The sequence below is a fragment of the Eleutherodactylus coqui genome, chromosome 4 (genome assembly GCF_035609145.1).
Source record: "Eleutherodactylus coqui strain aEleCoq1 chromosome 4, aEleCoq1.hap1, whole genome shotgun sequence".
Taxonomy (NCBI): Eukaryota; Metazoa; Chordata; class Amphibia; order Anura; family Eleutherodactylidae; genus Eleutherodactylus; species Eleutherodactylus coqui.
In genome coordinates this window covers 248,796,351-248,918,262 of record NC_089840.1, presented here as the reverse complement: position 1 = coordinate 248,918,262, position 121,912 = coordinate 248,796,351, and the positions used below count along the sequence as shown (strand labels likewise).

The window sequence follows — 121,912 nt, the reverse complement described above, 5'->3', positions numbered from 1 at the left end:
AATGGTGCCATCTGCTGGCTAGAGCCAGTACTGCAGTATTGGACATGATGGAGAAGCCCCCAACAACAGAGCATCCAGTAATATACAGTAAGAATACCCTGCCGGACGTCTTCCGACATCGGAGCTGTACAGCCTTCAATCAGAATGCCTTTAGACGTTAGACAGTTGATTGGAAAGGGTTAATGTCCACGTGTTGATGGCTTTGCTTTGTCATTGCAGGAAATATCTCTACTGACATCCCAGAACTGAAAATGTATTGTATTCAATCGGCAGTCACAGCACTTCTATCAGTTCTATGCAGGTAAAGTTGTACTTACAGATATAAATCATGTCAATGTGTTTTACAGGATGTTACTTTACTGCTTTGTTTATACTGTGTTGACTTAAAAAGACTTTATCAGCTCCTTTGAGCCCCAAAAACTAAAGTTATGGGCTCATAGAAGGGGCGCTGGGTCCGGAGATGTCATTCTCATACACACTCCTTCCTGTCTCCCTGCTGTCCGCCCACAAAGCCATCGCTCCTTATTAATGTTGAGCAAACCGAAACAGTTAAACCGTGTTTCAGGTTGAACGTTACTAAATGTTTGGTACGAATGGTTTATCTCAGCTGATACCACCAAAATTCCCCCCTCTTGTGTTTCTCCTTCTTCTCAATAAATATATGCACTATATAAGGTGATTATTATTATGAAGAAGAAATCCATACAAACCCCATGTAGATGTTGTCCTTTTATCAGATTTAAACCTAGGACTCATGTGATCAGAGGCGGAGCATGTAAGTCACTCACTCACGCACGCACGGACAGGTCGTCGTTAGAAGTTTGATAGTTGGCTGCTTATCATTGCTCCCAGAAGGATAATAAAGGCTATGAGTGTACTGCGTGGTATGGTGTCCACACAGCCAACACTGTGATTACATACAAGGAAAGAGGCAACCCTCTAAGTGTCTTCATGAATTGGTAAATTATTAACAATAAAAAGAGTTAAAATAGTTAAATGCAGGCATTAAAAGAATAATTCGCTCATTCACATACTGTTGCATGTAAACAGCGATCGTTTAGGTTCACATGCAATATTACAGTGCATGAGAATGACTAAACAAGCGAGCGAATGATATCTAAAAGATATATTTGCCTTCATAAGCTGTATGATCGAGCAACCATGCCGTCATTTATTGCTCCGTGTAAAAGGAGCCTAACTGTAGCAGTGTAGATGCATTACAAAACCTTGACTAATGTTGCCCCGAGCGGAAACACATAAGATAATGAAGCTAATATATAGAAATGCCAGAACTGAGGCCTGCAGGGCTGTAAGGAAAGGCAGACATGACGGGGTTAATGGGGAGGGAAAGGGTTAACAGGTAGAAGGCATGCTGGGAAAAGGAGAGGGGGTAGGGGGGATTCAAGGCGAAAAGTGTGTGAAAACCGGGGGGAGGAGCCAGTCCAGCAGCAGAGGAGGAAGAAGACAGACGTGGAGTGGAACAGGGAAGAGTTCCACCCACCCGCCCTACGGAAAGACAGTGGGGGGAGGGTAAATTGTCACAGCAGAGGTCAGGGGGAGGGGTCCTTGAAGTCAGCATAAAAGTGTGGTGGGGGGAAGGCAGGGGCTGGATAGCTACCTTCCCCCATTTGTGATTAATTAGTAGGTGGGTCTGTCACCTCTTGACCTTGACAGGGGGTACCCTGTACAGATGGTTGCTGTGGCTAGCCTGGGTATGGCTAGCTAGCCTCAGTGTCGGGAGGTAGGCGACTAGAGGCTAGTTGGTGAGTTTCCCGGCTCAGGTGATTTGCGGCCGAAGGCATGGCTTGGGAAATAGGGTCTCCAGAGTCGGTTGGTAGGTGAGAGGAGGCAGTCACACCTATTTTCCTAGTTAGTGAGGCGACAGACAGTTTTTTCTAGGCTCCAATGATCTTTCCCAAAATAATTTTCCTATTAGGGTTGAAAGTTTAGATGTTTTCTTATGTTTGTAATAAAATTAGCTGCTGTGGCCAAAATTAATCCAAAAAGAAGTTGTTGGTGGTTATTTTAGATAAGATGGTTGGTGGGAAGGTTACAGCAGACGACTCTGTTATACCCGGGTCATGTCAAAATTTACAAGGATGGCTGCAACATTGGCTGTTTATTGGTTAACTATCAAAGAATCTCTCTGACTTGGTCAATCACCAATGGATGGCTATTAGAATACAGAAGATTGGACAAATGGCCTGAAAAGAGCTCTTTGAACCATGGAAAATACTGTTTGCGCATCAAACTGGTGTCTTACTTGTTACACACTATTAGTCTAGATCAGTGTTTCCCAAATTCCAGTCCTCATGGACACCAAACATTTTTGGCCACTAAGTATTTTCCTTTGTTTAACCCTTCAATTGAAAAGTTATGACTGTAGTTTTAATATTTTTGGATCACTGCTAGAGGATTGTTGGGCGGCCTTTTCCCCTCTCGAAATTTACCATCAATGACGCAGATGAGTAAATCCATCAGATTGTGTTTACTTCTTCTATGGAAAATACCTATTTGTTAGAAGGGTCCCTTAGCAATGAGCTGATCACAAAGTATCTCCAGATGAGTTTCTCAACAATCAACTGTAACCTGCTGAGAAACCTGGCAGCAAGTTTTCAATTCCTTTGCAGGGAAATTAGACAACTGGGGAAATTAGACATTACACAATGCCCATTCAAATCAACGCCTTGTCCATGTAACACAAAGCAGGACAGGTTCTCCAAAGGGAGAAATACTCTTCCTGACCACTCTACACGCTGGTCACAAAGAGTATTTCTCCCTCGCCATTCCTCTATTAATTCAGAATTTTCTAGTATGTAATATAAAATGGGTTTTCAAAACTGTGTAGCCCTTTAAATGCCAAATTGCTGCATCGGTCATTGATGTTTCCACATATTAACATATATATATTATTTCCCATTATTTTCATCAGCATCGATTACATTCCTAATGTTAATGCAGACGGAATAGAGGGAGAGATCCTTCCCCCGACAATCCAGAAGCTTATGAAAGGATATAACAAATATCTGCGCCCCTTCTTCGATAGTGAGTACTCATATTATTTATAAGTTTGATACCCTGTTAGCTTTCAATAAGAGGAGCAAGCTTTTGAGATTACTTAGGTCTCTTCATTAGACAGGAGCCATAATACCTTGCCTGATTAGGAGATCTTCGTAGTTTCTAAAGCTTGCTGGTTAACATTGTTTCTTTTATTTCATTAGCCATTAAAGAACAAAAGTATCATAACTGCAAAACTATTATTTTGTTTCTCTTATTCAGATCAACAAGTTTTTACCAAAATTCTAAGTAAATGTAGATACATTGTACTAGATGTATGCTGCTTTTTGGATGGTTTATGTTGACTGTTATGTGATATGGTTTACTAACAGCACTTTTTAGGAAGCACTGTGAGAAAAAAAGACATACTGTACATGCTGTAATTTTCATTATATGGTGATAATGAGGTTATAGGGTTTCACCACTAATCACATTCATCACCACAGAATAGGGGCTAAATGTTTGATGACTGAGAATCCAAACTCTAGGACCCACAGTGATCCCAAAATATGAACACCCCAAATGCCCCATATAAGTTAAACTAGTAATTATTAAGAAATTATAGTACCAGTGTTTATGGTGGCTCAATACGCCACACAGCTCTGCTACATGCACGTCACAAACACAGCTCTGCTACATACATTGTTCATCAGAAACAACAGGGATCGGACGCAGCACAGCACTGGAGATGAAGGACCTGTGATGATGCCACCGTCATTCACTGCCCCATATCACATACCGGTGAAGCTCATACCGAGTGGATGACTCACATGTTCCGCCCCTGATCACATGACGGTAACGTTATCAAAGGTTCTGCATCGTAGTGCAGATTATGGGTGGACTACAAACCCCCTGTGCCCTCAGTTGCTATGGAATACAAACACCTAGCCGGACAGCAGCCGTGTGCATATAGGACCTGTGATGATATCACCATCATGTAATCAGGGGCTAAGTATATAACTCCCTCACGCGGAATGAAGGAGCTTTGATGACGGCACTGTCATGTGATCAGGGGTGGGGCAGTAAGTCACTCACTAACCCATTCACTCACTCACGCACAGACGGACAGATCATCGATAGTAGTTTAACTAGTACCAGCATTTCTAGTGGCACAATGCACCACTTACTAATATAATATAGTGAAAGGCATTGCAGTCGGTCACAGGCCCTAAATCAGCAGAGCCAGACAGCAGGTATGTGCTTACAGGATCTGTGATGATGTCACCATCATGTGATCAGTCAATATGCCCCTGAACTCCACCTCTGATCACATGATGGTGATGTCATCATAAATCCTGTAAGCATATAGCAGCTGTAAGGCTCTGCATGCTTTAGGACCTGTGATGAAGTGATCAGGGCGGAGCTCAGAGCCCCAGTGACTGATCACATGATGGTGACATCATCACATGTAACTCACAGAGTCACACAGTCACTCGCAGACAGGTGGTCGTTAGTATTTTGATGACAGTGCGCATGCATGACCGCTGCTCCATTCATTTCTATGTCGAATGCATTAATCTCCCTCCATCTCATAGAAGTGAATGAACCGGTGGCTCCATTCACATAGGGCATTCATGGTGCACAGATATTGAGAATGCTGGAGGTCCCAGCATTCAGACCCCAGCAATCAAACATTTTTTCCCTAGCATTTCATTAGTGATAAATATCATTAGTGAGAAAACCCTATTAAAGGGGTATTTCCACCCCAGAAATCCAATTTCAGTGATTTTCAATTGTCAAAATGATCCTCTCACCAATAAGATTATTGCTTCTAAATTGCCCTGTTCTCCAGATATTCTTGTGTGTCCACTATTCTTGTCTGCAGCTCATTGCTAGGGGAACTGGCTGCCTCCGCTATCGAGCAAAAGCGGCCAGCACTTATGCACTTGCTGCTCCCTGTTTCCTCTTCACCTGGTGGCCAGAAGAGCATGCACACTAGCTCCCAGCCACCAATACAGTTGTATTCTGCTATTTATTTCCATAGAAGGGCTCTAGGCAGTGGGAACAAGTGAGATAGCGCTAGCCCTGGTGGGAGCAAAAGTGCATGCACTCCTGAGATCACAGCCACCAAATTCCGAGGACAGAGGGAGTAGCAAGTGCACAAGTGCCGGCTACCTCTGCTCGGTAGTGGAGGTGGCCAATTCACCTGGCAATGGGCCATAAACAAGATGATTGGACACACAAGAATATCTGGAGATATTAATAATAGTCTCATGGGTGAGTGGATTATTTTGACATTTGAAAAACATTGAAATGGGGTCTTTGAGATGGAAACACCCATTGAACTCCTGCAAAGTACATTATATTTGTGAGAATATGAAACGGCTGGCCCATAACAATAAACGCAGAATCTTTTTGCCATTTATTTCATCTTCCCATTCCTTGTGTGCCTCTTTGGGAAGGTCTGTAACAGTTGCGTGCAGATTGACACCTTGAAATAGAAGTCACAGGAGAGAATATGATTAATATGACTTTTCTTCTGTGTTCTTCAGCATAGTTCTGCAGCATTCAAAGGGATTTTTTGGGGGGGAGCATGAAGATACACAGCTGAGTATAATGTACCTAGATTTATTGAAGCTGTAGGCTATGATTTTTTTCCGTAGCCATAAAAGCAAACCTGTCATCCTCTTGCAAAATCATGAAGCCAGTAACTTAAGAGTTGTCTGGTTATGTGAGCATTACGGTAGAATTGAAGTTTTAGTTTTTGACTTTCTAACATAACTTTATAGGTAATGACTTTCTTATGGTTAGAAGAGAAAAGATGGGTTTTAGTTGTTTTTTAAGCAGGGTTGTACTGACCTCCCGGTGGCTCAAAAGCTTTGAACTTTGCAGCTTGTGGAAATGGACAAAGCAAGCATTCAAGAATATAACACGCTGTACTCAGTTTTGGTGATATTGTCAAGTATTACAGGTTACTGCCATATTTTTGCTACCAAATAAATGGTTTTCCAGTCAAAAAATTTAAAAAAGGGCAAATCGAGTTAAAAAAAAAATTCCTGCAGTCCTGCCTGTTCCATAATAATGGGCTCCAAAGGTCCAGTGGCAGACCTTCGCATTTCGAGCTGATTGTGGAGCCAATCACTTGTCACTAGAGTCTATTTCCTATGGGTTCATTTACAAATGAGTTATTAGATCATACAGATATGTTGTTGTTAGCCGTTTAGTCGTTCACAGCCCTCAGTGACCCTAAAGCCAAATGCAAACGGCCGGGTTGGACTCCGCATGCGGGATCCAACCCTGTGTCCGTCCGGTGACCCTCGCATACCTGCCCGGATTCTTCATAGTCTGCGTTGCAAATGTACCGGTTGGTATAGATGGAAGGTGGAACCTCAGAAAAATTTTCCTGTGATGGACCCAACGAGATCCATTTCAACACTGTTCATGGGCTCAGGGGAAAGACACGAATCCTAAAAATTGTGCTATGGCTCTAGTATAAAATCTATATGACCAATCCATTCATGATGTTTAGCTTCAGTAGGTCTTCCGATAGTTGACACTGATGTCACCATGTTTTTTGTAGGATGTAGACAATGTCTACACAGATATCATTACTTATGACTCTCCTCTGAAAAGGATCTGGATTCCAGAGAATCTGTCATAGGAAATATATTTGAAGAGTTTTCCTGGGACTTTAAAATTGATGGCCTGTCATTAGTTTAGGTAATTAAAGGGGTTGTCTGAGACTTTTGCCAGAGAGCACAAAACTGTATAAATGAAAGTGAAAACCATTACTCACTTCTTAAATGTCCCATCGCTCCGGTCAAGAAGCTCCTGTTTCGTTCACCATTCAGGTGACCACTGCAGGCAATCCCAGGCCTCAGAGGTCATGTGTGCATGAACAGCATGTGACTGCTTAGGCCTGTGATTGGCTGCAGTGGTCATGTGAACAATGACGGTATATGACCACTGCGAGAGCTGTTGGGGTTGGAGTGGTGGAGCTGCAGTGTGGAGACATTTAAAAGGTGAGTAATGCTTCTTTTGTACAGTTATCTGCTCCTTGAAAATCTGTAAAAATCTTTGACATCCCTATAATGCTTAATAGGACTGCTTCAATCAGCTGATCAGCAAAATTAGTGGAAGTCAATCCCCACTGATCTAATATTGATTGGCCATCAGTACTAAATACCTGGAAATCCCTTTAAATTTGTAAGGAATTCTGGTCTCTGCTGATCAGGGGGGACTTGCTCCCACCTCCATTACCAGGTGAAAATTGCCCATTGGTTTCCCTGATGATAGCAGCTGATCACTAGCGTAGCTTGTTGTCAAAAGGATTATTGAGTCACAACACTTTACTAATTTACTGGGGCCTATTTTTGTAGACCTGAATGTCACAATTTTGGTGCACGTGTCAAAACTGCATTTTTTTTGTGCATTTATGCAATGCACCGCCAATTTTTCAAAAAGTGCTTTAGGAAGGGATCCGTCACATTTACTATGATCTGCATATGAAACCAGTGTAGATTATAACAAAAACCATTTTCAACTCAGATCTGGAAGTGCCACCAGATTAGACAAATGTATTAAAGGGGTTGTCCCGCGCCGAAACGGGTTTTTTTTTTTTTCAACCCCCCCCCCCGTTCGGCGCGAGACAACCCCGATGCAGGGACCTAAAGGAAGCTTACCGGAGCGCTTACCTTAATCCCCGCGCTCCGGTGACTTCAATACTTACCGGTGAAGATGGCCGCCGGAATCCTCTTGCTCCGTGGACCGCAGCTCTTCTGTGCGGTCCATTGCCGATTCCAGCCTCCTGATTGGCTGGAATCGGCACGTGATGGGGCGGAGCTACACGGAGCTACACGGAGCCCCATAGAAGACTGCAGAAGACCCGGACTGCGCAAGCGCGGCTAATTTGGCCATCGGAGGGCGAAAATTAGTCGGCTCCATGGAAACGAGGACGCTAACAACGGAGCAGGTAAGTAAAAAACTTTTTATAACTTCTGTATGGCTCATAATTAATGCACAATGTATATTACAAAGTGCATTATTATGGCCATACAGAAGTCTATAGACCCACTTGCTGCCGCGGGACAACCCCTTTAAGACGCTTACTAAGCCTCTTAATACATTTGTCACTCATAGTGCAGCATCTGAGGAGCAGGCCCACAGCCGAGGAGATGGCGGGGTAGATAAAGACCTTGTCACAGGTGGCTCTACCATCTCCTCCACTGAGGATAGCTCGGGACCCGACCAAGTTACTGCTGGGGGAGGTCACAGGGAAAGGGCAACTAGCAGTTACCTTGCAGTTTGTTGTCACACGTGACACCACTATTCCATCCTCTGTGATGAATCCTGAAGATGTAATAAATAGTGCAAGAAGACCCAGAAGCAGACTCTTTGGCATCCACCTTTCAACCACATATCTAAAACATGATCACGTGACATACAACATGATACATTTCTCAGACATAACCCAGACATTAACCCATTCAGTGCTGCAAAGGTGCAAGGCACATCAAATGCATACAACATAGAAGACACTGACAATACAATTACATAAGACAAACACATTCATACTTAGGGAGGGGCCCCGCTAACTCTGGGCCACTACAATAGCCGGACACAATGTTTGCTTAGACTGGTGGATGAAATACCAGTCTAAGTAAATATAGCCTTCATTGTAAATATCGCCTGCATGCCTCCTGGTGTCCAAAAGTCACAATTTTGGTGCACGCCCCAGAACTATAGATTTCTGGCCTTTTGTGCTGTTCCCTGCCACTTTTAAAAAAAAAAAAAAAGATGGGGTCTAGCTTTAGGAGGTGTGTCCATGTGTGGCCTGTCATAGTATAGAGCCTCATGTGGCACAGAGTGCTAGGGCAGCAGAAATACCATCCTACACTTTCACTCATGACCTGAAGGTTGCGAGTTCAATCCCTGCATGGTTCAGGTAGCCAGCTCAAGGTAGACTCATCCTTTTAAGGTATGTAAAATGAGAACCCAGCTTGTTGGGATGATATAAATAAAGTAATTGAAAGCATTGTGGAATAGGTTGGTGCTATACAGCTCAGAGTTGATAAGTAGGTTTTCATCTGGCCATCAGGTGAAACAAACATTTTTACAGGCTTGAACCACTTCATACATTTGCTCCTTGCAGCCAAGTGGTACTTTTACTTTGACCAGTATGTGAAACACTGGTCTAAGTAAATAGACACCAATCAGTTTACTTGCAGTCCTATGTAAAAACACAGTGGGGAACATTTGCTATTTAAAATTTTTGGTGCAAAACACTTAAGGTGCCTTTACCTAGGCCGATAGTTGCCTAAATAATGGCTTAAATGAGCAATTTCGGGTGAGTGTCGACTCGTGTACATACGGCCAACGAGAGGGTATTAAGCTCACTTGCCGCTAGTCATTTAGTTTCAGTGAGCTGAAACATTACGACTACTGAGTGTCTTCTCGTTCAGTGTATACGGGAATCGTTCAATATATAAGTAACTGCCTATGTACAGTGAATGGAGACGGGCGGTCCGGAACAATCCTTTGTCCGATCCGCCTCCATTCACTTGAATGACTATCACTCCTGTGTAAAACACAGGGGCAATAGTCACCAGTATACCAGTTATGCCATTTAAAGGTACCTTTAGACACTTCCAAAGGGGAGTGGCTTTGCAGCAAAGAGCATAGTTTAAGTGCAACGATGCATGCAAAAATGAGCAAAAAACAGCATAAAACTAAGCCAACCAATAAGGGTTATTAAGGTAGACTATAAAATCTAAAACTACATCAGATTAATCATCCAGCAGAGACGCTGTAATAAATCTGGCGTATCTTCAGACTTTCTATTGTAATGGCTCTTTTACATGGAAGGATTATTTCAATTTCTTGCAGGATTGTGCGAATGATATCGTTCAGTGTAAACGCTGCCAGAGACTGATGACTGATTAGATATACCTCGAAACGCATTTACAAGCTGGTTCTTATCAATAAACTAATATTTCTTTTGGCAAGAACATATAGGACAGCGATCCTTGTCTGAAAGTTGCGCCATAATCACCCCCCCAAAAAGTTTTTTTTTCTTTGCCTGTGTTTACTGTGAAAGGAGGCAGTTGATCAGAAGCAATCTCCAGCCCACTTCGCCTCCATTCACTGATTATTTAGTGTGATAGCACAGGAGCGATGATTTTAGGCCTTATGTCCACGGGTGGGTTGGATTCCGCGTGTGGGAGCCCGCATTGGAATTCCACACTACCCGTGGCCGAGGACCCTGCATACCTGTGCAGGGGGGCGGCAGTGTCCACGCAGACCTCTCTTCTTGCCAAGACATCTGTACTACGGATAGTCCGCACACCTCTCTGTCAGACATGCGCAGAACAGATTTTTTTTCTTAAATCACCTGCTTTCCCGCGGAATCCGCGGCCTGTCCACAATTCATTGCAGATTGGTCCACAATTCATTGCGGATTGGCCGCGGATCGGATGGCTTCCATTGACTTCAATGGAAGCTGTCTGTGCAGTATCCACACTGAAATAGAGCTCGCTGCGATTTGTTTTCCAGAGCTAAAGGTCCACGAAACAAATCTGCATGCTTTAATTCCAGTGCAGATGCCCATGTTTCTCTATGGGCGGCTTGAACTGCAGATCATCTGCGCAGGTGGACATGAGGCCTTAGTGTCCAACAAGTGTCCCTAGGCCTTGGCGCGGTGGCACTTCCGCCTCCCACCCGGAGGGTAACCAGGGACACGTCCAAGGGGCCGAGGGCAGGCTATTAAAGGGGGAGGTGACGCCACCGTTCCGTCCTCTGCGGTGAATCCGAATGTTGAAAGAACTGGTCCACACACACAAAGTAGTTGAATTAGCAAAGCCGGGAATGGTCGGCAGTGCCACTTTACTTGAATAAACTTCTTGTCCAACAAGAAATAATCCACGCCAGCAGGATATTTAGTACAAACTTCACAAAATGGTGCGACTGGGAAGAAATCACAGGCACACCAAGTAGTCAACAGTCTCAGTTATCTGTATGGCTCTAGGCCTGGCACAACTTCTATTCTCTTCTCCAGCTCTCTACCGGTCAACACTCATGTCCAATTCACACTCCACTCTGCAATGGTGGGCCACTTTCTTCCTCTCCTCCAGAACCTTAGCGGGAGCAAAACTCCTGTGTGTAACAGGCCCAGGGAAAGCTGAGGTTACCTTTCTCTCTCTCCCATCACGGTCCCCATGGACTGAAGGTGCCCATGTGGGTCTCTGGCAGCTCCACTCACTCCAACTCCAACAACAACTACCACTACTACCTCTCACATACCCCTTGCAAACATATATATATATAAAACAAGGTCACATGACATACAAAAGATACATTTCCAGACATAACCCAGACATTAATCCATTCAGTGGTGCGGCTATGCAATACACATCATATTCATGCAACACAACAACACTGACAATACAGCAAGCAGAAGACAAATACATTGATGCTTATAGAGGCGCCCAGCTAACTCTGGACCACTACATAACTATGGGAAAGTATTAGTAAATCTGCCCCAATACATGCATTGTGATACCGCCATGAATTGTGCTAAACTCTACTATGCTAATATAGGAAACACTGAGCTCTGCGGTTATAAGTTTATGCTATTCCATCTAGACATAAATTGGGAGTGATAAAACGCTGAAGGATGTTCACCTGGATAGGAAATGCTCGCTGTTGTTTATGCTTTCATGTTCTATTACCATTCGCGCTGTTTGGGGTAAGTTTATCACTGAGTCACGGCGAAGCAGTCAGGATTAAGCAGATATAACCTCAAAGAAATTTGATTATTTGAATAATCAGCTCCAGCTGTAATAAAACATTCCAAGATATTGTCCCCTAGAGAGGTTTCTGGGGATCGCGCTAAACTACATGAGACAGTTTGGTATTTATTTTCTATATTTGCTTATTTACATTGCCCTCTGGTTATGTGTTCAGATTTCATCAGTCAAAGCAATATATATTCTAATGAATTATTAACACGTATTTAAATAAGAACACATAAACAGAACGAGGCAGGATATACTCTTAGGGGGGGTGGGGGGGGCGGTTATAGGGTTGGTATGGGGGAATCTTCCTGTAGTCTACCCATAAATGTCCAATAGGTGGGGATCACACCTTTAGAATACCCACCTACTGGTAGAATGGGGCTGTTAACCACTTCATGACTGTAATATGTAAATTTACATTGTGTGGTCATGAAGGACATATGGAGCAGGCTTGGGAGCCTGGCAGTTATCAGCAATTTTTCGCAGTGGACAGCCACCAGCAACAGCCAAGTTAGCTCTGATCGTGTTAGTTAATGGTTTAGATGTCACAGTCAAAGTTGATGGCACATTTAAACATTCAGATGGAGGGGCGACTCCTTCAGTGCCCCTTTGGCACCTCCTACAACATGATCACAGAGTGCTGATGGGCAAGTATGGTAGCCTAGTAAAGGCTTTCAGGGCTGCCATGCATTGATGCCTATGATGACCTACCTGTGGCAATATAGAGGAAATTTTAAAAAATCAGTATATTCTGCAATACTGAAGTAATGCAGTATATAGTACAAGCCATCAGATGATCCCAAATTCAAGTCCATTGTGGTGACTAAATAAAAAATGTACAAAAGGTCTAATAACGTTTTTTTAAACTGTAAAAAATGAAAATATTAAAAGTTGAAAAAAAAAACCCTTATCCCATTTTGCTCTAAAAAACAAAACAAAACAAAAGAAAAACACATATTTGGTATCAACATGTTCATAAAAATCTAAACTATTAAAAAAAAATTCACAATGTTTATCCCGCACAGTGGACGCTATAAAAAAAAGTATAAAGTGCAAATATTGCAGTTTTTTTTTGTTATGCTGGCTCCCCCAAAAGAGGAATAAAACATGATCAAAAAGATGCGTGTACGCCAAAATGGTACTCACAAAAACTACAGCTAATCACACAAAAAATGAGACCACAGACAACCCAATCAATAAAATAATCAAGTCCTGTGTCTCAGAATATGGCAACGGAAAGTAACTATTGCTTTTACAAAGTTTCTTAAAATTTTTTTAAAAGTAGTAAGACATAAACAAAGCTATAAACGTTGTCCTCATTGTAATTGTACAGACCCACAGAACAAAGCTCATGTCCTTTTTACTGCGTCATGAATACCCTAAAAACTAAACCCCCCAAAAATGGGAGCAATTGTATTTTTTTCATTTCATCCCACTTACTATAAACTTGGTTTTAAAGGTTTTTCAGTTAATATACGGTATATTAAATAGTACCATTAAAAAATAAAACTTGCCCAACAAAAAAAAGCCCTCATACAGCTACGTTGATGGAAAAATAAAAAGTTATGGCTCCTAGAAAGCAAGGACAAAAAAAAAAAGAAAAATCTTTGGTCCTGAATGTTCTAAATATCCCATTTCAACAATTCAGAGCACTGCTCCAAAAGGCGATTGTGGACCTGATGGTTCCATGATCCATAAACTTAGTTAGTGCTCATGTGGTTCTCTGCCCAATCATAGAGTCAACTAAGTGACTGTGTAATGCCCCTACAATGGTCTCTATGGTCTTTGTGATCAGTGCAAAAATTTCTGTAAAGCAAAGTAAGCACTGGCGTAACTATGGAGGATGCGGTTGGACCTCGGGCACAGGAGCCTCAGGGGGCCTCTCTTCTCCATATAGGGAGCCCAGTACTCTGAATAAAGCATTATAGTTGGGGGCCCTGTTACAAGTTTTGCGTTGGGGCCCAGGAGCTTCAAGTTACGCCTCTCCGTTAAGGGGTAAGATAAGTTGGGGGGCCCTAAGATAAACTTTTGCACCTGGCCCATGAGCCTTTAGCTACACACCTGGCAGGAACCATAAAAGTGGGGCAGGTACACTCTGAATCATGGAGAGTTGGACACCCGTGAGACAGTGAGGCAACGTTCTTTACTAATGAAATGCAGAAGAAGAACATAAATTGGATAACACTCAGAAGAAGTTCAAGGCCTGTATCAGCCACTTGGGGATAATTTTTTATTAATGCGAATAATACTCGCCCATTTGGGAGCAGTTGCTTAGTGCAAGTAAAGTTCAACATAATCAAATTACATAGTATTGGAGAGACACAATCCTTATATTGGGTAACACCACTGTGGTACATCGCCAACCAGTATTAGGGGGTGTTCTCAACTTAATTTTCCTTACTTCTACTCTCTGCAAACATATGGTCATATTCCCTGGAGCGCAGGTATTGTCTACTAATTTTTATCCTAAACATCCCGTAAATATGGCCGGGTCTTCTACATTGGAAGCCCACATGACGTGTTAATGGGTGATCACTAGGCCAGAAGATCCAGTGACATGCCTGTCAGATGCTGAGGTGCTGGAGCACTGAAAGGTTGCTCTGGTGCCAAAGTAAGCATATCGGTCAGGTACATTGGCAAGGACGGTATAAGAATTAGGCCGGGCTCACATGGGAGGATTTAAATTGCGGAATCTGTGACCCGTGTCAGTGCGGAGGATCCATGGCGAAATGCGGGCATTAAAAAGCATGTAAATTTACTTCTTCACTCACACTCATGGATTCCAATTGCGTATTCCACGAGTGGAGGAAAAATCACAGCATACTTTATTTTGCCGCCTATTCCACATGAACAGCCTCCATTAAAGTCAATGAAGGCCGTCTGACCCATAGCCCTTACACAATTAAAATAGCACATGGGCTATGGGTACCGGCTTCATCGCTAAGCGATGGCACAGGAAATACAAACAAAAAACTGTACTGTGCATGACCAATGGCGACCCACCATGGTCATACGCATTACAGTAAATTCACGTACCTGCCGGGCTCACAGCCGGAATCTGCTATAGGCCTCCCGCATGCAGAATCCGGTCCGGCCTTAAAAAAAGAATAACTGGGACAACCCCTTTAATGTTACTCAGCAATATGTATACTAACAATAAATAACATAATAACTCAAGACCAGGATTAACCCCTGCAGTACTGTAGGCCATCATGGATGCTGGCTTTGGCTTTTAGACTAGCAGGGTTATTACCATTAAAAGGGTTGTACCAAGAACAACTATTATCACCCATCCACAGAATAGGTGATAAAAAGTTTGATCGGTGGGCGTCTCACTGCTACGACCCCCAGGGATCTTGAGAGTGGGGGTCCTGTGTCTCCCCTCCTCCTCAATACTGGCTTGTTGTAGTCCCCCCACCCTGTGAGGAGGAGATCGAATAGAGATGCAGTTATGCATGGTTGCTGGCACTCCATTCATTTCCAACGGGACTGATGGAGACAGTTGAGTGCTGGCACTTGGCTGTTTCCATGAACCCAATTGAAATGAATGGAGTGCTGCTATGCATATGTGACTGCCGCTCTATTCAATCTGATGTTATTGCAGTTGAGTGCAGCAACCCCATAGTAATGCGAAGAGGTGAACATGGGACTTCCATTCTCGGGATCAATGGGGGGGAGTCTCAGCGGTAAGACCCCGACAAATGAGGCTTTTATCACCTATCCTAAAAGTCATTTTTGGTACAACCCCATTAACTTTCCCCTTTCATTGATTGTTTCAGAGGACTGCAGATAAACCTACTGAGTTATCTTAAATAGGTTCCTTCATCAGAAGGCCTTTAACTCACAATTGAAACTCCATAGCTAGAGAACAAAGCTATGCTACATCTTTAATTGATTGTCTTGCTGTTGAGGCAGCATTCCACATTTTCCACCCTTAGTCAGACCTTTTGAACTCTATATGACTGATCTGAGAGATTCTGTCACCAAGTCCATGAGGCTTGACTCTGAGTTGAGCTCCGAGTCACGGAGGCGGACCATGCTGGCTTTTCCCAGCCTGGCTCATGCAGATTGACAGCTCTCTCCCCTTTTGTGTTTAAGGAGAGAGGGGAGGGAGAGACCTGATGAAGCCCGTCTCCTTGACTCAGAGCTCAGTTTAGAATCAGACCTCATGAATATGGTGACAGAATCTCTTAAGCTTATTAATTGGAAAGTCATCAGTGGACTTAATTGGATGGAACCGGTGGCCATGCTATTTGCTCCATCTCTCCATGGCAGTAATTTACATACAACTTTTTTTTCTGAGTCAGAAAGAATTTGTCATTTGACGTTATTTTATTGCTTTACATTTTACCATCTTCTATATAGTTCTATACAGCCTGTGTTCAACTTCCAAGGTTTTATAACCTGATATATTATGAACTCAGGAGAATGACCGTATAGAGTGAGTTTAGGTACGATATTAAAAATCCTGATGCAAATCCGCTGAAAATCTGGCACAAATCCACGGCAAAATCCATCTGTAACACATTTGCAGCGGGTTTCATTCTTTGCATTGCAAAGGGTGAAATGCATGAAAATCCATGGCAGGTATATATGAAAAATGCAAAACAACCAACCTACAACTTTCTTTTTCACATAGGGAAACTTTGATACTAGGTGACCCCATGCACTTCTAAACTAGGATAGAACTAACTAATGCGAGCATTGGTCAGTCATGATTTCCAGAGCAATTTGTGGGGTACGTATGCAGTATGTGTCCAATGTGCATTCACATGGGTAGTATGTTTGTTGTATAGGCTTTTTAATTATATGCATTATTTTATATGAAGCTGCACCTTTATTAACATTGAAGGCACATACTGCTTGTTATATATTGGCCACCTTGGTATAGAATAAAAAAAGTGTAAAAAATAAGTAGGGGGATAATGCTTTTCCTTGTGGAGACTGCCAAGTTGGTGTAAGGAGTTTTAAAGACCAGGTAATTCTCCCTGGAAAAAAGGGTATGTAATAAACTCTCAACCAGGTGGAAGAGGGAGCATTGTCAGATCTAGGGGCGTAACTTGAAGGTGCTGGGCCCCAATGCAAAATCTGTAACAGGGCCCCCAACTGCTATATTCATAGTTCTGGGCTCCCAATGGAGAAGAGAGGCCTTATGGGCCCCCTAAGGCTCCTGGGCCTGGGTGCAACCGCATCCCCTGCATCCCCTATAGTTACGCCCCTGGTCTGACCTATAAGACTCCCTACACCAAGTTGGGCAAAAACCCAAAACAGCTGTCTGTTGATGGTGACTCTTCCTTATGGAAAACATTCTGGTTTGGTTCACATTCCCAATTATGTTGTAAGGCCAGCTAAGGCTTTGGACATTGGACATTCATCAAATATAAGTGACTATAGATAATAGCAATATTTTATTTTTCCTCCCACAAAAGATCTTCTTGTGGCGCACTTCTACCATGGCACCTGCTCCTGAAGCCATGGGCGGTTGCTGCCACACTCACTTTCCAGTACTTCGAATCCTGCTCCCTGCCCCTTCCTTCTCCTCTGCTCTTTCCACAGCCTCTGGTTGCAGAACCCACATGCTCTCCTGCCCACTCTCTTAATGGGCCAGTGTATACTCCCTAGTCATGTCCCCCGCCGGTCCTGCCACAGTTTCTGCTATTCTAAACATCAACACCCTAGGGTGAATGCCTAAGCAATTCAGTATGCTACTGCCTTTTGTGATAAATCCCCTCGTTTGTGTTGGTTCCGGTTTTGACTCTTACCTGACTTTGAGTATTCTGACTTCTGTGCTCCCTGACCTTGGGTCTGTACTCTGAACTTCTTTATTGCCTGCTAACTGCCCTGGCCTTCAGCCTGGAACGTGTTACTGTACCTGTGCCGCCAGCCCTGACCATAGCCAGTTTCTCTACTACACCCCTGTTGAGACCTTCATGTACCACATCTCGGCCCAGCACAGCATCAGTAGTCACCTGATTGGGACTATCTGTGGGTGTAATGGCCTGGAGACCCCAAAGCAAAGAATGTATCCTGTTTGGAGGGGTTAAGGGTGAAAACTGGGGTACCCTGGGTGACACCTCCACAAATAGCCCAAAATGAAACCAGTGTGTGGCAAGATGGATCCACATCCACCTGCCATACAGCTTTGAGTAAATTAGGAATCTACAATGTTAATAAATAGAATCTCTTTCTGTAGTGGATATTGCTTGGCCAGCTGTTATATGACTCCTGGTGATATTAGCTATGTGCTAGGAATTTCTGCTGCAATGTGAAGTAGCTAGCAAATAAGATTCAAGTTCTAGGTCTTCTCTACTGCTAATGGACAAAGTACCTTATGTATGGTTGAAAGAACAGAAGACCAAAAGGAAGGAAATTAAACTTTAAAAGGGACCTACCAGCAGATGCATACTTCATATTTTCTTCAAAAGGGGCAAGTAGCTTGTTGGTACCCTCCATCCAGGATCCAAGACACATGATAGCCCACCAATAACTAAACATCGGCACATGCTGGTGAAGCATTACTGCTAATTGGTAATGTGGTACCATTCAACATTGGACCAGGGTATCTGTGAACCGGATATCTGTGGTGGGAAAGCTGCCAACACAAGCTAGGTCTTGGCTGTTTGGTACTTCAAGGTGCCTCCTCAATGACAGTGCTTCTCAATTTTCTGTGCTGGTCTAACGGTACATAGCATGTTCTGAGAACTCGGTGCTGTTGCTGTCTGGCCTGGCTCAGCTGGTAGAAGTCAGCAAAAGGCTCCACACCAGAGAGTGGTGAACTCTTTCACTCATATAACTCCATCTGCTCCATTCTTAAGTGCACCAAAGCATACTGGGCCCAGAACAACCGATCACAAGGCTGCTGTGGAATGTCCATCCGTTTGATGAAGCAGAAAATGTGACTCCTCACAGAAGGCAACTCTTTGCTAATCGGCGTTGGTCCAATTCTGATACTGCCATGTAAATTGAAGTATTTTCTTCTGATGCACCTTTGTTAGCATACAGTAGGTGCAGTAAACCACCCATCTGCCTTGGAGCCCCATACACAGTAGGGTTTGCTGAACTTTTGTTTTGTAGAATATTTGTAGTATAGAATACCAGTCACGTACGCTATTGTATGCTCCAAATATTACAGAAAAAAGAGGACCCCTGTCAAACAGACACCAAAGTGGTGTCTGTTTTACTAATGACAGTGTGTCACTATCTGGTTCTGGTGTGGAGTCTCAGTGTTGTGACCAGAGCAGACAGATAGCGTAGTAAGGGGAAGCCAGAGGTCAGTGCGCAGTAGTAGCAGTTTGTCTCAGAGGAGCAGGCAGGTGGAGCTTGGCTATGGGCTGGGAGGCACAACAATGACACAATGATACAGCGGAAGGGCTGGGCTTTTATAGTATGTCCAATTAAAAGCAGGTTGGAGGCAAGACAGAGGACCAGATCAGGAGTTCAGAAACAAGGTTAAGGCCCACAGGGGAGCTGTCCAGATAGCTAGATAGCTGAGCAAGGAGAGCTGTTGCCTGGAGCACAGGAGATCCTGGGTTCAAGCTCTGACACTGTGAATGGTTTCATTTATTTTTGTTCAGGGATTCCATCACAGTGCTTTTTTCCGCACTTGTGATGTAACCCCCAGATAGAATCACACAGCATAGTAAAAAACTCTGTAGGGACTCTCCCCTACAGAGAATTTTTCCCATGTGAGGCAGCAGGGTACAGTCTATAGGGCTAGGCCTTTCAGCAATCATACCATTTTTGCTTTCTCTCCTGGCTTGCTTGTTCCCCCCTTTTTTTAATTCCTCACGAATCTCTCTTTTTGTTTTGGTCTTCGATCCTCTTTCACCTGTGACCATATCTTTTTTGTAGCTGACTTCAAACTAATACTATATGTACCTTCATTGGCATACAATAACACACTGATCACCAACAGTTTCATCTTTTTCACCCTATTTTGGTGGCGGGAGCTCCTGACATCTCTCCACCTTGCAATCGGCCTCTCATCTCACTCCTTTCAGTAGTAGACCTCTCTCACTCTGAAATGCACAGGAGTGTCCTTCACTTGTTCCACCTGTGACTTCTAGCAGCACTCACACTGCTTCTCTATAACTCCTTTCACCATCCCCCATTCAAGAGCTTTACTAAAATTCTGTGGTCCTCTGACATATGCACATATCATTCCCCCTGCTGTGCGCCATTACATTATGATGAGGCACTGTTACATTCATGCAGGGCACAAGTTTGGCATCCTCCACAGATGTGGACAACATGGCAGACTGAGATGTAATCAATGTCCGCCAAGGACAAATATATACTTCTATAAATAAGGCAAGTAATGATAACAGAAATATGGGAATGCTATCCCTAACCAACTTTGGTATGGCAGACCTCTCCTAGAAGCAGAGTGATCCTCCCTACAGAGGTAGCCCCACATCAGGAATCTAGGGGACCTAACCTGTCTCTAGATGGAGTATAGGAAGAAGTATAATACAGATGGAAAGAGCAATGTATATAATACAGTAGAAGATAGAAGTTAATAAACCCCACACAGAATGAATAGCGATGGGTACACAGGTCCCGGAGTTTTGTGCCACCTACCAGGAGCTCACTGCCTCACCAAACACAGGACAATAACTAGCGCCCATGTAGAGGTGGGCCTAGAATAAATACACTCCTATTATGGCTGATTGGTCGGCTAGAGGAAACACCTCCCTGTTGGCCAATCACTCCATACACTATAGGTCATAATGTAGCAGAGTTGTGAAGAAGGATACATAATACACTGAGCCCACTGAGGGATTTCCAACAGATGACACTTCAAGGATCTTCTGCAGTGACAGGAAGAAATGCCTGTCCTTTGTAAGTTAATGTGAGGCTTCCACATAGGGGAGTGCAGTCTATAGACAGCCATTATTGTAATATGTAAGCCATTATTTATTACAATCACTCCAAGTCATAAATTGTAAAAGATGATAAGAAAAACCCTGCAGTATGTCTGGAGCAAAAGGCACTCATTGGTGTCCAGCGCCAAATCACAAGGTGCATGCACCGCAAGCACGGTCAAGTGAACTGGGGCTGACATCATGACATCACCTGACTCCAATTCCTAATTGCGGCCAGTACGCTACAACAGACACATTCCACTATTCTTAAAGAAACAGAGTGAAAGAAACAGCTCCTTACACTTGCTGCCCTAAGGCATGCAGTGAACACATGGGCATTTACATTTGCCTTTAGAGTTCTTCATTAGTTCTATCCCCACATCACTCCCATATTTCTTATTTTCACCTGGGAAGTGAAGGTTACTTTTGATTACTCTTTAGAGAATTGTCATCATAGTTACATTTATTAAAGTTTATAATATCTAGAATTTGGAGGAAACTTATTGCCATTATTTAGTACTAATATCAACTCACAAATGTAGTGGTTTGTATCTGCTGGGGATACGAGGTTTCCTGGCTTTCATCGACAGCAGTCATTTGTGCCCTGTCCATGGTGCTGAAGCTATGAAATTCTGGGAACCATTGGAATGATTGTATCATAAAGAATTTTTGAGAACATATGGAAGCATAACACTGCATTTATTCAGGTCCCTGGACCCCATACAGCTTTTATATGATTATGTTCAATCATTAGATTACAGTTTGGCAGGAATTTCAGCGTAACCCAAGATTCTAGAGATTTGTATGAACGTTGTGTGTGATGCAGTGATTATAGGGATGAATTTACAAGTGCGCATGACTATATGAGTAGATGAAGCAGACAGTGAGAGATACATACTGTACGTATTTCCTATTGACTATCTGGATTTATTGAGAATCTCTACAGTGAAGTATGATCTTCGCTATGGCTGCTTCTTTCCTCACCTGCCTCTTCTGCAGGTCGCTGTCAGCATTTTCTCTGTGCATTAGATGGCACTCTGCTCCTCCAGCTGTCAGTTCTGCTCATAGGACACATGTGCTTGGTCCACCCCTTAAAGAGCCAGCACACACAGTTTTACCATCCCCATCCAGTCCTATTGCATCCCAGGTTATATAAGGCATCCTCCCCAGCTAGAGGATGTTTGAGCAATAGGTTTAATTAGATTTTGAACTCTTTTGACTCTTGCCCGAGTGCTCAGCTTTCCTGGTTCCTACCTGTCCTGACCTTGGCCTATTCTTCGAGTAAAATTTGCCTGATTGTTGCCTGTTCTAACCCTCTGCCTGTCTCATAATACTGGTTTCTGAAGTTATTTCTAGTTTTGAACAAAGGAAAACATCAGGATGATAAAGTTTTAGTCTTTCTTATTGATGAAAAGCAGAGTTGTATTCTTTTCAAGCACAGCCTAAAACTTCACCTCGTAGAAAGCCCCAGGTAAATTTTTGGACAGCACACACTGGTAACAGGAAAATGTCTATGCAAGTTGTCAGTCCACCAGGAGAATATTAGGCACATATAGCTATATACAGTACACCACTTTGGATATTGTACTGTGACTCTTCTTATGTGGGAAATTCTGTGTAAAAACAAATTCACTGAGTCTTGCTTGTAACAATGGAAGCCTATCAGCCACCTCCACCACTTACCTTCTTGTTGGCTCCTTTCGAATGATCTCTTTAACATTTAACATCAGTCTTTTCAAGAGCATCCCAACAAAGCAGTGGTTGTTGCCCCATTGGTCTAGACGTCCCCATGTGGTTGAGATGGGTTAAACGAGTTAAATGCTGTAAAACAAAATGTACAATATAGAAATATTCACTCTTCACTATTAGATATTAGAGATTATCGGTATAGGTTGGTGGAGGACCACACCTGACTCTATCAGAGTGACATATAGAAGTGACTGTGCATGTGAAGCCCTCTCTACTTAAATCTGCAAGAGTTATGGAGACAGATGAGTGAGTGGCTATGTATATGAGGGGGTACCCAAAAGAAGTAGGACTCTTCTTCTGGTGGGAAAGATGTTACTACCAGAGGTGTAACATGAAGCTTCTGGGCCCCGGTACAAAATATGTAACAGGGCCCACAAGTATAATGCTTTATTCATAAAACTGGGCTCCCTATATGGAGAAGAGAGGCCTGATGGGCTCCCTAAGGCTTCTGGGCCCGGGTGCAACCGCATCCCCTGCATCCCCTATAGTTACGCCCCTGGTTACTACTACAGGCTTCTGTTGATAGGTGAATGTCTGCAGAATCCTTCTGAGGAGGTAAGCCAGACGATGTTATTGGGGAAGGTTATGTTCGGCTCCAGCTATTTATTTATTTTTTTCAACAAGTTTTTCAGTTTTTTGCCTATTTTGTGATGGCCGTTTCCTACAAACAACAACATGCAGCTGGGAAATTTTGTTTCTTTTTGGGTAAAAAAAAAACTACAGATATGGATGTCATGCTTCAAAAAGCCTATAAGGAAGCTGCCATGAGTAAAACACAAGTTTACAAATGATTCCCTCATTTCAAACAAAGTGAAATGTCAATTAATGATCAACCTCGTTCTGGACAAACAGGTGACTTGATCTTCCATCATGAAAACGCACTGGCATACACCCTGCTAAGCAATGTTTGGTGGAAAACGGCATGACACCCTTGCCTCATCCTCCATATTCACCCAATCTAACTACATCCGTTTTTTTTTTCTTTTTTCTTTTACTCCTCGGGTTAAAGAGACCTCAAAAAGGAAAACATTTTTCTCATGTTGAAGAAGTGAAACAAAAAAAAACGGCACGAGTACCAAAAGACGGTGGAAACAATGTGTGGACAAATAAATTGCTGCAAATGGAGACGAGTGAAGATTAAAAATGTACAAATAAATAGATGTTTAATAAATAAAATCCTGTTTCTTTTGGGTTCCCCTCATATACTATATATCCTGACACGCACTCTCAGAAATGTTTGACCATCAGCTGATGGTAATACACAAGAAGGCTGGTTTCTGTCACTCTATATTTACTAGTCATAATATCTATACAAGCGTTTCCCAATTTTTTTAGCCTTAGGATACCCCTGGGATTTTTTTTTTTGCCTCCCAGAACCCCTAACGTAATGTTTTATTAAAAACAAAAAATTCCCCAAACACCCCCCCCCCCCCATCGCAGCATAATCATATCTAGGGCTTCACCATCTCTCGCTGTTGCAGTTTAATCACATCCAGCACTTCAACAACCCTCCCAGCAGTCATGTGGTCAAACCTTAATCTTCCGCCTTCCCATATGTATGCCTGAACTACTCTCTTCCCTATCACAATATAAGTGTATGTGTGGGGAAGTATATGTGTGGCCAAGACTCTCTCGCCTCCTCAAAATACACTTACTCTTGTGTAAGTCTGTGGACGGTCGACATGCATCTTCCTGAGTGGCAGTCTTCGTCTCTGTTGAGGCAGCGTGACTGTGTAGCTTTCTCTTGTCCCATTTCCATAGTGCTAATGGGTATCAGCTAATTAATCCCTAATGTAGCTAATTCTGACTCTCTAGCCGCTAGTGTTGTGGCACATCTGGTGGGTTCTGGCAGTGCCCAGGGTGCCCGTAGCACCTCAGTTGGGAAGCACTGGTCTACATAATACTAGTCAGAGAACTCACCTGAAACCAGTCATAGTACCTGCCATGGTGCCATAGTTATAAAGCCATAATAATTACATTGTAATGTTTCGTGCCACTTGATTTCTTAAAGGGGTTGCCCAGTTATGGTTTAACTGTAAAAACTCCTAAAATAAAGGCACTACAATAACCAGTGATATTCTCACCTCTTCCCGCTCTCGCTGTGTCCCAAGCCGGTGTCCGATCCTCTGTGCCTGTGTGTGTTTACAGACTCAAAGCCTACCCAGTTTACAGGACGTTACAGGCACTGCAGCCAATCACAGAGCTCAGTGATTGATCGCTGAGCTCAGTTATTGGCTACAGCACCTGTGATGTCCTGGAAATCCATGAATGTGATGTCAGAGAAAAGACCCGGAGCATTGCCTTGGGACAAAGTGGGAGCCGGGAGAGGTGATTATATCACCGTTTATTATTTTAGTGCCTGGGAAAGGTGTTCTACAGTTAAACCATAACTTGGACAACTCCTTAAAATTGAAGTCTTGTCTTAAGGGATTTTATGGGCAAATATTAATTAATGACCTATCCCCAATATCTGCTGCTAGGGATCCCTGGCGATCAAGTAATCATCCAGCCCTCTGTCAGTGCAGAGGTGCTAGATATTGTAATTGGGGCCAGAGCAGGAAGCCACCTATTACGCTTCCGGCTTCACATTGAGGTCGGAGAAGGAAGAATCAGTGGTGGCTTTGCTCCCACTGATTTCAATGGGAGTGAAGTTGCCTGTGAGACTTCCTGCTCTGATCCCGATGGCCACATCCGGCCCCTTTCATTGACAACAGGGTGGATGATCTACTGATCCCTGGGGATTCTGTGAAGCGGATCTGCAACGATCAACTATTGATGATAGTTCATCAATAGTGTTTACCCAGAAAACCCCTTTAACCCTTTGCAATCCAATTTTGGATTCAGGGTTTCCTAGAGGGCTTTCTCTTTTTGCCATTATACAATGGTGCCATATGCTGGCTAGAGCCAGTACTGCGGTAGGGGACATGCTGGAGAGGCCCTCGACAACAGAGCGGCCAGTAATATACAGTAAGAATACCCTGCCGGACGTCTTCCGTCATCAAAGCTGTACACCCTCCAATCAGAATGTCTTCAGTCATTAGACAGTGGATTGGAAAGGGTTAATGGCAGCTGTGGCAGCATTAAACACCCCCCCCCCCCCCCGCCACCACCTAGCCCAATTCATCCTCACCATCCCTTATTTTCTACAGCAAGGAATGGTCTTTTTTTTTTCTTTATTTCCCAGGAAACTGCCAGTCTTAGGGCAAAGTAATAGCTGTTGTTAAGCCCGTTATGTACAGACTGTAAAATAATAACTTTTACAGCCAGCAATAGTTCTCTACCGAGAGCCTCACTGGGGAAGCATAAAATGAAGAAATTACAAGAATGCACTGTAGAAATCCTGCCCTTGTTTGAATGATTACTTTGGACAGGTATTATTTTAATGTTGTAAAGTGCACATCACCATGTGCCTCATCTCATCACATATAGTACTCGTCACAGATAATAGATGTGGCAGCATTGACATAACATATTCTGATGGCCTGTGCTTTGCTGTAGACCAAGCAAAGCATTGCATATTCTGTAAATAAGTGCAAACCATCCAGACGTCCATAGAATACAATGTAGTGCCGTACAGCCCTGTGCCTGGGTAGTATTAATCAGGAATATCTCTAATTAGGCTGGGGAGCAACTTTATGTCATGTAAATTAGCTGGTGGTATCAGTGTATTCGGGGATACTGCAGGCACCTGTAGACTCTTTGCTTAGCTTCTTCCTGCACAACTCAATTAATGGACAAAACCTAGAAACAATTAATAAAAGTAAGCAGGAGAAAACTTGTCCCCCGTTGTTTGTCAGTCTGCAGCATGTTCTGCATGCGCCTGAAGCAGTGCAATTGAAATCCTGCAGCTGAAACAGGGGTTGGTCTACTGTTAATCAGCACCATTTTTGGGCTGGAGACTGAGCAAGCTTAACCAAGGGGCAGGGCTTAACATTCTTTTTTAACTACTGTAGATAGGGCAGAGGGAGAGGCTCCTGCTGCAGGCAGTTGTCTTACAGCCAGACAGAGGACAGTGAGGAGGAATATGACTGACCTCCTGGGATACACAGAGATTTCGTTACATGTTTCTCAAGTTTATAGTTCTAGAAGACGGAGATGAAAGGAGGAAGTGCTGGGATTTTTTATTGAGCCATATGAAGCAGCATTAATAACACCTTTGCTGTATTAATTTTGTTCTTGAGTTGCACATACATGGTGTGACATCTGGGGAATTAAGTCACTTGCTTAGGATCCCCATCTTTTCTCATAAGACCATTGGCACACAGAGTAAATTCACTTCCACAACAAAGTTTCTTTTAAGTCTGGCTACTGACAGCTTTTTTACTTCTTCCATGCAAGTGTTTCACATATATACACACACAAAAAAATCCTGGCCAGCTGACCTCTTACTAGACATTAGCAATGCCACTATATACAGTTACCCTAGCACCTAAATTGTCAATCACTAAAAACCATATGCCAGCACAAGGTGTATCTCCTACCCTGTCATAGGTTGTAGAGTCGCTCTCTATAGGTTAGGAATAGGAACCATCACTAAGAGATTCACACCTCTTTAACAAGCCATAGCAGTTGATGCATAATGAGCCAGCTCCACAGCAGAGAATACCCCTTCTCTACTGACCATTTTCTTGAATTAAGGCTTCCTATTGGTTCAAAAACACTCGGGATTTTTTGCCTTCCTCTGGATCAACAAAACAGGAGCATAACAGGCTGGACTAGATGGACATTGTCTTCATTCGGGCTTACAAACTATGTTACTATGTTAGTACAGCGGCTCCTCAGGAACAATAGGTAATGGTAGCAACTGCTGCCTTAAGCATCATAACTGTAGAAGTAAATGCACTGTGAAATCCCCACATGACTATATTGTGGATGCCATCACAATGATTGAAATCCATAGCTAGAGTTAGCTGTGGATTGGAAAATCTACAACATGCAAAGAATAAGGTTCCTTTTTTTTTACGGACCGACAGTCACCTGAGTAATCGTTCAGTATAGCGATTATAGGCAACTGTCATAACATGTAAGTAAACACAAGACCCAACAGGGTAAGGGAACAAGAATAGGTTCCTTGTTGGAATCACTTGGTTTCTAGCTCACCTGAAAACAAGCAACTGTCAGCCCATTTAAGCAGGCAGTCATTCAGAGTAAACAGGCGTCCCGAAGAGATCTCCAGGGCACTCTGCCTCCATTCAGTGAGCGATCTTCGCTCCGGTGTGAAAACACAGGAGTAATAATCATAGGATGGCTTTCGGGCATCTAAAGAGGTTGTCCCACTTCTAGCTGCTTTGCTCCAGGAAGCAGACAACTCCGTTTATTGCTCAGTGGCCCTGGGTGGTACTGCAGTCTGAGCCACATTTATTTCAATAGGATTCAGTCTGCAGTACTAACCCCAGCTACTCTGCAAATTATGGCGCTGTCTGCTTCCTGCAGCCAAACAACTAGAAGTCGGATAACCCTGATAGCCATCTTGTATAAAAGTACCCTAAAACAAGACCATATTCCTTTCAGATAGGCAAAAATGGAGGGCAGGGCTGTGACTGATTCCACATGTGATATATAAAGTGGTTGAACTTGTTTCACCTTTATATGGTAAACATCTGGTCCGTATTAAAAATATTTGAGCAGCTATACCAATGATTGCCCTTAGTTGGATATTGTGATAGGATAATGTCTTATAATCATTAATGCTAGCAGAAGATCCATTGCTCAGTGCAGCAAAGGCCGGCAGATGATCTCCACAGAATTGCCATACAGCATCCATTGTCAGTGGTCTCTTTAGCTAAACCATAGCTCAAACCAGAACCAGAGCTTTACTTTCTTTCATGTGGGGCAAAAGTTGAGTTTTCTACCTTAAAGGTTCCTTTATACAAGATGAGTATTGGCCAAATAATCGCTTCCAAGAGTAAATTCAAATGAAAGTTGTTCGGTGTAACCATGGCCACCGACATGGTGACGACCAATAAGTTGCCAATAGTTTCCTTTTCAGCTTACCAAAAAAGAAAGCCTCTGGTTGGCCAAAAATCATCAAGTGTAAAGTCATAGCTGTTTGTATTTGAACGACTTGTGAACAAATTTGCATGGACATTCCCTCTATGAATGATATCTCAACAAACTACTAATAATAGAGATGAGCGAACGTACTCGTTTAGGGCGATTTGCGAAATCGCCCTAAATGAGTACATTCACTCATCTCTAGCGAGCATGCTTGGTTAAGGCAGTTACTCGAGCGAGCATCGCTCTTCTTGAGTAACTGCATACGGGTCCGAACAGATTCGGGGGGGGGGGGGGGGGAGTGAGAGAGATCTCTCTCTCCCCCCCCCCCCCCCGCCACCCTCCCGAATCTGCTCAGACTAGTATGCAGTTTCTCGAGAAGAGCGATGCTCGCTCGAGTAACTGCCTTAACCAAGCGTGCTCGCTCATCTCTACTAATGAACAATCCTTGCTCTGTATAAAAGCAAACAAATAACTGTCATTTGTACACAGTTTTCTGACTGAAATGATGAATGATGGTTGCTTCATGTAAACATACCTCTAGTCCTAAATAACCTACTCAAAGTGAAGAGCCTTGTTGGCATCTCACCTGGCGCTCAACACAAAACTCGGTAACCCAACCTAGTTGTACCTCTGGTCCAAACTAATTTGCTGCCCTGCAAGAATTGTTTAAGAAAAAAAGACTTACGAATTCCTAATGAGTTATTACAATTGGTAACTTTAAACTTAACTTTTTAACCCTTTAAATATTTTGGTTACGTTAACGGTTTAGGCCAATATAAGAATCTATTGAAATAAAACAATGGAAAACTTCTACAATTAAGTTTGGTTTATTGGGTGGTGCAATGAAATGGAGCTAGATGGAGCAATATGTCCCTTATGAAGTATAAATTCTCTTCCCTGTTAAATAAATTTACAATAAACTAAGACAATAAAGCGCTCAATGCTTTTTATGTTCGCTAAAACCAAGGCATTAATTTTATTTCATCTAAGTAGTTGCTGTTTAACAATGCAGTCATTTTCTTACAGATTGATGTTTTTGTTTTGCTGGAGCGGCTGTAAAATTCTAATGTAAAATTAGGCAGAGATAGATACTTTGTTATCTCCTTGCGGAATATGCAGAGATTAGTTTATAGAAACTAAAGTCGATTTTTTTTTTTTCCTCTTTGAGGATCAGTTTAAAGGGAACGTTCACTTTTTTTAAAAAAAGGAGATAGATATATCTATACATCTATGCGTCGAGAATGTGTAAAGCTGTCATCAAAGTATAAAACATAAAAAAAAAATCTGGCTTGTATAACACTTTTTTGCTGCTTCATTTGATGTTTCTTCATAGTTAAAGTTTTCAATGTGAATCTATAATGTAGAAAAGAAAAAAGAAAAAAAGCGTTGAATGTAAAAAAAAAAAGTATCCAAACATGACTGGCATTATAAATAATACATGGATAATGTGAGAGTATTTTTATATAGTTGTACCAAAGTTACAGTCTAAGACTTTATTGGCTACTAGTAGGAATAAAACTCATATTGTATAGGAATTATGCCCTATCGTTAATTCGGTTCCCATGAGTCTATCATGGCAGGTTGCCCTCTGACCTCTGTAGGGACAGGAAGACTGAGAGTCTAAAAGCACCTCCACTGGCTTGCAACAACTAGAACGGATATAGACTTCATGTATTAACGAAAATAATCTATACCACATCATCTCTAACTTTTGGGCTTTCATTTGCATATTTTCAAAGTCCTGTTCCCACTGCGCAGCTAGTGCTTCCAGACATAGTCTGCAATCAGCTTAATCTTTGGCTACATTTCTGAGGTCTTGTATTTCTTCGTGGGGTTTTGAAAGATGTTCTTCATATTTCCTTATCTCACTTCTGACACTTTCAAGTCTTGCTCACACTGAGCGGTTTTCTTTTCCAGCAAAAACCTGTGTTTAGCTAATCTTCTGAAGCTCTTATTCTCCTTTAAGACAATCACAGTTTCTGTTTTCAACTAAGTGGCTTGAGAGCATCCTCTCTTTCTCTCTTGAGTCTCCTTGTTTCCTCTTCTACCAATAGCCTTTGCCTCTCGGCCTTTTCCCCAAGTAGACACAAGCTGGCAATTTCCCTTTTCATACTGTGCATCATATCTTCTATTTGCAGCTTGAAAAAGTGCACAATCTCACATCTATAAAGTTCCTTTTGAACTCTGAGCAGCTGTTCACTTTCTTATTTTGGACCTCAGGGTCCACACTGACTACATCTACTTTTTCTTTGCACTTTTACTATCTGTAGCCCCAAAGGACAGTAGGTTGCTACTAGCAACTATCTCAGTTTCACAGGAAACTATACTGACAACACCTCTCTTTAGTTTGCCTTCAGTCTTTCCATTATTTCTCCTCTCTACCACTAGAGGCACATTTGCTATAATTCTCACATGAGCAGTGGCTGAACTCCCTGTAACAGACTGTTCAGACTGAGCCTCCCCCTGTGTAGATTGTGTGGCATACTGATGTTACCCTGAAGTACCTCACAAATGGTAATTAACCTAATTAGGATTACATTAGAAGCTGATCAACACATCAGTCTTCAAGGTGCCAGGAGGTAATTAACTTTTACTATATATTCTATTGTGTAATGCTTTGGTTTTAATATACTTGAAAAAGGCCCGCCATTATCATGGCCAAAACGCGTTGTACCTTAATAAATTGTGGAACCTTTGCCGCTGCTGCCGGTTTCCTTTGATATACCTGCTGAGATTTGGAGGTGCCTGAGCACAGGCACCTCCGTGAAGTAAGTTACCTATAACCGCTTACAATACAGCCTTCTATCTCATTCTATGGATACTGCCAGAGCGTTGAGATAATTTTCTTTGTTTGTATCTATATCTTTCCTCCACCATATCTTATGATCGGAGCTCTCTCAGGCTGCTCTCCTGACCTGCATAGGATTTCTACGTGTTTGGCGGATCCACTGTTGGAAACTTTGTTTTTACCAATCAAGACGATCCATCTTTTGAAAATATCCTTTACTACATATGTCCTAATTTGATTATTTAACCAGTGTGTTTCCTACCCACTCGGAGCGCCACCTGTCATTTATCTTCTGTGTAGATTGTGTTAAATTTTCACAAACTCTAAACACTTCATACGCAGAACAAAACATTTCATAACTCTTCTCACATGAGGATTCTGTCAATACCGTTAGAAAAGTTTTTCTGCAACACATTTTTATCAATACAGTTTTCAACTATGTTTTCACACCTTGCACAATATGACAACATAATACCCGCCAAAATAAAAAATAGATATCCACACCCCTGTTCCACAAATACACTGAATAGAGGCAAAAGAAAAAGAAAGCACTTAAAATTAGAAAATGTACTAATGCCAGGAAATAAAATAAAATAAACAATCCTCCTGGCAAAAAGCACATTAATAAAGTTACATTACCCACTGTGACAACACGGGGGTTAAAGAGCACGCCAGGGGTTAAATAGCACGCCAAACGGTCACTTTCCTTCTTGTTTGGTTTATTCATACAATCTTTCACAGAAACATAGATGACTGGGTCTCCAGAGCAATAATAAATGATTGCAACAACAAAGTCTCTTTTCAAGTTTAACCCTCCGCAGTCCGTAGGCGAAGCAAGTAAATCCTCAACTGAGAAAACAATACAAGTCCGTTGGTTTGCACAGACCTGTGGATGTCCAGAGCGCAGCTGGTCCTTAAGTCCTTAGTGCCTTCAGACCCTTAGTCCAAGGGCAGGCGTACCCCAAGGGTCCTGCTGGAACCACATAGTTCCTGGTCCATAATGTCTCTCTGCTCACCAGAGGGGTTTTCTTTAACCAGCAGTCTAGTCGCAATACAGCCTTAGCTGAAGTCTGGTTCTCCCAGACACACACCTCTCCTAGGTGTTGAGGTTAGGGGCGTCTCCCTGTCAACCTCTGGCCTTCTCAGCCACACACTCTGGGCTAGCAGTCCTCCAGCTCCACTGAGCAGTCTTCCTGGCTCTCTCAGCCAAACACTCTCTCACTTCAGCAGGAACAAGCCTTTTTATCTCACTGGCCACACCTGTGGGTGTTTTCCCTCTTGCCTCAGGCACCAGACTGATTGTCTGTTGCCCCCTACAGGCCATCCTCTGTAGTGCACCCCTACACCACTGAAAAACACAGCCAAATTAGCGATTGTCGTATTTAAGAACTGGGAAATTATGACCACTATCAAAGTCAGCTCTTTGAATTCTAATTCATAAATGCAAAATGTTCAGTGTTTTTGAAAGGTTTAGTACATGCTTCCTCTGTCACCTCCCATGTGAGTTCTGATATTAGATCTCAAATGTGCATAAATAGTGGAGGGTACTCAATTGGTCCCCATGAAAGCTCCAATGTACATTGTCCACAGGAAAGTGATGCTCGCTCCTGTGCTGTTCAACAGGAGCTTCGTGGGCATCACTTGAAGAGCTGCTGGTATGGAGGCGAAGAGGGCTGGGGAGCATTCTCCTACCACCCACCTCCATTCAAAGTAAACAGTCTTTTAGAAGTGAACGACTGCTGTTTACACTGAATGACTTTTAGGAACAGAACAATTCTTGTTCAGTTGCTGCTCACATTATTATGGGACAATGTTTCCCATGGGAGTGCAGGAATTTGAGCAATTCTGAGCTATAATTGTCCTATGTAAAAGGGCCATAAGTCGGGTAGGCATTGGAAATAAACCTAGGCATGGGGGATATCTAAATCTAGTTATGTTGATGAAACAGAGGTAGATAAAGTCAAAACAAACAATCACCACCAGCCCTGATGGTGGATTGGTGCATATATAGTGATAGTCGGTATGCCAACACCAGCATCCAGTTAAATAGCCCACTAAACCCTACCCCTATACAGGGCATGGCCACCCTGTTCAATGACAGGAGACTCCTCATTTACCAGACTGCCCCGCTGCAAAGCCACGCACCGACATGTCGATGCACAATGGGAAAGCCCAAGTGCGCCAGCGTGAATGAGGCTGCCATATACCTCAAGGAGAACTGCGCCAAAAAAATAATTCCTCACGCATGGAGCCACACAACTTCCGTAGACAGCCGGGAATGACAGAGGTGCACCAAAAGTTTAACCCTGAGTGATGTTTAGTTAAATCTAGTTCTCCAATAGGGAATTTAAAAAAGGTGGCACAACACATGTATATTTGGTAAGGGGGGAAAAAATAAACACATACTTTTCCTCTCCCCTTTTGTCTGTTTTTTTTTAAGATAATCCACTACAGGTACAGAGTCCAAGGGACAGAATAAAGGATGTCACACTGTCATCGGTCAAAACAATGGCAAGCGAAAAGGAAGCAATAACCAAACTCCAAAAAAGGAATAACATTAAAAGATGGAATTAGCATTAAAAAAGATAGGAACTCAACCGTTAGATGAAGGGGCAAAAAATAACATTTAGTTTAGTCCCCTTCGGTGACAGCAGTCTAGTCTAAAAATCCAATTGGATTATTTTTGTAAAACAGTTTCCTATTGAGATGACCACATCTCCCATTATGCCGTATTTGTTCAATTCCTTGAAATCTCAACAGGTTTACATCACCATTGTGGTGTGCCAGCATGTGAGACACCAAAAGATGTTTCTTGTCCTCGATGATAATTAGCCACCTAGGCAAGGATGCTTCTCCTAAACTGTTGCACTGTGTTACCCATGTAATTGAGGGGACAGTGGCACGTTACTAGATAAACAATATTTTTTAGATTTGCAATTAATAAATTCCCTAATAAGGTATTTTTGTCTGTTGATACACCCACAAACTCATTACTTTTCCATATGAACTGACAGGCCTTGCAGGCATCATATTTGAAAGTTCCTTAGAATTTTTTTTTTTTTGAAACTCAAAGTTTTTAATTAAATTTTTCAGGGTAACATACACAATAACCGCATTACTCACATATTACAGATAAGAATTATTGACATTGTCCATGTAGCACAAGTATTTTTGTTAGATTAGTTCCTTCCCTCCTTAGGCCACTCCTGGTGTCGGCAGCGATTCGGAGGGGATCGACAGAAAACACTATGAAGTATCCCCTACGGGGGTGGGATGCTAGAAGAAATAGTCCTAGGACTGGATACGCAACGCATAATTATAGAAGCCGTTAGTATTGTTAAGACAGTGGTAGAGGGTAGGGAGGGGAGGGGGTAGGTCAGTTAGGTGGGAAGGGTTAAGGGTTCAGGATTAGGGGGCTGGGGTGGTGTCTTGTGCCAACTCTCTCTGGGACATTCTCTCCCTTACCTTCCAATTGTCGGAGTTCCATGCTCCAAGGCTGAAGTGTGCCGCCGCTCAACGCCCGATGATTAAGCCAATTCTACTGATTGCTGATCCAAGATGGCTATGGATAAGCCTGTGCCATAAGGCCTATTTATATGGGAAGAATGTCGGGCAAATGATGCCTGACACTCGTCCCTGTGTGTATTCGCTCCCGTTCTGCTGCACAGGAGCGAGTATTGATGGCTCACTCACAGAGTCGCCAGCAGGGGGCCAGGGTGGCTAGAGGAGAGTTTTCACTCCTCGCTATCCCCCGCCCCTCTTCATTAATTTAACACAGCGGCCGTTCAGTACTGAACGGCTGCTGTTTACACTGAACGATCAGCGATCAGGATTTTATGTAGCTTAAAATCCTGAACTATGATTGTTCAGTGAAAACAGCAGGCGTTCAGTACTGAACGCCCGCTGTGTTAAGTTAATAGAGAGGGGTGGGGGAGAACAAGAAGTAAAATTTCCTCAAGCCATCCAGGCCCCCTGCTGAGCGAGCCATCAATACTCGCTCCTGTGCAGCAGCATGGGAGCGAATACACACAGGGACAAGTGTCGAGCATAGTTTGCCCAACATTTGTCCCATGTAATTGGGCCTTTAGCATCCCATCCCTCTTGTAAGATACCGATTACCTTTGTGTCAGAACATCCATAAGGTCACTATCACTCCGAAGTATGTTCCAATACAGTCCAAAGCTTCTGTAAACATTTTTTGATCTTGCCGATGTTGTACAAACATGAAATTTGGCACAACTATTCTTTAGTTCCTAAATAGAAAAAGTAAAGGGGTCACAATTTGATTATTCAATGCTAAGTGCAAAAGTATTGGCACCCCTGTGTAATTTACCACATCTAATTCTCTAACTTCCCAGTGTCGTACAAACATGAAATTTAGCACAAGCATTCTTTAGGTCCCTAATAGGAAAAGTAAAGGGGTCACAACTCAAAAATTCAATGCTAATTGCAAAAGTATTGGCACCCCTAAGTAATGTACCTATTCTATTTCATTAACTTTCCAGTGTCGTACAAACATGAAATTTGGCACAACCATTCTTTAGGTCCTAAATAGGAAAAGTAAAGTGGTCACAGCTTGATTATTCAATGCAAAGTGCAAAAGCATTGGCACCCCTATGTAATGTAATTTCCTGATGTTGTACAAACATGAAATTTGGCACAACCATTCTTTAGGTCCTAAATAGGAAAAGTAAAGGGTTCACAACGTGATTATTTAATGCTAATTGCAAAAGTATTGGCACCCCTGTGTAAAGTAACTTTCCAGTGTCGTACAAACATGAAATTTGGCATGACTATTTTTTAGGTCCTAAATGGGAAAAGTAAAGGGGTCACAACTTGATTATTCAATGCTAATTGCAAACGTATTGACACCCCTATGTAATGTAACTTCCCGGTATCGTACAAACATGAAATTTGGCATGAGCATTCTTTAGGTCCTAAATGAGGAGAGTAGGAGGGGTGGCACATTCTGCAGAGGGACATTGGTACATGCAGCCTGAGGAGAATCTAACACCCTCTATGGGTATGCGTATTTTATTCCTTGATTCCTCTAAAGGAACTACGACTTCATAAAATTTTCCATGAGAACAACACGTCACAACAGGCAAAGCCAAGCCGGGTATATCAGCTTATATATATATATATATATATATATATAGTGTGTGTGACCGAGTTTGTTGCAATATTTGATTCTAGGATGTGGTCTCCCAAGATTTTCCTAGTAGTGCATCTGTCTTCCTCTCCATGGGATCTCCTAATTGTGAGAAATTCTTAAAAGGCAGGGAACTTTTCTTTACTGGTTTTGCTACTTGCACATCAATCTTATGGATCTCTTCCCATATACTGACATACACAGGTGAGATAACCTTTTCTCTGCCTCACTCCACTCATCTACAATTAATTGTTTGAGCATTTCATTCACTAGAAAACCATCCTAAGGCGGAATCTTAGGCCTCCGAACATTTTGTCCAGTATGGACCTGGGTTGTTGTACCTCCACAACCCTAATCATATATCTCACTGCTTTGAGGAGTTCCTCTATGTCATTTTTAGCAAAATAGTTTTTTGAACCTTATCTATTATTAGAGATTTCTCTTTCTCTGCTAGGTCCCCATCCAACAGTTTGTGAACAAAGTCATCTGAATCAAAACTAGGCAACTCCAAATCCTGAGGTCTTTTAGCTGATCCAGAAGGACTGGTTGAGGAGCATGGGAAAGATAAGCTATAGAGACTTGTACTTGCTCTTTAACCATGCACCTGATGGCATTTAAGACGTTAGCCTGTTTTTGGCTGTACATTCCGCACATACGGTGTTTCCCCGAAAATAAGACCTACCCCGAAAATAAGTCCTGGACGGATTTTTGGCAATGCTTGAAATATAAGCCTGACCCTGAAAATGCGCCCTAGTTACACTACATTAAAAAAAAAGGAATACATTACCTAGCAGGCTCGGTCCAGGTCCCTCCGGCTCCTCTTCATAGCTCTGGTGCACACTTCCCACAGTCCTTGGCGCTCATAAAATCCTGGTTACAGGATTCAAAAAAACCAGTCATCGAGTTGTGGAGGCAGGATTTATGATTTGGCTGGGAGCTGTGACCAGCCAATTCATAAATTTCGCCTCCACAATGCGATCGCTGTTGATTGGTTATTTGAGTGCTGCTCAGCCAATCAATGCAGCACTTGATGAAATAATCACTGCCATTGCATTGGTTCATCCAGCGCTGTACTGATGGCTGAGCAGTGGTCAATATCAATAAGTTAATCACAGCCATCACTTCCAGTAACAGCTGGTTTACTGGTACACACATGAATATAGACACAAACATAGGTAAATGGAATGCATGCAATGCATTTCAAAGTTTAAACCCTCTTTTGGATGCTTGAGAAAGAAACCAACTGTTACCGAAACTCTCCAGGACCTGGCTTGGCTTACTGAGGACAAACCTGGATATAGAGGAGTCCTACATAGGACTCCTCTATTAAGTAAGTTCCATTACCCATAAGGGATCTTTACTTGACTTTATTGATCACCCAAATTGCGAAAGTAGCACGGGGACTTTTATTTTTCTTTTATTGAGCTTATGACCGAGGTCAGCTTTACTTGCAGACATCTCGCTCACCCATTGTATCACGAGAACAAAGGTCCATGGACAACTAAGGTGGTGGCCAGCATAAATACTACTTGGCAGTTTCCGCAACTTCAATAGACTTTAATAGAGAGCTTTGCACTTGTTCACCTCTCCATTGTATCTCTGCCTTGATATGGCCACTGCTGGCTGCCTCACCCTGCAAAATGTTCTCCCTATCGATTGGCTTCCAGATATGATGCACACTTATCAGATATTAACTGCATATGCTATCTACGGCCACAATTTGTATGGTGTGAAAACCCCTTTAAGTCGTGTAAATCCCCTTTAACCATTTTCTGCCTGTTCACATTTTTCTAGAAATTAGTTGAGGTGGAAATCTCATTAAAAAGGCTACTAACTGCCCAGAGTTACTACTGGGTTAGGCTGCATTCCCACGAACGTATATCGGCTCTGTTTTCACACCGAGCCGATATACGTCGTCCTCATCTGCAGGGGGGGGGGGGGGAGGATGAAAGAGCCAGGAGCAGGAACTGAGCTCCTGCCCCCTCTCTGCCTCCTCTCCGCCCCTCTGCACTATTTACAATCGGGAGAGGTGGGACATGGGCGGGGCTAATTTGCGGAACTTAGCCCTGCCCTGTCCGGCCTCTCCCCATTGCAGATAGCGCAGAGGGGCGGAAAGAAGGCAGAGTGGGTGCGGGAGCTCAGTTCCTGCTCCTGGCTCTTCCATCCTCCCCCCCCCCCCCCCCTGCACATCAGGACGACGTATATCGGCTCGGCGTGAAAACCGAGCCGATATACGTTCGTGGGAATGCAGCCTTAATAAAATAAACATAAATGCTGTATAATTGGGTAGGAATTGGCTTTTTACACTTTAGTTTAAGGACACAATTAGCCTTTTTGACGGTTTTCTAATAAAATGTTACTACTGTACCCTCACAACATGGTCTGGAAATTAAGAAGCAATTATCCTATTGAAACAAACAATTAACATATGATTGGTCATTGGATTACAGTGTGACTACAATTTAAAAGCACAATTATTGTTTCAGTTTAAAAGTTGTTTCGGACTTATTATGTACTTTTATATTAAATATAGATGTATGGAGTCAAGGGGTCAGCGCTGCTGATCAATTCAAAGTTTTTATGGAAATATGTAAGACCGTCTTAACACTAATTTGAACATTAAAAACCATGTAATATTCATTGTAAAATAATGAACGCTACTAATCATACTAACAGGGCTAACTCAACAAGCTTTAATTGTTACTTCAAATTCTTAATTGTGCACAAGCTCAGCTCCCCCTCCCCTCTTTCATAGGCTGTGTAGCTTAACCATACCCACTCAATACTACACAATAGGCGGAAATTTACTAAGCTCCACATATCCAACACTGGGCTTAGTATAATTTACCCCGATGTGCTTGATACATGTATGCATTTCTGGCATATATTCCACATAGATTTGTCAGTCTGGGGTGGCCATAACCCCTCCCAACAAGCCCCACCCAGTGGAGAGGCAGTGAATTCATGTTCCCAACAAGGGAGGAGTCAATAGAGTTTATTCTGACTGGAAGAATTTGCTAATATTTTAGACCTTCAGTCTGCAGAACGTTGAAAAACGATATAAGTATAGTAACTAGACAATTAGAATTTTTAATGAGAACAAGTTACAAAAAGTCTTTATTTCTAATAAAAATTGTTAACCCCCGCAAAAAAAAAGTGTGTTAAGGACCACTAGTGTAGACCCTGTTGACCCAGTTGGTCCACACTAGCGGTCCTTAACAGACTTTTTTTGGCATAGGACCAAAACCAAGCAAGTTTGACCCTTGGCAAACAGAGGCTTTGGTACCAGGCAATGAGAAGCAGACTGGTGATGTGTAATAGAGATGGAAACCTTGCCCTATGCTAGTCAGGGAGATAAGGGGCAATCCTGCCCAGAAGCAGGGTAGGTGTCCCTATAAGAACGGCCCTGCGATCTTCCTTAAGGACCTGACGTACCCTGGAGGAACACTGAACAAATCACGGTATACACCAATAACACAGAACAGGACCTGGAGTGGTGCAGGAATGGGAAGGCAAAGGACAATAGCACACAGACCCAACAGAGAACGAATAGAGACTAGAGAGCCGTAAGCATGCACACTATGATAAGGCACAAGATAAGCACAGATGAGACAGACAGAGACAAGACCTATGCTGGTTGCCAGAAGCAAAATTACAACAACACTGAGGCATTGAGAGGAAGTCCCAGCTCAGTTAAATAGAGAGATAATTACTATACCCTACCATTCCTGCTCTATGCTGGAATTACTAGAGCAGGTAACCACTAAAGTGCTGGAGGGAAGTAGGCAGCAGTTCAAGCTACAGGAAAAACAGGATGACGCCCGCGTCTGCCAGAAACAGCAGGTGAAGGACGAGTCTGAATTGCAGACCTAATGAAGTGCAAAGGTGTACATAACCTTAAAAGGGGTTGTACCAAGATCTAACTTTATCCTCCATCCACAGGGTAAGGTACAACTACTGAGATCCCCAGTGATCCTGTGAATAGGGGTCTCGATGGTCCCCGTATGAATGGAGCGGAGGTCACACATCAATGCCGCTGCTTCATTAATTTTAATGACAGCGTCAGAGATTGTTGAGAATGAGCACTCAGCAATTTCTTCTGCCGTCATTAAAATGACTAGAGTGGTGAAATGTGTTCTTGGGATCCATGAGGGTCCCAGTGGTCAGACATAACTTTGGATAGGGAATAACTTTACATCTTGGTACAATATCTTTAAATGGGTTTTTCAGGGACTGAAAAAAGTTTTTTAAAAAGTACCCATCATGCTGTAAAAAAAAAATAAAGAAGCCATACTCACCTCCCTTTCCCCACACTTCCACAATTTTCCTGATCCACTGGCATCCTGTTCCCTGCTGGTCTTCAGCTCTGGCTGCAGAGAGACTGCAATGACATAATTGACACAGGGACATGTGACTATTGCCATCAGTTCACTTAGATATCCTATTGTCAGAACTTCATCATTCTGAAGTCAGAAGTGAAGACGAATAGAGACTATATATTGGCAGAAAAGGCTTCTTTTATGTTAATATAGCATGGTGAGCAGCTTTTGAAAAAATATTTTGTCCTTGCCTAACCTATAGGGGGAGCTAACTGAAGACTGATCTCAATAATAAATCTGTATTCCAGTAGCTCCTCAGCTCCCACTAGTGGTGACGACAGACAGCTAGAATTTTATCATTTATCTACATGAGCATGTACGTAGAGTTGAGCAGCAGATTTGGAGTTCCTCTTAAATATTTGTTTCCAATGGTAAGCACAGCATCCTTTACATCTTTAGGATTTTCTGTTGTCATTATCTCATTGTTCTGTCAAGACCCATTTTCCAAAGAAGATAAAGTTTGGTTCTTGCTCTGAGGAACTTGAAGGACATTGATTTCGGTGGGGCGTTTCCTCAATAGCCACTTTAAATAAGTGAACAGATTCTCCTCCTGTGATAATAGATTGCAGCATGAGTTCCTAAGAGGGTGATCCCTCCTTCTATGGCCCATTCGGACAGTTGTCCAGATGGGAGAACCCCTTTAATAACTGGACTAGTTTGACAGTAGTATTCCCTGCACTGTACTGCAGTCTTGACCGAGTGATGCGATAAGACAGACCGCACGGCTCAGAACATATTTCTATCTTGTGTTCTGCAAATTACAAAAAAAATTAATAAAGCGGCAGCTGACTGGCACAGCTGCTCTTCTGTTGGCAAGATGGCATGTGCTGCTAAGAACAGTCAGAGGACACACTTATCACACTTGGCAAGCGCATCCCAGACAACGACACAAAGCAAAAGTCACTGATCTATATGTAATAAGGCATCGAGCAGAGGCCAGCACTATCCTGCATCTAAGAATGTCCTTAAATAGGCAATTAGGGTCAGGGCAGGGCAGGGCTTCAGCATTTTGTACAAATATAGACCAGATGCTTCAGTCACATTTAGTAAAAAAAAAAAAATCAAGCTAAGTAGATAGAATTATTTGCATTTTTGCGCAGTGCCACACCCTTTTCCTTCGTATTTTTGCACCTCCCATAGACTTCTATGGCACTTTTTGCTGTGCAAAACGCAGGAAAATAGAGCAGGTCCTATTTTTTTTTACACTTGCGCACGAAATGCCAATCCGCTTATGAGAACGAACCTATAGAAATCAATGGGTTTTAGTCGCTATGTTTTTGCGTGTGCAAAAAACATGCGCAGAAAAAAATATAGGTATATACAAGGCTATATGAGGTGCTAAAATATGCAAAGGGAAGGGTGTGACACTGCGCAAAATGCAGGAAAAAGAACATCTGGACCTTAATAGGGTTTAATTTGTCAAAAAAATCCACGGAAAGGGTTGTGAATTAGACTTGCGAATCTTGTGAATTAGATTATGTACCTCTTCAAACTTCATTTATGCGCAAACATGCTGCGGGGAGTGTTTTTGTGCATATGCTCGTGGGACACCGCCCTTACTGACCGACAAGTAACTGACCAGCAGGTTATATCTTCACTAGAGATGAGCGAGCATACTCGCTAAGGGCAATTGCTCGATCGAGCATTGCCCTTAGTGAGTACCTGCCCGCTCGGGAGCAAAGATTCGGCTGCCGGTGGCGGGCGGAGAGCGGCAAGGGACAGCGGGGAGGAACGGAGGGGAGATCTCTCTCTCCCTCTCTCCCCTCTGCTCATGGCCGCAACTTACCTCTCACCCGCGCCGGCAGCCGAACCTTTTCTTCCGAGCGGGGAGATACTCGCTAAGGACAATACTCGATCTAGCAATCGTCCTTAGCGAGTATGCTCGCTCATCTCTAATTTTCACCCCTACACAACATACACCATGTATATATTCAGGATGCGCATGGGATATGTATGTAGCTGTCATGGATTTATTTTGGGTTCACGGCGTAATCAGTAGGAATGTTTGCACCCTTCCAGATTTATGTTCAGAGATTGTGCGCACAATGGAACGGATCAGAGACAGACTGGCAGTGTAGAAAGTCTTCTTCGACTCTGTTGATTAGTAGGCATATAGCATCTTATATAGCATTATGAGTTAATTGCCCTTTATCGGCATGCCGGAAACAATACTTGATTGGAAATCAAAGCCTGGGATTGCGTGGTCCAAATATGGTCTTTTTACATCCAATCCTGCGTGAGTTTCGGTCGTCATGGACGTCCGACATCATGTGGTTTCAGGTGCAAAACGGCGACATCTTTTGGTGTTCGTTGAATGGGGCAGGGGCAGAGTGAGCAGCATGTTGTCAAATGACGCCTGAGGGTTATGTGCGTGTATTTCTATCAAGCTGCATATTCTGCTAATGGTTAGCAGAGGAGGATGTGGTTGGAGCATTCCGTTCTGCTGGCTCAGATAGTGAAATAGACATTTCACCTTATGTATATATCCTCCACAGAGCGAGCTTGGGTGCCGAGTCCACTCTATACACAGCAGGGGTTGGCTGTGATACACATGGCCACTGGAGCTGGAGTCAGAGATAACTTATCCCATAGGGCTCATTCACAAGGGCGTATGCTATTTTGGTCCGTGAAAAGTGCGCTGTTGTACGTATATATGTATATACATCTTGCTTGCATTTTTGATCCAGAGGGGTGGAGAGGGGGTGGAGAGGAGGCAGAGAGGGGGCGGGAGCTCAGAGCACTGCTCCCGTCTCTTCCAGCCTCCTCCCCCTGCAGAGAGAGACTCCGTATATAGGCTGGGCGTGAAAACTCAGCCGATATACGGTCGTGTGAATGCACCCTTAGGGTGCCTACCCACTAGCGATGTTTTTTCTTGCGATGCGAGAGCGATGATTATGAAACTAATGATTTTCAATAGTTTCATACTGATTTGCGATTTTTATTCTTAAGTCTCGCAGCACAGAGAAAAAATCTGCGATATCGCTCAGTGTTTTCAATAGGGCCGGCGGCAGCAGTATCGGCCCCATTGAAAACATAAGGAATACATCGCGGACTTCTGCCACAGCTGTGACAGCTATTACAGCGAATTCCTACATCCCAGCGGGGACTGCAGGGATGAAGGAATCCTCTGCCACAGCTGTGACGCTATCCCATTCTGAGATGCTGTGATTGGCTGAGCACTCAGCCAATTAAACCAGCGCTTACTGGGGGCAGGGATTTTTCATTTCCCCACCTCCAGAACACAGAAGAAGACTGCTGTGCCAGAAAGAAGAGCCGGACGGCTCTTCTAGGTGAGTATAATTTTTTTTTTTTACTTTTTTTTACAGCTAGGGATGATTTTCAGAGAAGGGCTTATATTTCAAGCTCTTCCCTGAAAATCATTGCTGCAGGGGTTGCCTGCAATGCACTGCTTCCAATGGGGCCGCAGCAGCGGAATTCACGTGCGGATTTCCACCATGGAAAACGCGGTAGAAATCCGTCCGTGGGCATTCACCCTTAGGACTGGTGCAGAATTTGTTTATTTAGGATCCAAATTAATTTCACTTTTTTTATTGACACAACGTTGGCAGCACTTTTAGGGATCCCTCACCTGGGGATGTCACCCCCATATTACGCACATATTTTTCACGCATTTAAATTACACAGTATAGAGCAGATATGAATGGATCTTGTGTATTTGCTGTGTATGTTAAATCCACATAGCTTATATTGGCACATAATAATCACCAAAGTAGGACATGCTGTGTTTTATGCATGTGTTAAAAAAAACAGGTGTGAGCAGTCCAATAGAAATCAATGGGCTTTTAGCACCTCATAATACACAGGCAACATACGCTAGTGTCAGTGAGTCCTTAAATGGCTTTACTCAAATTTATTATTTGCTATAAGCATTGTAGCAAGGTAGCGTACAGGATCTCCTTGATATGGGTTAGACGAGCACATCCAGAATGCAGATCACTGCAGACAATTGTGGAACAACTGGCCACAACCAGTTATTTTGCTTTTCAAGCAGTGAAAGAAAACAATACAGAAACAAAAGACTAGGCCTGTCTGTCCACTTACTACACATCAACTTCCTAACTAACAGAGCCAAACTGAACTGAACAGAGCTGAACTGAGCTGAGCTGAGCTGTGCTGAACTGAACTGAGCTGAACTGAGCTGTGCTAAACTGAGCTGTGCTGAACTGAACTGTGCTGAATTGAACTGAGTTGAACTGAGTTGAGCTGAGCTGAACTGAGCTGAGCTTAATGCATCACATCCAAGCAAAATGCATCAACAGCCACTTTACTCACAGCTTCAGTCAAGCTTGTCCCAGTAACATCTTGTAAGCCATCTGCTCTTTTCTAGGGATTAGCCCCAGTAGCCTCTAATACCTGGAGTGACTAAATGGAGAAGGAACTCACCCAACACTCTATACTGGAGTAACAAGGTCCTTTAATCAGCTTTTACCTCAAAGACTAAATAGTGCTTTCCAACTCCAGTCCATATGACAGCCCAACAGGTCCTGTTTTCAGGATATCTTATAGTAAGAACACCTGTGGCAATGTCTGAGGCACCGACAATAATTACATCACCAGTGCAATACTAAGGAAATCCTGAAACCATGACCCGTTGGATGTTGTGAGGACTGGAGTTGGGAAATACTGCATTATAGCAATAAGATACACTGTTTCCTTGCTTCAAAAGCCTGTGTTTGCCTTTTTAAAATATATAAGACAGGAACCTTGGACAAGAGGGGTGTTGTGTCTCCTAAAGGAGATCACCCAAAAAGTGTGTGAGAAGATACCTGAGAGGTGAGTGAGGAGAGTTATACAGTCATGCATGCTCCTCTGGGTAATTTATGCAAATAAGGAAGATGGAACAATACCTCTATTGCACACTGATGAGGGGCAAACACCCTGAAACAGGTGTCTGTGTATGGTTTTCTGGTTTGGTTTCCTATTCCCAATAATTCATATAAAGACCTGCATAAAGGGTCTGACATTGATTTGAAGGGATGCTGCCATCCAAGAGGTGGCTCTGTAGAGGCATTGTTCCATCTCCCTAATTTGCAGGAACCTGGGAGAAATATACACATCTTCAAACACTTCTCTCTCGGTCCTGTTACAGTGTATAGAGCTTTTTCAGTATGTAGCACCTTCCAACAGATCCTTATAGGTACCTTACAGCTATAGTCTATAGAAGGCAATTTCCCATGTGTGTACTTACTCTGTTTATCGGCCAAATTTCTGCCACATTACATAACACAAAAAAAGTCAATCATTAAAACTAAATGAACCAAAGTACAGAACGAAAGTGAATACAATACGGAAACAAATGCAAATTGTAAAATAAAAGAAAAGGTCGGTATTGTGCATCAGTATTTGACTTTTATTCTTATACACAAGTATGAACGAGCCTTTACTTGAGCAACAGAATTAATAGACATCGCTGTAAGGGCAGTTTCAGACAACCGTATACGCAAATATGCTTGCGGGTAAGGAGCGTAGTTGCACATCAACAAGGTTTTTTTGCCCTCGCTAGCTGTTCAAACAATGCGCCATAGTGCAGGAGTTTGAAATCAATAGCGGGAAGATGGGTCCTGCCCTATCTTTTCTGCATGAGGTTCATACAAATAAAGAGCGAGAATCCCGATAGTGAAAACAAAACCACTGAAATCAATGGATATGTTTGTCCCTTTATGCGGCTTTGATGATCACGGCCGCATAAAGGGACAAAACACATTCTTCTGTTTCAGCCCTAAACCTGAAAACATGGCCAGGTCAATGCAGTAGAGTTAGTTGGGCTGTATTAGTATTGGTATTGGTATATGTGTATTGGTATTTCAGTGTGCTTTTTGAAACCCACAGCTGAAATGTCTTGAACTGTATTGGGACTACATGGACTCTTCATCAAAACTGTACACATAGGGGGAAATTTAGTAAACCCACTGGGCTTAGTTCGATTTTTTTTTTCCCCAGTGCAGGGTGCGCTGAATACATGAAGAGGCGCACGGCTGTTCATGTATTCAACGCATCTGGACTTCTTTGTGCGCCTTCACTAAAATGTACGTCAGGTCTTGTCCAAGAGTATATTTCTGGTATAATCTATGCTAGTTTCTGGTGTAAATTATACATAAATCTGTCAGTCTCGGTAGCCACACCCCCTGCCGGAAATTTCATCCACTTTTGGAAAATGTAGATATACAGGCATAAGAGGAAGAAAGGTTGAAAACTTTTGCACAAGCGGGACTTGTGCAAAATTTTGCAACTTTTCTACCCCAGTATTCTGCCGTAGATGGTAAATGTCCCTCATAAGTTTTAATTAGAGATACTCTCCAAAGGGTGGACATCTTCTTGGACATACTGTAACCAGAATGTTTTTGGATTATGAGAAAAGAAGAAACCTTCTGAAACCTACACAAACACGTGACGGGTGCAGGTTGGTTGTTGACGGTCCAACTCCCCAGTGGTGCTTTGTAAGGCCCACTTTGCCATGATATCCATGGTATGCCACCGTCTCTGGTTTTACTTACTCTAAGTGCTGTGTGAGATCTATATGTAGGGCAGCAGAAGGACATTATTAATTGCCTTTACTTTTCCTCTGTGTAAACATGTACAACGCTCTGTGAAGGTCTAGTTGTTCATTAAGGCACACATTATAATATTTCTGTATTGTGCCCCTTAATTGCCCACTTACTACTGACGAACGGCAGGCAGCTGTTCACCTGCATGATTCTTTGTCTAATTCACATTGTGATTAATTCCTTACAGATGGGCCCGTGACAGTGGGAATGAGTTTGGACATTGCCAGCATTGATACAATATCGGAAATTAACATGGTAGGACGTCAGCTATCATTCTTCTTGCAATGAAAAAAGTTGAATTTATAGGTTATAAATACCCATTCCAGACCATTGTTCTCCCTGATTAGGCTCTTATGCTTGTCTGTAGAGTAATATTATGATAAGTTGTACTAGAAGAGCAAGGGCACAAGTTCATGGAGGTCTAGAAAAATGTTGATATCCCTGTAAGTCCATAAAACATAATTAAAAAACTTTGGCTATCACGATAATCGCTCTACATGGCAGTTTTTATTAGTGGTGGGCCATGAAGACAGTACTGCTACTATTGCTGTTAGGGGTTGGGCCAAATAGGGGCTACATTAAAAGCACAATTCTGTGTGGAGAATTTTATGTAGTCCCCATTGAGTACAGTTCAAAACGGAGAGGCAAAAAACTATGAAAGCAATTGTAGGAGCAGAGAACCGAGACAAGTTGTTACAAAGAGCTTCGACCATTCAACTTTTTGGTGCCATAACATTTCTAAGTTGGGTCCTGTCTACTGGGTGGTGATCCTCGGTTGCAGCCTATATATGTTGAATCATATTATAGACAGTTGAGTACCTACATTTATTGCCAGTAATACTAGGTTGTTCGGGATTAGAATATACACTGTATGTATATCGGATGAACCCATTGATTTCACCAGGTCTGGTGGATCATGTGTGGAGGCCTCTTGAATCTCCCTCAATGGAAGATATCAGGGGGAAATAAGGATTTGATGGTTGGATTTCCACTGCCCGATCTTTTTGTCCTTCTGGAGATAAACCCCCATCAGAAGTTTTTGTCAGTTTATTTAACTCTCCCCAGTCAAGAATGCATGCATATGGAAGTGTTGGGCAAGCATTCGGCGGGCCTTTATTTGATATGTATATTCAGCCCAAGACATTTGCGTATCTTATTCTTTACATCTTTTAGGATTACACAGCTACCATATTCCTGAGACAACGCTGGACTGATGAGCGACTCTGCTTTGAAGGCAACAAGAGTTTAAGTTTAGACGGTCGCCTGGTAGAACTATTGTGGGTCCCGGACACATTCATAGTGGACTCCAAAAAGTCATTTCTTCATGACATCACTGTCGAAAATCGACTCATACGGATTTATCCAAATGGGACAGTACTTTATGCTTTAAGGTATGGCCATAACTCTACTATACTTAGTAGTCAGCCTTATACATCCCAGAGTACAATATTCTTCCAAAGAACCACATACATAGTATATTATATGCTACAAGGTTGTAGAAAAAAAAGTATGTGCCCCCTTTTAAATGTCCAAAGAAGCAAGTACTTTCTCGGCTTTACTATTTCAGACCTCAAACCAATGTTCCAACGTGAATGGAACAATCTAATATAAAGCTTGGAGAACTTTTTGCATAGACATCATTGTGGACACTTCCTTTAGTTAATAGAAGCAACCTTCGAACTCTAATGCCGCCATTGCATCTCCATAAATACAATGTAGAAGAGAAAGATGGAGAAAGATATCAGAGACAGCGCTCCAGGGTTGGAGGATCGTGCAGGGTTGTAGTGGCGATGGGTGAAGGGGAAAAAATATATTACAATAAAAATGACTCACCCTGATGTACCAGATTCCTCTAGGGCATATTGGTACATCAAGTATCCAGGCAGATGGTAAATGGATCTGATTACGGGATGTAGAGATGTTCCTTAGAGGCAGTATACTGGGGTGTATACTTGAAGAGGATATGTAGGGTAATCCAGGAATCGCTGGTCCCTATATAGAGAGTGCCCTGGGGAGAAGGGGGGCAGATATATGGAACAATATACCGGAAGAACAGAGAAAATGAGGATAGGCTGCAAGGCATGCTTGAGAAAGGCTACTTGATAGCCGAAACGCGTTGCCATTGTAGCTAATGAATCCACATTGAAGACAGCGCCAGAACTGGATCCCGTTCCTAAACTACCTACTTCCACTTTCCCATTACGCTGATCTGGATTAGGGGTGCACTCATTAGAGGTGCCCGTGTGAAGTAAGCTTCCTTTATTCCTATGGGGAATATGTGATCACTGGAGCACTGGGGGCTTTTTTCAGCGTATGCCGTGTAGCCTATGCTCATTTTCTCATAAATACAATGTGTAAAAGCAGTTATCTTCTTGCTGTTGCCGATCAGTATCATTGCACTAGTTTTGATATCCGGAATGACTTGTCTTCTTATGCAATAATTTATTGGGATATTCTTTCCCGCAGGATAACGACGACGGTCGCATGCAGTATGGACTTAACCAAGTATCCTATGGATAAGCAAACATGCACACTGCAACTCGAGAGCTGTGAGATGTGTTCAATTATATTACTATGATTGTAAATGATATTATATTCCTTGGGTTAGAATAGTAGACATGTTAGTAGCAGCTAAGGTTTAGATGAGTGTAAAAACATTAAAGAAATTCCTTATAGGCCTCCTTCACAGGGGGTAACATCTACCAAAAACCAAAAAGCTTTTAAGAGGTTATCCAACCATAAAAAAACTGATAGGATAGTCTGAGGTTGGGGGGTTACCACTTGGGATTGTCAAAGATCATCTGAGTGAATTGGACAAGCCTGTAATCCTCAGAATAACCACTATCATTAATACGGCATTGTGTAGTACAAGCACAATCGTGTAAACATTGAAGAAGACAGTTGATCTTCTGGGATTCAAAGTGTTGGACCCTCACCGATCAGATCTTGATGGGCTATCCTCATGGTAGGCTAACAATTTTATAAGGTTGGAAAACCCCCTTTAAATAAAAGGCAATTTTTAATTTTTGGGTCTGTCTTGGCATCTACCTTTTATTAGTCAGCCTGTAAAGCACAGCATGCTGTAGTCCTAATCAGGCGTATAGCTAATGTAGCGGAGATGTGGAGGTAGAGATTGCGCCGAGGGCCTATTGCCTGAGACAATCAGTGTTAATACGCCAGAACTATAAATAACATTCTAGATTTGAGTTCCAGAAGCTTTAAAGGGGTAGTCTGGTTACTGGACAACATTCCTTTAATAGGGCCGGTAGTGAAATAATAACCCGAGCAGTACTCACCTCTCCGCCACCGCCGGGATCCAGTGCTGCAGCTCAGCCTGGTCAAGGCATTTGTCATGACAGCTGATGTCACCGGTCGACGGGTGACTGCTGCAGCCAATCAGTGTCAAATTCACGAATTCCTGGCATCATTTGAGCACCAATGCCATGAGAAAGAGCGTAGATGTTGCAGCCTCTGATTGGTTGCAGTGGTCACTTGACTTCTGATGCTGTTAGCTATCACAACAATCACAGCGGGGCTGCAGCCCTGAATCCTGGAGAGGTAAGTACTGATCAGTTTATTATTTTACTACAAGCAGCCCTATTCAAGGGATGTTGTCCGGTAACCATCAACCGTTTTAATTTTTTTTTTTCACATTAAAGAGATTTATCCTCTAACAACAAGTTAGGGAATTAATGTCAAATGGCTGGGGTCAGACCACTGAAACTTCCAATGATCCTGAGATGTGCGCCTTCTAAATGCCCCGTGTGAATGGAGAGGTGGTAAGCATGCAATTCTCTGGAATGAAGGAAGATTGTTGAGTGCATTGTTCTCCTTCTGTTCCATAGAATTGAATGGCACAACAGTTAAGCATGTGCCGCCACTCCTTTCATCTGGCGACATTCAGAGTGCACAGACCTCGGGATCACTGGAGGTCCAGAGCGGTCAGACACAACTATCAGGCATTTACATTTATGTCTTTGATGGGAAAACCCCTTAAGTTATGCCTTTGGTTCTAATGTCTTCTCCCAAGAGACTGGTCGTTAATGGCCACTAGTAACTTATATTGAGATCAACGAGAAAAGAATAACAACAGAGACTTATCCATTAGTCCTCTACTTTTTTTCTTCTAAAAATAAATACCTTCTGGTCAGAGGAACGGGAGAAGAGGAATCATGGAGGGAAAATGGGTTCAAAGATTAATGGATACAAACTAAATGTCTAGTTCAGTTAAAAAAGTGATGTCTATAAGTAGACATATACCCTTAGGCTCTGTTCACACTGGCATTATGGGCTTTTGCACAAACCATAGCTGGTTGGACCTGATGAGGAGGTTGGACCCAATGACCTTGGTTGTCCCTTTCTAACTCTAGCACTCTATGATTCTGTGGTAGGATGGAGGATACTTTATGACCCATCATACGCCATTATGATCTTCTCCGTTGACTTATAGCTGATCCGATAAGCCATTTGTTGACTTATAGCTGATCTTTCAGGGTTTTGTTTTCTTCCACTTTATAGAATACACTATTCTGACCATCAAAAAGCAATGGAAATCTGATGTAAAAGAACTATTGCAAATGTGAACAGGACCTTATGTGTGTTTTCAAAATGACAATTGTTTTTTCCCATTAAAGTCAAATGGAAAAACAAAACTTCCTGCAGTTGACTGTAAAACTACTACAACATCCTACACAAAGGCAATGGGAATTGATGGATTCTTGTGCAGCATGAAATATTTGGATGCTGCAGACATTTCAGTATCCGATCAAATTCTAGAATTTTATATCTTTCGGAAAGAAGAAAAAGAAGCATAACCTGAAGTTCACGAGTCCAAATTAAAATCTGTGACATAACCCCACCTAACATATTCAAAATTGGCCCCTCAGGCACAAGGGCCTGGGTGCAACTGCTATTATATGTTTTCATTACCTATAGCAACACCTCCATAGAACCATCTGAGGCCATTTCCAGTCCAACTCCAGCCCTTAAAGGGGTTTTCCAGACAAAATATTATTGATGATGTATCCTCAGGATAGTTCATCAATAGTTGATCGGTTGGGAACCACCACTCGGAGCCCAGGATGATCGGCTGAGCAGGCACCCACTGTCAGTGCCGGTAGACACAGGAGTTAGAGCAGAAGCAGAAGCTCTAACCCCTATGTACTGGCAGGCACTTGTAATTTCAGCTGTCATTGAAATAATTGTAAGCTGCACCTGCAGTTACAAGTGCCTGCCACTACACCAGGCTCGGAGCAGCAGCTTCCGCTCCGACCCCTGTGTGTAGCGCCGCTAACGGCGAATGCCCGTTCAGCTGATCGGCTGGGATGTTGGGCAGCAGACCCAGTAATCAACTATTGATGATCTATCCTTATAGTATTTTTGGGTTTTAAAGGGACTAACTTCTGTGTTTGAGCCATGTGAAGTCATGAATGAATGTGTCATTAAGTGGCTTTCTTATGTCTACAGGGGGCTACAACATTAATGACGTCATGTTCTACTGGACGAGAGGAAATGACTCGGTGAAAGGTCTTAATACCCTCCGCTTGGCGCAGTATACAGTAGAAGATCACTACACGTCTGTGTCTGAAGCTGTATATGAAACTGGTAGGAGCAGCAGTGCGATTCACACATCAAACCGTCTTACATCAAACATCCTTCGAAAGTTCTAAGGTTTAATCACCTAGAGCATTGCTATCCAGGGGCATCTGTGCAGTGGTACTGGCAAGATGGATGAGCTATGGAGGGAGCATGAACCCCGTCTGACTATAGTATGGGTTGTGAAAAAAATGGTCATGCTTTACATTGCTTATCATGAAATATGGATTAACCCCTTAGCAACCGGCCTATAAATTTGATTCTTAATGACCAAGCTGCTTTCTTAGCTATTTCATCATTGCAATGAAAGTGTCATAACTAGAGATGAGCGAACGTACTCGTTTCGAGTAATTACTCGATCGAGCACCGCGATTTTCGAGTACTTCAGTACTCGAGTGAAAAGATTCGGGGGGCGCCGGGGGGCGGGGGGAGGCGTGGCAGCGCGGGGGGGAGCAGCGGGGAACAGGGGGGATCCCTCTCTCTCTCTCCCTCTCCCCCCCACTCCCCGCTGCAACCCCCCACTCACCCACGGCGCCCCCCGATCTTTTCGCCCGAGTACAGAACTACTCGAAAATCGTGGTACTCGGGCGAAAAAGGGGCGTGGCCGAGTAGGTTCGCTCATCTCTAGTCATAACTTTTTTTTTTCATTGATATAGCATTATGAGGGCTTGTGTTTTGCAGGACGACTTTTAAAATATTTAATGGCACCACTTTGGGGTATCTATAATGTGTTGGAAAACTTTTCAGAATTTTTTTCTTTTTTTTGGGGGGGACAAGAAATGTCACTTTTTTTGTTTTCTGCTTTTTTTTTGCAATTTATCAAGTGGTTAAAAAAAGTGTTATTCTCTGGATCAGCAGGATTATGGAAATACCTATTTTATATAGTTTTTTTGTGTGTTACTGCTAAAAAAATAAAATAAAATAATTTCTGTGTTGCCAAATTCCAGACCCAAAATATTTACATTTTTCCATCGACGGGGCTTTATAAGGACCCTCTGTAGTTTGTATTGCTAACATTTTGGGCTAAAAAAGGCTTTTTGGTCGCTTTTAATTCCACTTTCGTGGGTGCAGCAAAAAAAATAGCAATTCTTGAAAAGTTTTTTTAGTTTTTTTCTGGCACTCTGCGGCATAAATGGCCTTTTAAATTCATTCTGTGGGTCAATATAATTACAGCGATAGCAAATTTGAATACTTAAAAAAAGTTTTTTGCTACTGTTACACTTCTTTAAAGAAAAATAAGTAGAATCTGCTTTCTCGGACTCCACGACCCATAACCTTTTTTGTATTTCATGTCTTTTTTTTCTTAGTGTTTTTTAATTTAAAAAGTGTCTTGTGTGGAATATTTTTTTCCCCTTTACTGGATTTTTTAAACTAAACTTTCTTGAACTTTTTTAGTCTCTCGAGGACTTGCAGTGGCAATTGTTGAATCTCTAGCATGGACTATATTATTATACACTATTTAACTTCTGTATGCCTATGATATCAACCTATTAGACTCCGCCAGAGGCAGGGGCCGATAGGCATCCATGTCTGTTATGTCACTGAGCCTTTGTCAAGCTTTCGACTGCTATTGAAACCCATTGGTACCTCACAATGGCATTGCAGGGTGCCCATGAGTGACAGAGAGCCCCTCCCCATCACCCGCATACATGCCGCAATTGCTATTAATTGTGGCATGGAAGGGGTAAGCAAATAAGAACAGAGGTTTCTCCACTTGTGGCCATTACAGCAGTAGACAGCTGAGCAGCCGACCTGCCCCTGCAAGATTCCAGGAGCGATAAACCTGTGCTGTATATTTAGGATGGTGCAGATTTAAACACCAAGGCCAAGTGCCATGAACCACAGAGGGAAGGGGGCACACTACCTGCAACTGTTCTTCCCTTTCATCCCTCTCATCAGCCATATCATTTCCCGTTTTCGGCCATCACACTCTTCTGACTACCTAATTCCCACAGTGCTAGTGTAGTGTTAGACTACCAGTGCACTGTACCTCCTCCCTGATTGGCGAGATCTACCTCACATGATCAGCATTGGCCAATCAGAGAGCACTGTGCATTAGGTAGTTAGAAAATAGTTGTAGCCATCTTGCATGGCTGAAAACAGGGACAAGAAACAGCAGATTGGAAGGGTGGCAAAGAAGAGTAACTTTATGTAATATATCCCCTTTCCCTCTTGTAGCAGGACAGAATTTTGCCCCTAAACCGGAGAATTGCTTTAATACTGTGTAGTATAATTCTACATATCTGCAATACTACCTGTGGCCACTAGATGCCTCTGTTTTATTGCTAATTCCCATGTCTGTGCATAGCCTACAGGGTGATGGCGCCCTCTTTCTTGACTTGGTAAACAAGTGTTAGTGTATCCCCTGTTCTCTATGCAAATAGTGGGAGAAGTAAAGGTTATTCAGTCTAGAACACAAAGATTAAGCCTGCACTAGGACGGATTAGGTAAGGAAGATGTGGCCTAGTGATTGATCCAAGCAGAACAGCCTTAATGCAGAACTACAATCGCTTGTCTAACAGGAAGGGTGAGAGCAGGAGCAGAAGGCTATCTATAGGCCTCTATTACTGCAAGTACTTAACCCGACTGTGAATAGTAGGAGTGACACTTCAAAAAGGTCAAGCGGCGTAGTTCCAGTGAAGTGTAGAGAGCCGGCAAGGTCTAGATGACCCATGTGCCTGACTGTGGAGAAGATCTGAGTGGTGTAGAAGTAGCAGCCGGACCCACAAGTAACCAAGATCCAGTAACATTGACTTAGCCGGAGAGAGAGTTACAGCCATCTCAAGGAGTAACTGTTCAAGTGTGTTGCCTCTGTGATGCAGATCAGAAACCATTAAGCTTTGGCGCAAGTAAATGAGAGTTAATCTGCTCTCCTGGACTGTATTTGGTGGTGCACTGCATGCAACATCACAGTAAAGGACACTAAGTACCCCACAACTTGCTGTAACACACGACAGGAAATGGAAGTGTCGGAGCTTGTATTAGAGACTGTTGGGCCAACCCTTGTAAGATCTTCACTGCTTTCCCTGTGTGTGAACAATAGCTTTTTAACTGGTTAAGATAAGGTAGCACCTTTGCAATTCACTGCCTGTTGTTAGGCATTCAGATTCTCTAGTAACAGGGACATCTTTTTAGTTATAGGGAGGGTCTATCTTCACAGACTCAGCATCCCTTTACTCACACTGCTCTCAGATCTGCAGTCAGTGTGTACAAAATCTCTACCTTTCCTGATGATATATCTACTTAACCTGGTATGTGCAATTATAAAGATATTGGATTGAGGTTTACTAACTGCCTTACTAGGTCTTGTGAATATGCATGGTCCCAACATATATAGAGAATATAAGGAGCATAGAGATCTATCTGTCTGTCTATGCTGCAACCACACAAACACACAAGACTTAGTAAAGCAGAGAATAAAGCTCAATCCAATAAGAATGATGCTACTTTGTTCACTGCAAACTGTAGACACATATAATGCCTACAACATAAATCCAACAGAAGGCGAGGCAGAGATTGTGTACACACTGACTGCAGATCTGAGAGCAGTGTGAGTGCTGAACTGTGAAGATAGCCCCTCCCCCACTGCTAAGAAGCCATCCTAGTTTCTAGAGAAGCTGAATGCCTAACGACAAGCAGTAGATTGCAGACCCTCTGGCAGTTCAAACTTGATTTAAATGGGTTAAACAAAAAAAAAATGAAAGTATGTTACAAGATTGATGAGACACACAGACTATCAGACGAACGTAAATTGTCTGAAAAGTTAGTGCCCCTTTAAATGGTAAAGTACTATGTGTGTGCCGCTATCACTAGGAGGACATTATTGTATGCAGAATTAAACAGCTCCCAACCAGTTCAGTGGAAGCTTTATAAATGCATATTCATTGTGTACTTCCTAATGGCAGATACAACCAACGCAATCATTATTATTTAATCCTCTTACTATATAAAGTGAGGCAAGGACAAAAAAGTGTGTAGTTGGCTGAGTTGTCACAAAAATATTGTGAAGGATCTTCTGGACCTTGGTAAATCATAACATTAAAAAGGGTCGCTGTCGCTTTAAGTCATCCTAGTTAAGTGAAAATAAATGAAATGTACTGTAGTGCTGTGTAGGCTGGCCTGCATTGGGTTAAAATATATGATGACTTATATAACCCCACATCTGCTTCACTCCTGTTGCCTCCAGCATACTAGACAGCTTCAAATGCACTCGGAGGAAATAATACTTTTTAACTGGTCTGTCTTGCAGCGTATTAAGACAGGTTCAATAGGCAAGTTTATTTTGGTACATCAGGAATAAGACTTTACAGATCCCTCCATCTGTGGCAACTGAGCAACTAGACAGGGAAGAGGAAGGGAGGGGATTGTTCATTTAATGGTGATTAAAATCAGGAGAGCAAGTAATTAAATAAACTGGCTGACAACATGCAGAGAGGAGGCCTGTCCCTGCCGCCTCTGTGCTTCCATTATACAGAAACGCTAACAGGCACGCTCTGCGATCACACAGCCGCACTGCCCTGTGCCTGACAAGCTGTACATGAAGGTACAAATCATACAATGGCCAATATTAGAAGGTAGGGCAGCAGCTGAATATTGTAAGTCGTGTTATTCTTCCTGTACAGAACATTGCGAACATTGTAGAAACAAGTCTAGGGCCATAAATGAACTGGAACAGGACCCGGTTACAAATGTTTTGCTATGCTGCCCCCCGAGCCTAGATCCCAGCGGTGGAACGTTGATCTATTAGACATTTGTGGCATATTCTGTGTATATATCATAAGGGTCTGAGCTTGGAATACCCCTTTATGGCTTAACGTAGCTATGTATGACCTATCCGGTTGCAGCAGCTTGTAGAGGGTATCATCCAGGTATAGGCTGGGGGCGATGACCCTCTTAGGTCCACTTGGCCAGATGACCTTCTTCCTCAGTACGGCAGCATCTTGTGGGCTATATGAACCATTCTACTCCTGACTCGGTTTCCTCCCCTCTGATGTTCTGAGGTGCCTCTGTTAGCCCATCAGTGCACCTGCAACTTAATTGCTTAGTTCTACTAGGGTATTTGTTATTAACTTGGTTTTGAGGCTGTATTTATGTTATGTGCTTTATGAGATTGCTTCTGGTATTGTATCTATGTACTGAACTTGTTTCATACTGTATTTATATTACTTGCGTAGTTCTAGTCCTTTATTTATGGACTGAGCTAAGTTCATGTGCTGTATTTATGTTATGAGCTTGGCTCTGGTATTGTATTTATGTACTGAAGTTGGTTCATTCTGTATTTATATTACTTGTTATTTATCTACCGAGCTTGACTCTGGTATTGTATGTATTACACTTGTTTCTGTTGCTGTACTTATGTTTTTGAACTTGGTTCTAGTCCTGTATTTATGTTGTAAACTTGGTTCTGGTCCTGTATTTATGTACTGAGCTTTGCTCTGGTACTGTATGTTCTGAACCGATTTCTGTGTTTATGTTATGATCTTGGTTATGGTGCTGTATTATGTTATGAGCTTGATTCTGGTACTGTATTACGTTATGAGCTTGATTCTGGTGCTGTATTACGTTATGAGCTTTGTTCTGGTGCTGTATTACGTTATGAGCTTTGTTCTGGTGCTGTATTACGTTATGAGCTTGGTTCTGTTGCTGTATTTATTTACTGTGCTGTTCTGGTGTGGGTATGCTGCTATTTTACTGCTTTCTACACTAGAAGAATACAAGCAGACTGTCTATCAATGCAGTATGTACAGTTTTTTCTTATGAAGGAGGGGGAGGGGGGTGCAAAAAAAATTAACGCAGGGTGCCATCTCACCTAAGGCCCGCGATGCACTACTTTAGCTTCTTATTATTTTATGGTAATATTTATTCTGATCCTCTTTAATAACTCCAGAAGTCTTTCAATCAATATTTAAAAATAAAAAAAACTAGATATTGACACACGGTCATCTGTTTTTCACAGGGCGATACCCAAAGCTGGTTTTCCACTTTGAACTCAAGAGGAATATTTTATACTTCATCCTGGAAACGTATGTACCATCTATTCTTCTAGTTGTGCTCTCCTGGGTGTCCTTTTGGATTAGTCAATCTTCAGTACCAGCAAGAGTCTGCATAGGTAAGTAGCATGTGTTTAGGAACTGATACACTTTTTACTTTCTTTCCATAAATCAGTAGAATAAGTGAAGATAAGAAACTTTTTATGTATTTTATCTCATTCTCCACATATCAGGATTCTCTCCTCCCCCCCGCTTGTCTCCAGCCCTCAATTCATTGCTAAAATTGACACAAAGCAGTCTGTGCACAGAAAGATTAGGTTCCATTTGCTACGCATACGCATACGTATAATGTCCCCCATGCTGCTGCCTTTGACAGAGAGGGGAACAGGATCTCATCTTCTCTGTGTGCAGGGTATGGGAAACACAGTGACAGCTAGTCTTCACCAATCACTTCAGGGAAAACTGAGAATTGGAAATGGAGTCTGCAGATGAAAAAACTGTGAAAAATGCAGTCAAATACAACTCTTATGATGCCCAGAAACACTGTAATGCTATTTGTCAATATTTTACTGCTGCTGGTCTTTACTGCTTGGTGGTCTTCATACAATGGGGTGAGCTGATTTCTTCCATACTCTGAAGCCATGATTCCTAAATATTGACCTGCCAGAACTTTACCTTAGGGTTTTACCTTGCAGGATGGAAAGTGATAGACTCTTCAACCCAGTACTATTACTGTTTGTCGTGATCACCCTCATCATGGACACTGTGTACAGAGAAATTCCAGAAAATGACCAGACACTAGTACTTTGTTGGATATCCATTATTTGGATGACAATAGGCAGTGTAGCGAAATATTGCCAATACTTTACACAATGACACAAAGATCACAGAAAACTCTTTCGGACCACGTTAGTCAGTAGAACATAATGTGAGTGCTAGTATTGCAAGGATGAGATCTCATCAACACACTATTAAACAAAGAGAGCCCAGTGTACTTATGGCTGAGCATGTTTATAGCCAAGGGCGAAACAGAACGAATGATGGTTCCTATATAAAAAGGCAACTTCAAGTCCAAAAGATAGAGGGTGGTATGGGAAGGCGAGTTTATAAAAATGTTGTGAACACAGGTTTAAATTTTTTTGAAGAATTTATGGCAGGCTGTAATATCCGAGAAATCTTGTGCAGAAATAGTGGGGGGCACCGGGCCTACGGACCTTCATCAATTCAGAGACCATAAAATTCTTGCATCCTATCTGTAGAGTAATTAAAGTGTGTGTGAGATTTATATCCCCCCCACACACAAATACAAGCACGCTCATTGTAAAAGAAGAGCACCTAGGAGGAGTTATTAGAACCTAATGAAACTTTCTCTCAATATTACAGCAAAATAAGAATTCATTGCAGAAAATTGAACACTTGAAGGGGGACTTAGGTACCCTGTTGTACCACCTCTAGCTTGGATACAAGATGTGATACAGGCGGGCGTGGAAGCTCTAGTACCCTCTTGGACTGCCTCTAGCTTGGATACAAGATGTGATATGGGCAGGCATGGAGCTCTAGTACCCTGTTGGACTGCCTCTAGCTTGGATACGGGTGGGCATGGAGGCTCTAGTACCCTGTTGGGTCACCTCTTGCTTGGATGCAAGATGTGAAACTGGCAGGTATGGAGACTCTAGTACCCTGTTGGATTGCCTCTAGCTTGGATACGGGTGGGCATGGAGGCTCTAATACCCTGTCGAGCCACATCTAGCTTGGCTGCAAGATGTGATACGGGCTGGCATGGAGGCTCTAGTACCCTGTTGTACCACCTCTAGCTTGGATACAAGATGTGATACAGGCGGGCGTGGAGGCTCTAGTACCCTCTTGGACTGCCTTCAGCTTGGATACAAGATGTGATATGGGCAGACATGGAGGCTTTAGACCCCGTTGGACTGCCTCTAGCTTGGATACGGGTGGGCATGGAGGCTCTAGTACCCTGTTGGGTCACCTCTTGCTTGGATGCAAAATGTAAAACTGGCGGGTATAGAGACTCTAGTACCCTGTTGGACTGCCTCTAGCTTGGATACGGGTGGGCATGGAGGCTCTAATACCCTGTCGAGCCACATCTAGCTTGGATGCAAGATGTGATACGGGCTGGCATGGAGGCTCTAGTACTATGTTGTACCACCTCTAGCTTGGATGCAAAATGTGATACAATCAGGCATGGAGGCTCTAGTACCCTGTTGTACTGCCTCTAGCTTGGATACAAGATGGGATATGGACGGGCATGGAGGCTCTAGTGCCCTGTTGGGCCTCTTTTAGCTTGGATGCAAGATGTGATACGGGCAAGCATGAGGTATACAGGTTCTGTAGGATATCCTGCTGCATATCGTTCCACATTTTCTGTAACTGAGCCTCTAGATTGTGCAAACTCGTAAGCTGTTTTAGTTGGCATCCCAGACTGTTCTATTGGGAATAAATCTGGCCACCGGGCAGCCATGGATGTGTGACAATGTTGTGGAGACATTCCTGTGACACTTGTGTGTGCGGCCGAGCATTATCCTGCTGCCTCTTGGAAGCCGCCATGAGAGGAACACATGTGGCTGCAGGATGTCCTGAACATATCGCTGAGCTATCATTGTCCCTCGTACCACTACTAGGGGTGACCGACTGTTGTATGCGATGGTCCCCCCAGACCATCACACCAGCAGCGGGCAGTGTGCCACTCCACAGCAAAGGCAGGATTGAGGTGCTCATCCCTAGGTCTCTAGACCTGAACACCGCCGTCGTCAGTCCCCAAACTAAACGTGGATTCATCACTGAAGACAACCTGGTTTCACTCCGAAGCAGGCAAGTTTCATCGTTCACGACACCACTGTAAATTGAAGTGATGTTGGGTGTCAAAACCAGTACATGTAATGGGCGCCGTGAGACAAAACGTCCTTCAGCCAAGTGCCTGGAAATGGTTCCGACAGACACAGGGACCTGTAACAATAGCGGCACTTGTATCTGGATGGAGGACATCAAAACAGTTAAGGCTGCTTATGCTTGTTGGATGATCAGATTATCCTCTCTGCTGGTGGTCTGTCGAGGGCATCCTGAGCCCAGTTGCCTTCTATGCATGCCCTCACATATCCACTGGTCCCAACACCTCCTAACAGTCTGGTTATAGCCCGGAACAGCCCAGTTGACTGGCAATTTGTTCATTAAAAACTGCACTTTATCATGGGATCTTTAAAGACCATTCTAAGAGGCATAAATTGCCCACCAAGTGCCCATTAGAATAGTTTTAATGATGCCATAATAAAGTGAAGTTTTGATTCGTGAAGTTGGTGCTGGCTTTTACAAACTTGTTTTGGTGCTGGAAAACATTGGGAATTTATCCAGGACTGGGTGAGCTGACTTTCTGCTAGTTGTATATACTTTGCAATTTGACCATGCGCATTGCCGGCGGGCCGCGGATTGGACGGCTTGGATTGACTTCAATAGGAGCTGTCTTTGCACGAACTGCAGCAAAATTGAGCATGCTGCAATTTTAATTTTTTTTTATCTGCGAGCTGAAACCACAGTTGGTTTCCGCTCGTGGACATGAAGGATCATTTTACCATAGCACACTATGGAGGCTTATTGCTGCGGAATACGAAGCAGAATGCCGACTCTGGATTCCTCAGCAAAAATCCACCCATGGACATTGGGCCTAAAGCTTGTACGGTTATTATTTAATTGGTTAGCCATTAAACAGGGGGATAACTAGAAAAGGCTGGGTCCATAGCAAACCTCTGAATGGCCACCTTTCTCCTGTTGCACCCTTGTGGCCATTACTGTATAGTAACAGAGCAGTCACAGGGAGAGATAAAGGGTGTAAAAAATTCACTGCATTAACTCCCTGCGGTTTATGGGCAGGATGACAGTAAGCAGATATTATAGGCTACAGCCCCTGTGGCAGGGAGCGGGGGCGTGCACACATGCACATTTTGCATTTCTACTTGCTTCACATAAGGTGATCGATATTTAATGTATCTGCACACAGAATGCGCATGCGCACGTGTTCCTATCTCCACCACAGGTGCAGTTGACAGTAGAAGTGGAATATTGTGCACTACATGCCTAGTGCAACTCCTACTCCTCATCTCTTTCAGATGCCTCCATGTATATATGATAGACGGTGCGTCCTGCAAGTGCGCAGCACTGGCAAGTGCGGGAAAGACAGGGCTGCAGGAAAAGCTTTTGGCAATATCTGACTGGGGTGGTTGTAGCTATGAGGTAGTCCAGCCAGGCCTCTTTTATGCCACAGGGCTGGCAGCTCATTAAACTCAACACGTTACACAGTGTTCAACAATCACCGTCCTTATGATGGAGAGCTCTCTATTTCCGCAACACGGCAAAATTCGGCCAGAGCTACCACAGCTACTACAGTCTGTCTAGGATTTTAGTCTTCTGGACAGAGCGATTCTCTGTCAGTGCACATGATTCAGCTGCTCCTAACCTCTCTATACAGACTATTGGGGTTCTTTCAAGGCATTCTGTCTAATAAACCCCAACCGTGCACCATCTGCTCATGCTTGCTTCAACTTGTCACCACCGCAGCTGCACAGCAGGAACTTGCTTGCCACACCTCACTCAGCAACACCCTGTGGGGCACAACATGACCCTTCCTTTGTCCACAGATGCACAAGTCCCACCAATCATAGTGACCTGGTGCTGTACACCTAACAATGACCACCGGATCCAGGTTCAAGGCCGCACAAACACATCCACACAGGCTACAACAGACACTGTTACAATTCTTCAACTACACAGTTCAGCACAAACCGTATAATATATACTCTATCTTTTTTGCCTGATATACAGTTACTCTGTTATCCTCTGCAGCGGTGTGATAACTATCTTTGTGGCATTTATCCTATTACACTAAAGCATTTACATAATAAACATTATTCATTAAAGACATTTCTCCTAATTATACTAGGAAGGTGTTGTTTTGTACTGTGCTCTTCCTCACCAGCTAACAATAACCACATGTAACAGCTTTCCAGATCAACACTCGGTATTTATGGCATTACTCCTAGTAATTAGCAGTATAGACTTATTCTCTAATGAACCTTAGAATTCTAACATTTTGCTGATATCCATTAGTGTTCTATGCAGTCTTTCTAAATTAGCTTTTCCATCCCCTTACAATTCACCAGACTTCCAATCTGCTGATCCAATCTTGTGGATACGTCATAAATTCTTAAGATGGGTATGCCACCATAAGGGTATGGTCACATGTGGTGGATTTTGGTACAGATCCACACGAAAATCCATGTCAAAAATCTATGTCAAATATTCACCATCTGGTGAATCTGCATCAAAATCTGCACTATTTGATGTAAAATTTGACGCAAATTTTGGTGCGGGTTTCCCACTTTGGAAAAGCCACACCGTATCTGGTATGTGTGAACGCACCTTAATATAGATCATATACAGTGTGTTTTTATTAACACTTTGTTTAGTAGCTTCTTTAAAAACTCTTCATTTGTAACATTTTTGCAGTGAGCCCTAGTATTGGATGAGACCTTCCAATTCCCCATAATAGACATTGAAGGGATTTCTCATGAAGACAATCCCAGTCCATATGCCCTATCTGGACTTTATAGAGGGAGTCCCTGGCTGGCAACCTCTCCTATGAACTATGCATATATTACAGGGAAGGGCATTCATCTGAATGGCTGCCATGTACAGTAAACCTACATTCCCGCGCTGCAGACACTGCAGGACAAATGTAGTATCTATAAGGCCGGCTGCACACCAGCATATCTGCATTGCAGAATCTAGAGTGGGCGTCTGCCTCTGGGTTCTGTAGCTAATTTGCCCATAGCATGCTATGGAAAAGTGCTTTTTCCTGCACATAAGCAGAAATCAATAGCGCTTTTTTTTTTCCGCTCGCGGAGGAAAAATGGCAGAATGCTCTATTATAGTGCGGTTTACGCTTTCATTAAAGTCAACGGAAGCAGTCTGACCCTCGGCCCGTCCACAACTAACATTACAGACAGGTCACAGATTCCGTGTCATCACCTGGCGACAGCGTTGGAGAATCTGTACTGCGCATGCCCGACGGCTCACTGGGCAGACCATCCACAGTACAGATAAGAAGAAAAGACAGGTACAGGGTCACCGGCTGGGCACAGGGTCGGATTCTTCTGCGGGATCCAAAATCTGTCCCGTTCATGTGCAGCCGGCCTTGTGTAGTATTATATGGTGGCCTGACTGGTTATGGCTTTTCAAGGCAAACTCAGTCAATTCCTGGTAGTGCCATGAGCCGGACCTGTGGTGATCAGCTGATCACTCCTATGGTTCCTTCATAAGAGAGGTTATCACTGACCAGACAGTCCCTTGAAGAGATCTACTGAGCAATATATTGTGATAAATGTTTAATTCATGACATACACTCAATGTAAAGGTATCTTTTGCCTTAAAACCTCACCTACTCTACAATGTATTAAGCGGGATCCTTACTGGGATCCCTGACCATAACGAACCTCAAGTCCCTAGTCAGTTCCGAAAGGACCAGAAGGGTCTGATGGCAAAATTAGGACATTTCACAAAGGATTTATGTTATAGAATGTTTTTCTCCCTACAATATAGGCAAGATTGGTCAAAAATGGAGCTACACTTTATCAGGGCAAACCCTTGTCTGTATGACCTATTAGGGTCTGTAAGACAGCAATCCATTGAAGTGTTGAGTGAACTTTTGAAAAATTTGGTTTGTCCAGTTTGTTGAACTTTGGCAAAAAAGTTTGGTTCAGCCCGAATTAGTTTGAACCGAACAGGAACTTTACCAATACTCCTAAAACTGGTGTATAACATTGTCTACAAGTCATAACAGTCCCCTTTCTCTATAAATGTATACATTATATAAATGAAGGGTATTAATATTAGGAATAATCCCATACAAACTCCATGCAGATGTTGTTCTTGGTTGTATTTGAACCAAGGACCCAAGCACTGCAATGCAACAATGCTAATCACTATGGAGGGGGGTTAGAAGGGGGGCAGGAATGGTGGCTTAGTAGTTAAAACTATTGCCATGTAGCACTGGGTATGTAGGTTCAAATCTGACAATGGGCAGCATCTGCATGGAGTTTATGTTCTCCCTGTGTTTGTGTGGGTTTTTTAATAATAATAATCACCGTTATTTATATAGCGCACACATTATAAAGGAGTGGAAATAATTAAAGTAAATTCAGCTGAAACAAACTGCTCATAATTCTGGGTTACAGCAAACCAAACATTTAGCAAAATCTGAGCCCCAAACAGGGTCTGACTGTTTTGATTCACTCAAGACCAGCCCAGGGTTATGTTGTATCCATATATCACTGCCATAATACTGTTGTCTTTTTTTATACAATAGTATTTAACACCTCATTGTTGTATAAGGGTACATGAATATCACAGATGCACAAGTCCCACCATCTTGTGCCCCATCGTATGCCAACTTTTACCTGGGTTGGTGGGAGGAAAAACACATCTACAGCAATGATCAATGGTCTGACAACATCACCTTATGGTTAAGATACATTGACGATATCCTAATCTTGTGGAAAGGAACAAAGGAAACATTCCAAGAATTCGTCAATACACTTAACACCAATAATCTCAATTTGAAAATCACCTCAGAGATTAACGAAAAGACGGTGGCATTTCTAGATCTTCTCATCCATAAAAAGGATGATGGATCCATTGTATCAACGCTATATCGAAAGACCACAGCAACGAATAGTTTGCTTAAATGGGACAGCTTTCATCCTTTAGCCCTTAAACAAGGTATCCCGAAAGGGCAATTCCTCAGATTAAAAAGGAATTGTTCTGATAGACAAGATTTTCAATCTGAAAGCCGTAAACTTAAACAGCGATTTCTAAACCGGGATTATCCAGTGGAGGTGATCGATAGAGCGTATCTGCATGCAAATGAACAACCACGGAACACTCTTTTGGTCCCACGTCAACGTGAAACATCTAACATCGCTCGAATTATCGGGACCTATGATACGGGCAGTAAAGATGTAAAAAGCATCCTTGGGCACTACTGGAATATTCTGACCAAAGACCCCGATCTTATGGATGTGATCCCACCAAGACCAGCAATCACCTTCAGACGGGGCCATAATTTACGAGACCACTTGGTGAAAAGCCATCTGGCATCTTCACCAACCCAAAATTGGTTGAATGGCAATAGACCTATGGGAACCTTTAAATGTCATGGCTGTGCAGCATGCCCTTTTATTTTGAAGAGCCATACATTCGTCAGTGCCAGCACCAAAAAATCTTATGTTAACAGATGCTTCATCAATTGTCGATTAAAAAATATCATCTATATGGCTTCATGTACCTGTCCGAAAAATTATATCGGCAAGACGTTACAACAATTCCGCAGACGCATATTAGGTCATATAGGAAACATCCGTCGGGGAGAATCCACACCATTGGCAGATCATATTAAGACCGTCCACGGAGGAGATGAATATGCCGTGAAATTTCAAGGGATCGAAATGATCCGTACTGATATAAGACGAGGCCATACCGACAAACGACTTCTCCAAAAAGAGGCATCTTGGATTTTTCGTTTAGACACTCTGACCCCCAAAGGGCTTAACGCCACTTTAAATTTCAACTGTTTCCTTTAACATCTACATAAGGCGTCTAATCCCTCTATTAGACTCGGGCATCATGCCTTATCTGGACCTTGTTTTCTGCTAAATATCTCATATATCAGGACCATCTGCACTATATATAGACATGACGGTTGCAATTGCTGGGTGCTTGACCATTTATTGGTGATAGATCCTAATATCATTCATTTTTAGTTTATAGCCTGCATCATTTATGTATCTTTGTATCGAACATATCGGCAACAAATACTAATGGACCCCTCTTTTTCCTATGAATAAGATTCCAGTATGTGTATCAATACAGTAATCAATTTACTCCATCACAAGACGTAGTCTCTCTATATATACATACGAATATTCTTCTCTCTTTCTCCATCTGGGGCAAACTTAATCCGTTCAAATGTACATCTCTTAGCTCGACAGGCACTCTAGGGACCATTTTGGACACCGGTTCGTGACACCTTTCCTCAATTATAGATGCATAGGACTTCTACAGAAGCAACTACATCCACCTATTTTGTAACCCATAAAGTCACCCTTATTGGGTGGATATAAACTGCTTGCATATATTGAATTCACATAGCAACAGCCTCAGTGATGTTGTTTAATCCGATATATTTATTCCACTTTGGCTGATATGCTGTGGGTTGGAATACAATAGAAATCTGGCAGCAATTAGACGCATATCATATGTGACGGGCTGACACACCCCTAAGTCATGCTCCTTTGGTGCCATGTCCTTACGAACAATGCGAGTATATTTGAAATTAGTTCTATAACATTCAATGGAGTTGGGTGGATCGCTATGATGCTACTCACAGCATCATCTCTAATGCCGTCATCTAACCACTATTGATGGGGCAACAATGGATTGGACACACCCCTAAGCTACGCCCCTCCATTACCGTGCCCCCTTGTATAATGCGAGCCTATTACCATCTATATGCCCAACATTGTATAGAGATGTTACTCACAGCATCATCTCTAATGCCGTCATCTAACCACTATTGATGTGGCAACAATGGATTGGACACGCCCCCAAGCTACGCCCCTCCATTACTGTGCCCCCCTGTATTATGCGAGCCTATTACCATCTATATGCCCAACAGTGTATAGAGATGTTACTCACAGCATCATCTCTAATGCCGTCATCTAACCACTATTGATGTGGCAACAATGGATTGGACACGCCCCCAAGCTACGCCCCTCCATTACCGTGCCCCCCTGTTTAATGTGAGCCTATTACCATCCATATGCCCAACATTGTATAGAGGTGGGCGGGACGATATGACATTACCTTTAGTGTCAGGTAGCCACTCCCAGGCCGGTATGTCGATCTGGGTGTGACGGATGCGACGCGGCGTGGTGACGTTGCACGCCTGCGTTCCACGGCGGAACGCGGAAGTACCGAGCTCTCAACGCTTGACGGCAACGAGCGATAGATGGGACGCGGCGTGCTGACGTTGCACGCTTGCGTTCCACGGTGTAACGCGGAAGCTCTTATCCCCCAACACGATAGGGACGGATGGGACGCGACGTGATGACGCTCTGCGCTTGCGTTCCACCGTGGAACGCGGAAGTCTTGATCTCGCACTCCACGCAATGGCCCAATAAGGAGGAACGAGTACGATCGGCTAACTATCTCTTAGTCCGATCTACTCGCTGACGGTTTTGGACCATGTTTGGGACATGCTGGCTAGCAATTTCTATAGCAAAACACTGATCTCCCAGACGGAGGTCAGTATTAATATTAGGCACAACCTCCGTCCCTTGTGATTGGCTGCCCTACCTGAATCACACCTCCAGGGGAGGAGCTATTGTGATATATAAATGAGAGCTATATAGAGAGACCTCAGATACCTGCAGCTCACCACCAGAGCCGCAGGCGCTGCTGGAGTTTACTCCTTATCCCTTTTTGCCTTGCTCTATCTTTCTTTCTCGTTCTGGAGACTATTACAGCTGACTCTGTTTTACTAATACAAGCCATTCAGTTAGCTTAAAATTGGTTTTTGCCATTGTGGCAGTTACTGGTAGCATATAGGCTGAATTGGGGTATTGTCCCCTATACTATACTTGCAGGGGGCTAACAGGTATTTAACCTGACAGCCGTCTATTTTGAAGCTACTAGTCCGTGGCGGACAGTTAACTGTTCATAGCTAACTACTCAAAAATCTGGGTACCATTTTAGAGTGGCATAACTCTGGCAGCATCTGTGTGCATCATGTATATTATTTTCACATGACGCACACGGTGCACTGCCTTTACATTCCATTCCAGAGTTATGCCCTCTAGGCTTTTCTCAGCATCTAACTGCGAGTCAATTAAGATCCAGTTATATTGATCTCTGGATCTTGAATGATTAGAGCATTCCTGGGACCTAAACTATTGTGGGGTTTCAGGCTTGATATCCTAATGAGGCAACTGGGAGTATTCCTTTGACTATAGTGACAGGCACATTTTAGCCATCGATCTGGTGTATCAATTCAGATAAAACTCTTCTTTGCTTATCTAAGGGCTTATTCTTGCCCAGCTCCTGATGAACTATTGGTCATTCCGATACAGAAACGCGTCGAGCAAAAAATCTTATTAAGAGCAGAAGTGTTATGAATATTAGAAGTACTGAGTATGAGCTATATGAACTATAAGGCTCCTAGTACATGGATCTGAAGAGTCATTAGAACAAGAACTGTGAAAAGAGTGCCAATAACGCACCGTACAATAAAGTGTAAATACTACACCAAACACACCGATCTAATAAATACCTAAGAGTCCGAAGAATTGAAATAGGCTGCGTCTATTCATATGACATATGATAGTCTCCTTCTGGAGTGCATACGAACCATATCACAGCCTTAAAACGACATATCTATATGGTTAGAGGCTACGGTTCCATCCATTGAATAAAGAGTACTAATAACGTACCGTACAATAAAGTGTAAATAATACACCAAGGGACACTGATCGCAAAACATCTAAGAGTCCCAAGGAATTAAGCAGGCTGCTTTGATTCATATGACATATGTCAGCCTCCTTCTGGAGCATATACGAACTATACCACAGCCCTAAACGACATATATTTATATGGTTAGAGGCTACGGTTCCATTCATTGAATATAAGTGACTCTTGGTTTTTTGTTTTTTTTTTCTGGGAAAGACTAAACGGGATTTGTTTGGGAGTCATTGACATATCCCTCCCTCCCATATCCTTCCCAGTATCCCACTGTTGTGGATTTGTCTGTCCTGTTACTAATTGTTTTATGTTTGGTTTTTGTTAGTAGGCCTTGACCTCGTTTTTTTAAGTAATCTGTAATAAAAGGTAAATTTTAATTCTATATCTGTGACGGCCTTAGTTTTGGATTTATATAGATAATTCATACCACTGTGTTTTGGTACATGAATATCATTGAGGCAATTGGGAACACTTTTCTTGACGGTCAGAGTGAAGAGCCTCCGGAAAGAGCAGACCCCACTTTGGAGGACTCAATACAACCATATATTGCATGGTAGCTCGTTAATTTCAATAGGCTTTTCATATGAGTAAGGCCTCGATCAGACGGGCGTTTTTTCACGCGATTTGCGGATCGCATGACGGATGCGCAACCGCAAATCGCGTGACCAGGGCCGACGATTCACCGAAAAATCTGCAGCTATCAGCGTTTTCGCGCAAAACGGGCCAGACACGAGGAATCGCAGATCGCGCGTATCTGCGATCTGCGGTTCCTTGTGTTCTATATATGCGCTCAATAGGGCCGGCGGCAGCAGTGCCGACCACATTGAGAACATATACTACAAAGATCATTCTCCTCTACCACAGCTGTAACAGCTATGGCAGAGAAGAACGATGTTCGCCCATTGAATTCAATGGAGCCGGCAATACAGCCGGCTCCATTGAAAGCAATGGGCTGCCGGCGAGCGCGGGATGAATTTTCGGGAAGGGCTTAAAAATATAAGCCCTTCCCTGAAAATCATCCTAAAGTGTGTAAAAATAAAAAAATATATATACTCACCTTGTCCCTGCAGCCGGAGTTCAGCCGCGGCCGGCCGGCCGTTCTCCTGAACTGCTCTGTGTAGCATTCAGCAGCCGGGGATTTAAAATCCCCGGCTGCTGAATGGGCTGCCTCTGATTGGTCACAGCCCTCACCAATCAGAGGCAGCTCTCACTCACCCATTCATGAATTCATGAATGGGTGAGTGAGTGCTGCCTCTGATTGGCTCAGCGCAAGGACCAATCAGGGGCAGCTCTCGGCTATTGAATGACAGCTGAGAGCTGGCCCTAATTGGTCCTTGCGCTGAGCCAATCAGAGGCAGCACTCACTCACCCATTCATGAATGGGTGAGTGAGAGCTGCCTCTGATTGGTGAGGGCTGTGACCAATCAGAGGCAGCCCATTCAGCAGGCGAGGATTTTAAATCCCCGGCTGCTGAATACTACACAGAGCAATTCAGGAGAACTGCCGGCCGGCTGTGGCTGAACTCCGGCTGCAGGGACAAGGTGAGTATATATATATTTTTTATTTTTACACATTTTAGGATGATTTTCAGGGAAGGGCTTATATTTTTAAGCCCTTCCCGAAAATTCATCCCGCGCTCGCCGGCAGCCCATTGCTTTCAATGGAGCCGGCTGTATTGCTGGCTCCATTGAATTCAATGGGCGAACATCGTTCTTCTCTGCCACAGCTGTTACAGCTGTGGCAGAGGGGAATGATCTTTGTAGTATATGTTCTCAATGGGGTCAGCACTGCTGTCGCCGGCCCCATTGAGCGCATATATAGAACACAAGGAATCGCAGATCGCAGATAGGCACGATCTGCGATTCCTCGTGTCCTTTAATTTATCGGACATCCGCATAAAAATCGGCCATGTGACCGATCCCATTGCGAAGCAATGGTTCTATTTATGCGCAGATCGCATGCGCAAATCGCACGAAAAAACGCGCCCGTCTGACCGAGGCCTAACAGTTGATTACTGAGAGCTCTAGCAGCCATTATTACTATTTCCATCAGTGCTGTAGACTTTGAATAGTGTCAGAGCCGGACACATTTTGTCAAGCAGTGTTATGCTGTTAGTCCCTTTTGAACAGTTTCTGCCCTAATATTATAATACATTCAGTTGTATCCCTGCTCTGACTTTTTCAGGTGTCACAACAGTCCTTACCATGACCACACTCATGATGGGCGCGAGGACCTCTCTACCCAATGCAAACTGCTTCATAAAGGCAATTGACGTCTACCTTGGCATTTGCTTCAGTTTTATATTTGGAGCCCTTCTGGAATATGCAATCGCACATTTCTGTACCCTTCGTCAGCCAGACCACAAGAACATCATAAAGGTACAGTACCCAATATACAGAATACAAGAAATACATCCATTCTTCTGTTTCCCTATTTCCTCTCTTTATAATGGTATGTCTCTAGGACTTGCTCACACCTACTTACCTTATAGTCTGTGTCTCTTCACCTGCTGTGTCTGGTTGCCAGAACATATCAGGAATTATAATTTTGGAATGCCATAAGTTATAAACCACTGACCTATACACTTGTATACTCTGGAGTTGTGCTCCCCAACCTTTACTCTACAGCTCTTGTCATAAGATGTCGAAGCACGTTGGCAGTTGCCCCAGGTTGGAGACCACTGCTTGCATCCATCTATGTAATGTCGGATAATGTTGAAAAAAGAAGAACCTGAACTGGTAAAATACTGCACCTAAATGGGTTTTCTGGGACTTAGATGCCGATGACCTATTCTTTGGATAGATCATCAAACTCAGATGGTTGGGGGTCCGACTCTTGGCAACCTCACTGATCAGTTTGAAGGCAGGCGGGGGTGCTGGGAAATGGACCCCACTGATCCGATACTGATTACCCTTAGGATAGGTCATTAATATCTGAAGGTACTTTTACATGGACCAATAGTCCAAGTAATCACTCAAAAGAGAGATTATGGGCAACCGTCGTCTCATGTAAACATGGGACCCAACAAGGCAGGTGAGAGAAAATCGATCACTTGTTGAATCCAATTGGTTTTTAGTTGACCTAAACACCAAGCAACTGTAGGTCTGTTTAATCAATCTGTTACCATACAGCGCGGCATGGGGTCCCGCGGTCGGCGCGCGTCGCTCCGGCGTCGGCTCCAGCAGCCTGGAGCCCTGTGTCGAGGTCATCCCAGCAGCTTGGGTTGGCCAGTGGGCGGCGGCGTGGGCGTGCCCGCCCGTAGGGGGCCGCCCGCACTCCTCTGTGCTTCTTATACAACAGTGGGTGGAGTTGCCTCCTCCCACTCTCCGCCCCTGGGCGGAACCTTGTGGTTAAAAGACTGGCAGTGAACTGAGCTCACTGCCAGTTATTGGTTCTGCATGCACCTAGCCAGTCTGTCTGCGGGTCTCCTCAGCCAGTCCCTAGTTGCCGGTCAGCTCCCTCTGGTTCCCTATTACTCTGTCTGTTTTTGTTGGTTCTGTTTGCCTCTAATCTAGTCTGGCTCAGTCAGCACTAGTTGCTATCCAGCACCCTGCCAGTTTGCCTGTGAAGTTCCATCTCCAGCCTTGTAAGTTTTGTTGGTCTGATTCATCTGCCTCCTCTGTTGGCACTCTGTTCCCCCCATTAGGTAGTTTCCTTCTTGTCAGCCGCCAGGTCCCTAGCCAGGGCAGGGACCGCCGTCCAGTTGTCCGCCTGGGGTTAGCCAGGGCCGAGGCAAGTAGGCAGGGACAGTGGGGTGCGGGAAGATCAGGGCACCCCACTTGGCGCTCGGGGGGCAGAGTGCCGTAACATAATAACTGGCCCTTAAAATATTGTTTTTCTTTTCATGGCGGCGATCAGCGCCCTTGCAAACCAGCTGCAAGACCTGGTGCCGGTGATCCGGGATTTGTCAGCTCGCATGGTGGCCCAGGAGCAGTGGGCGTTGTCGCAGGGGCAGAACGCCTTTACCTGTCCCGAACCCAAGTGCCCGCTTCCTGAGGTGTTCTCTGGGGAGAGGAACAAGTTTTTTGTTTTTCAACAGGCGTGTCGCCTGTTTTTTCAGATGCGTCCCCATTCTTCCGGCTCGGAGGTCCAGAGGGTCGGGCTTATAATGTCCCTGCTGCGGGGCTCTGCCCAGACCTGGGCCTTTTCCATTCCCGAGGGTTCCCCCTCCCTGCAGTCGGTGGACTCCTTTTTTCAGGAACTCGGGGGTATCTTCGATGAACCGGACCGAGTGGGGTTGGCGGTTTCGCGGTTGCTGGCGCTGCACCAGGGGTCGCTTTGTGTGGAGGATTATTGCTCCAATTTCAGACGCTATGCGGGCGATACTGCATGGAACGATAGCGCCCTGAAAGACGTTTTTATGCAAGGTCTCTCGGACGCGGTCAAAGAACTGTTGATCTCCCATCCCGTTCCCGGGTCCTTAAAGGAGGCTATGGAATTAGCAGTGAAGGCAGATAGGAGGCTCAGGGCTGGGAAGCAAGATAGACCGACCCATAGAGTCAGGGAGGTCATTTGTCCTGTTCCCTCCCCGTCCGTACCAGTCTCTGTTCCCGAACCTATGGAACTGGACCCGCTGGACCCCGAGGAGCGACGCCGGATTCGGTTATTACATCATCTCTGTCTCTACTGCGGGAAAGCTGGACATCGGGTGATAACTTGCCCCTGGAGGCCTCAGCGTTCACAGTCTGAATCGGCAGAAAGACTTCCAGTCCTAGGCGATTGCAGGGAGGGTCGCCTAGGACCTCAGGTACGTCCTAGACTTCTGATACCCTGCCAGGTTAGATTCCGGAACTTCTCCCGCCTAGGGCAGGCGTTTATTGATTCCGGAGCAGCTGCTAACCTGATAAGCATGCGTCTCGTTGAGCCCCTGAGGGCTGAATTTGTGGCGCTGAAGACGCCAATTCGTTTTGCTAGCATTGATGCTACTCCTCTTGCTTCGGGCTTGGTACAATGGAGGACCCCAGTGTTACAACTCACGGTGGGGGGTCGCCATTCGGAAGGTCTATCCTTCCTGGTGATGGAGAAAATGTCAGTAGACATGGTACTAGGGATGCCGTGGCTGGCGTTGCACAACCCCCAATTCGATTGGGCCACTGGGGAGCTAACCCAGTGGGGGCCGTCCTGCCATAGCCATCGCGCTCCCCTTCCTCCCTGCTCAGTCGATACCGCACTCAGTCCCCGAGGTATCACTTACCCTCACACCCCGTCCGCCCGTCCTGCTGCTGATGTCGCCGCCGGTGCGCTGCAGGGGGGACGGAAGAAAGGGGTGGGGTCTCGTATGCAGTTGCGTTGTGAGGAGAGTCTGTCGGTATTTGAGCCGTACAGGGTGGGACAGAAGGGGTACCGGCCCTCTGGAAATCGCAAAAGGAGGGGTCGCACGGGGTTCCATAAGTCTTTGTCGAAACCTGTTGTCTCTTCGGTGATGCCCACCTCCGGTCCCCCGCCGCCCACCCTGGTCTGTGATGAAGTGGAACACAAGGCCCAGGAGGTCCTGGATTCTTGCCGGGGTCCAGGAACCTTACAATATTTGGGGGCCCGGAAGAGTTTTTTGGAGTATGATAGCTCAGATGACAGTGATTTTAAAGTTAGAGATGCCTCAGATTTTGAAGGCAGCGTCATTGGTAGCGAGAATGGGTCAAAAGACAGTGGTGAATTGTTGGACATTGACTCGGAAGACGACCTGAAACATGACGATATGTCAACGGTTGGCCCTGAAGGTAATGGGGCAGCCACAGACTACCGAAGTCATGGACCTGAGGATCAGTCCATGGTGTCCGCTCAGGAGGGTCACATTCTCGGGTCGGTACAGCGTTTTTACAGCCGTTGCCTGGATAAGCCTAGTCGAGTTTCCGGGGGCCGGAGGTCCCCCGTCAGAGGGGGGGGTAATGTTACCATACAGCGCGGCATGGGGTCCCGCGGTCGGCGCGCGTCGCTCCGGCGTCGGCTCCAGCAGCCTGGAGCCCTGTGTCGAGGTCATCCCAGCAGCTTGGGTTGGCCAGTGGGCGGCGGCGTGGGCGTGCCCGCCCGTAGGGGGCCGCCCGCACTCCTCTGTGCTTCTTATACAACAGTGGGTGGAGTTGCCTCCTCCCACTCTCCGCCCCTGGGCGGAACCTTGTGGTTAAAAGACTGGCAGTGAACTGAGCTCACTGCCAGTTATTGGTTCTGCATGCACCTAGCCAGTCTGTCTGCGGGTCTCCTCAGCCAGTCCCTAGTTGCCGGTCAGCTCCCTCTGGTTCCCTATTACTCTGTCTGTTTTTGTTGGTTCTGTTTGCCTCTAATCTAGTCTGGCTCAGTCAGCACTAGTTGCTATCCAGCACCCTGCCAGTTTGCCTGTGAAGTTCCATCTCCAGCCTTGTAAGTTTTGTTGGTCTGATTCATCTGCCTCCTCTGTTGGCACTCTGTTCCCCCCATTAGGTAGTTTCCTTCTTGTCAGCCGCCAGGTCCCTAGCCAGGGCAGGGACCGCCGTCCAGTTGTCCGCCTGGGGTTAGCCAGGGCCGAGGCAAGTAGGCAGGGACAGTGGGGTGCGGGAAGATCAGGGCACCCCCACTTGGCGCTCGGGGGCAGAGTGCCGTAACACAATCAGTCGTTCATCTATGCATGACTGCCTGTTCACTCGGAATGGAGGTGGTTGGTCGGAAGAGATCTCTGGCCGCCCCACCTCCATGCAGGGACTGATCAATCCTCCTGCGTAAAAGCAGAAGAGCAATCGATGACAATGCCTGACAGTTGATTTGCATAAAAATACCCTAAGTCCCCCCTTAATTCCCAAAAAACGCCTCTTAATATTTTCCTCTATTGAGGACAGAGTGCATCATATTTGCTAAATATAAGTAATTCTCTAGAATACTGTATGTAATTTGAATAGAACTCAGTCCAGCACCAAGCACACCTATAGCATAAAGCCTTTTACTCTACAACTATCTTAAAGTACCTTCTTAATGACCGCCCGGCTCATTTCCTAGAAGTTCAGTCCTCGGATGTATTTATACACAGAATAAAATCCCATCTGCTTGTCACAATTAGGCACATTTTAGAACGTCTGTAAACTTTTATCACAATTAGCAGGTACAATGTTCATTGCTTGCCGGTCAGATCTTACAAGTCAGAGAGTGAGCTCAGGGCTTTAAAGGAACAGTCCAGGTAAACTGATACACTATGTCATGCAGATACAGAGGCTGGGGAGGCGGTGCATGGAGTGTTACCCTTTTACATGGACCGATTATCGTTCAGTGTAAATGCATGCCAGCATTGAGCGATGAATGGGAATTCGCTTCTCGGTCATCGTCCAGTTTCTGCATGCAGAAAACTGAATGACAGATCATCCTGTGTAAAGATGCACTTGTTCCTTTTATGAATGACTGCCTACTTGCTGTATATGGAGGTGGGCGGGCTGGAACGATCCCCGGCCACTCCCCCTCCATTCACGAGCGATGCTCATTCCTGTGTACAAACGGAGAAGAAGAAAGAAGTGTTCTTTAACCACATCTGTTCTCCTTTACAAGGTACATAGCCATGAGCACTGTAATGCAGAGAAAAAGTGGAAGTGTTACTTCTGCTATTTGACACGGTGATCATGTAACCGCCGGATGCCCTCTATCTTACAGCAGAGCTGCACGGTCCTAGCAGACCCTGATCAGCTCTGTTAGTGACTATTATCACTACAGAGGATGTTTTCCCCTGTAACTGGGGCTCCTATGGATGCGGCTCCTGTGGATGCCCCAGTTGCCCATAGAAATCTTTGGAGAGAAAACTTGGGGGAGAAGAGAGGTCCTGGTGAGATATTGAGGTCAAGAGCCTTGCACAATGAGTGTCTATAGCTTCTAGTAAGTATCTTATCTCGCCCCAGTGCTAGATTCACATCTACACTGCCCAGTACTGCTGTATAATGTCCTCCATTCTGCTGCTGCTTCTTGTCTGTATGAGAGATAGTGATGGGGGAGCAGGAACTTCTCTTCTCTGTGTGCAGTGTATGGAAGACATCATAGCAACTAGCGTTCTTCTAAAAGCTCAAGGAAAACTGACGATTAGAGATACAACCTTCATAGGTGGAAACTGGATAAAAATTTCACATAATCGTATAGCAGCCAGATATTGTTCTATTTCACATACACACATGACAGCGTATTCTGAAAAGTCACCAGGAAAGTTAGGAATTAAGTTAACTAACTAAGTTCTAATTGATGTCATTTATGAACAGGCGTAAGCGAACAAAAAACAAAAAAAAATCAAAGTTTTCCTATCAGTGGTTGAGTTTGGCCTAAGATGCCACTGAGCTTTGTTTTCTGTCACAGAGCTACGTTTCCACCCCACTGCCCGTTAGGTTGCTTTTATGCTTCATTTCCTTTCAGTAGGCTTTAAATGCCTAATTAATCCATCCAGGAAGAAGTGTAAAGAGCAAAATCTTACTGAGAGTCTTTAAATATAATTGCTCATTTGCTGCCTCTCCACAAAGTAACTGCACAGTACAAACCACAGTGGGCACTGTACTCCGTTTACTTTGGTGTCATTTGTGATGTTCCGAGTCCTTAGATGTTTCTTCTTCCAATTTTAGAACTAGTTCTACCTTATGATGACCTCTACTTTCCCTGGAATGGAAGTACTTGTTGCAAGGACATACTTTTTTTAAAGCTATAACTTAAAAAAATAGTAAATCATTAATTTGAGTACTACTTTTTATTAATGACCTAGTGTCTGTGACAAGACGCATACTGTACACACACTGAATGGCCACTTTATTAGTATTAGGGACCTCCACTTAGTACCCCGTTGGACCTCTGTGGCCTTCAGAACCTCAGGAATTTGTTGTAGTATAGATCCCACTAGGTGTTGGAATTGTTCTGCAGGAACATTGGCTCATATGACAGGAAGCATCCTGTAGTTGCTGCATCTTATGGTACATGAGCCACAACCTAGATGGAGGAACTGTCATGTTTTGAACAGCTGACAGAAAGGGTTCGTCGATTTATGCTGCTTGTGAGAAATTCTGACCTCCCATCAGCATGGTGAACAGAAATCTGGATTCATTTACGCAAGCGATGTTTTTTCCTGCTCGGTGATCCAAGTTTTGTGTTTTTTACCAACTGGAGTGTCAACTTTTTTGTTTCTCTTAGACACAATGCTGCTGGAACTGGTCATTTGCTGTTATAGCCCATCCGTACTAAGGGATGACGAGTTGCACATTTGGAGCACCAGTGCTGTCTTTGTCTGCACTTTGCTTGATTGTGCAGCATCTGTTTTTCAGAACGATTCTTGACATCCTCCTTTGACCCCTTTTGTCTATGAGTAGTTTATATCCACAGGATTCCCTTTTACTACATGTTTTTCCTTGATCACACCATTCTCAGTATACTCTCCACGCTATTGCACAGCAAAACCTCACAAGGTTGTCTGTGTATGAAATTCTGGCATCAGCTATTCTAACACCGATGATCAGGCCTCGTTGGAAGTCGTTCTGATCACTCAATTTTCTTATTCTAATGTGGATTCACACTGAAACACAAAATAGGTTCAGTTGATTTTTTTTGCTGTAGTTCAGGGTCACAGCTCTAATTTCCATACAGGGAAGCTCTAATCCTGAAATGGTTGTTGTCTCTAATAAAGTGGGATTCAGTGTAAATCCCTATGGAGATATAATTAGACTGTGTTCACACTACTATATACCATTCTGTTGGTTTCCCATTGCTCTTAGAGTTCTCTTCATACGCTCAAAGTTAATCTGATAAATCCATTAGAAGTCAATAGGATGTCGGGATCCCATAGGATCCATTTGATAATGGATGTGTGATAACTGTCTTGGCTCTGTTAATAACAGAAGACATCATGCAAGTCTCAATAGAGGCAAGGCTGGTGTTACGATCGTGTGGGAAAACTAAGCACGGGGCCCACACGATCGTGACCAAAAGAGAGAGATGCGCACACACTGGTTTCAGGCATATGCCTCTGTGCTACCAGGAGGACGACATGGCTTTTACCTGAGCGGGGACATCGCCCCAATAAGGGAGGCCCAGCGGTCTTCGGATCTGGACCCTAGCTACTCCTAGGAACCACGTACCAGAACAGGACACACAAACATGCCACATGACAGGGACAGAACAACAGGACACACAAAGCCAGAATACACAGCATACAGCAGCCAAAATGCAACCACTAGTAACAGATGATAAGCTGAATATAAATACCAGGTATTAGTTGACATTTTGTACAAAACATGGAAGCTAGCAGGCCACTTCATGGCTCCTGGCTATAACGCTAGTCCCTATACTAACCAGGAGTCCAGCAGAACAAACTGACACAAATCTGACAGAAAATAAATGTACAAACGGACATGAACCAGCAAGACCCCAAACACACAGCAAGCTGCAACAGACAAGGATTCATGACTGCTCACCCTGAACACCAAACTCACAGAAAGCTGTAACGGACATGGATACATGACTGCTCACTCTGGACACAAGACAGAGACTGACAGGAGCTGGGTTTATATGTGAGCAAAGACTCAGAGGATTGGCTATCAGGAAGTCACCACACCCAGCCAGCTCAATCATTCAACACCTGTGTAGCTGTGCTGCTAGAAACAATAGTACCTCAGGTCTCAGCAGCACAACGTAACAGCTGGCTCCATAGAAAATGGGACCCTGGGTAACAAGTAGGCCTCTCCTCATCATATTTAGACATTTTACATGTAAATTCAAAAGCAGTACTGTTTTCGAATACCACAACATACAGGACAAATCATCAAATGTTTGGACACACATTTCTATGCTATACTTTTTTTCTACATTGTAGATTCATATTGAAGACATGAAAACTATGAAGGAACACGTATGGAATTAAGTAGTAAACAAAAAAGTGTTAAATAAATCAGAATATGTATTATATTTTAGTTTCTTCAAAGTAGACCTCTTTTGCTTTGATGACAACTTGGCACACTCTGGGCATCCTCGCAATCAGCTTCATGAGGTAGTTGCCTGTAATGGTTTTCAATGGTCTTGAGGGAGTTCCCAGAGGTGCTGAGTACTTGTTGTCAAGTTTTCCTTCACCCCCACTATCACACCACCTCCAGACTTCAAGGTGGGAATCATAAGCTTTGAAACCATCTGCTCACCTGTTTTACTCCTCGCAAAGGCATGGCAGTTGGAAGCAGACCATATAATAGATTTCCATTGGTGTAATGCCCATTCCTTGTGTTTCTCAGTCCAAGCATGTCTCTTCTTGCTGTTACTGCCCCTCGGTAGTTTCTTCTTTGCAGCAATTTGTCCATAAAGACCTGATTCTCGCAGTCTCCTCTGAACATTTGATGTTGAGATGTATCTGGTACTTGTGTGGTAGTTATGTGGGCTCTAATCTGAGGTGCTGGTAATTTGTGGCTTTCGAGGCTGGTATCTCTAATGAACATATCCTCTACATGGAAGTAACTCTTGGTCTTCCTTTCCTGGGGCGGTCTTTATGAGAGCCAGTTTTATCATAGTGTTTGATGGTTTTCAGGACTGCACTTGAGGATCCCTTCAAGGTTCCTGAAATTTTCTAGTCTGACTGAATTTTATGTTTTAAAGTTATCATTGACTGTTATTTCTCTTGACTAAATTGAGTTGTGCTTGCCATAATCTGGATTAGAACAATAGTTGAATAGAGTTAAACACTGTATGGGACCTGTGTACAAACCTGACCTCTGCACAACACGACGGATGGTCTCAAAATCATTAAGAAGGCAGGAAGTTCCACAAATTAAATCTTGACAAGGCATACATGTTGACTGCAAACCATTCCAGGTTATGACCTCATGAAGCTGATTGACAGAATGCCAAGAGTGAGCAAAGCTGTCATCAAAGCAAAATGAGGCTACTTTGAAGAATGAAAAATATAAAACATATTCTGGCTTGTTTAACACTTTATTTCCTTCCTAATTCCACACGTGTTCCTTCATAGTTTTCTCGTCTTCAATTTGAATCTACCATGTAGAAATTAAAGGCAAAAAAAAGCATGAAATGAAAAGGTGTGTCCAAACTTTTGTCTGATACTGTACATCTAGGCAATGCCCACACAATGCGGTCATGCCATACAGAAAAAAAAAAAGTATAATACCTAAATAATACCTCTATGAAGTATTCAAATAACTCATAACGTGTGAGCATTAGTCTACCTGAATACTGCAACTAAAAGTAGAGGTCATGTAGCTCCTGGGAACCCCATCCTCGTGGGATCTTCTAGGTCCTATACACATGCCCATTTGCCACCCTATAAAACTAGTTCAGAACAGAGCCTCAGTCTAAGGCCTCTTTCACACGAGTGACACAACCTCGGCCGAAAATCATGACCGTCGGAAGAATTGGATTCCAATGCTTTTGTTCAGATGGGTGAATTTCCAGTGTGTAAAATCGGCAAGCCAGAATAGATAGTACATACGGTGTGCACTCCGGCCAGGTGATTTTACATCAGCCATTCCCATAGACTCCTATGGGAGTCTGTGGGAGCTGCTGGGAAAGGGATGTGGGAGGGAGTTTAGTAGCGTCTCATGTGATCAAAGTCCCTCCTTTTCCGAGGAGCTCCCGTAGGCTGGTGAGGGAGGGGAAGGGAATTGAGCGTGGCAAGAACTGCTAAAGTCCCTCTCCCTCCCCTTGCCGGCAGCTCCCATAGGCCTCTATGGAAGCTTCTATTACTGCTATCAGCCAGCAAGGGGAGGGGGCGCTGCTAAAGTCTCTCCCCCCGGCCCACAAAATTCTGGGCTGCGGTGTATATATGCTGCAGCCTGGCCATGTGAACATAAGTAAAAATGGGAAATTTAGCCGCGTCTTTGCGCTTTGCCCATTCATGCAATTTTTGGGTGCGATGCGGGCATCAGAAGATCGCAACGCCCGTGTGAAAGAGGCCTAACAGTGCAATTTTGCAGCCATGGTACCCAAGGTTATCAGATTTACCAAATCCTATTATGAAGTCAGAAGTGTCTCATTAAGGAAAGTTTTTTTTTTTCAATAAAACTCTTTTTCAATAGTAATGATACTAATACTGTCTGATGTGTCCATTTTACCCAAAGGACCTTGAAGAAGAAGACATGGACATGAATGGGACCATAAATGCTGTTTCCAGGAGAGAAAACAGCCGGACCGAAATTGACAGCAGTAAAGATAAGAAGAGCCGAGGCAGCCGCGTCACATCAAGATCCATGAAAATAGCGCATTGTATTTTGTATTGCTTCCAGGTTGAGAATCCGCACCACATAGATAACTACTCCAGACTTTCCTTTCCATTGTGCTTTATTATAGTTAATGTTTTTTACTGGGTGTATTATTTGTATTTTTGAAGCATTTCTGCTACAGAATATACAGAATAATCTGAGAAAAAAACTGTGAAGTAATCTTCTCCTGTAAAAGGAATGAAAGGAATCATTATTGTTATTTTTAGGGAAACTTCAACTCACACAAGTGCAGTAATATTTATACCGGTGACCTGCAGCTACAGGGTTATCCAGCTCTGAACGATTGACAATGGATCCTCAGGATACAGATGTAGCAAAGTTTAACTTCACTCTCAATGTGTTCCGAAAATGTCCCGTGCCGCAGTTTAATAATCACCTTTTTTTTCCCTTTAATAGCTTTTCAATCCATTTTGTTGCGTTAGGGGAACAATAAGTTTTTAGTGGCTTAAAATAACTTTGTGACATGTTATCACACTCAGGTGAAACTTTGCTACATGTGTAGGTCATCAATAGCTCAACAGCTGCCCAGGACTGCGCCGAGCAACTGGTCGTCATACCTCTGTGCCAATAGAGTCGGAAGCACACAGCTCCGTAAGCACTGCAGTGGCCCAAAATGGTATTGCAGGCAAAGTTCCCATTAACTTCAGTAGCGAATGTGCCTGCAGTACCATTCCAGCACACGGCTGTGTGTACGGAACTGATTCTGGAACGCATCGGGTCTGTGCATGAGTGCACTGACCATGGCAAACAGCTGATTAGTGGGAGTCCTAGGCAGCTTATGCTTGACAATTGGCTACTGATGAACTATGCCGAGGATGGGTCATTTAGAACTGGACAACCCTTATTAAAGACCTTTTCCTGGCTAAGGGCTTCTTCACATGGCCGTATGTCCAACTGTGCTTGCCACTACGGAACGTAGTTGCACATGAGCAGGGATCTTTTTTCTCGGAGTATTCAACCTCTGTGCCATAGAACAGTGGGAGGCTAGAACTTGCCCTATTTTTCCCACACATAGTTAATACTATGTACGGAAAAGATAGGTCAGGACCTATAGTTTCTCGTCTGCACTATTAACAGACAAGAATACCGCTAATGAAAACATCCTTGCACAGGGATGCACCCAATTACTGGTTGTGTATGAAACTGCAGCACAGCCCCAGCCCCATTGACTTGAATGGAGGTGTGCTGCATTTGCACAATGGGTGCTAGGGTGCGCCACTGCACATGGTAAAATTGTTAAGGTTGTACATCTATCTATAAATCAATGCTGCAGCCCCTTTATTCTCAGGATCAGTGGGAGACGGACCCCCACCAATCAGAGCCCAACAGAATACACTAACCCATCTGAGATAGGAATACCCCTTTAAAGGTCAGGGTTTGCCTGATAAAAGAAGCACATAATGACTACTTCCTACAGCTCTGTGACTGGGGGCAATAAATATGTAAATGTACAAATTTAGCTATATACATATCAGCAAACATATATTTATACTGTATATATTTATATACGCACTAGAGGTAATTAGCAAGTACAATTAGGCTATGTCAATGAAAACTGCAGCACTGGTAGCATCCTAGGATAACCATGCGGAGTTAGCCTAGATCAGTAGGGCAAATCTGCATGCGGATCTCCTGATTTGCGTCCCATGTGGAATCTGCATCAAGAAGTGACATGTCACTTTTTTCTCCCGTGCAATAAATATTTTATTTAATAGAGAAATATTTTAGCTTATATATAATCTATAGAAAGAGTTCAGTAACTTTATAAATGCATTACATTTCCTATCTTGTACTAATCCTGAGCTACAGTTGGTATTATACTCCAGAGCTGCATTCACAATTCTGTAGGCTTCACAGCAGAAATATCCCAGCTGGCTCAATGTCTTAGTCAGAACCTACTCAAGTGATTTGTATTCTGAATCCTGAAATCTGATGCTAAAAAATAACTTTCCCAGAATGCAGTGCAAAATTGAGCTTTTCATTATAGGTGCTGAGCTGTTCTTAGGAGGGTGCTCATCAATGAACTGATGAAGTCTGCAGAATTATACTATAGCTGTGGAGTATAATACTGGCTGTGATGTAGGATAAGAATAAATTAGTATGTAATGAATATGTATAGCTTAAACCCGCCCACTTTTTTTTGCCACTTTTGATAAGGGGTGAAATGGGTAAGAAGTCAAAACTTTTAGTGCAAATTTGGCATATGCTAAAAGTTGGTGTAAAGTTCTTATTAAATTCTCGTCACTGTCCCTATTTTCAAATCCCTCTTCAATTAAATCAGTAGGCATAGTGATAATCCGTGAACGCTCTTCCGTGACAATGAAGATTGAGGTTGGTGGAGGATCCAGCTAATAAACCACATTTGATTTGACACATGTGACATGTTTGTGTTAAAGGGGTTGTGCCATGATTGAAAATTATCCACCCCCTATGCACAGGATAGAGGATAACTTTCTAATTGCTGGGGTCCAACTGCTGGAACTCCACCAATTCCAAGAATAGGGCTCTGTTGCATTCTAAGTGAGTACAGTGATGGTCACAGATTTACACGGTCCCTATGTCAGGGGCATAACTTTAGGGGATGCAGTTGCACCCGAGCCCAGGAGCCTTAGAGGGACCCATAAGGTCTCACTTCTCCATAGAGGAAGCCCAATACTATGAATAAAGCACTACAGTTGGAGGCTCTGTTATATATTTTGCATTGGGGGCCGAGAGCTTCAAGTTACACTACTGTCCTACGTCATTTCAATGGGACAGCCAGAGAAAACGGATTTTAAGCGCTCAGCTGCCTCCAGTGGTCCCATTGACATGAATGGAGCTGCTGTGCGCATGTGTAATAGCTACTACCCTCACTTTAGGATGTGCTGGACCGCATTCTTGGGACTGAGGCTGGTCCTAGCAGTTGGACCTCCACCAATCTGAAAGTTATGCTCTATCCTGTTGAAAAAGGATAACTTCCAATCATGACCCAACCCCTTTAAAATATACAAAAATAAATATGAAATTAGAAAGGTGTCATGCATAAAATATAACACCAGTTTCTGATTGCCAAGGGTCCGATGACTGTGACCCCCACCAATCACTTGAACGAAACCTCAAGAGGAGACAAAGTGACCCATAGATCTCCTAGTCACGTTATCACTTTGTTCAATTGACCAAGAGGTCTTACACCGATCGGACCTCCGACCATTAGACATTGGTAGTACATTGCTAGGATCTGCCACCAATGTCTCTTCTGAGACGACCCCGTTAAGTTACACAAGAGTTTTACATAATGTTTTATTTGTATCTAACACCAGTGATCACGTAAATGAGGGAACTAGGGAGGATGGGAATCTATGTTTGGAGCTCATAGTGAGCATCATTATATAATATACTAGCATAACTGTGAATAGACACTGAGCTTCCAAGAATGCTGCCGTCTTGTTAATATATATGTAACATCTATGTAATATACATGCTCAGAAAACTGTCCTATAAGGTTATTATACTCAATATATGTTGTGTTCATAGCTATTCGTTCCAACAATAGACATACAGGTCTCAGATATAACATTAAAACAGGCAATATCTGGAGCAGTTGTCCATGCCCGCCAATCAGCCAATCCCTATTTTTACTTTTCTTTTATAATGCACTGGAAAAATTAAAGATGGCCTGTTATGTCTTCCGTTCAGTGGGGCAACTGCATAGCTCTGGAGCTGCGTCCACCATAGACTCAAACGCTGGTTTTCTTTCCTTTCTACTCCACCACTGATCTCCATTCCGAGTCCCTTTTGAATAGAAGTGAGAACTTAGTAAAGAAAGGATGGCACCCCCCTCTTTTCTTGGTGGCTGATTGGTTGGCTGAAGTACTGCTGACCCGTTGATGCAACAATTAGAAATTGGATCAAATTCAAGAATCTGCAAAGACTGCGGCCAGGCATGAGCTTCTGACAACAAGACAATGGAAACCAGAGTTGTGGAATGAACCTGACTTCTCGGTTGATTAACAACCAGGACATATAATGCATTTCAAGGCTGCATGCCTTTTCTTCAGATACAGCTGGTACATGATTTCTCATTTCCACAAGCTAAGCCAAATGTTTGGCCATAGTTGTACATGTACCAGCTGTATCTGAAGAGGCAGGCAGCCTTGAAATGCAATATATGTGTTGAGTGTTCAATAAACTGAGGGGTCAGGTTCATTCCATGGTTTTCATTAGTTCATTGTCAAAAGGGTTGCAACTATCCCAGCTCTTTGCACACTCTTCAATTTCGGAATATAAGGGTCAGATGCCGAATATGTCAAGTGGAGAGTTAACACCACTCACTGTCAATGGCTAATGTCAAATTTGATTGACAGTGAGTGGTGGAGACCGGTCACTTGATGGATTCAAACTACCGGGACCCAAAAGTAATGGGACCCATTATGTAGGAATGGAGAGGAGTAGAGAAAAAAAAATAGCTGTGATAGAGTAACATAGTATGTTAGGCCGAAAGGAGACAATGTCCATCTAGTTCAGCCTATTTTCACCTCCCTGTTGATCCAGAGGAAGGCAAAAAAAAACAATGAGGCAGACGAACTCGAGGACATGATGCGTCCTCTTTAGAGCTGGAATCTCACTAGTTTCTATGGACAACTGTTCCACTTTTTTGTCTACTCCAGTCAATACATAAGGCCTTTATGTTTGGTATAAGACCTACACATGACATTTAAGCAATTACTGTATAATTGCTGCACAACTACGGTATGAGTATACTGATATACACAATATATTTGCTTTTGTTCAATGAACCCAACAATAACGAGTATGTATCTACAGCTATATTGTGTGCGCTATCATCCATATTCTTATTACATAATTTTATACCTCTGTAACTTGGGATGCAGTATAGTAATGATGTATCTATATTTATTTATATTTATTTTATATCTACTTAGCCAATATTGCACCGTCTAGATTTTTTGTTATTTTTTTCTAATAAAGGGTTAAATTATACTACTAAGAGTATCACATTATAATTTGTATTATCTTACAGTATCAGACAGACACAATGTGTGGTAAAAGGGACAGCAAAGGATACAATGTACCGTGGGTCTGTCTTCTATTCTCTCTTAAAGGGTATTACTGTGCAACTTTCAAGCAATTTTTATTGCTACAATGGATGTAAAATAAATAATGAAACAACTTTGCAAATGGTCTGATTAAAAAGTTTCTAGAGTTTCATGCCTACATCTCCTATGTAGACCTTTGTGTCTCCATGGTTACAGACTACAATTAAGGCTTCTGTAGTCTGATCCTGCAGTCATGCTGTCCCCCTTTACTGATTGCTATTACACGTTTAGTAACTTGCATTCGGTAACCTACAATACCAAGCCCGCCCCAAGCATTGCAAGAGGGGAAATCCTCACTGAAAGTCCACAGTATAATTTTGACATGCTGCGGATTAAAAGGGGTTTCCAGGTTTAGAAAAACATAGCTGCTTTTTACCAAATACAGCACCACCCTTGTCCATGGGGTTGTGTCTGCTACTACAGCTCAATTTCATTGAAGTGAATGGGAGCTGAGTTGCAATTCCAGACACAACCCACGGACAAAGGAGGTATTGTGCTTGGAAGAATGCAGCCATGTTTTTCTAGCCCTGGACAACATCTTTAAAGTTCACACTGCAGGTCAATTTACACCCAAATTTAGTATGGATTTTGTTTGCAGCGTTAGGATGAGATTTTGAAGAGTAGCATTGTATACCCTACATAGTAAGACTCTCTACACCAGAGGTCCCCAACTCCAGTCCTCAGGGACCACCAACAGGTCATGTTTTCAGGATATCCTATGGTAAGAACACCTGTGGCAATGTCTGAGGCACCGACCATAATTACATCACCTGTGCAACACTGAGGAAATCCTGAAAACATGACCTGTTGGTGGTCCCTGAGGACTGGAGTTGGGGAACACTGCTCTACACCATTGTGTCTCTCCTGTGCTGCTCCACACAAGAAGAAGCATTCTGGCCCCAGTTCCCCTAGACTCACATTGATGGCCTCTCTCTTCTAGCCAACCAGAATCCTACTGTATACTGATGAGGGGCACGAACTCCAAAACAGCTCGTTTAGCTCATATCCTTAGTCATTTTAGAAGGACTGTAAAAAAGTTGGATACTTACCCATGAAGTAGCTACCATTCCAATAGGTGGGTGTTATGGAGGATTATTCCATCACTCATGTGCACGACGTTTCCCCATGGATCATTGCATGGCCTATAAGGCCTGTCTCACATGATCGGATTTCTATTGTGGAATCTGTGATCGTCACCCGCCTGGCATGTTCTATTTTTCTGCGGATTCTGAATAGACAGCTTCCATTGAAGTCTATGGAAGCCATCCAACCCGCAGCCCATCCACAATTGACATTGCGGATAGGTCGCTGGTACCCGCGTCATCACCTAGTGATGGTGCGGGCACAACAAAGATTTTTTTAAATTCTGTATTGCGCATGACTGATGGCAAGGAGAAGGGAGGTACGCAGGGTCACCATCCACGGTCACAGGCAGATTCTGCTGCGGGCTCCTGCAGGCAGATTCCGACTTGTCCATGTGAGGCCGGCCTAAGACTCACGAGCTTCATGGTGCTCCCCACAAGGAGAAACATTAACCCTGCAGACTTCACTGGGGCATTTATTCAGTTTGAAGCACAAGCCATGTGCAGATATAGTAAATGTTAACTTGACTAAAATGTATTACAGTGCTGTAAAAAAAAAAAAAACACACCAGGCATGGAATTTAACTGAGCTTTTAGCGAAGTTCTAGTTGAAACTGGGTATAATACTGTCTAAAGATCAATTTACATGGGACGAATGTCGGGAAAACGATGCCCGACACTCATCCCTGCACATACTCACTCCCATGCGGCTGTACAAGAGTGACTTTCACAGCGGGGCGGCAGGAGGAGATTTCTCTCCTTGCTCTCCCCCGCCCCTCTCCATTGACTTAACATAGCGGCTGTTCAATACTGAACGGCTGCTATTTACACTGTACTATGAGCTATCCACTTATCATCTATCGATCACTGATAACTCAGTGTAAATAGCAGCCGTTCAGTATTGTAAGCCAATAATCCTCGCTCTTGTGCAGCAGCACGGGAGCGAGCATGTGCAGGGACGAGTGTAAACTCTGAGTGTTTTACAGGGATTTTATGGCTCTTGAACAGTGTTATACACCAGTTTTAGGGATTTTAGTGAACATCCAGTTCAGTTCAAACTAATTTGGACCGGACCAAACTTTTTGTCAAAGTTTATCGAGCTGGAAGAACCAAACTTTTCACCAAAAAGCAGAAAATACTACTGTAAGTACCCATACAGAACATTATTTGGAACTTGAGGAGACAAAAAACTCATTTGGTACCTAAATGGAAGATGATATGGAGACATGATCTTGACAAGTGGAGTTTGTGCATTCATACAGAGTTGGTACTCATTTATGATATCATTGTGCACATAAGGGCCTCAGTCCACCTGCCCTTGTCCCAGCTCTGACATTGATGAGTCTTTTTTTGCTAGCTTGATTTGTGACCACAAAAGTAAATGTCTTCAAATATAAGAGCTTATTCCACCTATTATGAGATCAGGTTCTAATGACGCACATGCCTTTAAAGGGAAAAGGAATGAATAGAGCTGCACTTTTCATACTTCCATTTGAGTTGGTGATACATTCAAGACATTTCTATTGTACATTTCTAGAAGAAGAAAAAAAATAGAAGCTCTTAAGACGTGTTCTTGTCTTTTCTTGTTAGAAGAAATTGCTGACAGCTCGTAAGCTTAAAAAAGGTGCTTCAAGAATCTTTGCTGTCTATCTCAAAAACTAAACTTTTTCCTCGCCCTCTGAGACGGGGTCAGACAGACAATATGTTTCTCATTGAAGGGTAGATTGGTACCGCTGATCTCTATGTTCTGACAATATGCCTTCAGCAAACTTAATTAAATATTTTACATGAGGAACTTGACCTCAACCAGAATGATACAATTCAACAACTATTGCACATTCTGGGGGGATTCTATTCAGCTTTATGTTTTTTCGAAGAGTGATATCATGCAGGTTCGGATTGGCTAACTAGAGTACTTCAGAAGATCATCTGGTTGGCCCAGGTCATGAAGATCATCTGGTTGGCCGAGGCCACAAAGATCCAGAAAAGACGACCCCATTTGGAGCTGACTTTGGAGCCAACCACTTGTCAGTAGGGTCTATTCCTCATGAGTTGATTAACAAATAACTTTTTTGACCTTATTCCTGATATGTCCTGTGTGTACAATGATAGAAACAAAGTTTAGGATGAGCGATAAAGTCGGGGTGAGCATGTTATCAGCAAGTGTGTTACCTTGCGACTCACTTGGTCCTGCAGTCACAGGTGGTTGCCGTCGTGCTCCAACTCCTACCTTCTCCTCTGCTTGCACCCTGACCTCTACTTATAGGGCTTGTACACTCTCTAAAAGTGTCTTAAAGGGCCAGTGTGCACTCTCATAACTCGTTTCCCTCCAAACCTGTTCCTGTACTCCCTATATTCAGCATCCACACCCTAGGGTGGATGCCTAAGCAATTTGGTCTCGTACTGCTATTTGGGACAAAGCCCCTGGTTGTGTTTGTTCTAGTTCTGACCCTTGTCTGACTTTGACTATTCTGATTTCTGTGCTTTGGCTTCGGCTCTGGTCTTCATTATTGTCTGCCCTAACCTTCAGCTTGGACCTTGTTACTGCACTTGTGTCACCGGCCGTGACTTCAGTTTGTTTCTTTACTATGCCCTGGTTCAGACTATGAGTACCACATTATTGGCAATAGTTGGCACTATCTGTGTGAGTAATAGCTTGGTAGCACCAAAGCAAAGACTATATGCCAATTGGAAGGGTCAAGGGTGAAAACTGGGGTACCTGAGGTGCTGCCACCACAAATAGCGCAAAGTCAAACTGGTGTGCTGTGAAGTGAATCTATATCCACCTGCCTGACAAAGTGAATGTGGATCTACTTTGCCACACACTAATTTGACTTTGGGTTAAATCTGGAGCTGGGGTATTCAAGTTTTCCCTCTTTCACCCCACCAATTTGAAACTGGTCTTCACTGTGGGGTCCCCAGACCATTACTTGCAGGAGTAGTCTCAGTTATGTGGCAACTAATGCTACGAAAGATCAAGGTGCTCTACCCGACGGTGTGAACAGAGACAAAATCAGGAGAGAGGGCACAGGCAGAGCAAGCAGAATGCACTTCAGTACAGGAGTAAGGTAAGAGGTCAGAGCTGGCACATTAGGCAAAATATGAGTCAGGGAAGCTGCTGGCAGAGAGAGTAATCCAAAAAATATACTGATATAGCAGTGCTAATTCACCTTGCGTTAGCATGCTACGGCATTATTGTGGCATAGCTATGATATTTGCATAGTGTGTCTGGCCATTGAAAGCGAGTCGCAACAGTCACACTATGCAAATAATGCCTACACTATTAACTCCTTTAGTGGCACGCCCGGAAAATCTCTGGGGCTTGCTGCACTGACCATGCAGTTAAACCCTGGAAGATTTCTGTGGACAGCTCTAGTGCTGAAATGTGCAGAGCACTGAGATGTCATCGGAAATTATCCGGGGTTTTTATTGCATTGTTGACTCGTTTATAAAACCTGCCCTGTGATGCATGACATGGTAATAATAAACCTTCCATGGAAGGGGTTAAAGTAGTGCACCTGATTTCAACATTGGCTGCTTGCACAATTCTGCTCATGGTCACTGGAAACGGCACAGGCAATTCCGCAAGAATTCTGCAGTGATCAAATCCGCAGATTCGGCCATGTTTTTTCTAGCAGAAGAGCTGCAGGATGTAAACCTTGTATTTCAAAGGTTGGATTCCGCAGCGCGATTCCGCAGCATAACTAGACAAGCTGCGGGTTCACAATCCACAGCGTTTTAAATCCCCTCCCCATGGCTTGTGCTGTAAACACCGTGGAATTACTGCAGCGATTCCACAAGCAAAAATTCTGCAGCATTTAGCCTGGTTTTTATATGGGTGAGAAAATCGATTTTGACCTAAAGCGATGGTAAAAAAAGCAGATTATGAAACCAATGATTTACAACGGTTTCCTTCCCATCTGCGATGTTTTCACTGATGGGATGTTGAGAGAACAAAAATCGCGACATGCTCTATCTTTCTGCGATGTGCGATTTTTTTTTATCTCCCATGTTTCCCTATGGAGGCTTCTTTTTATTACATCGCAACGCAACAAACGCGCTGCAATGTGATTTTAACATTAGAAAGTCCTATTGACTTATGCAATAAAAAATCGTATGATCTCATCGCGGGCGGCAACGGTGCGATTCGGCATTATTCTAAAGAAAAGCATCGCTGTTGCTCAAAAATCGCAGGAACAAAAATACGATTTTGACACGATTTTCTCACCTTATATAAGAAGGCTGCCTTAGGACTTTTTAAGGCTGATTCCACACGGCGTATTTGTGGACTGAGGGCTTAAACAGACCGGCGCATGTGCAAATACGCTCGACGCTGCGGAGTGTTTTAGTGCATGAACCAGGTTAAATTCTTTTTTTTTTTCCTGTTCGTGCTATTGCGCAGCGTTTAAAAAATACCCTGTTTCCCCGAAAATAAGACGCGTCTTATATTAATTTTTGCTCCCAAATATGCGCTACGTCTTATTTTTAGGGGGTGTCTTATTTCGCCGCGGCAAATCTGTCTGTGGCCGCTAATCCCTCAATTAGCCAGCTTTGTGGACGAAATTTCTCAGAAATCTCGTCCACATGGGACAGCAAATCTGTCACGGCAAAGCTGGGAGAAGCCGGTGTTGTGGTGCGGATTCACCGGCCACAGAAACGGAAAAGCGTGCAGCCAGGTCACTTCAAAACAAGCGTCTGAGTGCCGTGGGTTGTGAAGCAGCGCTTTCCCGGCGAAAATCTTGCTGTTTATCGCTGTGGCCAAACTGAGAGATTTCCGCTGGAAATACGCTCTGTGAGAACCCAGCCTTAAGAATCACACACAGGTTGCCTGACTCACACACAGAGCCATAAAAAAATAAGGGCTGTAAAGTAACGTACCTGTCTGCAGACAGAAGTTCCTGTACCACTTGTAATCAGGGATGGTATTGCAGCTTCCGGCCACCAGGGGGAGCTCATCACAGCAGACATGTACAGCAGGAACAGAACGTACAGTATGGACTTTTCCAGCCAGCAAGGGGAGCTCACAACAGCACACTCGTACAGCACAGCAGGGACAGGATAACAGCAGACTGTCTGCAGATCTACCTATACATCTGGAGGTAGCAGACAACGGGGATGGCAGCAGGGGACAGGCCTCTTGACTTGCCTGCATACTTTACTATGCCTTACTATCGGGGGGAGCCTTATATTTGGGACTTCTGCAAATTTCAGGGGGTGCCTTATTTTCGGGGGTGCCTTATTTTCGGGGAAACGCGGTAGCAAGAAAATAGGTCCTGCCTATCTTTCCCATGGGTAGAAAAACTACATATGAGAAAGACAGGGAAAACACATGTGTTCTGTTTTTCACAGAGCCGCGCAGCGTATAACGCATTTTCGCACTACCATAGACTTCTATGAGGGCCTTTGCTGTGTAATATCCAGAAAGATAGAGCAGGCTCTATTTTTTTTGTGCGTGCAGGAATAGAACCCATTGATTTCAATGCGGTTCCTCGCATTCTGCATTTTTGCATTTAATTTTCTAGAAATTATATACAACATGCTCTGTTTTTGTGCGCACCGCAAGGCACTACAGCACTGCATGAAAATGTGCACTGAACTGCGTGACTTCGCGATGTTATTCAATAACACCGGGGACTCCTTAGACATCCCAGCCGATTCAGGTCGTATGCACACGGCCGAGAAAATTTACACGAAATTTGTGCGTTGTGAAACGGACAAATCTCACACAAATATGAACCCCATTCTTTTGAATGGTGTCATACACATAAGCAAATTTTTTTACCACATCGCAAAAAAAAATCGCGGCACGTCCTATCTTGGGGCGTGACCTCACATCGCATTGCTTATTGTCTTCAACGGGGCCGGCAGCAGCATTGCACCGCATGCTAGGGGCACACGATGCGATGTGAGCTTTTCCCATTGAAAACAATGGCAGACGCGACATGATCCTCCTCCGCGCCGTAGGATCGTTACTTCTCTGAAGTGACGCGAGGCTGTTTTGATACAAGAGCACCTTGCATCCGTGGGGAAATCGCACGGCTCCATATCGCCCTCGCCCGTGTGCTATTAGCCTTACAGCAGAAAACCTACAGAGTTTTTTCTCTACATGGCAACAGGACTTGCTTTAATCCTGCCCACTTTTAGGCCTCTTTCATACAACTGCACGTCTTTTTACGTTCGCCCGTACGCACTGTATAATCACAGGAGTGAATTTTCAACCCGATCGAGTCTTGAATTTTAGTTGCGTATTTCAAGCCATTCACACGGGGCGCTGCGGCACGAATGTTAAAAAACACACTGAAGCAACAAGCAGCAGAAATCCTCAGAATGGCGTTAAAATGCCTAATTAGCGCCAGCTGTCTTCTTTTCCCAGCGTTGTACCCCTGGTAACTCCTTCCCCCTCCCCTTTTTCCAGCTGCCATAATAATCTATGGGAGCTTGCTGCGTAACATGGCGAAAGATAGGGCAAAATCTTTTCACGCTCTATAAAAAAGATTACGTGCAAAAAAGCGTTCATCAGAAAGAAGCCGTGTTTTTCCGCCCGGAGGATATACGCTGCCCCTCTGATGCATTGGCTTTAGAGATGAACGAGCACGCTCGTTTAAGGCAGGTGGTCGAGCGAGCATCGGTCTTCTCGAGTAACTGATTACTCGTTCGAGAAAATGCGGGGGCGAGGAGTGAGATAGATCTCTCTCTCTTCCCCCGCTTCCCCCCACTCACCCCCGCCGCCCCCCGCATTTGCTCGGACGAGTAATCAGTTACTCGAGAAGACAGATGCTCACTCGACCATTTGCCCTAAACGAGCGTGCTCGCTCGTCTCTAATTGGTTTACAATGCATCAGTGCAGAGGGGCGAATTTCCGCAGAGTAAAAGTGCCTGGTCGGGCGCCTCAACGCTGGCGGTGGCAGCTGCATAGACTCCTACGGGAGCCTATGCTAGCTGCCGGAGAAGCAATTCCCCCTCCACCCCTTGCCGCTGTTTGCAATGGGAGGGGGCAGGATTGGGGTGGAGCTAAGCCCCACCCCCTCTCATTACTGACAAGGGGAGGGGTGGGAGCTTAGCTCTGCCCCCCCATTGCAAACGGCTGGAGCGGAGGAGAGAGGAAGTGAGTCGGCGTGGGGGAGGGAAGGGGGAATGTCTCCCCATGCCCCATGGCATTGCGACCTCGGCGTATATGCGCCGGGCCCTTTGCCATTGAGGCGTTTTTACGGCGCCGGCGGGCGCACGTAAAACACAGCCGTGTAAATGGGCCCTTCGGCTACCTACACACGGGCAAGCGCAATATCGGGCCAAGAAACTTGCCAAATCACGGCACGTCCTATCTTTGGGCGTGCCCTCAGATTGCATCTCCCATTGTTTTCAATGTGACCGGCCGCAGCATTGCGCCACCTGCTGGGTGCGCCCAGTGCGATGTGAGGATTCCCCATTGAATACAAAGTGAGATAAAAATGCCTCGTATCCACGGGGAAATCGCATGTTGGCGAGCGCAATATCGGGCCCGATATCACGCTCACCCATATGAAGCTCGTCTCAATCATGCTGCGGATGTGTCTCGCGTCCAAGTGAAAATATCGTGCAGCACAGAAAAGCGCAGTAAAATGTGCGGACACACGCGCAATAACCCGCAATAGCGCTCTCTTCACACGCTATTGTGAGCATATCAACGCCTACGCTCGTCTGCGGGAGCCCTTAGAAGCAGATCAACCGTAATCTATGCAGCCATTGAATTAGCAAGTAATAATGGAAGCCTGCAGAACTATGAATTCAGCTCTGGAGTATCATACATGTCGAAAATAAAAGAAAGGATTTATAAAAAATCTGAGCTAAATACAATACGAATATTTTTTTTTCAGGTATTGCGGATATTCGGTATGTTCCCTCAGTCCTTCCATGTCAGATAGAACAGCCAGAAAGACATTTTAAATCCACATTTCTTCCTTCAGTTCTCATTTTTCGTGGTTTGTTTAATATGACGACCGGCGCTCTAAAATCATCCAGCTGTAATTTCCTCTTTTACGCTTCAATAAAATAAAACCTTCGTATTCGCCTACGGGAGGAAAAGCTTGGATCAAAGACATTATGCCAAAAGGTTACTCTGCCTGAGACGAGCAGACGTACGGATGGCAAGACGGCTTTTGGAAGCCAGGGGGCGCTCAAGATTTGTAGAACACACAAACCAGCGTAGACCCAAAGTCTATAAAGAACGCTGTTAAAATGCTGCTGACATTAAATCATCTCCGTCCCAGGGAACAGCGAATGTGCGACCTACTGAGTGCAGTATCGGAGGGCGCCCAGCAGAGGGAGCCCGTGCACGCTCCATGACTACTAATTTGTTGGAATCAATGCCAATGAATCAACCCTGCAGCTTCTTGATACAACCACATATTGGAAGATAAAATCCCCATTCTCCCAGTATTGATTTAATACACTCTTGCATCTGCTGCAATTAAGCCATTAGGACGGATTCTGTCAGTGACGGAGAGACTGGTGGATTGATAGACAAAGACATAGGAACACAAAGGTGTTTTTCACATGACTGTCATTCTCTATATGTCAATATGACATAAGAGTTACATTTGTGCGGCAGGGACACATAGAAGAGGGTTCTTACCATGTTTCCCTGAAAATAAGACCCTGTCTTATATCATTTTTTTACCCAAAAAGGCACTAGGTCTTATTTTCAGAGTATGTCTTATTATACTTACCTAGCAGGCACGGTCCAGGTCCCTTCCACTCCTCACTGCTTCTTGCAGTCCTCGGCTGCCTCCAGTTCCCACCTCAAGGAAGTGATGGCTCTGATTGGTTCATCGAGCGCTGCTCAGTCAATCATTGCAGCACTCGATGAACAAATACGATGGCTGTGATTGGTTCATCGAGCACTGCATTGATTGGCGAAGAACCAATAACAGCCATCGTGTTGTGGAGGGGGGATTTATGAATTGGCTGAGCCGCGGCATTGTTTGGCCAATTCATAAATCCAGCTTCCACAAAGGGATTATTTTCGAGGTATGGCTTATATTGCAAGCTTCTCTGAAAGTACGGGTAGGGCTTATTTTCATGGTAGTTCCTATTTTCAGGGAAACAGGGACTCACCCATAAGGGGTTAATGCTGCCTCTGAAAGGACTAAAGGTGTGGCAATGCCTAAAGTGTACTGGGCTTCACAATGCAGCACCAGGATGGTGGCTCGAAACTGAACTGAGCATGCTCACTGGGAACTTGCTGGAGGTTTAGGCTCTGGCTACAGATGTATTTTTCTTTAGGGTGACATTACTATGCCGTGCTATCGGGGTGGTTTATTTACACTTTGAATAGCTTTACAATGAGTTGTGTTGGGCTAGGATAAGAGAACAATAGGGTGTAATAATCTGCAGAGTAACTGCTAGAGAGAAAAAGGCAGCAGGAGCCTGAACCCCTCAATGAGAAAGGGATCATTTGGAGAAGGCAGAGAGCACCATGCAGAGTAAATTGGGACTACCTGCTGCCAAGAAAAAGAGAGCATGAGATTGCACTGTAGAGCCACGGATCAAGAGCAAGGAGGACATCAAGGAGAGTGTTCCCAACAAGTTGTAAGTGAGGCCAACCTCAGTTAAAACTCTAGGCACACTGTAGGGACGCAAACAGTTAAAAACAACAAGTGTGTTGTTTACGACTTGGACATGGGAACCAGCTTTTCCAAAGGACTGTGTTGGGGTGTTTAGCACTGAAGGAAAGTTGTGTATTGTATCGAGCAATACGACCTTGTTAATCATTGAGTGTTGATATTTGATATTTTCCAAGCGCTGCTGTCATTTCATGCTAAATACAAAATATTATTTTTTATTCTTGTGAATACAGTATTCATGTTCCTAAGATTTAGTTAGCCGTAGCTAGAGATGGGCAGAGCTACTCATTACTATTCCATTCTTTGTTTGCATCTGTTTGTCCTTAAATAAATATTGCCTATTTCTGTAACTCCTTCTGCTGCATCACATCCTGACTCTGCCCCACAATACTACTAACTGTGACACCTGTGTAGTATCAGTATACAAACAGTGAAAACGTAGTCTTTAAGTACACCACATTATTCACACGGGCAAAAATCTTGCACAATTTTTGTGCTATGTGAGACGCACAAAACTCACACAAATGATAAACCAATGCGAGGGTTGTGATTCGTTTATCCAGCTCTCCATTGATTGGCTGAGAAGAGTTTGAAGAACCAATCATGTTGTGGAGGCAGAATTTATGAATTGGCCAACCAATGCTGCGCCTATCCAATTAATAAATCCCCCCCTTCACAACATGATTGGTACTTCAAACCGATCAGAGCCATCACTTTCTGCAGGCAGGATTTTTGAGTCCCACAACCAGGAAGTGATCTTCTGTGAGCATACGAAGACTGCAGGACGCCCGGCAGAGATCCAGAGAGCAGCAGGAGGTCCTGGACTGTGCCTTTTAGGTAAGTATTCCTTTCTTTTCCCCAGGGAATGCAACTGGGGCTTATTTTAGGGGTAGGGAAAGTATCACATCGCACAAAAAGCGCTAGTTCATGAGCTGTGATGCGATAAACAAGGAGGCTCCATAGGGAAACATGGGCTACAAAATATTGCAAATCACTCAAATATTGAGCATGCCACGATTTTTTTGTCGCAGCATCGCATCAGAGGAAACATCGCGAATGTGAAGGTACCCATTGGAAAGCATGGGTTTCACGTACGTGCAATTTGGAGCACTGACTCATAGTGAGAAAATTGCGTGATTTTGTAGCCTGTGTGAAAGCAGCCTGAATGCAGCAATGCAAACCCCCCCCCAAAAGTTTTTTATTGTGCAAAAATGGAAAAACCTTAAAATATACGGATAATTTTGGTATTGTCGAAATTGTACGAAAATGCAGAAAAAAATTATCATGTCAGTTATGTTGTATAATTTAGAGCTTGTTTACATGAGTGTATATCGGCTGGCATTTTCACTCTTCTCTGTCCCACCCACTCCCACTCGGACAAGGGGCAGAGATGGGGCTGGGACTTAGCTCCGCCCCATCCCGCCCACTCCCATTGAAAACAGCCGGAGGGGAGGAGAGAGGCAGAGAGCCGGTGAAGGGAAGGGAAGCAGGGGAACTGTTCAGATGGAAGCGTATATCGGTCGGCGGTGAAAACGCCAGCCGATATACGCTCGTGTAAATAAGCTCTAATGCTGTAAAAGCAACACCAAAATACAGTGGCAGAATTAGTTTTTTTTTTCTCCCTTCCCTCCAAAAAACAAGTTGTAAAAAGTTTTACAGTTCATTATATTTACCCATGAAATGCTACCAATAAAAACTACAGTTCACCTTGCAAAAAACAATCCGTCATACGGCCGTCTCGGAGGAAAAATAAAAACGTTATGGCTTTTGAAAAGTGGAGATGAAAATCGTTGGAAATAATCATTGCGTCCTTATAGCCAAGATAGGCTGTGTGCTTAAGGGGTTAATCATAAGTAGAGGTGTGGAGTCATTTTGTACACCAGCCAGCTACTGGAGTAAGACCATGACAAATTTTGTTACTCTTAAGATAGTCGCACGTCATAAATGCACTTTTTATTGCGAAAGTCAATAGGAGTTTCTAATGCTATAAGCGTATCGCACAAAAATGGCAAGTCCGTGTGATGCGATAAACAACGAGGCTCCATAGGGAAACATGGGAGATGACAAATAGCAGATCGCAGAAAGATAGAGCATGCCACCATTTTTTTTTGCAACATGGCATCAGTGAAAACATGGCTAATGTGAAGGAAACCATTGGAAAGCATGGGGTTCACTAACATGCATTTTGTAGCGCTGTCACATCGCCTGAAAATTGCGTGATTTTGTTGCCCGTTCAAAAAGGCCTACAGGTATGTTTAGGGGGCAGAATTGCTGTGGAACTTTTTGCATGCAGTTTGCTATACATTTGGGGAGCCCAAGATGTCAGCCAGTGCGACTCAATGTGGAGATACAGGGCGATCCGCTGCTTTGCCAGTGGGGTTCGCACTCCTGTATAGTGTGGCACATCTATCTGTAGTTGGTGTCTTTGGCATCCGTTCACATGTGCAGATTATGTTTATTTGCAGTCACTCCTCCCCAATCTGGGCTGGGTTGAGTGAGTGGTTGCACTATAGGGGCGCCTACCCACTTGCGTTGCCGATTTTCGCGCGTGAAAAACGCAGCGTTTTCTGCGTAGCTTCTCCATATCATAGTATGGCTTACTGCATTCTACTAGGGCAGGGGTGTCAAACTCATTTTCACCGAGGGCCACATCAGGCGTATGGTGACCTTCAAAGGGCCGATTGTAAGACGGTATAGTAAGGGCTCGTTCACACAAGCGTATTTGCGTACATAATATGCAGTAATAGAAGCCATAGATGTCAATGAGTGCACTCACATGATGTATATTTTCATACAGCATGACCTATTTTGTTGCGTACTACGCACCCCAATAGGCCATTGAAGTGAATGGGCAGCGCAAATACGTGGTGAATGCGCAGGAAACCTGTGTATTCACTGCATATTTGCGCACCATCTCAGTGGGCCCATCTGTGTTCTTTTTTGCATGCCTAAATATTCAGGCATAAGCGATTTTCGATTGCGCAAATACGCAGCGTATTTGTGCGACTGAAATACAATTACACCAGTGTGAATGAGCCCTAATAGTGACCCCTATAGTGATCGCAGTAGTAATAGTGACTCTGATAGTGACCCTCAGTAAAAATAGTGACCCTCATAGTGACCCCAGTAATAATATTGACCCCACAGTGCGCCAATTAGTAATAGCGACCCCCACAGTGACCAAATTAGTAACAGCCATCCCCACAGCGGCCCCAGTAGTAATAACGACCCCCACAGTGGGCAAATGAGTAATAGCGACCCCCCACAGTGGCGAAATTAGTTATAGTGACCCCCAGAGTGGCCAAATTAGTAATAGCAACTTCCACAGTGGCCCCAGTTGTAATAGCGTCCCCCACAGTGGCCCCAGTAGTAATAACAACCCCCACAGTAGCCCCAGTAGTAATAACGACCCCCACAGTGTCCCCAGTAGTAATTATGACCCCCACAGTGGCCCCAGTAGTAATAGTGGACCCCACAGTGGCCAAATTAGTAATAGTGACCCCCCATAGTGTCCCCAGTAGTAAAAATGACCCCCATAGTGGCCCTAGTAGTAAAAATGACCCCCACAATGGCCCCAGTAGTAATAACGACCCCCACAGTGGCCCCAGTAGTAATAGCAACTCCCACAGAGGCCTTAGTAGTAATAGCGACCCCCACAGTGGCCCCAATAGTAACAGGGTACTCCACATTGGCCCCAGTAGTAATAGCGACCCCCACAGTTATAATATTAACCCCCTAAGTAGTAATAAACCCACAGTAATATTATCCCCCTTAGCAATAATATTATCCGCCTCAGCAATATTAACCCTCCCATAGTAATATTACCTCCCCTCAGTAATAATATTATCCCCGTCAGTAATATTAACCCCCCTCAGTAATATTAACCCCTCTTAGAAATATTAATCCCCCCTCAGAAATATTAACCCCCTTAATAATAATAGTCCCCCCCCCCATATACTTACCGTCTCCTTGCTGTCAGCGCTGCTCCCCCTCTTCTCACGCTGAGCCCGGGTGCACTCTGACATGAGTGTGTGTGCCCGGCATGCTTCCTCCCTGAGTCCTCTCCTGCGGAACTGAGGAGCAGGGGACACAAGGGGGGAAGATCCTGGCTGCACACTCACATCAGAGTGTGCTCTGGAATCAGCGCTAACAGTGGGATTACCAGCGAGGAGCTGCGGCACCCCAGCTGGTAATCGCTTCAGTGGCAAGCGGCAGTCGACACGCCACGAGCCACATAAAATGAGGCAGCGTGCCTTGTGTTTGACACATGTGTACTACGGTCTATGACGATTGTGCCTGGCCTGCAGTTTATCAGGTGTTGCATTATTGGCTTCCTTTTCAGTGAATATTGTCCTTGTTATTTCTCTCACCTCAGTGAATTTATTAAATTTTGTTTCAAAAACCATGTCAACACCTACACCAAATGTGTAAAGATGGTTTCACATCTGCATTAAAACTTCCAGTCGGAGGTTCCATCGCAGATCCGGCTGAAAGTACTGGAACTAAAAGCCAGGCACCTGTGTGGAAACTGAACAGACCCCTGTTGCATCGGTTCTGGGATTGTTGCCTTGCTGATAGTCTGATGCAGGTTTTGCAGGTTGTTTTCCATCTTTTTGCTCTGGTGCGTGTAGTATTAGGTGAGACATGCTTAGCCACACCTGTGGGTAATTGTCAGGGCTATTTAGTCTGGGTGATGCTGGACTGAATTGCTGTTGAATCTTCAGTTTAGCTCTGACTGTGGTCCCAGTCAGAGCTTGGTCCTGAACCTATCATTTGCCTGCTGCATCTCAAAGCTAAGTTTGTGTTTCTTCTCTTTTGTGTTGCTTATGTTATTCCCTTGTCCCACGCAGGGTTAACTAAGGACTCAGGTACAAGGTCAGGTACGTCCTTGTCATGGCGAATGGCCTGCATTTAGACAGGTCCCTGAGGTTATTTCGATAGGGAAAGAGTTTCCATGTTTTGGTTTACTGTTTTTACACCATTGTATGTTTTTGTGTGAGATCTGCAGCTTATGGATCCAACCCGCCCTGGGTGGACATGACGACCCCATTATCAATGGCGTCTGTTTGGCACTCTTCAGTTCCATCCTGAGATGGAGCCATTTGGCCGCAACAATTCCCCTTTCCAGCTCTCCGAACGGAGTAGGTAAGTGAAACCCCAAGTGCAGATGTGAAACCACCTTAAGTTCTTCCTTTATTGTTCCATTTCCTTTTGAATTCACTTCTGGCTTTGGCTCAAAAACTGCAGAATTTTCAAAAAATATATTGCGTGAAACCAACGTAAAAGAGATATTTTCCACGTTACACTTGGTTGGTGCAGATAGTGATGACCCACCTAAATACAAGCCGCTTCTCCGCTATAATGTCCCTATAAATACCCGGTATTCATGCGCACAAATCCGAAATGGGGATTCCAAACTCATTCTGTCCACTGGTAAATTTCCAAAACCATAAAAATACAGTTAAGTAGGTTATTATCCAGTGAAAGGTTACATGCAAATAGATGTATAATTCTTCCTGTTCCCTGTACCGCACAGGTCTTCGTCGTAATTGCTATTTTTTTTTTTACATTTCAGCAAAATAATGAGGGTTTAACCTTTTTTTGTATTTGCAATATGCGGAACCATTGACCAAACGGAGCAGAAATCTAAAGTCCACACTGTATCAAAAGGCTGAACTTTAGAGAGGAAATGGGAAATGCAAAAAAAAAGTCTGTTCGGCGGGCTGGCATCATCCATTTAGGAGACAATGACAAGTATCTGCAGAACGGCGATGTACCGGCAGCAGCTGATGTTCAATTCCATGTGCAGTAAATAGAGATTATGCTGTAATGATGCCGATCATACAACATAATAACTCGCTAACCCAGATGTGGGCTGCATGGGATTTTATTGCAGTAATATGCTAATTTCTGCCTTCTTCAATCCCTTTGGAGCTTTAATTTTGTTTGGCGATTTTGCATGCAGCACAGCGCCCGGGGAAATGTGTATGTATGGTGCAGCTTTCCAAGAAGAGCCTACATGCTATGTGAGCATTCACTGTAACGTACAGAGATTATGAACGGTCCCTGTGATTACATTTCCCTCTTAAAGAAGGTAAACAAATTAATTTCTATTACCAGGGGCTTATGATAGCACTGGAGCGAGAAGGAAAACGCATGATAATAAAATATTTCAGCAATGATAAAATAATGCCATTGTACGAGCCGTGTCTTCAACTCGAAGCTTTTCTTGTCATTGATAAAGGTGCATATTGCGAAATACAGAGTGGAAAAACAAGGGCTCTTTTACACGGCCATATTTTCTGTCCATATTATGTAATACGGACAGCATACAACACCATTGATTGACATTGGTGTTTTTTTTTTGGTTTGCTACTTTTTTGGCGCAGCATGTCCTATTTTTTAGATAGGGCCTTGTTATTTTTGCATTGGAGCCCAGAAGCTTCAAGTTAAGGCCCATTTACACGCAATGATTATCGCTCAAATGACCGAAAATGAGCGATAATCGTTACATGTGAACGCGGGCATCGTGCAGTTTTTGTTTGAACAATGATTTTAAGGTAAACTTAAAATCCATCGTTCAGCTATTGAGAGGCAAAGCAAACACACTTATCTCTTAGTAGACTGCACGCTGTTATCTCCGGATAACATTGTAATCTGCTGTCAGTGGGGAGCAGAACAATTTAGCTGTGTGTACAGCTGGGCGTGTGATTAATCACACGCTGGGCTCTGCAAAAAGCTCCTGGAGGCCCGTTTACGTGCAAATGAAGATGAAAAAGTGTTAATGGCCATTAACACTTTATGCAAAAAGATCGCAAAATCTTTCTATCTTTCAGTCCTTTGAAAGATTATCTTTGTGTGTAAATGGGCCTTAACACCCATTACTATTGTAAGGTAATGGAAGAGCTCTGTGCTCCCTCCACTGAAGAATGGACAGTTTCTTCTGCTTTGGTGGGTGCTTTGAGTGCTGGGACTAAGACCCACCCCCTGGATGACATAGGCATGGCTCAAAATAGAGAAAATATATGGCTGGCAGCATATAAGGATGCAGTAAAATAATATTAATTTTTTCAGCCATCACGAATGACAGCAACGTTTCAGCCTTGCAGCTTTCTTCAAGCTTCTAAGCTTGAAGAAGGCTGCAAGGCCAAAATGTCGCTGTCTTTCGTGATGGGTGAATACATTATTATTGTTTTACTGCATCATTATATGCTGCCAGTCATATATTTTCTCTATTCTGGACTTCCTATGGAGTTTTACGGATTGAAGTTCCTTGACTGGCTGTTCCATAAGGCGGTCTAACCCAGTGTGGGACGTCATTGGTGCTGCTGGCACACACTTGCTTCTTATACCTTGGACAAGCATGGCTCAAGGGACTGATGAAGAAGAGCCTGCCTCCTCTGGTGACAGCATCAGTCGGAGGGGACTATTTAAATAGCGTGATTCGGGATCCCATTGTAGGAAGACACCATGGTGATGCTGCATGAGCAGTTGGTGGGTATGGAGATATTTGAAAAAAGTATTTTAGATACTTCCAATATTAATTGTTCATTTCTGGCCATTGTATTAAGCGTCTGAGTTGTCACGTAGCAGGATTAGCCCCACAGGGTTACAGACTGTTCTGGCTTTGGGCTACTCCTGTAGGCTACTCCAATGGGTCCTTTATTTTGCACCCTTTAACCTTTTTGGAGGAGCATGGTCTTTGATACAAGAAAACCCCAGGTTGTTTGCACAGGAGTAGTCTCAGTGCAGTGACAGCTGACCCAGTTGGGCCTAAAGGCATCAAGCATGATACCAGACGAACAGGCCCAGAATGTAGTCAGAATAACAGGCCAAGGCTGGGACAGGTGGAGCTTATGCAATACAGTTAATCAGACTGCAGGTAATGGCAGGTAACAATCAGGCAAGGTGTTTGGTAGTTCTGGAAAGCTGGATATACGAGCAAGGGGCAAAAAAGAGCAAGAAGCAGAAGTCAAGAACACCTTCTCTGTTGCTCAGGCACTGTTCACTGGGGGGAGGTGCCTAAAATAAGATGGAAATTACTGGGATAGGCAAGGGACAGGAATGCTGGGCGCATACAATGCCTCCTTAAGATACAGACCAAGCATGCATTCTACATGCAGAGGCAACAGCTGTGCGGCACCTGCAGCACCGAAGACGAGGACCCAGAAGATGCCGACAGCCACAGAGACAGGGAGGTAAGAGCGTGCTCTCCCATCTATGGATAGTGGCCATAACACCAGTATACATAGAATTGGGGAGTAACATGAAAGACTATGGTGAGCAGTCTGGTGAACGGTCTGCAAATCATGTCCTTTATGGAACAGTGGACATCCCAGTGAAGGTTTAGTTTGCAAAAAGGAAGGCTGAGAGGAGACTTAATAGCTGTCTACAAATATCTGAAGGGCTGTCACAGTGCAGAGGGATCAGCCCTATTCTCATCTGTACAAGGAAAGACTAGAAGCAATGGAATGAAACTGAAAGGGAGGAGACACAAATTAGATATTAGAAAAGAACTTTGACAGTGAGGGTGATCAATGAGTGGAACAGGTAACCAAGGGAGGTGGTTAGTTCTCCTTTAATGGAAGTGTTCAAACAAAGGCTGGACAGACATCTGTCTGGGATGATTTGGTGATCCTGTATTGAGCAGGGGGTTGGACCTGATGACCCTGGAGGTCCCTTAGAACTCTACCACTATATGAGTCTATGAATAATTCCTTTTACTTCCATTCAACACCATGCAATCACTGGACAATCCCACAAAACATGCAGTAGATCCACTCTCAGGTTTTGGCCAATGCAGAAACAGTGCCTTCTGCTCCGCCACAATATGAAATAAGTGAAAGCAGTGATATTGTACACTCTATAAACCAGGTGTAGTTGTGATATTCTATGTGCAGATTTGAAGGTTAACTCGAGTACAGACCAGGTGTCATCAGTCATTGGACCCACATCTGCTTCTCATTTCATGGTTAATACTCTCATTTGTATGTAATATACACTCATCGCTGTTGCACAATATGCTGGTTTTATGCTTTCTTTTACAGTAATAACTTTGCCCTTTCAGTGAAGACTTTTGTCTACATTCCTTCGAGTTCTCATGGAAACAGTTCTAACCCCAGCCAGATCCTGTTGGCCAACAGATTATCATATAAGTGGTCACAACTCAAAAATGTCTGCAAAAATTTCTATTAAATTAGATTTGGACAAGAAATGTATTTTTAAATCTGATTCCACCAGAGAATATTGTTATGTCTATCTGAAAGCCTTCTAGAAAAATAAATCAAATCAAAAAACATAGTCCTCACCACCCCGTATGATTCCCATTAGCATGTACATAAATCTGGGCCTGATCACTAAATAAGTTATGTGAAAACAGGATGTTACTCTGCCAAAGTGAAAAAAAACATTCTCCATGTAAAATTGCCAAGGTCCAGATTGGCAGAGATGGAATGGACCCTATTTCCATAGCTAGAGCTCATCATGGCTGTAAACAACAAGACCTGTAAGGCTGGGTTCACACGGGGCGGAATTGTAGCGGAATTTCCGCGCAGACTTTCTTGCTATCTTAAACCGCAAAGTGGATGAGATTTGTAAAAATCTCGTCCATGTGCTGCGGACAGTACGGCGAGATTTACGTGGGATTTATGCCCTGTGTGAACCCAGCCTTAGAGTAAGGTCAATTAGACGTGAATGTAAATACAACCGGTCACAAAATACACTTTCCTAAGTATTGGTGAAGAAGAACTTATAAAATGGTTTCATATCAAATTCACTAGTTGAAGTAAACCAAAATGTGAAAATTAGTGTCAGGTGGTTTCAAAAATATTTCTTAACCCTTGGAGACATTTTTCAATGTTTTGTTTGTATGTGACAGCTAACTGTTCAAGATAGAGGATCGGGACCAGAATGACATCCCCGATCCATGTGATCGTCATGCCAGCATATGCTTTTTGCAATTTATGTGCTAGATGCAGTTAGGGACACTTCTCTGCCAGTCTATGGACAGATTGGTTGACTGGAAGGTGGTGTCCCCAGCCATACAATCAGTTTCAGTGTTTGTACATTTGTTCTGGCTCCTTCTAAGGCCTCGGTCACACGGGCGTTTTTTTCCCGCGATTTGCGGATCGCATGACGGATGCGCATCCGCAAATCGCGTGACCGGGGCCGAAAAATCGCCCGAAAAAACTGCTCCTAGCTGCGTTTCAATAGAAACGGGCCAGAGCAGTGCAGCGCTGTCCAGCGCATTGAATTCAATGGAGCCGGCAATACAGCCGGCTCCATTGAAAGCGATGCACTGCGGGCGATCTCACGATGAATTTTCGGGAAGGGCTTAAATAACAGCTGAGAGCTGCCCCTGATTGGTCCCTGCACTGAGCCAATCAGTGAATTCATGAATGGGTAAGTGAGAGCTGCCTCTAATTGGTGAGGTTGTGACCAATCAGAGGCAGCTCATTCAGCAGGCGGGGATTTTAAATCCCCGGCTGCTGAATACTACTCATAGCAGTTCAGGAGAACTGCCGCCGGCCGCGGCTGAACTCCGTCTGCCGGGACCAGGTGAGTATATATATTTTTTTTGTTTTTACACATTTCTGGATGAATTGCAGGGAAGGGCTTATATTTTTAAGCCCTTCCCGAAAATTCATTCCACGCTCGCCGGCAGCCCATTGCTTTCAATGGAGCCGGCTGTATTGCCGGCTCCATTGAATTCAATGGGCAAACATAATTCTTCTCTGCCACAGCTGTTACAGAATGATTTGTCTACTATATGTTCTCAATGGGTCGGCGCTGCTGTCGCCGGCCCCATTGAGCGCATATAGAGAAGAGAACAGGAATCGCAGATCGCAGATAGGTGCGATCTGCGATTTCTATTCTATAATTTATTGGACGAGCGCATAAAAAGCGCTCATGTGTCCGATACCATTGCAAAGCAATGGTTTTATAAAATTGCCGGACGCATGCGCATGCGCAAATTGCGCGAAAAAACGCCCGTCTGACTGAGCCCTAACAGTTAAACTCAGTCTGAAGGTATTCCTGGTCCAGTCAATGGTTCCTGGTTATAACCTGCATTTCTACTAAGATAAGTCGGCTGGTTTAATACTTTATCATCTGGGGTGTTTGTACATCTTTTACCAAACTCTATTGGTACTTCATTGTATGTCATCTAACGTTTGTCACTGTTCCCTACCACCATCTAGGGAAAGTCAGAGTTGCCTCAGATTCCTGACATAGGGTGTCTTCATCCTCTATCCATTTACCGTCTTTGGGCCAGGAACAATTGGAATTCCTTAATTCACTTATTACAATACAAGGAGTTTTGAAGTGTATACACAACTCTAAAAAAGATAAAGTCCTGGGGCCAGATGGTTTTTCAAATGAGTACTATCAAACATTTCAGTCCCTCTCAGGGCTATATTTGTTAGGACATTTACTGAAGCTGTAGTGGCCCAGAACACCATCCTGGTCCCCTCCATAAATGTCATACGTTTTTTGTCTTATGTGGATGCACTGTGCAAAGCTTGTCTTGTCATATCCAGTGTGTATGTTGCACAGCTGCGGCGCTTGAGAGGTTAACTTTAATAAAATCACTGCATGCCTGTAAATGTATTAGTTTGTCTCGTCATGTGATACAAGTGTGGGTATAAATGGGAGAAATTGAGAGCGGTAAAAGGAGATCCATCTTGTCCACCTGTGAGTGCTACCACAGAGCCACATTGAAGCACCTTCAGCTTCCATGTAGGTGAAGATGGAGGAAGAAGAGTGACATCCTGTAGTACTTGGAGTGTAGATATGAGAGGAGTGAGTCCCAGCAACAGAGAGAGAGAGAGAGAGAGAGCGCACTACCCCAGTTTCTAAAACAGGTACCCCTTCACACCACAGTCCATGATTAGGATAGCCGCACAGAGGTACTTGAGTGAGACACCCATGCATTTGCCATGTAAGGGGGGGGGGGTATTGGCTAAGCCTTCCTGAATAATTGTTTGCCAGAGTATATGCGGAGTGACCCCTACCCCCTTCTCTGGAGTGCTCCCAATCCAGAACCCGGTGACTTACGGATAATGTGGACTGTAGGGCCGTATTTACCCTGTGTATCCTCCCTACCTCTGAGCTATACCCTGTGACTACTTAAAGTCAATTCTACCTGCATGACCTGTTAAACAAGTTATTGTTCTAAGTAATGTTATACCGGGCCCTAACTGTTCCTAGGGACCCGAGGTACTGCACACAAGTCTCCGTGTTTATTACTCTGCTGCATAGAATATTGGTGTGTGGGAATGGTGGCGTCACAAGTGATTTGTACTACTACTACTCCCCTCCCATTTATTGTCGTTCCCTGCCATAGGAGTGTCTATGCTGGACTGCGATACTGCTCTGGCCTTAGCTACGTGCCATCCTTCAGGGACAAGAAGCTGGTAAGGGCCACCATGACGAGACAGCACTTATCCCTCCCAGCTCTTCACGTTAGCCAGGTGCCCAGGGTCAACCCTCTGGGGTGTTGCAAAGCTATGTTTCAAGGGACACTTCCAATAGAAAATGCTAAAAGAAAAATCTGCTGTGTAGGCGCAACTCTCCGGAGGTTCCAATAAAGGTACCAGAAAACTTGGCTGAATATCCAACTTCTCTTTTTATTTAGAATATTAAAATTACAATCCAGCTAATAAACGCGTTTCGGGGTAAACCCCTTCATCAGTAGTGCTGGGATGACTTCACTTTCAGGGAAGGTAACTCATAACCCTAAATATTGGGTAACAGAGTCATGAGCTGGAGCACAGTGGATGTCCAAGGGAGAAATCGATCCATTTCAGCAGATTTTTCTTTTAGCATATTCTACCCTCCCACCATCGGTGGGTTAATCTGGGTGGCAGCACCTCCTGTTATTTACCATATCCAATCTAAGCACTTTAAGACCAAGGTATCTTCCCAGGCCTTTAGTCTCAGTCTTCACTGTGGGCTTGCTCCCCTTCTTCCTCCACCTATTTCACTTCCAAAAGAAATACTTCAGGATGCAGTAGTGGCGTTCCCCAAGCCAGACAAAGAGCTCTCTTCCCCAGCAAACTATAGACCAATATCATTGTTTAACAGTGACACTAAGATCTATGCAAAAATTCCGGCTTGCTATCTGCTTCAGATCATTCTGATGATCGTCCATAATGATCAGGTGGGGTTTGTGAAGGATCAGCAAGCTTCATACAGAACGAGAAAGATCATTGATCTGATTGCCTGTGTCGGGGGGCTTCGGACGCCTTCTCTGCTCCTAACAGTGGATGCGTGGGAAGGTGTTTGCTAAGATCCACTGGGGCTATGCTTTCTCGGTTCTGCAGAAATTTGGTTTTGGAGGTGGTATACTAAAAGCAATTCAAGCCCTCTACTCCACACCATTGGCAAAAGTTTTGATTAATGGGACCCTTTCTATTTATCCAATGGCATCCGTCAAGGGCGCCCCCTTTCGTCCATACTGTTTATATTAGTAATGGAACCGTTTGCAGAGAGTATACATACAGATATCAATCTGTCGGGAATCCCTCTCCCTCTCAAACAACACAGACTGGGGCTATTTGCAGATGATGTGGTTCTCTTGCTATCACAACCCTTTAGGTCCCTTCGCACAATTTCCAATCTAGTAAATGAGTTCAGCCAGGTCTCCTACTACAGAGTAAATCATAATAGATAGCAAATTTTAGTTATCAATTTCCCCAACCAACTGAAAGACGTGAACAGACACGAATTCTCTTACATCTGGGAAAGTGCCAGCATCTCATATCTAGGTATAAAACTCTGCTATCCCATGAAAAATATAGGATCAGTTCAATTTAACTCCACTAATTGAAAAAATTCAAAAGGAACTAACTTTCGCTGTTAAAGTGGAACCTTCATGGCTTGGCAGGATCACCTTATGTAAGTTGATGACCCTTCCAAAGATTGTGTATTATTTTCTCACAATGACAGTGTCAGGCCCCACAAGCCTTATAAAAAGCTACAAAAACAGTTGATAGCCTTTGTATGGAATGCTGAAGGAACGGCCTCGATACTATATTATTTGAGAAATAAAGGAGGACTGAGAGTCCCCAACTTACTAGCATATCACTCTGCTAACCAAATCAAGCAAATAAGGGCATGCTGTTGTAAGCAATTTCTATAGACGCCTCCATTTCATTTCTGAAATACCCCACAATAACAGCATCGGTAAATGGATGGACACAGTTGCTTCATATCTCCTGGTTTCACTCTCCCAGAAGAAAAATCCAATAGAGATTCTAGAATTTCTTATCCTGAATCTATGGCTTAGTGCATGGAGAGAAAGAGGAATGGTTCTTGTCTCAGACATATTGATGAATTCCATGCTAAAAACCTTTGAAGAACTAAAAAGGGACTACAGCCTGTCTAAGAGGGACTTTCTCAACTACCTGCAAATCAAAAGCCTTGTAACAAAATATGTTGTGACTTTCTACATACCTATATAATTTTTAATTTAGCCCCTCATTTACAAATTCCAGCCTAAAATTTTCTATAGCGTACTCCTTGGAAGAAGGGAGGACGATGAGGGGAAATCAGAAAAAAAATCACATATTTTTATATTAGGAAAAAGACCTATAAAAGAAATTTACCCCAACCCAATGGTCAAAGGTCAAACTCAGCATGTGCTCATTTGCTAGAGACTAGAAATGAGCGAGCACCAAAATGCTCGGGTGCTCATTACTCGGGACGAAATTATCGCGATGCTCGGGGGTTTGTTTCGAGTAACGAACCCCATTGAAGTCAATGGGCGACCCGAGCATTTTTGTATTTCGCCGATGCTCGCTAAGGTTTTCATGTGTGAAAATCTGGGCAATTCAAGAAAGTGATGGGAACGACACAGCAACGGATAGGGCAGGCGAGGGGCTACATGTTGGGCTGCATCTCAAGTTCCCAGGTCCCACTATTAAGCCACAATAGCGGCAAGAGTGGGCCCCCCCCCCTCCCAACAACTTTTACTTCTGAAAAGCCCTCATTAGCAATGCATACCTTAGCTAAGCACCAGATTACCGCCAACAAAGCACAATCACTGCCTGCATGACACTCCGCTGCCACTTCTCCTGGGTTACATGCTGCCCAACCCCCCCCCCCCCCCCCCACAGCGCACACCAAAGTGTCCCTGCGCAGCCTTCAGCTGCCCTCATGCCACACCACCCTCATGTCTATTTATAAGTGCGTCTGCCATGAGGAGGCACCGCAGGCACACACTGCAGAGGGTTGGCACGGCTAGGCAGAGACCCTCTTTAAAAGGGGCGGGGCGATAGCCCACAATGCTGTACAGAAGCAATGAGAAATATAATCCTGTGCCACCGCCATCAGGAGCTGCACACGTGGGCATAGCAATGGGGAACCTATGTGCCACACACTATTCATTCTGTCAAGGTGTCTGCATGCCCCAGTCAGACCGCGGTTTTTAATTCATAGACACAGGCAGGTACAACTCCCTATTGTGAAGTCCCTGTGGACCGACAGCATGGGTGGCTCCCTGGAACCCACCGGCGGTACATAAAATATCCCATTGCATTGCCCAACACAGCTGAGGTAGTAATGTCGTGCTTAATACAGGTGGGCTTCGGCCCACACTGCATGCCCCAGTCAGACTGGGGTTCTTTAGAAGTGGAAACAGATGCATTTATAATTCCCTGTGGACCCACAGCATAGGTGGGTGCCAGGAAGCCACCGGCGGTACATAAAAATATCCCATTGCATTGCCCAACACAGCTGAGGTAGTAATGTCGTGCTTAATACAGGTGGGCTTCGGCCCACACTGCATGCCCCAGTCAGACTGGGGTTCTTTAGAAGTGGAAACAGATGCATTTATAATTCCCTGTGGACCCACAGCATGGGTGGGTGCCAGGAAGCCACCGGCGGTACATAAAAATATCCCATTGCATTGCCCAACACAGCTGAGGTAGTAATGTCGTGCTTAATACAGGTGGGCTTCGGCCCACACTGCATGCCCCAGTCTGACTGGTAATATGTACCTTAACAGTAACCTCGTTGGTGGTAATGTGGTGGTGACTGCGGACCTGGTAGCGCGGTTTTATGTAGTTGGTTTTCGGAATGTGGCCAGGATTAAGTGGGCCGTGGCGGGGGGATGGTGGTGGTGCTCTCTTGTTGTGTCGTTAAAGGTGTAATTCTTGGACTGCCACCAGACGGACCAATGCAAAGGTATTTGCCAAGAATGTTTTCATTGTTGGAGGAGGAGGGGGATGTTTTGGAGGCACTATGTGTCCTCTACACGTGTCCGTGGTTATATGCACCTTAACAGTAACAGCGTTGGTGGGAAATGGCCTCGCCACCATCATGTCTTTGTGAAGCCTCTGTTTCCACACCCCAGTGACATACCATTAGCAGCGGTATAGGCAGAGCCCAGAATTATTAACATTTCAGCGGTAGCATTAGGGACAGGCCCCACTAACATATCACTAGCAGCAGTATAGGGGGAGCGCAGTCTTAGTTCCATTTCAGTAATAGTAGCACTCAAGACAGGCCCCAGTAACATTCCCATTGCAGCAGTTTAGGGAGATAACAGTCTCTTTCACATTTCAGTAGCTGCAGTATAGACAAGGCCCCAGTTATATTTATGTAGCTAAAGTGTAGGCCAACCCCACACACCTTTCTGTACCATGAGTGAAGGCGAAGAACATAGAAATTACTATGATTACACTGTAGGTGAGGGCCCAAAAAAATTGGTGTACCAACAGTAGTAATGTACCTCAGAAAAAATTGGCCATGCCCAACCAAGATGGCAGGTGAAACCCATTAATCGCTTTGGTTAATGTGGCTTAAGTGGTAACTAGGCCTGGAGGCAGCCCAGTTTAACGAAAAATTGGTTCAAGTTAAAGTTTCAACGCTTTTAAGAGCATTGAAACGTATAAAAATTGTTTAGAAAAATTATGTGAGTGAGCCTTGTGGCCCTAAGAAAAATTGCCTGTTCGGCGTGATTACGTGAGGTTTCAGGAGGAGGAGCAGGAGGAGTAGGAGGAATATTATACACAGATTGATGAAGCAGAAATGTCCCCGTTTTGGATGGTGAGAGAGAACGATGCTTCCATCCGCGGGTGCAGCCTACGAATTGCTTAGGTATCGCTGCTGTCCGCTGGTGGAGAAGAGAAGTCTGGGGAAATCCAGGCTTTGTTCATCTTGATGAGTGTAAGCCTGTCGGCACTGTCGGTTGACAGGCGGGTACGCTTATCTGTGATGATTCCCCCAGCCGCACTAAACACCCTCTCTGACAAGACGCTAGCCGCAGGACAAGCAAGCACCTCCAGGGCATACAGCGCGAGTTCAGGCCACGTGTCCAGCTTCGACACCCAGTAGTTGTAGGTGGCAGAGGCGTCAGGGAGGACGGTCGTGCGATCGGCTACGTACTCCCTCACCATCCTTTTACAGTGCTCCCGCCGACTCAGCCTTGACTGGGGAGCGGTGACACAGTCTTGCTGGGGAGCCATAAAGCTGTCCAGGGCCTTAAAGACTGTTGCACTGCCTGTGCTGTACATGCTGCTCGATCTCCGCACCTCCCCTGCTACCTGGCCCTCGGAACTGCGCCTTCTGCCACTAGCGCTGTCGGATGGGAATTTTACCATCAGCTTGTCCGCCAGGGTCCTGTGGTATAGCAACACTCTCGAACCCCTTTCCTCTTCGGGAATGAGAGTGGAAAGGTTCTCCTTATACCGTGGGTCGAGCAGTGTGCACACCCAGTAATCCGTAGTGGCCAGAATGCGTGTAACGCGAGGGTCACGAGAAAGGCATCCTAACATGAAGTCAGCCATGTGTGCCAGGGTACCTGTACGCAACACATGGCTGTCTTCACTAGGAAGATCACTTTCAGGATCCTCCTCCTCCTCCTCCTCAGGCCATACACGCTGAAAGGATGACAGGCAAGCAGCATGGGTACCGTCAGCAGTGGGCCAAGCTGTCTCTTCCCCCTCCCCCTCATCCTCCTCATGCTCCTCCTCCTCCTCCTGAACGCGCTGAGATATAGACAGGAGGGTGCTCTGACTATCCAGCGACATACTGTCTTCCCCCAGCTCTGTTTCCGAGCGCAAAACGTCTGCCTTTATGCTTTGCAGGGAACTTCTCAAGATGCATAGCAGAGGAATGGTGACGTTAATGATTGCAGCATCGCCGCTCACCACCTGGGTAGACTGCTCAAAGTTTCGAAGGACCTGGCAGATGTCTGCCAACCAGGCCCACTCTTCTGAAAATAATTGAGGAGGCTGACTCCCACTGCGCCGCCCATGTTGGAGTTGGTATTCCACTATAGCTCTACGCTGCTCATAGAGCCTGGCCAACATGTGGAGCGTAGAGTTCCACCGTGTGGGCACGTCGCACAGCAGTCGGTGCACTGGCAGATGAAACCGATGTTGCAGGGTGCGCAGGGTGGCAGCGTCCGTGTGGGACTTGCGGAAATGTGCGCAGAGCCGGCGCACCTTTCCGAGCAGGTCTGACAAGCGTGGGTAGCTTTTCAGAAAGCGCTGAACCACCAAATTAAAGACGTGGGCCAGGCATGGCACGTGCGTGAGGCTGCCGAGCTGCAGAGCCGCCACCAGGTTACGGCCGTTGTCACACACGACCATGCCCGGTTGGAGGCTCAGCGGCGCAAGCCAGCGGTCGGTCTGCTCTGTCAGACCCTGCAGCAGTTCGTGGGCCGTGGGCCTCTTATCTCCTAAGCTGAGTAGTTTCAGCACGGCCTGCTGACGCTTGCCCACCGCTGTGCTGCCACGCCGCGCGACACCGACTGCTGGCGACGTGCTGCTGCTGCTGACACATCTTGATTGCGAGACAGAGGTTGCGTTGGAGGAGGAGGAGGAGGAGGGTGCTTTAGTGGAGGAAGCATACACCGCCGCAGATACCACCACCGAGCTGGGGCCCGCAATTCTGGGGGTGTGTAGGACGTGAGCGGTCCCAGGCTCTGACTCTGTCCCAGCCTCCACTAAATTCACCCAATGTGCCGTCAGGGAGATGTAGTGGCCCTGCCCGCCTGTGCTTGTCCACGTGTCCGTTGTTAAGTGGACCTTGGCAGTAACCGCGTTGGTGAGAGCGCGTACAATGTTGCGAGAGACGTGGTCGTGCAGGGCTGGGACGGCACATCGGGAAAAGTAGTGGCGACTGGGAACTGAGTAGCGCGGGACCGCCGCCGCCATCATACATTTGAAGGACTCCGTTTCCACAACCCTATACGGCAGCATCTCAAGGCTGATAAATTTGGCTATCTGGACGGTTAACGCTTGAGCGTGCGGGTGCGTGGCGGCGTACTTGCGCTTGCGCTCAAACACTTGCGCTAGCGATGGCTGGACGGTGCGGTGCGAGACATTGCTGGATTGGGCCGAGGACAGCGGAGGTGAGCGTGTGGGTGCAGGCCAGGAGACGGTAGTGCCTGTGTCCTCAGAGCGGGGTTGGATCTCAGTGGCAGGTTGGGGCACAGGGGGAGAGGCAGCGGTGCAAACCGGAGGCGGTGAACGGCCTTCGTCCCACCTTGTGGGGTGCTTGGCCATCATATGTCTGCGCATGCTGGTGGTGGTGAGGCTGTTGGTGGTGGCTCCCCGGCTGATCTTGGCGCGACAAAGGTTGCACACCACTGTTCGTCGGTCGTCAGGCGTCTCTGTGAAAAACTGCCAGACCTTAGAGCACCTTGGCCTCTGCAGGATGGCATGGCGCGAGGGTGTGCTTTGGGAAACAGTTGGTGGATTATTCGGTCTGGCCCTGCCTCTACCCCTGGCCACCGCACTGCCTCTTGCAACCTGCCCTGCTGCTGCCCTTGCCTCCCCCTCTGAAGACCTGTCCTGAGTAGGCGTTGCAAACCAGGTGGGGTCAGTCACCTCATCGTCCTGCTGCTCTTCCTCAGAATCCTCTGTGCGCTCCTCCCTCGGACTTACTGCCCTTACTACTACCTCAGTGATAGACAACTGTGTCTCATCGTCATCGTCCTCCTTACCCACTGAAATGTCTTGAGACAGTTGCCGGAAGTCCCCAGCCTCATCCCCTGGATCCCGGGAACTTTCCAATGGTTGGGCATCAGTGACGATAAACTCCTCTGGTGGGAGAGGAACCACTGCTGCCCAATCTGAGCAGGGGCCCGAGAACAGTTCCTGGGAGTCTTCCCGCTCCTGAGCATGTGTCATTATAGTGGAGTGAGGAGGCTGGGAGGAAGGTGGAGCAGCAGACAGAGGATTCGGATTTGCAGCAGTGGACGGCGCAGAACTGTGGGTGGACGATAGGTTGCTCGAAGCACTTTCTGCCATCCACGACAGGACCTGCTCACACTGCTCATTTTCTAATAAAGGTCTCCCGCGTGGACCCATTAATTGTGCGATGAATGTGGGGACGCCAGAAACGTGCCTCTCTCGTAATCGCGCAGCAGTCGGCTGCGATACACCTGGATCAGGAGTTCGGCCTGTGCCCACACCCTCACTTGGCCCTCCGCGTCCTCGGCCGTGTCCACGTCCTCTAGGCCTACCCCTACCCCTCAGCATGCTGTATTACCAGTGATTTGATTTCCCAGGCAGGGAATAAATTGGCGCAAGCCTGCTGTTAAACTTAGCTGGCTGCGTATGATTTTTTTTACGTTCTCCACCCAGCACACACGTACCCAGAATGCTGAGGACTGTCAGAGGCAGGCCAAATAGAATGTTTTCCCTTTTTTTTCAAGGAAAGGCCCACTGCGTATATTCAATCAATAATAAATATGTCTTCTGGCCCTGCAAATGTGTCACAGAACTGCAGTGTTGCAGAGTTATTAACTACAGCAGAGCGGTGATTTCCCAGGCAGGAAATAAATTGGCGCAAGCCTGCTGTTAAACTTAGCTGGCTGCGTATGATTTTTGTTTACGTTCTCCACCCACCACACACGTACCCAGAACGCTGAGGACTGTCAGAGGCAGGCCAAATAGAATGTTTTCCCTTTTTTTTCAAGGAAAGGCCCACTGCGTATATTCAATCAATAATAAATATGTCTTCTGGCCCTGCAAATGTGTCACAGAACTGCAGTGTTGCAGAGTTATTAACTACAGCAGAGCGGTGATTTCCCAGGCAGGAAATAAATTGGCGCAAGCCTGCTGTTAAACTTAGCTGGCTGCGTATGATTTTTGTTTACGTTCTCCACCCACCACACACGTACCCAGAACGCTGAGGACTGTCAGAGGCAGGCCAAATAGAATGTTTTTCCTTTTTTTTCAAGGAAAGGCCCACTGCGTATATTCAATCAATAATAAATATGTCTTCTGGCCCTGCAAAGGTGTCACAGAACTGCAGTGTTGCAGAGTTATTAACTACAGCAGAGCGGTGATTTCCCAGGCAGGAAATAAATTGGCGCAAGCCTGCAGGCCAAATAGAATGTTTTCCTTTTTTTTTCAAGGAAAGGCCCACTGCGTATATTCAATCAATAATAAATATGTCTTCTGGCCCTGCAAATGTGTCACAGAACTGCAGTGTTGCAGAGTTATTAACTACAGCAGAGCGGTGATTTCCCAGGCAGGAAATAAATTGGCGCAAGCCTGCTGTTAAACTTAGCTGGCTGCGTATGATTTTTGTTTACGTTCTCCACCCACCACACATGTACCCAGAACGCTGAGGACTGTCAGAGGCAGGCCAAATAGAATGTTTTCCCTTTTTTTTCAAGGAAAGGCCCACTGCGTATATTCAATCAATAAAATATGTCTTCTGGCCCTGCCTACACAATTCTGTCCCTGTAGTATTACTGCAGGGCGCAATGCTCTGCACGGCCGATTTGGAAAAAAAAAAATGTGCAACACTGCTAACTGCAGCCTCCACACTACTGCACACTGTTAGATGTGGTCCTAAGAAGGACCGTTGGGGTTCTTGAAGCCTACACTAACTCCTAACACTCTCCGTGCCTAACCACCACTTCTGTCCCTGTAGTATTACTGCAGGGCGCAATGCTCTGCACGGCCGATTTGGAAAAAAAAGAAAAATGTGCACCACTGCAAAAGGCAGCCTCCACAGTACTGCACACTGTTAGATGTGGCCCTAAGAAGGACCGTTGGGGTTCTTGAAGCCTACACTAACTCCTAACGCTCTCCCTACAGCAGCTCCGGCACCAGCAGCACTGTCCCTCAGCTATCTCACAAGGCATCTGAGGCGAGCCGCGGGAGGGGCCGACTTTTATACTCGGGTGACATCTGATCTCCCCAGCCACTCACAGCAGGGGGGTGGTATAGGGCTGGAACATCACAGGGGGAAGTTGTAATGCCTTCCCTGTCTTTCAATTGGCCAGAAAAGCGCGCTAACGTCTCAGACAGGAAACTGAAAGTAACCCGAACATCGCGTGGTACTCGTTACGAGTAACGAGCATCCCGAACACGCTAATATTCGCCCGAGCATCAAGCTCGGACGAGTACGTTCGCTCATCTCTACTAGAGACCCATTAGTACAACTCTCTTAGCAGAATTTTTCCAAACATGTCTGACCTATGTTGGAGAGCCAGTGGGAAACCCCGCTCCTTATTCCACATA

At 44.3% G+C, this 121,912-nt stretch overlaps 1 protein-coding gene across 1 annotated transcript; it reads left to right on the top strand.

The window, feature by feature from the left end:
* The first annotated feature begins 251 nt into the window (after positions 1-251).
* LOC136624915 (gamma-aminobutyric acid receptor subunit pi-like) lies at positions 252-83,747 on the top strand. The gene is made up of 9 exons (XM_066598830.1): positions 252-301; positions 2,933-3,045; positions 47,472-47,539; positions 48,458-48,675; positions 49,751-49,833; positions 52,751-52,888; positions 58,836-58,988; positions 72,634-72,827; positions 83,481-83,747. Exons 1-9 carry the CDS (start codon positions 252-254, stop codon positions 83,745-83,747), a joined length of 1,284 nt encoding a protein of 427 aa, XP_066454927.1.
* Positions 83,748-121,912: the final 38,165 nt, after the last annotated feature.

Bases quoted from the DNA above. Each gene is read 5' to 3' on its own strand.
- LOC136624915 (XM_066598830.1), top strand. From the start codon at position 252: ATGTATTGTATTCAATCGGCAGTCACAGCACTTCTATCAGTTCTATGC. The intron at 3,046-47,471 runs GTGAGTACTCAT...AATTCCTTACAG, and splicing joins TCTGCGCCCCTTCTTCGATA to ATGGGCCCGTGACAGTGGGA. The intron at 72,828-83,480 runs GTACAGTACCCA...TTTTACCCAAAG, and splicing joins ACCACAAGAACATCATAAAG to GACCTTGAAGAAGAAGACAT.